The following is a 144,179-nucleotide window of genomic DNA, read 5'->3' as shown; positions in this document are numbered from 1 at the left end:
GCAAATGCACTGGCTTGCATATGCCTAAGATGCACCCAATAGCTCATTCACGTTGAACAAACCCCATCCCTCTTCTTTCAGAAACACACTTTGGCAGAAGCATCAGGAACACATTAAGTTACAGAATAACTGAGATCTTTAAAGCGGTGTCTCGAAGCCCCTGGAAACCCAGTTGATATAAACACACTGAAGCCTGTCATGGTTGTGATGTCGTTTGTCTGATAAACATCTTCTAGTCTCTAGAGAAATCATAGCAGACATAGCAGTAGAACTGATAAACAAGTCCCTGGAAAATACACAGAGAGCAAGACTTGTAATTTGAGTAATTTGTGTTGAAAAGTCACCGGCATTCGCAATGGTTTTATAAACAACACGGATTAGCAGCACTTAGGGGTTTTGCTTTCAAAGCTGTATTTTCAGGGTATTAGGTTTGTGGATGTGTGTGTGTGTGTGTGTGTGTGTGTGTGTGTGTGTGTGCACATTCGAGTATAGAGGTCAGGGGTAACTATCAGGTGACAGTAGCTTCCTTACTTTTTGGAACAGGGTGTCCCACAGAACCTGGAGCTCACTGCTTGGCTCGGTTGGCCCATCGATGAGCTGCAGAGATCCACCTTTCTGTAACTAGAATCTCTAAGTTTACAGATAATGCTCCAGGCTGTGCGCTCTGTTACCTGAGTGCTGGGAACTGGAATTCTGTCTGCAAGTTTGTGCCTCAGGCTTTACCGAGAGAACCCTTTTCCAGGCTCCTGCGCATCTACTTTTTAAAGGAGAGTCACATGAATTCATCTAGATTGGAGACGTTCTCTTGTTAAATATGTTATGTGGGTTTTTTTTTTTAAACTTACTTTATCTGTATTTTAAATAGTACGAAGTAAAACTTTTAAAAGAGAATAAATCTGATCGTGTTTCTAGTTTCAATTATTCATGAGGAAACTTAAATTAAGATTCTACTTAAATCTGACATCTTGCTTTTAAATGCAGAGTATGATGCTTTTCAGATATATTTGGTGATAGGTAAATCATAGAAGGCTCCTTTTATACTCCAGGAAGCAGCAGTATATGATTTAAAGTAAGCCCTGCCTTCGTGAGTAAAGTGCATGAGTTCCTTGATGATGCAGGGTGGGCGGGGGAAGCCGGGCCTGCTCAGCTGTCTGAAGCCCACATCTGATTTATTTGCATTATCAAGGTGGCATAGAGGACTTCTCCTTAGACCACTGAGGCTGGGCAGCCCAGACTTTCCTTCAAAGTGCATTTAAGTGAAGTATCTTCAATGGAAGTGTTTCTAACTGCCTGGCACCTTTCACCCAAATGGTCACCTCAGACTTTTAAAGCCCTTTAAAAAAAGGCAGAACTGGACCTGTTGCCGACTTTTTCTTTTCTTTTCCTTTCTTTTAAGCCTGATCACCAGAGAGGATGAGGCAGGAGGATTGCAAGTTCAAGGCTGGTCTGGGTTATGGAGTAAATTCTAAGCTAGTCTGGGCAACTTAGTGAGGTCATGTCTATGATTAAAAAAAGAGAGAGAGAGAGAGAGAGAGAGAGAGAGAGAGAGAGAGAGAGAGAGAGAGAGAGAGAGAGAAACAAGGGCCAAGGATGTGCGTCAGTGGCAGAGGGCTGGCTTGGCCTGACAAGCCCTGAGTTTAACCCCCAGTACCTGGCACCACACATACACACAGATAAATAAAGGCTGGGCACATATGCCACAGAGCTTGTGCACTCTGCAGGGCGATTTGAAGAACGTATCCTCTCTCCTCACCTCAGTCTCTGTGTTTCCTCCCAGCCCTTCCACAGCCACCAGAATGCACCAGGTACAGTGGAAGGAGATGGCTCTCTCTGTGGGGCCCAGAATCCACACGCAGTCCTGGTGGGCTCTGCTGCTGCGCTGAGGAGACCAGCCAGCCTTCTCTCAGTATACCTCAGGCATCTTCTTAAACCATGGCAACGTATGTCCCCACTGTCCCCGTCATGTCTCTTCCTTAGAACATGGAGCTTCTGCCAGTTAAACACTTTCCAAAGGACAGTGAAAGTATTGACAGCCCCTAATAGAGACTGATTCCCAGGAAGGATTAGCAGGAGATGACGAAGGACAGAGAAAGCTCTAGATGCAGGGCTGCATTGTGTCATCCTGAAGAGTAGAGATGGATGCAGAGGTTCTGACCCTTGTCTCCTCCTGACTCCCATGAGGGGCATCAGGTCGGAACTTTGAGAGTGATTACTTAGTTTTCTCATGGTGTGTGTGTGTGTGTGTGTGTGCGCGCGCGCGCGCGCGCACGCGCGTGCGTGTGCGTGTTTTGTTAATTGTTTTTACTCTGTCAGGTTGGGCCAGTTGTACAACCCAGAGAAAAATCATAGAGAAGACAGAGATGAGCCTGTGGCATAAATGCAGGTTTCCTTTGCGGGTGATGGAAATGTTTGAAACCAGGTTGGGTGGTGGCTGCACCATGCTGCAAATAGATGAGATGACACTAAGCTGTCATCTTGAAGATGGGTAGTTTCACAAAGCGAACTTCTCACAAATGCCAACATCAGTCATGTGCAGCCATTTGCAGAGAGCAGAGGACCTTGGGATGCTGTGAAAGGGGACGATTCTGGCTGTGGAAGTTGACAGACTGGTCACTGCCTCGGTCACATAGCCTGGGACAAACCCCACCAAGACTCATCCCCAGAAACCTGCAGCTGTGAGCAGCCAGTGCCAGGTGACCGGCGCATGCTCACTTCTAACTAAGCCACGTGGAGGAAGGGGATCACAGGCCCATCTGAGGAAGTGATTCATTGACCTTTCCCCCTCATACACTCAGTCTTGATATCTTTCTCCACTAGACCAAGTGGAGTTCTATTAATCCTGCCCCCCTTTTTCCTGCTCTATTTGGCGTCGTGAGACAATTCATAGTCTGAGGGTTAAGCAACGTCATTGTGAGCAAAGTTCACTTTAGTTCATGTTGTATTCAGTCACAAGGGCAAGATCACATCAGTTCAAGCCAGATAAGTCATGAAGACAACCGGTGCTTTGAAATGTCGTCTGAATAATCATGTTAGGTTATCTGGAGTTAACTCACTTCTGTTTACCATTGAGAGGGGCGCACAAGAGAAAGAGGTGCATTCCAAGAACAAACCCTCATTATGGAGGAGCAGGGGTTACTCTTCTTGTCTTGTTTGTTTGGAGTTTTCTCACAAGCTCTCAGAAATCTCCTCATACAGGAGACCGTATGTTCCATTCATGAACTGTGTTCCCACAAGACCAGCCCTGTTACTGGTCTGGTTAAGGAAGGATAACTTGAAGAAAGAAAACCCAGGGTCAAAATAATCCCAGAAGATTTAGTTGGTGCTTAGAGCCCAAACCGATCACCTGGACAGTTCTCATCCATGCTTCGAGGGCTGGACCCGAAAGGCCACTCTTCCTTTGCAGATGCATTCCTGTCTCCAGCACCTTGAAATATCAAGTGCCAGGCCCTGTCTTACACTTTAGACTGTGGGAGCATTGTCTCCGGTGTCCCTGTGTGATGGTGGGCATGGCAGTAGTATACATGTTCTCTAAGAGAGGGTGGACACTTGCTAGAGGACCCTGAGCACTCAGTACATTGGATGGAGCTTGAGGACTCTTATGGAAGAGTTGGGGGAGGGACTTAAGGCCCCAGAGGGAATAGGAACTCTACAGGAAGACAATAAGAGTCAACTAACCTGGACCCTTGGGTCTCTTAGAGTCTGAACCACCAACATACCAAGAACATACGTGGGCTGTTAGGCTTCTCTGTTCATATGTAGCAGATGTACAGCTTGGTCTTCATGTGGGTTCCCAGTTGGAGTTGGGGTATTTCTAAATCTGTTGCCTATCTGTGGGATATATTCCCCTAACTGGGCTGCCTTGTCTGACCTCAGTGAGAGAGGATCTGGTCTAACCTTGCAGAGACTTGATGTGGCAGGGTGGGGATACCCAGGGTGGGCTTCCATCCTCTCAGAGGAGATTGGGAGGGAAATGGAGGAAGGGACTGGGTGAGGAGTGGACTGGGAAGGGAGCATCCATTGGGATGTAAAGTGAATACATTTTAAAAAAAAGAAATAGTAATTTTTAATTGATTGAAGACAGATCTAATAGGACATACCATTTCCAGGTGAAGTTTTGTAGTGTTTTATTTGTGCCTCTCTTAGAAAAAGGATAGCTGTAAATACAGCTAACACAGGAGATAAGAAATTCAAATGAGTTTGGGGCCAATATAACACAGTACTTAAAATTGCAATTGAATTGAAAAGCTAAGAAATACCACTAGGTTTCTCTTAGTGAACACATTCTTGCTGGTACTAATATCCTTGCAGGATTGGGGAGTGTGGGGTCCACCTCTGATTCATCTTCTTCTTCCCTAGACTGATCAACACATATCCTGAGGTATGCACGGTAATCAAAACCTGCCACATGAATGAGTAATTATGCTTTGAAGCCCACAGAGTATACACAATAGGCTATAAGGTTTCAGTTCTGGGTGTGATAGACACGGCAGTCCTTTCAATAAAGCATTTATAAAAGCGAGACTCTTCCCTCTGTAACTGTGTACTCTGCCAATCCTCAGTCCCTGGTCTGGCCATCTTAATGTCTCCATGAATTTGACTTTTCTTGGGACTCTGTAGAAGTGACATTCTACTGTCTGTCATGTAGTGCCTGCTTATTTTGCTCATCAGAATGGCTTCAAGATTCAGCCTTGAGATGACATGTGCCAGACCCTTTATGTTTGTAAAGACAGAAGGGCATTCTGTTGTGTATCACATTTGCCCAGTCATTCATAATTTGGTAGATATTGGCCATTGGGATTAACAGTGCTGTGAATGCAGTTGTACAAGTGTCCCTTTGACATCGTGGGCCACCCGGTATGAGAGCCAAGGACTAAGCTCCAGTCCTCCCCAAGAGCTGAGCCATTTCTCCAGTCTCAAGTTTTTGAGGTGCCAACATACTGATTACCATAGAGGCCGCTCCCCCATTTTACATTGCCAACAACTATATACAAAAACTTCATTTCCTCCTAACCCCCTGCCAGGGTCTTTATTTTCTGTTTTTTTTGAAAAATAGTGTCCATCCTCATGGAGACGAGGGTAAAATACTCTCCTGTGGGATGATTTCCCTACTTGTCTTCATCCTTCAACCCAGACAACATCTTCAGGCCTGAGGCTTCCTAGTGTGAATTCAGGAGGAGTCTGCTCTGAGCCAGGTGTTTTAGCAATATAAACTTGGGTGAACCATCCTTAACAACTTCTTGCAAACTCTTTGAAAGGAAAACTATAGAACTTAAAGACTAGAAATGGTTTTTTTCCTTGGTGACAACATTCACTAACCCACCAGGAGACTAGTCAGGGCAGATCCCTCAAAGGAAAGGCTGTGGGAAGGAGCTGTCCAGCAAGAGAGAGGCAGGCAGGCTGGAAGGGCTGTGTTTGCTAGTGGATTGCAAGAAGTCCTTGCTGTGGTATAAGTGTAAGTGGAATATTTACTCTGTTTGTGTGTCTGTGTGTGTCTGTGTGCGTATGTGAAGTCCTTGCTGTGGTACAAGTGTAAATGGAGCATTTACTCTGTATGTCTGTATGTATCTGTATGTGTATGTGTGTGTATGTCTTTGTGTGTGCTTGCATGTTTGTGTGTTTGTGCATGTATATGTATGTGTATGTATGTATATGTGTGCCTGTGTGTCTGTGTATGTGCTTGCATGTGTGTGTGTTTGTGCATGTATATGTGTGTGTATGTATGTATATGTGTGCCTGTGTGTCTGTGTATGTACTTGCATGTGTGTGTTTGTGCATGTATATGTATGTATGTGTATATATGTATATGATGTATATGTATATATGCCTGTGTGTCTGTATATGTGTGCATATGTCCGTGTTTACATGTGTGTGTCTCTGTGTATGTGTGTCGGGGTGAGGACTGTTTACTCTGTAGGAGAAATGGCCCTATTTACACAGTAACTGCTTTATTGCTTGAGCACACATAAAGACTTTCCAAAGGCTGGCTGCTTTAAGAGTGTGGGTACTGTGACATCACCCCGCAGAGCTGACTATCAGTAGAGCAGCTGGTACAAGGGCGCGCTTTGCAGTAAGTTATGAGGCCCTGGAACGTTCTGAGTTCGTTTACGCCCTTTGTGGCACAGTATGAAGACTTTCGTTTAGTCGAGTGTTTGCTTTAATGAGGTATTGCAGTAACCCACTCAAATGAAAAACACATGATGGTCCCCAGGCAAGAGAGAAGCAATAACTGCACAGATTTTTTGAAGAAGACTAGTCATACCACAGGCTACCATTATAAGAGAAAAAATAACAAGAATTTTAATACAGTTGTCTGGCCAAATATATTAATTTAAACTGAATGCCTTTTAAAACTATTATAGCTGTGAGGCACAGCGTTCCGTTGCCAGACGTCCTCAGAACTCTCATTTTCAGAGGATTCACGGAAAGGCATTGAAGCGCCATCGCTGGGATGTAGGTTTGGAAGAACCATGAAAACATCTTTGATCATTTTATGTGAGGCTTCTTTAGGTCTGACAGAAAGAAGCTCAAATGAAAAGAGATGTGTTCCTAAATGGGCTGGCATCTTCGGCTACACATGTGGGAGCAGTGTGCTTTGCAGAGTCCTGGGAGGGGTCCAGCTTGTGAATCAAGGTCCGATGCTCCTCTACCCTGGCTGGAGACGGGCTGTGTGTATCTTCCTTAGAGATGCCTTCAGAAATATGGGTAACAGGATCACTTCAGGTTAGCCTTGGACTCTAATATGTCCACCTGAAGTGAGTCCCTTACGTTGTATATCCTGTAACTTAGAAATCTGAGTTCTCAGTGTGGTGAATTGTTTTAATGAGCCCATGTTGATGTGTGTGTCCGTGTGTGGATGCACATGTGCATGGAGGCCAGAGGTTGATGTCAGGTGTCTACCTTACTCATTCTCCACCTCAGATTTTGTGATAGAGTCTCACCAAGCCTGGAGCTTGCCCACTGAGTAAGGCTACCTGGCCAGCAATCTTGTAAGATGCTCTCCTGGGCATCCCCAGGTCTTGAATGACAGGTGCATACTGCTGTGCCTGCCTGTTTTATGTAGGTGCTAGAGTTGGGACACAGGTCCTCTTGCCTGTGCAAGGAGCAGTTTAGTGTTGGCCATCTTCCTAGCCCCAGGTGGCTCCCTTTGAATTCATTATCTCTAAGTCCTGTTAACATCTAGCAGAGCATTGGGAGTTTATTGGGTCAGAGGGCACAGTCTTCTTTTATGATCTGGCTTTCATTATCTTCCCTTGAATCTAGTCCACAAGTGATTCATTGTGAGGACACCATGTGCTTTTTCTGGCATCCCTATAATCTCTTGAGTTGATGGCATTGGGACGTACCGGAAGCTGGGCCTCGGTGCTGAAGGACAAGGCTATCAAAGAACTCCATTTCAAGTTGGAACCTTTGCTTTCTCTCTACCTAGGTTTCCCCGATGTCCCCCCCAGAACCTAATTGTCATCTATGGTGTGAACGACTTCTTTTGTTTTGTTTTGTTGTTTTTTGATTTTACAAAGTGATTTGGTTCTCAACCTCCGAGGTTACTTTTCAAAGGTGGAGAGAGAAGCACCCAGATCCATTTCTCCCCTGACTGAGCTCAGCACCTTTGATTGTTAATGTTCTTACATGCAGACAGGCCTGGGGTGTGTGTGTGCGTGTGTGTAGAAGCCAGAAATCAGCACCACCAAATCTCAACGCCATTTATCATGTCAAACACTCCCTGTGCCCGATTATCACGGCTTGTCCGTCTGAGCCTGTGAATAATGGGAAGCTGGCATATTGTAGATCTCCTGGTCAACTTCTGACCTCCCGGAGAGCTACGAGGAAAATGCTGAGTGTGAGCACTTACACACCAGCACAACCAGCTAAGTGTGAACACTTACACCAGCACAGTGAGGCTTTGTGTGAAGAGCAAGACTGAGGTCACCTGATAATAACAATTCTTATCTAGGTTCCTTTTTTTTTTTTTTTTTTTTTTTTTTTTTGAGGTGAACTGAATTATCAGATAGTTGTTTTTGTGGAAAGACAGGCTTTGTACTGCTCTCTCCCCAGGCTCTGGTTAGCATGCTGGGTGCTGTCTGTGTGTCTCTCGAGGAGCACAGAGTCTCAGTGGGTAATTGGAAACATGGGCTGTCCCGAGGTCTCTCAGCTGTAGAGCTGCACAAACATTTCCGCATCTCTGTTCATTCCTGCTATGTCCCTGTGCCCTGTTTTTTTTTTTCTTTAAATTGAATTCAAATAAGATTTATAAACAAGACCACAAGAACACGACTTTTAATCTCTTGAGATTTGCTTGTCCCTGTTCTGCATAGAAAAGAGCCATTTCCTCAATGGATCCAATTCAGATTTATTACACAATTAACACTTACATTTCCAAAGTGAGTTAGTATTAAATGAGACTTTCTGGAGCTGTGGATGTGGCTCAGTTGCTTGAGAGCTTGCAGAGCACATAGAAATTCCTAGGTTCGATTCCTAGCACTGCCTCAACCACACATGGTGGCATGTGCCTGTAATCCCAGAACCTGGGAGGTGGATGTAGAAGAATTAGGGATTCAAGGCCATCCTTGTCTACTTGTGAGTCCAGGGCCAGCCTCTACTATAGGCAACCCTGTCTCAAGTAAAACACATAAAAAGTTTTCCTGCCACTGAGGATTTGTGTGTTCCAGTAGAGTCATTTGAACAAACCTGGAAGCTGGAGTCCTTTTATACATAGAACCTTCTCCCAAATATCAGAGAGCAATCAAACTTTGCTTTAAGCAATGATTTTGGTCTTCCTCACGATCCCACTGGGGAAGTGTGGGGGTTATCCTGGGAAGATATGTGGCCACATGTAAGCTAATGTCATGTGTGTATCTTACCTAGCAAAGGCATCATGTTGCCCCTTGTATTAGAGCTGTTTCTGATTATCTCCACTGGGGGAGGGGCACCGAGAATGATGGCGTCTTACTCCTCTTCTGGTATGGAATCGGCACCACTGGTCACCAGATGTGTGAGGACCAGCGCTTCCTTTCCTGATGGCCCTAGCTGTGAGCGACCTGTGTTCAGAAACTCTGTCTCTGCTTGTCTTTGTTGGAGAGAGACAAAAGGTAAGCCCATCTTCTGCTTCCACTACAGTTATAGAAAGTCTTGGCCAGGCAGGGCTGTAATCCCAGCACTTGGGGGATGAGGCAAGAGGACCACAAGCTCAAAGCCAGCCTAGACTGCAGAGCAGGACTGTCTTAAAAGACTGCATTCTGGCCATTCTTTCATAGGCTTGTTCCCACAGCCAGTCACTTTTTTTTAAAAACTAAAGATGTTTTTTGAGAATTTCAACATCAGTGCAGTGTTTACATCATTTCAACTCCGTTTTGTTTCCTCTAACTCCTCCCATGTCCTCCTACTCTGTCTCAAATTCATAACCTCTTCTTCTTTAATTATTGTTATGCACACATTGAGAGGGAGGGAGAGAAGAGAGAGACATGCAGAGAGAGAAAGACAGAGACAGAGACGGAAACAGAGAGACAGAGACAGACAGACATACACACACAGAGACAGAGATAGACGGAGACAGAGCCACACATACACAGAGAGAGACAGAGCTACACACAGAGAGACAGAGAGAGACAGAGCCACAGAGAGAGAGAGAGAGAGAGAGAGAGAGAGAGAGAGAGACAGAGAACCACAGAGCCACAGAAAGAGACAGGCAGACAGATAGACACATAATCAGACAGACAGACAGACAGACAGACAGTGCCTACTGACTCCATTAGTATATTGCTCATGTGTTTAGGGACTGGAAAAGCTGTCTGGAGGCTTCTCCCTGGAGATTGCTGAGTCTCCCTGTCATCATCAAGTATCACCTAACACAATGTTATCATTTCCACCAAGAAGGACAAGAAGACGACGACTGAACCCAAACAGCAAGCAGTGTGTTTAAGCACAATGGCGGAGGTGTATGGAGTTTCTGAAGCTGTGTTCCCCACTGGGGCTCAGGCGTCCATGGCTGCCCTCTCTAGTCTGTTTTCCTGAGTGAGAGAGGCTTTCCTGAAAACATCACTGGATTTGTGTACGTGTTACGATATGAATGCTTGTCCAGGACACCAGGGTAATGGCTCAGTCAGTACAGCGGCTGCTCTGCTGGCACAGTGTCCTGATTTCACCCCAGGATCTACATGAAAGAGCAGAGCGTCACTGTGCACACCTGCAACCCTAGAATGGGGAGGTGGAGACAGGCAGATTACTGGGGCTTGCTTGCTAACCAGCCTCGCTTACTGGGCAAGTTCTAAAGCTGAGAGGGAACCTGCCTTAAGGAAATCAGGTCGGTCGACAGCTTCTGAGGAATGGTAGCCGAGGTTGGCCTGCAGCTCAGACACAGGTACACACAAACACACACAAACAGAAAGTACACACAGTTCACAGACATTTAAAGAAAAGCTTTTAATGATAACCTTCTTACTCAGTTTAACTCGCTACTTAAAATGAAAGTGTCTTGCTTAGTACAGCATCCTGTGGAGGTAAAAGTGAGCCTTTGTTTAGAGAGAGTTACAGAAGGGCACACGCCAAAATGCTCTTCCTGATCAGACAAGGAAACGTTGGTAAGTCTGGCCACCCTCCGAGTGGTGTTCTGAGGCCCCGTGCGTGCGAGGGAGGCTATGATCTGATATCAACTCTACAGCCAGCATCTTAGTCAGTTAAGGTTCTGTGTCTGGTGCTGCCAGAGGCCCTCATGCTCCCAGATGGCAATCTCTGCCACCCTGTGACATCATGTGACTCTGTCCCATCAGCACTGGGCTTCCAGAACATTTCCCATGAGAAGTATTTGCAGGTTGATCACTGTCCTGTAGGTACCTGGAAGTCCATAGGTCAGGAGCCAGAACACACATGGTCTTGTGTAAGTGTAGGAACAAGAAATACTCCAGTACACCAGGAACTATGAACAAATTTCTATCCATGCATGTGTACGTACATGCAACAAATAGTAAGACAAGATTACTGAATAGTTTCACTAAGACTTTTAGTCACAAATGTTTCTTACTCATTGTCCACAAGTAACCCGTTTCTTAACCCTAAGGTAGAGATATGCATGTGGGCTGAACGGAAATCTGGATCTTGGCTGAAGACACTGGATTCTCTACCTAGGAGATAAGCAAAGGCCCTTTGACTCCTTGGAAGTCATCCTGGAGGGTGACTTGAACATAAGCTAGTGGGCAAAAAATTGCTTCAAGGATGGGAAGCAGATTCTATGGCCATGCTCGTTGGTTGGGTCAGAAGTCAGTGCCACATTTCGGAATGGTTGGCGCCAGGTGACTGATAAGACACAGAAGGCTTTAGGGTGCATTTTGGTACTGTTATCAAACCATTAGCTTATTGTGGTCTGGACACAGTTATCTGATAGCAACTTAGGCTCCATATCTCAGTGTCTCAGGTCTGGTGACACAAATTCTATATGCCTTGTGTCCTATGACTTAGCATTCTTTTTACGATCAATTTTATAAGTAGTTAGAGATATCTAAAAAGCTCTGTTCTGCATCTTCGGATACCCAGTGTGAGGCAATTTTCTGCTATGAAGGAGGTGGTATAAGCTGTGTTCTTGACTATGGTGCAGGCTATGAATAAAGTAAATAAGTAAATGCCTGTTGCTGAGAGTCTGTATTTTAGCTGAGGAAACTGTCGCCGGAGTAACTAAGATGGACCTGCGTGCATGGTGTGAGATAAAGAATAAATGAGAGCATGGAGAAGTGCATTCTGGGAAGGGGTGAGGTTTTACATCAGAGGAGCGTTCTAGATTTCATCAGTAAGCTGACCTTGAGTTAGCAGTTGAAGGAAATGAGGGTAAAAGTCCTGTGTCTGATCGTGTGTGCATGTGAGCATGTATGTAAACACATTCTAGGTAGAGCACACTAGAAAAAAGGGGCAGAGGTCAGAGTGCAAGTCTTTGAAGGAAGAATCCTTGGCCTGGCTGAAAAAGAGATCCCCAAGCATCCACTAAAATAATAAAGAAAGCTGTCTCAGTTGCAGGGAAATACAGCCAGAGGGTGAGTAATGGTGATAAGTTTCAAAACGCAAAGAAGAGACCACTGTTAGGGTGTGCGATCCCACAGTGGACGACACTGTGAGGGTGTGTGATCTCACAGTAAATGTCACTGTTAGCGTGTATGATTAATTCCACAGTGGACGTCACTGTTAGGGTGTGTGATCCCACAGTGGATATGACTGTGAGGGTGTGTGATCTCACAGTGAATGTCACTGTTAGGGTGTGTGGTCCCACAGTGGACGTCACTGTGAGGGTGTGTGATCTCACAGTGTATGTCACTGTTAGGGTGTGTGGTCCCACAGTGGACGTCACTGTGAGGGTGTGTGATCCCACAGTGGACGTCACTGTGAGGGTGTGTGATCTCACAGTGAATGTCACTTTTAGGGTGTGTGATTGATCCCACAGTGGATGTGACTGTGAGGGTATATGGTCCCACAGTGGATGTGACTGTTAGGATTCCTCAGGTGGCTGTTTGCAATCAAACTGAGCAGCAAGTCTGGGAGGATGTGACTTGGAAGGTCTACAGTGACTTTCTCTTATTTTTTTATCTGAACATTTCTAGACACACACACACACACACACACACACACATATATAGCAGCAGTATGTAAAGTTAGAGTACATTGTCTAGTAATAGTGTCATGATGCTCTAAGCCAAAGTTTGCTAAATATTTTGTGGATAATATTTATATCCTAATTATACCAAATCCCAATAGTCATTTTTTACAAAGACCTTTTATAGCACCCTGTATAATAATATATGCATTTCTGGGTTCAGTGTGTTCCCATAAAATTCTTACTGTGATGTTCTAATCTCTATGTACCTCAGATTATGACATCCTTTGGAACTGGGTTTATTGCGGATGTAGCATGGTGGGCCCTGATCCAGGATGGCTGAGGTCTTTATAAAGGAGATATTTAGAGACAGACGCTCACAGTAAGAAGGTGAGAGGGCAGACACTGTGCTATGCTTCTGTAAGGCAGGGAAGGCCCAGGATGGGAAGAAACCCGCAGATTCTCCCTCACAGCCCTGGAAGGAATAGAGCAGAGAGAGCAGTTTTCTTCAGTGGTGTAACTACTGATGAGCAGAACACATTCCTATAAACAAATGTTCCATTAAACAACTCTAGTGAATCTCAGTCACACATACTCACACACACACCACAGACACATACACTCACACATACACACGCATACACAAACACACACATACACACTCATACTCATGCACACAGACACATACAAACACATACACAGACCACACTCACTTACACACAAACATACCCACTCATACCCACTCACACATATAAACACACGTAACACACACTCACACATACACACACACCACACTTACATACACTAACACACTCACACATAAACACACACCTATACACACAAACATAACCTACACACTCACACCCAAACATACATACTTATACAAACTCACACACACGCACACTTACACATTAAAAAATACACATAACATATACACACACATGATGTGAACATAAAAGTGGGGGACTGGCTGGGAAGAGGAAAGGGTTAAGGGTGTGGAAGGGAACAAGGGTGGGGTGAATCTGATCGACATGTGTGTATGCATGTGAAGAGTCATGATGATATGCACCCATTATAATGCATAGTTAGTATATGTAAATAAGAACCTTAGGAGGGAGGGCCATGCTGTGTAACTCCCAGTGTGGTTCAGGACAGCACCACATATTCACACTTATCTCTGTCTCATTATAGAGTCTCTAGGGTGGTTCTTTAGTTACCACCAACCTGTTCTTTAGTTACCACCAAGCTTTTGGGGGTGAGGACACTCAGGCTTCTTAGCCTTTTTAGCCACTCTTCTATCCCTGATAGATCTTATCCTCTCTACCCAGCTTTCTCTCCCTCTGGGAGGAGGAAGGGAGGAGGTCTAATTAGTGAGAAAGTTCAGTGGGTCCCTTTTCAGCTACCACGGCACTCAGAGGTGGCCCATCATGTCATCTCTGCTGCCAGTGACCAGACCCGGAAACTGCTGTTTTCAGAAGTCATTTAGGAGTTGCTGAAGGCATTTCTCAGTGTGTACCGGGCATGTTCCATGCCTCACACCTGCAGGAGTTACACTGCCAAGAGGGTTGTCACCCTGGAGATCGTGTTAAAGATCCCAGTCCTCAGACATTCTGACTGGCCAGAGACATCCATGTGCCTCAGTTCTCCACAGATACCCCAAGCCTCTGCTGCTGGAAGAGGCCATGTTTGAGCAGCAGTGCCTTCCAAGGATTGTGTTACTTCTGTAGGCCATTCTGGAATGTTCTCCTGACAAAGTCACCCTAGTATTGAGATGTAGCATTTCACCATGGGCCACTGTTGGGCAGGCCATGTTTGTGACTCCTGTGGGTATTACATGGGGGCTTCTCAGATATTCCTCATCATGGACTCTGCTGTCAAGGAAGTCACGCTCTGGTTAGCTCATCATTTCCTTTTGGAAGGGTGGATTCCTAGCAGATGGTGACAGTTTTCTGTGACCATTTTTCCTTATTCTTTCTAAAGCTGAGATCCTCTTAATTTCTTACTCAAAACTCTTAAGAATTGTTGATTCTTAGCATGATTTTCCCCTTTTGCTACTTGATTTTATACATATACATATACATATATACATATACATATACATATATGTGTGTATACATACACACATACATATACATACATACATACATACATACATACATATTTAAACTGGGATCCTGGGGACGTATCACAATTGGTAGTGTTTGCCTAGCATGCCTGAGGTCTTGGATTTGAGCCCCAGCAGGCTTGGTGGAGCCCCGGTATAATCTTAGTACAAGGAGGTGGAGGCAGGAAGATTAGGAGTTCAATGGCTACATGGCGAGTTTCAGGCAAGTCTAGGCTATATGAGACCCTGTCTCAAAAGGAAAAATAACAAACCAACAACGACAAAAAATAATATTTAGCACTGGGGAGCAACCTGAAGCCTCTCGCATGGGAACATTGATCACCGAGTCTGACACTTTTCACTGTGGTGTGCAGGACTGAGCTAACATTCTCCCTAGGTGCTCTGGTTTCTGTTCCTCAGGATTTAGGTTCACCCACAGTTTATTTGCCCCAGCTGCGCTTGAGAATGAGAAAGAGATCCTCTGTGAGCTCCGCCACCAAGCTGTAACCTCCCCCCATCCTTAATCCTATTTGCATACCAAGTCTTATCTTTCTTATTTTAAAGATGAACATTTTTGTAGCAAAGTGAATGTGCCGTTGATATTTTAGTCATTATATTTAATTAAATTATTCACAGTCATATATAAATGTATAAAATCTTTTTGAGTTAAGATTTTTACATCACCAAGATTAAAGTAAATGGTCTCTTTGGTCTTTGTCCTGTCTCTGGTTGTAGAGTCACTAGGACCTCTTCCCTTTGTGGTGCAGTGTGGACTCTAACACATGCTCACAGTCTTGATTTTCCTCAGGTAGTGTCTAGAAATACCTATTTATATAGATCCATTCTAGATATAGACTTACAAGCATTAGTGAAGATGGGAAAGGGGCATTGTTAGTGGAGGTAGAGAGGGGAGAAGGGTAGGAGGAGGAGGAGGGGGAGGGGGGAGGGGGAAGGGGGGAGGGGAGAGACTGACAATTTTTCCTAAGCAGTCTGGCCCTGGGTTTCTGTTTCCAAGGAATTTGGAATATGCTTGGGCTGTTTACTCTTTGCCTATCTCCTAGTCCTCTATCTCAAGGCACCACCCCAGAAAGGGAGAAGAGTTCCTTTCTAGGGACACCCCCCCCAATAGCCTCTATGCCTACAATGGACTACACTAGAACACTGCCTACGATTCTTCTCCAAGAGTCTCTGCATTCTGTATCCCAGAATCCACACCCTACCCCACAGTTACTGTTCTCCAGGCAGTCAAGAACTGTGATACAATGTATCATGACCTCCTTGTCCTGGAGTAAGTGAACTTGTTGTGGCTTTGCTCATTTGTCTTATGGGCAATTCCCGGAGTTGCATTCCAGTCTAAGATAGTGTCTTATTTACGGTTTCTATTGCTGTGATGAAACACTATAGAGATTGACAGGTTTATCTGGCTTTCACATCGTAGTCCTTCATTGTAGGAAGTCAGGACAGGAACTCAAGCAGGGCAGGAACCTGGAGGCAGGAGCTGATGCAAAGGCCACGGAGGGGTGCTGCTTACTGTCTTGCTCCTCATGGCTTTCTCAGCCTGCTTTCTTATAGACTCCAGGACTAGCAGCCTAGGAATGATACCACCCCCAGTGGGCTGAGCTTTCCCCGTCAATTACTAATTAAGAAAATTCCTTGTAGTCCTTCCTACAACCCAACAAAGGAAGACATTTTCTTTCTTAATTGAGGTTTACTCCTCTTAGAAAACTTGAGCTCATGTCACGTTGACATAAAACTACCCGGTGCAGGTAGGATCTGTAAGAGGACTGACAGAGAGACTCTCTGGGACCTTAGCTTGCTTTCCTCCCCCATTACCAATCAATGGCATGCATTGGGATGGAGTTACCTGTGCTCCTCTTAGAGGCTAAAGCTACATGGCTGAGGTCAAGTGATGCTTTTAGGAGGTAAGGCCAGAGGGTAGTGGGTATATGTGGATAGCGGTGAGTCGGGGTGAGTGGTGGATGAGACCCGTGTCTGTGCTTAGCTTTCCTTTCCAAGAGGGAAGAAAAAACATTGGGGGAGGGGAGCTGCAGGCAGGGGGAGCTTTGCGTGGAATCTGTTCTTGTTTCAGTGAGAAGCACTGGACATCTAGAGATGTCAGCCAGGCTGCTGGACTAGAGATAGGAGTGCTGCTGAAGGAATCAATCTGTAAGGGTAAAGGAAGCTTGTACAGTGAACATGGCTCTACATACGGCAGAGGTGTGGACCATGAGATCCAATTCAGAGAGGTGGTGGAGGGGCCCCAGGAGGACATGGGGTGTGACCTTCGTATAACAGGAAAGAGCCTCGGAAACAACTGGGGCATCTCTACTCACCCCTTGGTTTTCCCGTCTTGTTTCTACAGTTAATACTCTGTCTTCTGTGATGACAGCTGCTGTCTGTTCTGTGTGAAGCCTCCTCCTTTCAAGAGCCACATACTGCAGTGTTGCTGTCAATAGCGGGTGCTTTTTGTCCCTCTAAAAGCATTAATTATATTAAGTCATAGGTTGTATTGTGATGTTTTCATATACATGTATAATATACAAATGCATTCTTTTTTTGTTTGGTGTGTGTGTGTGTGTGTGTGTGTGTGCATGCAGGTTAAAGACCAGTCTGAATGAATGTCATTCCTTGCCCACCTTGTTCTTTAAGACGGGGTCTTTCACTGGCCTGAAAATATATTGATTTGACCAAGCTAGCTGGCCTGACAACAGAGCTCAGAGGGCCTGCTGGTATCTACTAGTGTTAGAGTTTTAATTGTATGACACTAGCCTTAAAAAAACAAAACCAAACCAAACCAAGGTTTTGAGAATTGAAGCCAGGGCTTCCTGCTTGCAGGGTTAGTAGGTCACGGACGGAGCTATCTCCTTTGTCCAGTGGAATGTATTCTTAATTTGTGACCAGTGGTCTCCCGGTGCACTGCCTGATTCTGCATTTTCCTTAGGAAGCATTGCCCACAGAGGCTGGAGGGCTTGCTCTCTTCCACAGGCTTTCGAACATTTCCAAAATAAAAGACACCCTTTCTGCCTCTAGACATCCTCACTTTTCGATCTTTAAATAGTGACGCAGTTTCAACGAAGGAAAAACCTGACTTCCCAGTTTTTCCACCATGGAGGATTTCATATAAGCTTTCGCTTTTTGGGTTTTTTGTTTTGTTTTGGTTTTGTTTTTTGAACTTTCAGTGATGCTTCCCACTCTGCTGTGGGTCGGAGCAGACATCGGTGGTGCCACTGCTGAGATCCACGTGAGGCCCAGTGAATCACAAGAGTCTGGCTCCTGGGTGGCTCTCATCTGGGACATACGCTGACTGTCTTCTGAGCAAGCCGCATACTGTCACTTCCCCAGTCTAGTGGTCGGCTCACTTCTGCCTCTTCGTGTCACATTTAAATTTATGCTGTTTATAGAAATCCAAGCCGAAAAGACTCATAGTATTGGCAGTTGATGAAGGCAGTCGAAGCTTGATTTTTGACACCAAGCTTCGATGTGAGTTCAAGTCAAACAGTGCATTCCGTCTCCTTTCCCAGTGGGCAGGGCTTTGTGGCTGGCGAAGTCGTGGTCTAGTTTGGGTCAGGTCTCAAGGCTTCCAAAGAGAGCTTTGATTGGGAAATGAGGGGGGTTTGAAAGGCGCCATCCAAAATACAACTTTCGGAGGTATGGACTAAAAAGAAAAATAAATGAAAGAAAATTGGATTAATTTGTATGATTCTACCACTTCGATTCCAAGTTTACAAAACAAAATGCCCCTTAAAGAAAGCCCAGCCTTGACTCCAGACATGAAGATTCTGTACCGAAAAGAGAAGGGGCGGGTGAGGGGGTTGAGGAGAGAAGACGGACGTGTCTGGAGACCTTCAGAGCCTGATGGTGACTGCTGGGCTCTGCAGACCTTTCCCTGTGAATTCCTTTGGAATTAAGTTTTTGAAACCAGATCCCAGCCCCTTCTGCTGTTGACCGTTTTCATGTGAAGTAACGGGAACCCAGAGGCGAGTCTGAAAGTTGAAGAAGTGCTTTCCCCATGGGTGGTGAATGTCTTCCTGAGAAATCACACTGGCTCGTGGGGTGAGAACCAGAGGAATAATCCTGGATGTGCAGCTCAGGGAAGCAGATCAAGCTAGCAGGGCATGCATACGGTGTCCTGGTTCCCACTCCAGCTCTGCCTTTGTCACTCTCTGACTTTGAGCGAAGGGCTTGGGCTGTGGAAGCCTCAGTTTCTTCATCCTTGCATTGGGAAGACAGGCGCCTGTCACAGTTAGTATCACTTGTCACCTGGACACGACCAAGAGTCACCTGGGTAGGAGGAATTTCCACTGAGAGATTGGCTTGTGGCCATGTCTGTGGGGAATTGTCTTGACTGTTGATTGCCCACTGTGGGCGGTGTTACCATGGCACATAGCCCTACATTGCATAGGAATGGTGGATAGTGAAGCAGTGAGCTGTCTTTCCCCATGGTTTTGTTCCTGCTTTGACTTCTCTCACGGAGGGACTGTAGCCTAGAAGTGGAGGAGGAAATAGCCCTTTGCTCTGAGGATGGCATTTGACCAGAATGTTTTATCACAGTGACAGAAAACAAATTATGGTACCATCTTGTAATGGGAAGTGTGTCCAACTTTAGCATTGTTATAGGACACTGCCATCTACAAAACCATGCCAGAGAGCCAGGCGGTTAAATTATAAGGACAGCAAAAATATCCCAAGCACATGCAAGAGCACAAACTATCACAATGTTTTATGTAAGGGTACAGTTCCGTGTTGTGGCACATCCATAGCTGTGCTGGGCCTCCTGTGGTTGACAGTGTCTCAGTGTTCACTGGGCTTCCACTGTTACTTCTGTCCCATGAAAAACAGGAGCAGCAAACATCACAGTCACAGCCGGCAACCTTCCCTGGGCAGTGTCACCATGGCACATAGCCCTACATTGCATAGGAATGGTGGATAGTGAAGCAGTGAGCTGTCTTTCCCCATGGTTTTGTTCCTGCTTTGACTTCCCTCATTGAGGGACTGTAGCCTAGAAATGGAGGAGGAAATAGCCCTTTGCTCTGGGCTATTTACCCAGCCGGCAACCTTCCCTGGGTGTTTTTTTTTTTTTTTTTGGGTGGGGGTGCTTATGATGGATAGACCTCAGGATGTTTCACGGTTTACAGACCTGTTATCCTCCAGCCTTCACGATGCCAGACATTCTTACTGGCTGTGGATTACCATCTGTCTGATAGCTCATTTCATGTCAGTGAGCACAAAGGAGCCATACATGCAAAAACAGTAGGGATATAGGTGTGAACCCACATTGGTTTCCAGAGGGTTTTCCCACACCCCAACTCTGGAATTTTAAGGAATCTTGTTTGTAAGGCATAGGGTGTGATTCAGGGAGGGAACCAGGATGTGTGTGATTCAGTGGCATTTATAAAAATGATGCTGGGTAGAAGACTGGTCCCTTCTAGACACACTCTTTCTTTTAAAATTTTTGACTATGTGTCTGTGGGTGCACATGTGCACATGAGCTTGGGGCTTACTGGGACCAGAGGCGTGGATCCCACAGAAGACATAGAGACAACTGTGATCAATTTGACATGGGTGCTGGGGACTGAACACAGGTCCTCTGTGGGAGCAGTAATCCTCTCAGTTGAGTTGTCCCTCAGCCACCATGCTTCCTTTTATAAACATTAACTTTTCAGAGCCACATGAAAAATGACTGTCCTGGTCTACAAGGAGTGGCAGTTTCATGGACCACAGAAACTGGCTAATGGGACTCGGGTCTGGTTGTGTTTCTGTCCTCCAGTGTGTGCGTAGACTGACAGAGAAGGATTGCTCAGCTTTCACGGCACGGGAAACTTAACAGCCAGGCGTCAGGACTGGTGTGAAGAATAATGAAATCAACAAGAATGTATTTTTGTCTTTGTCTAGTGTGAAGTTGATTTATAAGACAGGTCCTGCATTGAACTTTGATAAATAACCAGGAATTATTTTGAGTCCAACCTTCGTACTGTATCATGTGTAGATAATTGCTTGCCCAAAAGGAGATATTTTCACACCCCGGTCATGCTGTGAACTGTTAATTAAAGATAGAGTGTTTTAAACCTGGCCAGTAGAGCAATTATGGCAGAACCAGTCTATAACTTAAACCCATTAACTGCTTGTGGTTTTGCACAGCCATTTGTCATATTGTAGATAGGAGAGTAGGGTGGTGCATAGGTTTGAATTTATGACATATCTTCTTGTAGAACTGATGGATTCTGTCTTTCCCGGTGTTAGTAAATCAAGACAAAAACCTTTTATTTGTAAATTTATAGATATGATAGGAAAAAGGGAAATGGATATTTTGTAAAAAAAGACTTTTTTTTACATTGCTTCAGACTTAAATCTTTCCTGGAATTTGAATAAATGTACAAAACTTATTTTGTATCTTTTAATTTTATTAGATACTTTTTGCTAAAATTTATATTAGAATCAGCTCATAGTTACAGTGTCGTCAAAGCAGTTTTTTTTTTTTTCCCTAGCAGCACAGTCATTTGCTGGGAACATACAGAGAAAAATTACTGATGCTATCTTAGGTTAAAATTCAGATAATTTTCCTGTAATAGAAAATTCTGTTTTTATCTGTAGATGTTGCCAGTTAATACCAATTATGACCCTGCACAAAGAGAATTTCAGCTGATCTAAGGGTAATTGTAAAAAAACAGATACCAGAATTTTTAAAATGCAGATTTCAATTCATTTATTGTTATTATTTGATTATTATTAATGTTTGTGTGTGAATGTAGATACATGTATGTTATCACATGTGTGTGGAGATCAGAGGAAAAGTCGTAGGGGTCTGTCTTCTCCTTCTATCAGATGAGTCCCAGGTATTGAACTCAGGTTGTCAGGTTTGTACTCAGTGAGAAGAACCTTTGCAGCCTGAGGTGTCTGACTTTTACGGACTTCCTTATTTTATGCTCCAAAGGAATGGCAAAATGCATTAGTGGCATCAGCCTGATGACTCTGTTTAAATCAGCAGGAGTCCATGTAAAGATTTAAAGAGCCAGGTAGAGCAGTACACACCTGTAATATTAGACCCTTCCAGCAGTGAGGGAGGGCAGACGCAGACAAGAGAACCATCTGGACGTGCCCAGGTCAGCTAGCCTGCGGTAGGAACACTGAGAAAGGCCTTCCTTCAGAAGAATGGAGAAGAGAGTCAACCTCAGAAAGCCTTCCTCTGACCTCTATGCATGGGCGCTCGTGTGCTCCCACACGTGTGTACACACACACACACACAAACATATATGCTCACACCCTTACACAATACATACTCACATACAGACACATACTATATACAGTCATACTCAGTAACACACATGTTCATACACACTCACAGCCTTACACACACACACACACACTCATATACACTCACATACATATACATACACATATATACTCACATACACACACTTACACTCTTACACACACTCATTCACATAAATATACTCATATACACACATACACTCATATACACTCACACATTCACACATATACACATATATACTCATATACATTCTTACATATATACACTCATGCTCTTATAGATAAATACATTTACACACATATATATATATACACTCATAAACTCACACACTCATACCCTTATATACATATGCATGCATATACACTCACACACACAGTCACACACTCACACATTCTCACACCATTACACACATATATACACCATACATTCACACAATTACACACTCACACATAAACACACATTTTTTTTTAATCCAAAGTTTTTTAAAGATTTATTTTTATTCTTCATTTTTGTGTATGTATGTATTTAAGTGGTGGTATGTGTATATGAGTGCAGTTGCTCTAAGAGGACAGAACAGGCCATTAAATGTCCTGGAACTGGAGTTAACAGATGGTTGTGAGCTGCCTATGTTGGGTGCTGGGAACTGAACCTGGTCCTTTGTGGGAGGGGTACAGGCTCTTGGTCTCTAAGCCATTTCTCTAGCCCCCAACAAGTTTCATGTGATCACAGATGATTGAATTTTATAACGTCTACTTCTTTTGTTTCAAACTATTTATTTCTTTTTGATGTCTATTTGCCAATTTATTATACACCAATTCAAACAACTTTCATTCTTTGATAAGCCCAGCTTGGTCACAGAACAGAGTTCTCTGCTGTCCATAGTGTTGGATTTGGTTTTCTGTGTCTGGATTTTTGTGCCCCATGCACCTGTGAGGGTTAGCCTGTGATTTCTTTCTAACCAAATAGTAACAGTATCGTGGCTCCATCTCTATATCAAACTTACTCCGTTTTCAGATATTTGGAAAAGTTGGATAAGCCTGGTATCAATTATTCTTCAGTTGGATTTTAGGATCTGCTGATAAATAAATTAATGTCTTTTTTTTCTTTTTCTTTTTGTTGGCTTATTCCTTTAAGAGAGCTTAAAATCATTTAGTGTGGTTAGTAGTTACAGGAGCTCGGGTTTTATAGACTGTTTACTGGCTGTCAAAAGGAAGAATGATAATTGAATTGCATTAAAAATTTGATACTTTAAAAAGTGTGTGTGTGTGTGTGTGTGTGTGTGTGTGTGAGACAGTCTGTGTGTGGGTCAGTATCATTAATAGTTACAGGAAGTCAGTCTTACTTTCCAAGCGTGGTGGTGAACGCCTGTAATTCTACCTCTTGGGAGGCTAAAGCAGGATTTTGAGTTCCAGGCCAGGCTGAGTTAACAAGAGAGAAAAATATAGCTCTTAGAAAATGAAAATGTGATTTGATGTAGACTTTTTGCATTAGTTGGTACAAAGTTGAGTGAAACATGCTGTCAATTGTGTGATAGTCACATAATCATAGTCATAACCCCTTTTAATCGTCAACTTTGGTTATTTTAATCCTCACTCGTTAATTTCACTCTACAGTGGTTTATAATCATTTAAAACAACCACATTTCATGTGTGTATGTGTGCACACATGTGTTTGTGAATGAGTGTGTGAATGTGTACATGTGTGTGTGCACGTGTGTGTATGTATGAGTGTGTGAGTATGTTTGTGTGTGAGTGAGTGTGTTCTTATGTGTTTGTATGTGAATATGTATGTGGTGTGAGCACATATGTTATGCATGTGTGCACTTTTGTAGGTGGGAATGCCCATTTGGCTCACTCTCAGCCTCATTCCTTTGAGATACAGTCTCATTTAATTTAGAGCTTCGCTGGTGACCAGTTATCCCCAGCAGTCCTGCTGTCTCTGTCTCTCATAGCTGTGGTGTTACAGCTTGGTACAGTCACACCTGAGTGTTTATATAGGTGCTGGAGATTTAAACTCATATTCATAGGCTTGCACAGCAAGGGCTGTGTGGTGATCTGAATAAGCATGGCTTTCATAGATTCCTGTGTGTGAATGCTTGGCCCATAGGGAGTGCTACTACTAGGAGGTGGCAGTGGGGCCTCCTTGGAGGAAGTGTGTCCCTGTGGGAGCAGACTTTGGAGTCTCCTATGCTTAAGTTATGCACTCAGTCCCTGTCTGATGCCTGTGGATCAAGACATGTTAGAACTCTCAGCCCTTCCAGCACCATGTCTGCCCGCACGCTGCCATGCTTCCTGCCACAATGATAATGGACTGAACCTCTGAACTGTAACTGTAAGCCAGCCTTTAATTAAATGTCCTTTATAAGAGTTGCCTTGGCCATGGTGTCTCTTCACAGTAATAGAAACCCCAAGACAGATCCAGACCCCTGAATTTGACTTTGTTAACCTTCTCTACTGTAGACAGAGTTTTTAAAATAGAGCTGTTATTTTAATTTCTTGTTTCTTTTTTGTGTTTCTCTAACTTTTTGAGTTTGAGGCTGGGGGACAAGGGGCTCGGCCACATCATGTTCTCCGAACACACCACTTTGAAGATCTTAGCCCTTATGTATGTATGTATGTATGTATTTATTTATTATGTTTGCAGTGTTCTGCCTACATATATGACTGTACACAAGAAGAGGACATGAGATCCCATTACAGATGGTTTCGAGCCACCGTGTGGGTGCTGGGAGTTGAGTTTAGGACCTCTGGAAGAGCAGCCAATACTCTTAACCACTGAGCCATCTCTCCAGCCTCTTACCCCTCTTTTGTATTTCATGAAGCAAGCTTGTTTGAGTTAAGCACACACAATGGGCACGGCCATAGAACATTCTCCAGACACTGTGTGTCTTTTCCTTTGCAAACATCTGTCTGTAGACATCAGCACTTCCTCATTTTGATGTGTCTCTGGGCACCTTCACTTTGGGGTTCAAAGCTCCTTTCAGGTTGAACTGAATCCTTTACCCAGGGATTGTTTCTGAGTTCATATCGCTGACAGATTTTCATACTTCCCCTACAGTCTGAGGATCCTGTTTGTTTGATACCAAGCTCAAGTTTCACTTTCCTCATGAGTCCACTGGCTATTTTATAATAGTATATATTTTATAAGGTAGAGCTCAATAAACACCAGTCTCCAGATCTACTAATGTATATTTAGCATTTCATAAAGTCTAAATGTTAGCTGATTATGTTTAATAACTATGTTAATAGACAAAATATAGCACAAGAATATACACTGCCACACTGATTGGTAATAATTTGTGTGTTTCATTCAGGTTCCTTAGCACTTTAATATATTTTCTTAAAATATGAATTATCGCCAATTTTCCCAATCATATTTACAAACATTTGTCAGCTGTATCCCCAATTTTCCCCAGACTTGACTTAAAAGACGACATTCATCTCATGAGCCCAATCTCCAACGTGTAGTAGGAGTTTCCAGATATTTCTTAGATATGCTAATGTAGACACGATAAACTTTAAAACTTAGAGAAACTTTAAAACTTTAAAAGTTAGCTTGTAATGTTTTCTAGGAAGCTCATTTAGCTCTGCCTCAGCACACCCCCCCCACTCCACCCCCTACCCCCCACTTCACACACTGTGGACTGAGTTCAGCCATAAGCAACATTCCCAACTTTGTTTTTGCTTTTAACTTCCAGACGGTCTCACTAAGTTGCCCTGGCTGGCCTAGAACTTGCTAGTCTCCTGGGGAAAGAGCTGATAGCCCCTTCACTTTCTGTTCCTGTGACATTGCAACATTGTGACAAAAGCAACTTAAGGGGTGGCAAGTTTATTCAGGCTATTTTCAAGTTCATGGTTGGTGAATTAGCTGCTTTCCTATTTTGATAAAATCATGGCCAAAGCAATTTACAGTAGGCAATGTTTAGTTGGGCTTATGGTTCAGAGAGAGTTGGAGTCCATCACTATCATGGCAGGGAAGTGTGGCAGCAGGCAGGGTTTGTGTATGTGTGTGTGTCTATGTGTATCTCTATGTATCTATGTGTCTGTCTGTGTCTTTGTATGTGTGTGTGTGTGTCTATGTGTGTCTCTGTGTATGTTTCTGGGTGGGTCTGTATATGTATAAAGAGAATATTTGCACATTTCATACTCCTTCACCTCTCCACACCTATACCCACCCATATCTCTACACCCACAACCCCTCTCACATCCCTCCCTCCACCCACACATCCCACACTCACTTCCCCCACCTTTATTTATACACACGTGGCAATGTCCATAACCCCACATCCTCATGTCTCCCCATCCTCCATGCCTCCTCACCCCCTCATCCCCATACCCCTTGCATCCACCTCCCCCAAACCCCCCATCTGTCCCCTTTGCAGCCCCCACCAACTTCTCACCTCCCGACATACGCTGATCGTATTATGAAACTAAATTCGGACGACTCAGTGCCTGTGGATAGCTCCCAGAACAGTCTGGCCTTCACGGGCAGAGACATTCGGCAGTGTCTAAAGACAGTTTTGGTTGTTGTAATCGAATACAGGAGGTTTGACTGCTGTCCTGAAAGTAGAAACCGAGAAGCGGCAGCATTGGCAGCACTGCAGAGTCCCCACAACATGATCCTGGGGCGTGAGTGTGGGAGGTTGAGATCCTGCGGTGGTTCTGAGGGACAGGCATGGTATTTATTCCTTCCCGATTTTACAACCCTGTGTCAACTTGAGATTGCAGAACCTCTCACAACAGACTGGAAAGAATCTTATCCAGTTCTGAGAAGTAGAATTAGTTGTTCTGAGAGACACAGTAAACCATGTCAGGCTTTTACCTCATTACCCACGCTTGATTTGATGAACCAGGAAAACACACATGCATGCGTGCGCGCACACACACACACACACACACACACATCCCTACATCGGATAACATGGCTGTCTCTTAACCATCACACACATACACATACACAAATATGCACACATCTACATAGGATAGCATGGCTGTGTCTTACCGATCTCTCTCTCTCTCTCTCTCTCTCTCTCTCTCTCTCTCTCTCACACACACACACACACACACGCACATATCTACATAGGATAACATGGCTGTGTCTTACCCATCACATACACACACACACATACACACACACACACACAAACACACACACACACACACACGGGCACACATACACAGGGGCACACATACATGCACAGGACCAGGCACATATCTACGTTGGATAACATGGTTTTCTCTTAACCATCACACACACACACACACACACAAACACACACATACACACACACACACATGCACACATCTACATAGGATATCATGGCTGTCTTTTAACCATTACACAGAAATGCACATATCTATATAGGATAACATGCCTGTCTCTTAACCATCACACACACACACACACACACACACACACACACACACACACACACCTAGTTTCCATGTAGGAATAGGAAGGCCCATACGTAGGTTGTCTGTGTAATTGCTGTATTTTTTAATAGCCAAAATGTACCTCTTACATTGGGATATGCACATCTTTTTTTCATTTTTTTTATTGGATATTTTGTTCATGTACATTTCAAATGCTATCCCAAAAGTCCCCTATACCCTCCCCCTGCCCTGCTCCTCTACCCACCCACTCCCACTTCTTGGCCCTGGCGTTCCCCTGTACTGGGGCATATAAAGTTTGCAAGATCCAGGGGTCTCTCTTCCCAATGATGGCCGGCTGGGCCATCTTCTGCTACATATGCAGCTAGAGACACGAGCTCTGGGGGTACTGGTTAGTTCATATTGTTGTTCCACCTATAGGGTTGCAGACCCCTTCAGCTCCTTGGGTACTTTCTCTAGCTCCTCCATTGGGGGCCCTGTGTTCCATCCAATAAATGACTGTGAGCATCCATTTCTGTATATACCAGGCACTGGTATAGCCTCACAAGAGACAGCTATATCAGGGTCCTTTCAGCAAAATCTTGCTGGCGTATGCAGTAGTGTTTGTGTTTGGTGGGATGGGCCCCTGGGTGGGGCAGTCTCTCATCTTAGCTCCAAACTTTGTCTCTGCAACTCCTTCCATGGGTAATTTGTTTCCTATTCTAAGAAGGAATGAAGTATCCATTCATTGGTCTTCCTTGTTCTTGATTTTCTTGTGTTTTGCAAATTGTATCTTGGGTATTCTAGGTTTCTGGGCTAATATCCACTTATCAGTGAGTGCATATCATGTGAGTTCTTTTGTGATTGGGTTACCTCACTCAGGATGATATCCTCTAGATATATCCATTTGCCTAAGAATTTCATAAATTCATTGTTTTTAATAGCTGAGTAGTACTCCATTGTATAAACATACCACATTTTCTGTATCCATCCCTCTGCTGCATTTTTGGGCATTAAAACCCAATCAGGGTCTTAACAAGATAAATTAACTTAAGGGTGTTTGCTGTGCTACCTGGTAACCCAGGTTCATCTTCTAGACTCATGTGAAGCTAGGAGACAACCAAGTTTGCAGAGCTGTCTTCCGGCCCCCATACACATGTGTACAGTAACAATAAATTTTTAGAAGGGAAAACAGCGTGTAACTGTGTATTTGTCTGTATTTTACATGTGTCTAAGGCAAAATATAATATCCGGTATATAAAGTAATTTTCTACTTGATTTTATTTTTGTAAATAGATGTGATATTAACAGAATGTTAAAAATTGATCCTATTTGATTTCATCATTTGAGAAGTCTTGAGCCATTTCTAAATTTGTTGGCTCTTCTCTTTCGCTTATGTTTATTCTACTGAAATTGAAGAAAATGATTGCAAATTAAGTAGTTTCATTGCCAGAGAAATGTCCCTAGACTCATTAGAGCCTTAGGGGAGACCTCCAGTGTTTTCTCACATTCACACACTTCCAAGGAACACTGTCTGGGAGGAGGTCAGGACAAGGGCGTCTGATTTTCAGTATAACTTCTTCCAAATCTTGGTTCATTAAAGGTGATAATTACCGGTACCCCCCTCGTCATCAGATGGTGGTGACACAGCTTCCTGGAAAGGGCCTTTATTCTGCTCTTATCAGACAGAATCTATCTGTATGTGGCCAGAGGGAAACGGATTCCAATGCAGGCTGTCGATTCTTGTTTGCATCTGTAAGCGCAAGAAAAAATTAGATGGTTTAAGGCTGGCAGTTTTGAGTTATTAAGAACGGCTGGATTAGCCTGAGCCTCCCTGGGTCACTCCAAGGTAGCGGCTGGGGCTCCACATCTGGTTTTGGTTTGCACTCACCAACAAAGGAGTGTTGTGCATGCAGGGCCTTATTGTTAATAGTCTCTCCGTTCTTATGGGGACAAAGGGCTCCCTACTCCAAAGGTATAGAAATACTTTTAACTTCAATTTACAGATTAGGCAAAAATCTCCTAGGTTAAGGGTCATGTAAAGAGAGGCAGTTGAAAAATTTCTTTGTGGACTTCCCCATTTTCTGGCTATTAGAGGAATGAATATATATATATATATATATATATATATATATATATATTGTGTGAGCATTCCATACCAGAGTGTCACATGGGAGAGAAGGAGTGTTTTCCAGTCCCTGTGAAAGCAGCTTTGAGTTCCATGGAACCAAGTATTTCAAACCCTGGCTGAGCCTGGGAGCTGAGGTTCAGGTGTCCTACCCAGCTGTCTGGAACCAGAGCCTTACTGCTTCCCAAACTTGTTAGTGTAGCCTTGAGCTTGGCCCTGAGGTGGCAGACATCCACAGTAAGGGCTGCTTGGAAGCCAGATGGTCAGTTGAGTTCAAGAGTTCTAGGCCAGCTGGACAGACTTGCTCAAGAAAAACAAAAGACTGTTTATCTTTCAGGAAACCTCCAGTTTGGTTAGACTCTTTCTTACAATTGCTAGGTTTTGTGAAATGGGGACCGGCTGTGTGTAGCTGAACACACTGCCTTTGCTCACAGTGAAGCCAGACTAGTCATTAGATTCCTCCAGAAGCCTCTAAGTGTAGTCCGTTTTTTTTTTTTTTTTTTTTTTTGGTGGAGCCCCCACAATACCATGGAAACCCTAGAGGCCATGAGGAAAAGAGTCCCCAGTGTTTCAGAGAATAAAATGGCAGTCCTTTCTCCACATTGGAGTTCTTCTGTATACTAACACACAGGGTAATGGATCTCAGGCATCATTGCCTCTGTGAAAGGGGCATGAGAGTTTCCCACCTCTCTTTGGGGAGGTAACTTGGTATACATAGGAAGGATGTTTCCTGAGGATGAGCAACCAGCAACCCAGGCCCACGAGAGCTGCTGGCACTGGGTGAGGACTGAGGACATGAGGGTGTAGCCCTGGGGTACCTGCACCATTGATGGATAGCTGTGGAATGAGAAGAATTAATGACTGTCACTTCTCTCTCCTTCCCCTTGAGTTAAAAATGCCTCTATGACTTTGACATATTTTTCTCTCCAACTGATAGGTGAAGTTTCACTCTGTTTGTACAAGAACATTTCCCTTGCTTTCAGTACCTTCAGAACCTTCAGAACAGCCTGGCCCAATGCTTAACATGTAGCTAATGCCAATAAAGATTGATAGACCTCTCATAGGAAGGCTCCTTCTGCTGCAACAATCTTGTTACAAACGTCTTGTTGGAGCCAGACTTTGTCTCATAGTGTTCTAGGCATTTAAGGCTTCAATAAATCATCCAAGACTACAACTATCACTTCATAGTTTATCTTCTTCAAGGACTGATGCTAGAGAGGAAGTCTTCAACCCATTGTCTTGCAGAGGGTTGTAGTCAACTGGCATTTGGGGCTGGAGTCCTCTGGAAGCCTTCTTCACTTAGCTCTGGGGTCTGGTGTAAGCTGTCATGCAGGGATAATGATAAGAACACCCACCCCATCTTTCCATAGATGGCCTTTTTGCTTCAATGGAGGCTGAAGTTTATGAATGCTTGTTGCCAAGGAAACAGGCAGAGGTAGCTTTGGAAGTCTGATAATTGAACCTCTGTCAGAGACCTGAGGGGATGGGAGGGAGGCAGGTACCACTATTTAATGGAGCAAAATTGATGCCAGCTTTCAGAAGGGTTTAAGATGGACCATTTTAGGAAATGCAGTTGCCATGGTGATATGGTCAGTGCCTAGAAATGCAATGACTGTTTCCTGTTCCTGGTCTGTAAGGACATGTGAAACCATCCCTGATACCAAATAGTGTAGCTGAGCATGCTTTTGAAAGTAGGGTACCGTGCACATACGTGTGCCATGCATGTTACATGTCCACTTGCCACTGGGTATGGTTTGGACACTGAGAAGGGAACCTCATGTGATAGAGAGTTGGAAGTTCTCAGAGTACATTAGAAAAAAAAATCTTACTTCCAAATGCCTTCCTCTAGAGTGACCCAACATCTGGAGGGAGGTCTGCAACTGAACACTCTAGATGAAGACGGTTGGGGGATGATGGGGCAGGGGGCCTTTCCATGTTTCTGGTGTGTGTGTGTGTGTGTGTGTGTGTGTGTGTGTGTTTTGACTGTGTGCCTTGGTGGTCATATTTCTTCAGGCTGCTATGACACTCGGCTGTGGTGTCCAGGTCTTTTCCATCATGTGATGCTGTTCACACTCAGGAGCCCTGTGTGTTTCCCTGTCACAGTGACAGCAGCGAGAATGAAGCCCTGCCTTGGCTGCCCCGCTCTAAGCAGAGAAAGCACCCCTGGGCTCTGCTGGCAGCTGGAGTCGGAAACATGCGGTAAGGATCACACCTGGGCCTCTTCGAAGCAGCTGGTCAGAGCCTGTCCACACTCACTCCACCCACAGCCTAGACCCAGGCAAACAACCCTCACCCGTTGACCTCACCAGCTCATGATATATAAGCTCATGTAGAAGCAGAAACAAAAATGCTCTGCTTATTTTAGGTACAAATGAAGACAGGGTAAGTCGCAGAGGTCCCCTCGTGTTTAAAGGACGCTGCTGAGAACCTCATGTCAGTGAGATTGTACATTAAAATTATTCTCAGGAAGACTAACACACATTTATAAAATTCTGTTTTGTTTTATGATTTGAAACAGGGTCTTGTAGAACTTAGGTTGACCCCAGAATTACTGTATAGCTGAGGCTGACTTTAAATCTTTGCTTTTCTTGTCTCTGTCCCCTGAATTCTGGGGTTATAGTGTGACCCACAATGTCTGGATTATGCTTAGTTTTAAGATTTAAAATCTGTAGATAATATGCTGATTCAAAGTTTTTCTTTCTTATAGGTGATGAATATTGGGTTTTCTTGTTGGTGAATAAAACCAAGACAGCTTTGTGGGATAATAACAATTATTTCAGGAATTTCATGGCAAGCCCTAGGCAGACATAGTTTTTGCTCTTTTTGGGCATTTTAGAGGGTCACGTAGTGCCCTCTAGTGTCCAAGATCCCAGCAGTTTAAAGGGAAGCCCCTTCCCAAGACTCCAGCTTCTGAGGAGCTGATAGGAGGGCCCTCCTGAGACAGTAGGTGACTACTTCTTGCAACTCTCCACATAGAAAAGTTCTTATAACTATAAATGAAGGCTAGAATATTATCTACTAGGGACACACAATGTGTTTTTTAAATCCTGGATTTTACTTGCCGGTCTATCAGAAAGGGGCTGGGAAGATGGCTCCGTTGATAAAGTGGATAAAAATGGCTTACAGCACATGATTTCCAGTCCCCAGCATTTAAATTAGAAGCCATCCATGGTAGTGTCTACTATGATGGGTGGTGGGCAGAATGGAGGATCCCTGGGGCTCAGCCTGAAAACCCAGGCTAATCTCTGGGGCCCAGGTTCACTGTGAGACCCTGTCACAGAAGCAGATCAACACATGGGTCAGCTGGAAGAGAAACAGCCTACCTGGATTCTGGCTGCACACTGGGGCTTCGCCTCTGCAGTGGGAAGTGATAGGGCACATGCAGAGAGGTAGTGTGCAGCCTGGGAGTGATGGGGCAGCTGCTACGGTGACTCCAAACCTGGCCTCTGATTCCCTTAAGTTTATGGGTTGCTTGGTGAGGTGTGAGAAAAGGGGAATGAATTCATGGCAAATGTTAGCTTCATTTCTGGTTCCATTTGTGATAGACATGTATTAGCAAATGATGAACCAAATTAACTTGACTGAGGTCAAGACAAAGCAAGGCCACCTCGGCTGTTTAAAGAAGGAAAGAGGAGGAGCTACCCTTGCACATGGGTGCCTCCAAATCTCCGTGGAGTGAGTGACATCATTGCACACCATTAACATATTATCTTTATTTTTGTTATACAAATAATTTGGGTCTAAAAGTTTTGTTCATTTGTGTGTGTGGGTGGAGGTAGGAGAGCGTTTGGAGGCACGTGTGTGTACTTGTGGAAGTCGGAGGACAACTTTATGGATTGGATTCTCTTCTTCCAACCTTTACTTGGGTTTCTGAGGTGGGTACTCAGGCTGCCAGGGCAGCTCAGCAGGTGCTATTACTATCAGAGCCATTTCCTTGGCTCTAAAGAAACAGTTTGCAGACCAGTTTATTACAGTTCAATAAATGATATCTAGTATCATAGAAGGGAGACAAATACACTTTTGAAAGTCGTTTAAGGTTCTGAAAGTGATAAAAACCCAAGTTAATCTCAACAGCCTAAGATGATGTCGTGGAATGGTGCTGACAAGCACGGTACTGTGATGGGAGTCTGAGGCCGAGGAAGGGGGAACTGTGTGCCACAGTCCCCACAAGTGTGGCCAAGGGCCTCTGCACATCTTCAGTGGTGTGTCCTTTGCAGAACAAGCCCCAAGGTGGCTAGCAGCAAAACAGGGTTTCTTTTTTTTTTTTTTTTTTTTTTCACTGTTTTTTTTTTATTACATATTTTCCTCAATTACATTTCCAATGCTATCCCAAAAGTCCCCCATACCGCCCCCCACTTCCCTACCCTCCCATTCCCATTCTTTTGGCCCTGGCATTCCCCTATATTGGGGCATATAAAGTTTGCAAGTCCAATGGGCCTCTCTTTCCAGTGATGGCTGACTAGGCCATCTTTCGATACATATGCAGCTAGAGACAAGAGCTCCGGAGTACTGGTTAGTTCATCATGTTAAAACAGGGTTTCTAAATAACACTTGTGCTTACACACACCTAGTCCTATGTCCAAGATCCTTTGGTATAGAGGCAAAGTCACCCAAGTGGTGGCGCACGCCTTTAATCCCAGCACTTGGGAGGCAGAGGCAGGCAGATTTCTGAGTTCGAGGCCAGCCTGGTCTACAAAGTGAGCTCCAGGACAGCCAGGGCTACACAGAGAAACCCTGTCTCGAAAAAAAAACAAAAAACAAAAACAAAAACAAAAAAAACCCCCAAACAACAACAACAAAAGTTGCTTCTAGCTAAACTATTGTGTCAGAATAAGTATATCTCTCTTAGTCTTTTTTTTTTTTTTAAATCACGAGTGGTTCTTTAATAGACTTAAGGTCTGTGACAATTGCATTACTATCCCGGGCACTGGGGGATGAGAATGGGCTGGGTTAGCACAACCGGAGAGCGCTCTGGATACTGAGGAAGTCATGCATGTTGGAATTGTTGCTTCATTGGAACCCACAGAGCTGAGCTGATGCCTGCCTCACAGTGAAGGAAATTGCAGCATGGGTGTTGAAAGTTGAGGATTGAGTATGTGATAACAATTTCCTTGCTTTATACTAGTTCAGATCAACCAAGAGGCTGAAGGCTGTATTAACCACTCCAAGAACGTGTTAAGCAATAGTTCCTTACATGGTAATTTGATTGTTTCTTAAGGATCTGCTGGAAGACATGGCAAACACAAGACACATTCAGAGACACGTGCACACACATGCACACGCTCATGCACACACATACACACAGACATATATAACGTATATACATATACATAGATACATTCATAGGCACACACTTATATACATACACATACACACAGATATCTGGACATTCACACACATACACACACTCATGCACACAAAGACATATAGATACACATATACACACAACAGACATGTATACACAAAGACATATACATACACACAAATACATACACACACTCTTGCATACACACACACACAGATATACAGATACACACAGACATATACACATAAAGACATACAATACACACATACAGGTACACACACTATACACACGCACACACACATTCAAATATACTCACACAGAGTTTTGCCCAGCAGGATAAAACCTAAGTATGGTGCACACTATAAATAGAAAGAGTCTTTAGCCAGTGATGAATGGGAGACGGGGAAGCTGACAGCTTCTTAACACCCTGCTTGCCCTGATCTCAAGCGAATCCTCTCTGTGATGTAGATGGGAAAGTTCCACAGCGTCGTGGAGTTTTCCATTGTGGGGACAGGTCCAGATGGCTGATTCTTATCTCCAGTCTCAGGCACGTCCCTGGCAAACATCCTTGGGACATCCTTCTTACAGGGTTCTTGTGAATAATCCAAACAGTATGCGTTTAAGATTCACATGTCATCCAGGGAACAATGTACAACATTTCTTTTGGCCTTAAAAAGCCTGTATTTCTTTCATGGATGAGTTCCAGGTCTTGCAGGTGTGTGTGTGTGTGTGTGTGTGTGTGTGTGTGTGTGTGATTTGACTAGCGTGACATGGGCTTCCTGAAAGCCGAGTGGTGGGTCAGAGCCCAGTCATCCTGACTTTGTCAGTACCTAATGAAATTTCTGGTGTGAGAAATTTGTGTTATTAATACCAGCAGGATGAACTGTCAGGCCCATGGACACCACAACACAGAGGAGTGTCTTCTTTTTTTTTTAAACTAAAATTAGATTTCTATAAAAGAGTGATTTTGTGTTTGTGTAGAAATTTAAAAATACATACTTGTGTGTGTGTGTGTGTGTGTGAGAGAGAGAGAGAGAGAGAGAGAGCGCACGTGTAAGGTGGACAGGTGCCCCAGGAGGCCAGAAGATGTCAAATCCCTTGAACTAGACCTTGAACTGGAGTTAGATGCAGTTGTGAGCCACCTGACATGGGTGCTTGAAACCAAATTCAATCTTCTGCGAGAGCAGCAATACTCTCAACCACTGAGCCATCTCCCCAGCCCTGGTGGGACTAGGTTATAAGTGCACAGAGTCTGGCAGCCAGAAGCATGTGTTGCATGTCTACCTGCGTTTCTAGGTATTTGCAAAACAGTATTTGCATATTACTTACCCATGTTAATAGAAACATGTAACATGCATAGCATTGCAAGTGTCTTGAAAATATAAACGAAACGATAATTCTCTGTGTTGGCATTGTGAGGCGGCAGAGCTTGTTGCTGTATCTGGTTTCATTCTTTGCCTTTAAAACAAAAGGCATCTGCGAACATTTTACATGGTGGTTTTTAGCTTACCAGGCAGCAGTCTTCCGTATCAGTAGGTATTCCTACCCTACCCAGTTTCCCTACAGTGTTGGTGTGTGCATGTGAGCGTACACACACACACACACACACACACACACACACACACGGGTGGCAGTGCCCTTCTCTGTTGCTCTGTTTATTATTCCCTTGAGACAGAGTTTCTCAGTGACCCGGGGCGCGCTGTTTTTCTGTGAGCTATAGGAAATCCTCAGTTTAGATTTGTAGGTGGGCAAGGCCATCCCTGGTTCCTTCTGTGGATCAGAACTCGGGTCCTCATGCTGGAACAGAGGGTGCTGTACCATCTCCCCTATCCCATTTCTCCTCCTCCTCCTCCTCCTTCTTTTTTTTTGGTCACAGATATTCCATTTTATTGATGCTTGGTGCAGGGAAAGTTAATACGGAAGCCATGACTGTGCTGTTGCGCCGTTACTGGGCGCTCCACTATTCTTTCCACTATGGTCCTGTTTCATTTGCAGAGTTCTGCTGCCCTTGGCCCCAGTGTGCCCAACTACATAATGTACATAGTTAATGAGAAAATGAGGGTGCTACATCAGAAAATCAGACATGACTTGGGGGCACGTGAATGGTGGTGTGTTTTTGTTATTTATGATACATTTGTGCAGTTTTGTATTTTACACAATTTCCTGTTTGCTTTGGAGGGAGCTATACACAGGCTCATCAAAGGGAGCGGGCTTTGTGAGTGATGAACTCGGGGTGGAGAACTGGACAACGGGATATGTGTTCCTCCAGCATTATTGCTCTGTGTGGCCACTGTGGATAAGAAAGGACCTAGTCCTGCCAGACATACTGGGCAACCCCCAGTAGCTGCCAGATTGCTCCCTAACTAGATCTGTCCAGTGAGAGTCTCTCTTAAAGTAACATTTGAGGGGAAGCTAGTTCTCAGGTGCTGTGTGACTGGATGCCAAAACCACTTGGGAGCACAGACTTGGGGCCAGGGAAAGATAAAGTGAGCTCCCCCATCTTTACTCCCCAGGGTAACGTAAGGTTTGGGAAGTGGCATGGGGTGTTGTAATTCATAGGAGTGCTATGCTACCAATAGTCAGTTGACATTTATGGGAAGAGCCCTTGCATTCAGTCATCTGGGGAAGCCCAGCCTGAGTGCTTGTTCTAATGGCATCAGAAATTACTCTGTTTAAAGGTAAAAAATTGGCTAAACATTTTAAACCAGGGATTTTTTTTTAAAATAGGGGAGTTGCCATTTTAGAATCCCGTGGCAAGTTTTATAACTCTGATCCCCAAATTATTATGCTAGCTGATCATGGTTCAGACTTTTGTTTAAGATCGAAATTAGGCACCATGAGAGGTATGGCTAGAGTCTTTAGAAAATAGAGCAAATAATTATAGCGTCTGGTTTCTTTTTATAATTACTCAAGCAAATAATCTAGTCTGTAATAAGAGAGTATTTTATCCAATCATAAATGAATGTGTATAAATATTGGAGGGCTGGGCACATGGTGGAGAAGCCAGAAATCTGAAGTGTGTGGAGTGTCTCTCTGTCTTGTAACTGTCCTGACAGTTTGACTTGGCCTAGACAGGCACGATGGAATTCTGGGCAGATCACAGCCGGTTTTAAACTTCCATAAAGAGGGAGTTACCACCTCCACAGGACACAGTCAGAATCCTGGTGGGTTCGTGGCTATTTTTTTGCAAAGAAGCCAGCCTTTTAAAATCCCACACCTGGTAAATCTACACAGTGGATCCTGTTACATTTCAGGATCAGCAGTTAACATTTCAGATGGATCTACTCTTAGGAGAGAAGAAAACAAAACCAAGAACACAGTGTGGTGCTCTGCTTGGGACTTTGGTTACTTTGTTTTATTTCTCAGGGCTTGTAGGAAGCTGCTGGGATAAACAACTCAGAACTTTGAAAATTTTAGGGGAAACAGTTTTAATCAGCCTGACATCTTGTTCATTGTTCAGAGATAAAAAGGAGCCTGGAATCAACATGCTCTCAAAGGTGCAGAGAACCAACCCATCAGCCTCCCATCAGAACTGGGAATTAGAGTTCTTATGTATTTTTCTTTCTTGCCTTTTAACATCCCTCTCCTGGTCCCCACCCCCTCCTCCTCACCCTGATCCTTTCCTCCCCATCCCCTCTCCCCGCTTCCACCCCCCCCCCATTTTTTGAACTGCTGGGGTTTGAACCCACAGCCCCTGACTATGCAAGGCAGGTGGCAGGAGGGGGTCGCCAGGACCCACCCCAGCACCTCCATCTGCTTTTCCTTTCTTTCTCCTCTTTTGTGTACTGTAACTTAAGGGGTGGAGGTGGACCAGGGGCAAATAAGAGAAAGGAGCTGGTGTGTGGCAGAGCTGGCCCAAAGTCTGAATGAGTTTAGTTCACTGCCTGTCTACCCAGTAACCAAGAATTGTCCATGACTCAGGCTCTGGTCCATTGTGCTGCTTGGGTCCCCATGAGACCAAGTGACGGGTCCAACTTTCATGTAGTTCAATTCAAAGCAAACTGTTGTTTCTTCCACAGACCAAGTAATTTCCTGAAAATGAGTAATTAAAGGCCTGAAACCCTGTAAAGGAATGTTCAGGCCTGTGTCAGTTCAGCGTCCTTCAGGGGAAAGCTGAGCTACAGCTCTGAACCTGAGGCTTGGCTTCTATGCATTTATGAGAACTTCTCCTGGCCTCTTCTCTTAGCTCAGAGTTCTGTTGGAATCCATGGTCCACAACAGGGGTGTCAGAGAGATGTATGTTCTAGAATGTAGAATCTAGTTATTTGGTGTGTGTGTGTGCACTCATGAACACATATACCCATATGTAGTATGTATATAGGCATATATGTTGGTTCAGGTGAACGTGCATGTGAAGGCCCCCAGTCAACCCTGGATGTTATTCCTCAGATGTTGATCTGGGACCAGCTGATTGGCATATGCTGACCAGCTAATGAGCTCCAGCTATCTGCTTTGTCTCTGACTCCCCAGGGTTAGAGTTGAAGGTATGTGCACGACTCCCAGCTTTTGTCTGTGGGCTCTGGGGATGGTACTCAAGGAGCCCTGCTTGCATAGTTGACACTTTAGGGATTGAGCCATCTCCCCAGCCCCTTTAATGAGTATTTGAAAACAAGATCTTGATCTGATTTTTCTTTTTCTTTAGTTTTCTTTGGTTACCTCAATTCCAGCGTCTGTATTTTTGACCAGATTCCTGGGGAGCAAATAATGATTTTACATGTTTGGAAAGAGAATTCCTGAAGTAGTTCTCGAACATTCTATGGAGACTTTGAATAAATGGAGGCTTGTTGGTAGCTGTCCATTAAATTGGCCATGCAGCCATAGGTACTAGGTCCTAGTTAGCTTCAGCCCTCTGTGCTGGCTGGTGGCGTTCCTGGGGAGGGGGCGCTGTAAAGACAGGCACCCAGGCACCCTCCCATGTGCAGCCATGCAGAGCCCCGTCACATCTGTATCCTGCTTTGCTCTGGTACAGCCTGTCACCCAGAGTCACGCAGGTCACACCTGCTGTGACAGCCCTGGCTTCAGCCAATTGATGCCTTTTTTTTTTTTTTAATTAAAAAACTTCTCCTGGCTGCATATCATCAAGAAAAACAACATTGTTTTCAGGGTCTCTTATCTCTCCACTCCCAAATATCCTGTTTCTTCGGGCTGGGCAGCCAGGACCAATAGAAACCTCTTCCTGCCATTGGCTGACTTCATTTCCCAGACTTAGCACAATCTCATCCGCTCTAAACAACCTCATCAAAACTACTTTCTGGTCAGAGAGAAGCAATAATTATTATTAACATTTATTAACGATCAATAAACTTGATTGCGTTATGGCCAGCACTATTAAGGTAAGGAGAGGGTTCCTCTACATTTGACAAAACCTTGTTTTTCTTGCGCTGGGCTTCCTTTATCAAGGTAGATAAGTTAGGGTTGGGCAACACCCCCCCCCACCACAATAGAGGACAACAAGATTTCCTTTGCGCTGCCTAGTAAATTTCCTTTTTCCTACTCAGACCATCCGCAAGGCTTAAAAACTTCAAACTCAGAAAAAAATTGGGGTTTCTAAATTCACTGTTGAGCACCGTGGATTTACTTCTGTGAAGGCTTTTTGGAGCACTTCTGAATTTTCAGCTTCTTTACCTGTTCCTAACGGTGTCTGGATGTGGGTTTGATACGAGGCATTAACCACAGAGATTGGAGGGCAGGGTCAGAGAGATGGTCTTGTCAATGGTGAACATTTGGATACGCATTGGGGACTCCGCACCACCAGGCGTGCCAGCATGTCTCCGTGGAAGTGAGGAGACACTCGGTGGCTGTTGGTAACAGGATGGACGAATGTTGGCTTGAATTGTGGGGACCTCCATGCCGAGAGGAATCGGGCGCCTCAAAACTCAAATGGTGGTAATTGGGTGTGTTGGTTTATGTGTCTATCACAAATAAAACACCTGTCTTTTTGTGTACTGCAAGCTTTCTTCCCAGTGTTGTGTGGTTCGTGGGGACTGTAAAGCAGTGGTCTGTTGGTCTCTTCTCTGCTGCAGGTGGGTCTATGTGTTTTCTTGTACATGTTTCTAGAAGAAAGCTTACCGGTAAAGTTTAGTTTAGAGACAAAGCGGCACGGGCCACCGGTTGAAAACTAAATGCAGCCTGGTCGCTACAAACAGCTGATACCAATACAGAAACCTGTGGAATTAGTTGTACAGGGAGATGGCGGGTCTGTTAAACTACATTCCAGGCCACCGGGCTTTGGTGACATTCGTAGGAATGAGGGAAGCCAGCAATCTATATAGACAAAGGAAGCCAAAGGGTGTGTTTATTCGTTGTGTATTTAGTTTTGTGGCACAGAGATGGCAAGTGGCCTATTTGTCCAGTAAGGGTTCTGCTTAGCTTGAAAACTCATGAGTATTGGGGTTTGCCCATAACAAAGACGAGGCGTTAGAAACCTTCACCGGCTGATTATATGTACCGTGGAAACTGTGTTTCAGAGTTCCATTTCTCAGGCTGTATCCTATAATCCAGTAAGGCTCACACCAAAAGCTGCCGTCTGAGACTTTTCTTTCCCTGGCTCCAAGGAATAGGACCAGCTGCAATATGGTGACCTAGAGGGGAATTTTAGCATTGTGTCTGATAGACTCTAATTTCGGATAAATGAGTAGAAACGACTTATTTTTACAACACCAAATGCTGCTTTTGGAGTTCTGCTCTAGACTCCTAATATTCTGTGTAAATCTTAGATAGCTTGAGTAGAAGCTTATGTGGGTTCATCAAACTCCACAAATCAATGCTTTAAAGGGCATGGAAAGAAGAGACTGCCCTGCAGAAGGTGGGATGTGTTTGGACAACTCTCCAACGCGTTACACTGTTTCGTTTAAGACCCATGTGTGTGAAGAAGTCACCTTTGAAGTCAGATGGAATTTTTATCTTTTGAATATATTTGGGGACAATTACTTGCTCTTTTTAGGACTCTGTTAATGTGTGAATTCTGTGTCACATGTGTGTAGTGTGTCTCTCCCTACAATAGAAATGACTTCCAGTGAATTCTTTAATGTCCCTTGTTAAAGCTGTCTCTCTCGAGTGGTGACTTACTTGAAGATCAGCTTTCTGTGAGCTTTCCTGGATCAAGTAGTAAGATGATTTTATGGCTTTGTTTGTGACACGGGAAAAGAAGTCTTGAGTCTGTTGGCTACAATTTTAATTACTCTGGGACAAGCCTCAAATTAGCACAGGGCAGTGTCCTCTGAAGTTATGAGACAGTCCCCATAGGGGGATTTTTGGATTGGAAATAAGCTTGGAGTTTTGGGTGTTTCAGTAAATTAAATCAATGAGTTCTTTGACTTGCAGATGCTCTGGGCTGGTGAAGCTGGCACATCATCACCTCTGTGTGGGATGCTTTTCCTTTAGCCACTCTGCCGAAAGCCCTGTGGGGCATTTTTCTGGTAGTCTTGTCTTGCTTTGGCAATTTGAGGTAGAGAGAACATGGCGTTTCATTCGGGAGAGGTAAAGGCATTTTTAGGAAATAGTATTTCTCTCTGCGAAGTTGTGGGTTTCAGGATGAGACTGAGGGTTCTAATAAACCAGGACAGCAGCCGAGCCAACATCTGTCTGAGAGCATCTGGAAGGTGGCCTGAGGGCTTCATTGTACAGTGCGGAGAGATGCGTAACCCTGGAGCCTTTTGCTCCCCACATAACCTTATATACTTGAGTTAGGTGTTTGATTCAGCCTTCCAAAGATTTTTCTGAACTTGTTTGTGGTGACATTTGCCTTTTGGGCAGCTCAAGGAATTCTAGGTCTGTACATAGCATTCTGCTTTTAAAAACATTGGTGGAGGGGAATGGAATAGAGTTATGGTAGAAGCCGTCTTCTCCTGAACAGTTTAGGAGGCCGTGAAGCCTAGGTTGTAAGCCTTAACGGCCATCATTGGGAAGAGAGGCCCCTTGGTCTTGCAAACTTTATATGCCCCAGTACAGGGGAACGCCAGGGCCAAGAAGTGGGAGTGGGTGGGTAGGGGAGCAGGACGGGGGAAGAGTATAGGGAACTTTCGGGATAGTATTTGAAATATAAATAAAGAAAATATCTAATAAAAAATAAAGTTGAATCTTGTATGCATGCATGTGTATGTGTGTATCTGTAGATTTGTGTGTTTGTACATGTGTGTATGGATTGGTGTGCATATGTGTCTGTAGGTTTGTGATGTGTGTGTGTGTGTGTGTGTGTGTGTGGAAGGACATGGAGGGAATGTGTTTAAACAGCAGCTTGGGTGGAAGCAGTTCAGGAATCAGACAGGATGTAGAAATTTCCTAAGGTGGCCCCTAGGCGAGCAGGCTCTGGACAGTTGGAAAGTTCCTAAGGAGGCCCACAGCCCTCTGAGCTGAGGATGGTGAGGGACAGGTCATCTCTGCATGGGCTTTTTACGGATGTGGTTACAGAACTTAGCTATAGCTGTGCTTGCTGCAGCCGTTTTCCTCATCTACCTTCTGGCATCAGGGGAATAGACATGGCCTCCCTCGTTCTGCTTTGTGGGGGATTCTGTGACACTGGAAGAAACTCCAGGTGCTGAATGTTGTTGTTCTTGGTAACTGCCACATCCCAGAGCACAGAGCAGCCCTCCCCCTTCTGTTCTAGCCCAAGTTCATTGAAAAGACAGCTTCTCACTATAACTTTCTGTGTGCATTTAGGGTATTTAGGGTCACTCTGGGATCCAAGCTGTCCTCTATGATATAGCAGTTATATCTGCACATGGATGAATCTCTCTCTCTCTCTCTCTCTCTCTCTCTCTCTCTCTCTCTCTGTGTGTGTGTGTGTGTGTGTGTGTGTGTGCATGTGTGAACGCACAAGCACCTATGCCCACCAGCATCCTGACTTGTGGCCCCAGCAAGCAGAATCGAAAGTGGATGACTCTCTGGGTGTCATTTAACCCACAGGAGGACTCCCACACTCTGAGAAATGTTCTAGAACAAAATGATTTTTTCATTATCTGTATCTCCTTTATTTCATTATTATTTTTCCTTCTGAAAAACAGACCTTGATATTTAAAAACATATTCCCAAGCACACACACACACACACACACATACTCACCAGTGTTTCTTAGAAAAGGATACATAGAAAATACAATAAAACCAGAAAAGCCAACTATTCCTAATGCCTTAAGGACAATGTTACTTATGTGAGTTTCCTGGAGCTAAGAGGCATTGATTTAGCCACTAGTGTTCATAAGACTCTGTGGAGAGCCACGGGAGTCTCTGAAATGTGTAGTCTCAGCAACAGTAATTTGCAAATGGTCTTGACAGTGTGTGGTGTCACACCACTGTGGCCAGTCTGGTCTAGTTGCTACAGAAACGTCAGCTATGGTAAGATGAAGGGCATTGCTTCCTGCCCTGTCTGGGAACACCATCAGATCACTCCAGAGGCCATATCTTATGTTATATGGACACATACACCTTGCATTTAAGTGCTCAGCTGTTTGGTGCCTCTGTGTGACCCCATCTTTCTCACCATCAGTGTGGCAACCCAGCCTCGTGCTGGCGTGAGTTATCTGTAGAGCCTATAGCAGACAAGCAGTAAGTGACAGATGCTGTGCTTGGGACTCATGTCTTTGTCATCCTTTGTGATGAACTGCCGTGCTTTCTGATGCCACTCTTTGTCCTCTACATATTTCTTCAGGAGGAAAGCCCCCAGCCACAGACTCTGCCTGGATGTTTTCACAGACAGAGTGAACAGTGGAGTCACTTCCAGAAGTCATAACACAGCCTCCAAGCCTGTGGCAGAATATCCTGGGCTAGGGGGAAGGTGGGAGCTGGTGATTAGTGTCCTGTTGCAGTAGGTGAAGGTAGAGTGCTTTGGCTGCTCAGGTGACATGGTTAGCCTGTCGCTTCCTCCATTCAGAGACCCCTGGGATCCTTCACTGTTTAGAGTTCTCCATGAACATTTGTGTGTGTCTGTGTGTGTCGGGGGGTGGAATGGGACATAATTTTGCTTTATACAATTTACAGATGTAGAATGAAAGGCATTTTCATTCTAAGGAGAACACAGAGATGTTATAATCTAGATTCTCCACATCCCAGCAGGCCACCGAGGCTGCTGACCTGTGGTGTGATCTTTCTGATTATATGTGCCTCCTTGTTCTTCTATACAGCTAACTGTTCTGTTTGTTGTTGTTGTTGTTGTTGATACTAATTCATACACATTTCACCACCACATCACTTTAAGTTTTTAATAAGCATGATTTTGTGAATTTTGTATTCTATATAAGATAGATATTATCATTTACAGCTGATGTTGTGTCATGGGAAGTTCCCTCCCTTCATACTCTCATAGCGGCACTGCTATGCACCCTCTACCTGTTTTTTTGTTTTTTAAAGAGTGTATTTTTGCTTAAAACAGAAACTCTGGGGCCGCCTGTAATTAATGTGTACCTTTAAAATCTTTGTCAAATTTAGAGATTTGGCCCATTTCACAGACTTTCGCTAGAGGCCCTGACTTGCCCACAGCTTCTCGGATATTTGATGTCACCGTTGTCACGGTTGGGGAAGCATGGAAGGTCCTTCTCTTCATTTGATCTGAATTTGTTTCAGCATCTTGTTCCCTTTTGTATGACCCTGTCTCTGCTTGCAGGGTGATCTGTACTTTCCCCTTTTATGCTTACCCACTGTTTGACCCAGTATGTTTCCCTGTGTGTGTCTCCATGGACCCTGACTGGAGCTGGAGGTGAGCTGTGTCTCCCTTTGTCGCTCACACTTCCTTCTGTTTCAGTTCCCCTCTCTCCTGCTTGCCCTGGTTTGTTTGTGTCTATATTCTTAGGAAGCCACAGGGCTTTGTTCTTAGTAATAACATACACACTTTAGCTTTGTTAGTAGGGGCTGGCAAACTGCAGGGGCTGACAAGTACCAAAACAATGTATATCAACTAAAATTCCTTATAGAAGGGAGGTAAGAGGTCAAAACAATGTAGTCATCGTAAAGTCCCATTTCTTTCCTGACCCTACTGAAATAAGATGAATTAAATAGACTTCGTGCTTAAGGGCACACAAGATGGTTTAAAACATGTAGCTATAAGGATGTTGACTTTGGGATCCTGTTTGACACCATGACACCCTGAGCTGCCTGGCAGGCCTTGTGCTAAATAAACAGGCACAACATCTCAGGTGCTCAGAGCAACCGGGCTCTGGAAGCATGGAGAAAAAGCAGGTTAATCAGTCTCCTTTCTCCCTGTCCTTGGGGGCTTCTGTCTCCCTGTCCTCGGAGGTCTCCTTATGCGGGTTGTGTCCTGTATCTGCAGTGCTGTTTCTCTGCAGAGGAGAATGGTGTACTGAATGGTCTGGAACACATTAAGGCTCTGGGTAGTGAGAGTTCTTGTAATCATCTACTCTGTCATCTGTTCTTATGTGGAAAAAAAATCCAGCAAACAGCCATCCTGTCCCAAGAAGTAGCTAGACAGTAAACTGCTGGAAATCTTGACGGTGGCATCTTGCCTCCTCTGTGTTTGCTTGGCGACAGGGATTGCTTTTGGTGGTTGTTTTAACTTTTTTGAGTTTTAGACATGGTCTTACTCTGTACCTCAGGATGGCCTAGAACTCAAGGCAATCCTCCTGCCTCAGCCTCCCCATGGTCACAATTATAGGTGTGAACCACATTGCTGGCTTAAGAATATCTACATAATATGATTATTTCCTGAGGTACTGGGTATGGAGCCCAGAGTTTCATGCACGCTAGGCAAGCGCTCTACTACTCGGCTCCACGCTGTCCTAAGAATTCTTTCCTTATTTGGCTGTGTCCGAGGGGTAGAGGTTCCTGATTCCAGTCTGTTGGTGACTGGCTTACATGTCTTCAGCTCAAGTATGAACTTCCTTGATCTGCCTCAGGCGTCAGTAGTGAAAACTCAGGTCAGGGGTTTCCGCCTGGCCCCGTGTCGTCTTTCGGCAGGGTGTTGTGGAACTCAGCCCCGGGAGGAACAGGTGCCGTGCTGGTGTGTGCAGATAAGTGCTGAGAGTTTCAGAAAAGAAATGCCAAAGCCAAGTAAAATTATTTATGTTTTAAAGTGCCACATCAGAATCCAACTATAACATCAACATCAGCACTATTACTTCAAACACTTAGTAGAAACAATGCGTGCTTAGTTCTGGAAAATGTGATAGGGGACATCAAGCAGAGATGCTACGGGCTTGGCTGGCTGGCACACACTCAAGTGTGCATGTGTGCGTGTGTGTATGTGTTTATGTGTGAGTATGTGTGTATGTGTACAGATGTATACATATGTATATGTATGTGTGCCTATGTCCACATGTGTGCATGTATGTGTGCATGTGTGGGGCGTATGCATATGTGTGTGCATGCCTGTGTGAGTCTATATATACCTGTGTGCACATATATGTTCTGACCAGAGGTCCAGTGCTGTCTATCTCCTCATTTATACTAATTCAGCTAAACTGACTGGCCAGTGAAGCCCCCCAGTCCTTCTGTCTTCTGCACTCCACTGCTGGGTTCACAGAAGTACCTCCCAAAGGAGTCTAGATCTACACTGGTGCTGGGAAATCTAAGGTCTGGTCTGCGTGCTGGAATAACAGGAACTTCATGCACTAAACCCTCTGTCACCTCAGCCCTGAACAATCTTACTTTTAAAGCACCCCTGTTTATGACTTGCCACTTCTTTGGCTGTCTTTAATTGAAGTGTTGCAAATACCACACCGGGCCTTTTCCTTTTCTTTCTACTGTTTAATAAGCACTATCATGGATTCAACTCTGAAGAGAGCCCCTCACACCTCCACAAAAATATCCAAGTCAATTAACTCAAATAATCTCTGTTCATTTTGTATCCTACTGGGCTTTATTTTTAAATGATATATTTAGTCTTGGACAGCTTTGTATATTTATACAATGTATATTATGCATAGTCATATACCATTTCCTCCCTATACCAGTACCCTCATCCCATCTCTCTCCCAACTTTATGTTTTTGTTGTTGTAAGTATCCACACGTCCAGTTAATACAGGCCATGCGCAAGAAATTCTTGAAACAGTGTTTCAGAATTTGTCAACATGGCGAGTTCATGTCTCAATTTGAGGCATGTTTCTTAAGACATTGCTTTAAGAACATGTGGTTTCACATTGCGTGGCTCTCTTGGGAGGTCCTGTGTGTTTGAATAGCAGCCATCAATAACACGGAGGCTGCACAGGACACCACAGCCCACAATTATCTGTAGCAGCGAGGCACTTGATACTTTATTTCCTTTCTCCATCATTGTGCTATACTCTGTGAGAAAGGATTGATTTTATCATTCCTACAAGGCAGGCACAGATGCAGTCACAGAAGGGTGATGGGAGAGGCAGCTCCTTGGGAGGGGGTGACCAGATCCTCAGCCTGTCACAGTGGGACCTCAGTAGGAAATTGGCCTCTCTTGGACTTTGTTCTGGTAGGAGTGGAGCTGGAATCAGAGCTCTGGTCCTCTTTGGGTTTTGGTAGATGATCTCGGGACTCACAAAAGGGATCATGGCAGTGCTTCAGCCAGTGGAGACTGTCTGTGTGCCTAGCCAGAGAGCTCTCAGCAGGGATTCAAACTGTGGACCTGGACAAGTCAGAGCCTTTCTCACCTGGAAAAACCCTCACTCCCACATGTGTTACTGTAGAGTGGAAGGGCACAGGAGCTCAGAACTCCCGGAGACATACAAACTCAGTGAATGGAAGCCATTTATACCCATGTCCAGGTCAGCTTCCTGTCCTATCATATTTTTTCATTGTCAGCACCAGTTTGAGAGTTCAGCTTTTCAATATCCAAGGAGCTCCTTTGACCCTTTTCTCTGAGGCACTCTCCTCTCTCTGTTAAGAGATAAAAGCTCTGACAGAAACAGTTGTTCCCAGTACTGGGTGCTAGAGGTGACCTGCCCCACTCCTGGGGAAATGCCCGATGCTGCCTTTGCCTGATCTGAGCCTGTTCAGGGCAGGCCTGCTTTCCTTCCTCCCTCTCCTTCTCCCTCTCCCCCATTCACCTTTCCATCCCTCTCCCTCTTCCCTCTCCCTTCTCCTCTTCTCCCCTCCCTTTCCTATCCCCTCTTCTTCCCTCCCCTTCCCTTTCACTCTTTGTGCTCTCTCCCCCTCCCCTTCCTTGCCCTCCCCTCCCCCTCTCTCTCCCCTCCCCTCCCCCCTCCCCACCCTTTGCTCTTTCTCTTTCTCATTGGCATCACTGTGAACCCTATAGGGGCTTTTATAAAAGACAGAAAAATGGACATCAGAGTAGAAGAGGACCCTGAGTGTTCACTAGTGGAGGGTCCTTGTTGGGTCTGGTCCTCCGTATCACCCTCATCCAGGGAACTCAGATGGAACAGGTTTTCAAATTCGCAGTGTTAAAAGGCAGAGAGATGATGTCTCAGGAGAGTTGGCCTGGGCCTCATGCAGAAGTCATCAGCACCCGGCATGGCTTCTCTTCATCTTGTGTGGATGCTTAGAACTAAAAACATATTTACAGTCATCAAAAATTAAAAAAGAAACAATGCCTGAGGTCAAATACAAAGGACTCTCAGAGTCATGTGACTCTAAGGAGTTATTCTCACCACCTTGAATTAGCACAGATAGTTGTGTAGGCTTGACTCTATTTAGGGCAAAGGGGATGAACTGTGAAGGTTCTAAAAAAAGGAATAAAGTCCACGTTCCTAGCGCCACCTTCCAGCTGTAGAAGCCCTGACTTGTCTTCTTCAGGTCCCTCAGAGGAATCAACCAGTCCAACACCAGTCCTGCATCTGCCTCTCTGGACTGGCTTGCTTTTGAAGCAGAAGCCCATGGCTACTGGTTCTTACAGTCAGTGGTTATGAGAGAGAGAGCCACATAGATTTTTTAAAGCCCTGTTCTTTGGCAAGGGAAAACATCTTTTTTTAGACCCTGTGTTTACTGCTTTGGTAAACAGCAGAACGCTGCTCCAGCAGTTACCTTGAGGATAAACGGTTTGTAGACAGACACTTCCTATACTTGCTTCCTGTCCTGATAGCCAGGCCAACCAGAGGCAAGGGTGGCAGGAAGCACTCCTTGTGGAAGCTTCCTGCCAGTGCAAGCTCTTCTTTATTCCTTGTGTCTCTTCCAGTGAGATCAAGACCAGCTCCGGATTTTCACGGGGTGTGGGGTGGGGGTGTGGGGTGGGGGTGTGGGCTGTGTGGGGTAGATTCTGTGTTTTGTAACAGGTGAAGAGATGAGGCTTTAAAGTGATGACTTTATTGTCTGTTACTCAATCTTGGTGTTATCTCATACACAGACAGGCCAGTGCTGTGTCCTGGGGGGTGGGGTAAGTCTCTCCAACCTTTTTGAGTCACAGAAAGAGATTTATGGCCCTAAGTTCTCCCCAAGGTTAGATGAATATGGCATCTAGTGTTGTTTCGTTTAAAGCAACTATAGAGCTAGCTCTCTTTAGTGGGGGCCTAAATCACCAGATCTGGATACAAAGCCTGTTAGCTCACGGGTTGTTCTCCGTGCCCAGGGAGTAAATTGTTTAGGCCCCTTGAAGCAAAACAAATAAGACCAAGAAGCACAAACACTGAACAATAGGGAGTCATCCATTACTATCTACAGGATATGTCCTCAGCAGCTGGCCCTTTGTAGGGGGGAAAATGTTTCAAGTCAACAAACAGTAACACTGGACAATAAACTAAACACAATAAATAGCACCCAGGAGCCCCTGACTCTAGTCCTGGCAAAGCCCCAGAGAATTGTGTTCACAGGCCCAAAACAGCCTGCTGCTCCTGAAGCCTCCTGCAGAAGTCAGGACTTACTATCCTCTAAGTAGCCCCACCCCCTGCTGGCCCTCGCTGCTGGCCCTCACTGCTGGCCCCCATCACTGCTGACCCCCTCACACAAAGCAAGGGACTCCTGTGAGGTTTGTAACACAGTGACAGACACCAGTGGATAGGGAAGTCTACTGGTCCTGTAGACACAGGGTCCATAAGAGATGGTGACTGCCCCTGGGAGCAGAGACTAGCAGAGACTAGCAGAGACTAGCAGAGACTAGCAGCAGAGACTAGCAGCAGAGACTAGCAGCAGAGACTAGCGTTCACTCTGGAACTGTTAGATACAGATAAATGAAGGAAACAGTGTTGCATGTGGGTGCTTACTGACATGATTGTATCCCACAATAATTTCTATCTACACAGCCCCTCGCTATACTGGTGTTTGGGTCTTTCCTGATGCTTCTTTCATTTTCCACATTTGCAGATATAACATTTGAGAAACGACATGATTTACTGCTCACTTCCTGTTCCTTTAGAAATGCAGGCCCTATGTTGCCTTTTTTCTTTCTTCCTTTCTTTTTGTCCTTTCAGGACTGGGAATTGAACCCAGGACATATAGTGCATGGGAGACAAACTCTCTAATGACTTATATCCACTCTCGGAAGCTTGTTTCTCTGTCTTACCGTCCTGTGACTGTTTGAAAAGTGTGAAGCATACATGAGCTCTGAGCAGCAGGGAACATAGATGGGCAAGGGTGAGCTCTCTAGGTATTAAGTTCAGTCTCTGTGTTTTGAAACTAATTATTTTAAAATAAAAATAATTTTAAAATAAATAAAATATTTTTATTATCTTTTTTCAAAAAGATACACACACACACACACACACACACACACACACACGCATACAGGTGCCTGCAGAGGCCAGAGCTGTCAGATCACTTAAAGCTGGAGTTACAGACTGTTGTAAACCATGTAATATCACAGTTAGAACTGGGCATGGATCCTCTGCAGGAGCAGGGTTCGCACTGTCAGGCACAAGCCATCTTTTCAACCCAGTCTCTTTAATTTTGAGACAGGGTCTCGGTGTGTAGCTCAGGTTAGCCTTGAATTAGTGACCTTCTGCCATTCCCAAACTGTTTGGATCATGTCCCATCATAGTCAGCTGTATGTTTATTTTAAAAACTTACATGATATCTACTTTTCTGAGGTAAATCGATTGTCTTTCCCAGTTGTAACTGATTCTTGTGTTTTTCCTTGAACAACGGTGCATTTTGGCCCTTTAGAGTTTTGTATAAAATGGGCAGGCTGTGAGACATGAGAGATACAGCCATGGGACCATCTGGTAGCTCAAAGAAAGACCCAGCCTTGAGTAGTTGAACTCGGCTCCCTTTTTACAAGCCCAGGAAAACAAGAAGGAAAATCAAGATGGGGACAAAAAAGGCACTGGCTCTCTGTCAGTCCTAGACCCTGTGTGTGTTCTGGGCAGGGGAGGCATTGCAGTTCTCCAAGGAGGAGAGGTAGCCAGTGTCTGGAGCAGCCCTAGAGGTTAACAGAACATGAAGTGTTTACCAGTTCCCAGCCTTGGAGGCTTACTGAGAGGAAGTAACAGCTCCTCAGGAGGCTGAGTCAAGAGGATTGAATGCTCAAAGACCTTCCTGGGCTGCAGTGTGGTCCAGAACAGCCTGGGCAACTTTGACCCTGGCTCAAAATAATTAAAAGTAGAAAGAGGGCCTAGGGTTGTTGCTTAATGGTAGGACACTTGTCCCACAAGTACCCTGAGTTCAGGCCTTCAGTCAGCAGTCTCTGTCTCTCTGTCTGTCACTGCTTCTCTGTCTCTCTGTCATTGTCTATCTGTCACTGTCTCCTTCTGTCTGTCTCTGACTCTGTCTCTGTCTGTCTCTGCCTCTGACTCTCTATGTCTGTCTCTGACTTTCTCTCTCTCTCTCTCTCTCTCTCTCTCTCTCTCTCTCACACACACACACACACACACACACAGACATATCTATGTCACACTAGTCATGGTCAGAAAGCCTCCAGTAAGGGCTGTGAAGACTCACTGCTCTGAGCCCCAGGTATTACATTACTCCATCGTGGTGCTGATTCCTGGTGAGACATGCATCTCCAGTAAATGTCAGTCTAATGAATGAGTAACTGGCCCCATGGTGGGGTCTGAGTGATCGTGTGGATAAAAATGAGGTGGTACCGGCGGATGAGGAAATAATCTTGAACACTCTGTTCTATTTTCACATCGTGGGAAATCGAGGTCGTTTTATTTTAGGTCCTTTTCGAGGTGGATGCACAATTTCAGCATGTATTTTTCTTCGATAAACCTACACGTTTCTCCGTAGGTGGCTTAAATGATGACTTTAATATCTGACTGTACGTGTTTAAGAGAAGTGACACGAGCCTTTGTACACATATAAGTAACGGTAAAGCTGGTGTACTACTCAAGAAGTTAGAAAGTTCATGTATTTGTTCTCTCCTCTCACGTTACACTTTTCCTAGGGGTCAAGACTGCTCCAGATTTACTGTGAGCAAAGTTCCGAGGTACAGCACCACATAAGCGCAGGTCTTCATTTCCGATATGATTTCTGTGTATTTAACAGGTTTAGATTCTACCTATAACCAACATCATCCACTGGCTTTCCACCTGTAACTGACGGGCTTTGCTTTGCTTAGCATATTGTTTTCAAGATTCTTCCACCTGGGGGCAAGTGACAGAAAAATCACCTCCCCTCCTTTTGATAAGAGTTTCATGTAGCCCAGGCTAGCCTGGAATTCTCTTTGTACCTAATGTTGACCTTGAACTTCTGACCCTCCTCCCTTCATCTTCAAGACCTGAGATGATAGTTTTGTGACTCCGTGTCTGGTTTACACAGCCCTGAACATTAAAACCAGGGCTTCATGAATGCTGGGCAGATGTTCTGGGAATGGCATCCCCTGTCTGGTGTCTCATTTCTTCAGAGATTAATAGTTCTGTCCGCATCACAGGTTCTTCATTTCTTTCACACACTGAGGTTGTTTGCCTATCCTGTTTAAGGTGAACAGCGACTGGAGGCTTGTGGTGAGCTCAAGGGACTGAATTTCCCTTGAACATATATGCAAGGACTGCCGGAACATATGGTAGCCATATTTAGTGTCCTCGAGAACCCGACAACCAGAATTCTCTTGCCTTTTCCGTAGGAGGCATCGGAACAGGTATGAAGTGCCATCTCACCATCCTAGCTGTGGTCTTTATTTCCACAAATGTTGAGTACACTGAGATCTTCTGACTACCTGTTGGGCCATTTTTAGGTCTCCTCTGGGGGAAGAAAATACCTGTTCGGGGTTCCTTGTGCATGCTTGTGCTGGCAAAACCGTGCAAAGCCTAGCAGGGTTTTTCAGGGAGCTTCTCTGGTAAGTGTATGTGTCTCCTCTGGGCTGTGAGTGGAGATGCTCCTGCTAGAAAATTAGAAGCAGAAAGGCATCTTGCTTGACACTTGGCATGATGCAGCAGCCACGACTTTCACTGAGGGACAGCACCTTCCTCCCACTGTGTGGTCACCTGGGGTCTGCCCTGAGTCCTTTAGATGTGGTTTGCTATATAGTCCATTAAAGAAATCCTTTTAGACATGAATTAATGAGAAACTGTAGTGCGTGTGCTGTGACAGAGACTGTTCATTTTTCTTCTGTTACTGTAGTGACATGCTTAAAGTGTCGGTGGCTCTAATTTAACCTCTTAATCATTTGTGGTGCTCTCCAAATACTGGCTCACCCCAAAAGTTTCCAAAGCAATTGGAATTTGGCAGCTTATATTACTGGATTTTTTATACTATATCTACAACAATTATGAAGTAAAGTTTATTAGTAGTTAAGTTTATATATTCAACTACAAAATAATCTTTATAATAGAGATGAATTTCAATAACAGAGAATAAATAACATGTTTATTAAATCTTAAAAATAAAACTGGATAACTTACTGAAGTGTCAAAATGTACACATATATTATTTAATTTGGCAAGTCGTATGGATTAAATGTTACATAGAAAATGATGGAAACGGGGCTAGGGGGATGGTTTAGTGGCTAAGCGTGATTGCTGCTCTTCCAGAGGACCTGAGTTCAGGTCCCAACACTGACCTCAGGTAGCTTATGGCCCAGACACCTGCAACCCGAGATCCAGGGGGTGCAACACTTCCTTGCAGTTTCCACTGTCACATGGGACATACATTCATACACATGTGCATAAAACTAAATGTAATAAAAATGAATAGAGGAAATGGTAAACTTGTAATCTTCGGAGAAACTTGGAGTATTCTGTGATGGTGGTGGTTAAAGATGTTTGCTTGGGTAACGATGTATCTACACGTAGTTTTCAGAACAACAACAGCAACAAAAATACAGAGAGAGTCCACTTACTCTTTACCTAGTTTCCCTGAAAGGTCACACACATCCTTTTAAAACATTACTTATTCATTTGTAATTCCTTACATGTATAATGGGCTTGGACCATAGCCTCCCGTTTTCTTTTCTATGTCCTTTCTGTCTCCCACTGAACCATTTCTTTTTAACAAGTCTCCCCTGCCCACTCTCATGTCTTTTTCCTCTTAGAACTGCTGTGTTCGGTGTTGCCCATAGGAGCAAGATGGGGCCTTATTTACTCGAGTCAAGCAGGACAGCTGCCCAGCGGTGACAGCACTGCAGCAGGGGGCCCGTTTACTTTTTACTTTTTCAATGAACATTCTTCAGTTGCCATTTCGGACTTCATCTCTTCCTTGTCTCCCCAGCTCATGTAAACCTCCAGGGATGTTACCAAAGGAATGAATATATGAGGAGACCCAATGTGTGTGCAATCTTTCCCCACCCCACCTAGCTAAAACAAGTTCTAGTTCGCAAGGAATCAAAGTAAAGGAAATGACTTTTATTTGGGAATCAAAATATTGGAAGCAACTTGCCTGGTCACTGAGAGTCCATTGTGTCCTGGCCTGATTGCATTTTGGATCTGTAGCTTAATTGTTCTTGGATAATTACAAGCAAAGCAGGATTTTTTTTTTTTTTATTGCCAGAGGAACAGGAATGCGTGGAATTAATTGTGGAGTAATTTGCTTGCAATTATTTGTTGGAAAATATTAGGGAATTACATTCTAACTTTTAACACTGTTTTAAAACAACAGTGTTGGCATTTCCTCTAGGCTCTGCCCCACGGTTACCTAGCAACAGCCAGGTGTGCCTGGCTCACTATAAAAGGGACTGCTTGCCCCCTTCTCACTGTCTTGCTCTCTTGGTCTTGCTCCTCCCCCTCTCTCCCCCCACTCCCCTCTCCCACCCCTCCACGTGCTCATGGCTGACCTCTACTCCTCTTTCCCACCTACTTCAGGGAGAAGGGATGCCTCAACATGGGCCCACAGAGGTGCCCTCTTCCATGACACCATACGGCACCTCCACCAAACACATCTCTCTCTTCTCTTAAAAAAAAAAACAAAAACAAAAACATAGAGTTTTCAGAAATCTAAATAATGCTTGTACTGTTTGCCCCCTCCCCCTCCCCCCTCCCCACAGTGGCACTACCCTCTAGGATGTGAAGGGGCACATCTCCCACCGGTACAGGGCGGGATTCTCCCAAGCAGAGAAATCAAGGCATGAACTCTTAAGCACAAGGGTTCACATGAAAAGGTTTATGAAGAAAAATACATAGTCCAAGATCTCACTGCTCTCTGGTGGCTATGTCCAGGGAGGAACTCAGTTCTTGGCATAAACCCAACACTTAGGGACGTTTCACTAAGATGGTAAGGCAGATGTCAGGTCGTGTGATGCCCTAAACTGGGAAAGTGTTTGTTACCAATAGCAGCCACATTGGGATATCGGTTTAACATGGAAACTCTGACAAAGTACCACCCTCCACCCCAGACTGAGTTCCAATCACCACACCTCCATTCGCTCCCAATTAGGGAAGACAGATGTCCCAGCTGCTGTCAGGGCAGGCTTCTCACAGACGTTCTGAGGAACAGACCCCATGCCTCTTCTCTGACCTTGACTGCCTGCCCAGGATACTTGTGTTCCCCTTCAATCTACCCTTGGCCTCCAGTCTGTGCACTCTTCTCTCTCTAATAAGGATGCTCTCACCGACTCTGGGACCAACTTTAAATCAGTGTGGCCTTCTTGTAGCTGTTCATTACGTTGGTAAGACCCAGCCTCTAAACAGGCTGTGCTCTGAGATCACAGGTGGGTGGATATGTAGGCACGCTGTTCACACCTCAGGCAAGGAGGAGTCGCAGGTCACATCATGGAGGTCCAATTCTGCCCTGCACATAGTCTCCTCTTGGGAAGAGAGGGGCTCAGGTCCCCGCCTTTTCCTATCAGGTAGAGCACGGATGCCAGTGGCCTGACTTTCATGGCTGCATACTAATGACTCCGTATTAACAGTGTTCTAGAAGGTAGGACTGCGATCCATTTTATTAGTGGGGAATAAAGAAACTCGATAGCGTGGCAGCCTCCACCAGGCACCCGGTAGCTCCCATGTGATAATCAAAACGAAATCACTGTAGGGTGAAGCATTCACGCTGCAGCTGGTTCAGTGTCACAGGATACTCAGCGTGATGCTGTGGTTTCTCTTATCACTTGACTTAGTGATGGCAGGAGAGGTGTGATGCAGACTCACAGTGCTGCTGAGCACTCCAGAGTTGCTGCTCTAGCAGCCCGTCATCCTTCGTCTTTTTGCCCTACCTACCTGGGCAGATGAGCATGCTAGTCACTCTTAGGAAAGTGGATGTGTGGCTTTCTTCTCAGAAAGACTTCATAATGTCCTAGATCCAAAGACTGAACTCCTGAAAACAGACCCACACTCTGACCTAATCGGGCATCATCTCTTCCTTCTTGCTTCTGTTGTCTCTGGCATCTGCTGAGGAGACACACACTGAAGACTTGAGTCTAGAGGTGTGGCGTGCCCTTCCAGGTGCTGTGTTTTCTGAAGCGGCTCCATTTCTGAGTTCAGAACTTCATCTTGCCGCTAACGCTGAGGGCTCTGTAAGATTAGGAAGCAGGCTGTGGACTGTGTCACGTGCATAAGTTACGTTGTCTGCACGCTCTCGAGTTCCTTTGCCCGAGGGGGTTGATCAGGGATGGAAGCTTATCCAGCCCACATGGAGCTGCCTGTCTAGCCAAAGAACTAAGTGATGGGTAGAGATGGGATGGCGCAATTAAATCTTTTTTACATATAAATCGGTGGCAAATACAGGGGCGAGGCCCCTTGGGTGTGGGATTTAGACTTTCAAAGCTTGTGCATGGATGCTCAGGGCTTGTTCTCCTCAAAAGGCAAATAGGCACCATTAAGCATATGATGGCAGGTTTGCCGAGCACGCCCTTGTTTCCGGGGAAATTTTTCCCAATCTACAGTAATTCTTCTCTATGTGACTCACACCTGTGCCATGCCATGCTCAGAGCCTATTTTTGGGCTGGCCTATACCCAACCGTGTGGGTGAGGTAACCATAGAAACATGTTTGGCTGAGCACAAACATGTCCATGTCCACCAGGCCTCAAGCGCCAGGGCTTTATCCACTGGGTTCAAAGTGGAGATAAGAACACACAGGCTGTGTAAGAGCTACATTAGGGCAGTGTGAAAACTGTGTTAAAATCCCCAAGGTAGATACATTTACTTAGGGCATGCTAAATAAATGCTTTCAGATTTCCTTTATTTTAAAATGAAGGTATAAGTTGTGATCCTACTCACAGGCAAGTTGGTCAATGGATCATTGGTCCCTCTATGGTTTTACCTATGTACTTTGTTATGTCCTGTCTTTTTTCTTGTCTAAATACTGGTTATGGTAGGTACCCCGTATCCATTTGTAGCCAGTCATGAACATGATCTGATTACCTGCTTCCCTAAGCATCAGATGCATGGGCTCAGCATAAGCTAGTCCTAAAGAAAGCTACCGCCTGGATGATAAGATAAAGGGCTGCAGATCCTGCTCGGGGTTCTCAGAGCTATTTTTAACTGGAGCTTTCCCACTAGATGCCCTAACCTTTTGGTGCTTCATGGGGCCCTCTTTGGTTAGCTCCGTCCTTACAGTGTGTACTGATAAAGATGAGATCACAGGCTTGCTGTTTGTGAAGCCGGTAACTTCTCAGAGATTAAAGGGGACAGCAACTCTGTCTTCTGGGTCATGCAAATGATTCTGTGGTCCACAGGCAGGGAATGTAGAGGGAGACCACTTGATATATTTCTACTAATGCACGGAGGGAAGAGAAAGCCCCAGGTTGTCTTCCAGGGGCAGACAGCCCTAGAGCAGCGGTGCCTTCTTCTCCTAAAGCTGGATATTTCATTCAAAACTTCTCAGTGGAGCTTTCTGAACCTGAGGGCCGAGGTTACCAGGGTGGTCATCAGGACGCTGCTGTGGTCCGCTCTTTCCCCGAACTTGGTCATCTGTGCACATCTGTGAAGGGGCCGTTTACGTGGAATTCAAATCTGGTTGTTTAGTCTACATGGAGCAGGGGAGGATTCTGTCTCTTTAATATTTATAACGGTTGGACAGAACTTGCCGGGTGAAGGTTAATTGCTCCTCAGTTTAAGCAGCTCCCTGCCCAGATGGGTTATCAGGGCTGAACACTCGTTACAAGATTAATCTCATTTCCGACAAGACTTCCCTTTCCTTCAACTGATTTCTGCCCAGCCATTGGGGCTGTCATCGGCCGTTAAAAGGAGGGTGGGTCACTCTGGGACAGAAGCACTGGTATGCACAGAAACAATGCAGAGCAATGTCCTATCTTGGGGACATCTTTAGGAGAACACATTTCAGCCCTGTTGCGAAGGCCGCGGCTCATAAACAGCAAGGACAATTGGAGCACTCGAACCAACGTGCTCGGTGACAAATTTCCAAGGTGGTTTCATAGTCCCTCCCTCGCTGCAGGATCCTGCCCTGGACACAGATCCACACGTTGGGCGTTGTTGGTTTGAAGGTCTTCAAACAGTCATATTGTGATCAGTTTCATTTCTGAGGACCCCACCTAGGCAGGGAGCAGCTCACACGTCATACTCTGAGCCATTGTTGGGAATGAGAGGCATAGCTCAGAGGAAGCTGCCTTCAGGGACCTTAGTTGACGGCGACCCAGGCAGCAAGGAGTCTGTGTGCCTCCTCCCACTGTGCACTGGGCACCCATTAGGTGGCTCCTTCAGTGAATTCCCGTGAACACTCAGGTTTGTGATGAATCTCAAGAGACTTCAGTACAGCTAATACTAACGTGGTGGTCGTTTCTGTGTGATGCGTGGGAGGCAACTCATTGACCTGGTCAGCAGTGGTATTCCACACATCCACTAGCTGAGGCTATACAGGTGGATAACCTGGACACCAGTCCAGTAAAAATGGAGAAGGCTGCAGCAGGGCAGGGATGTTGCACATAGAACCTGGAACAGAGCTGTACTGAGATGCCATGAGGCCAGGAGGCCAGAGGATGGAGCTTAGGGCTCTAAGCAATCAAGGTGACCAGGGTAGGTTAGCAGGCAGACATGCAAAGGAAACATGAGAGCAAGGCTTATTGATGGAATACTGAGTGCCAAGGCCTTGGGGCAGGGACAGCCTTGGGGGTCTGAGGACAGTGTTCCACTGATCACCTGGCTCACAGAGGAAGCAGAGGAACAGAGGGGCTGAGAACCCCAATAAAGGATCCCCTGATCTGGTTCTGTCACACAATGTTAGACACCGGGACCTCTCCATATTGAGGAACACACCCTAGGTGTGGGGAACCAGTTAAACAGAGGTGCCTTTGGCGGGGGGGGGGGGAGGCTAAACTCAAGGATGTAGAGGAAGTTTAAATCACTCAGGTTACACTCTTGTGTCCTGGTCCTGGTTGACTCTGGGCCAGCCTGGCTTTCGAAGTCTCAGGTTTCCTGAATTGTGACATGGCTCTGAGACCTGTCAGTGGTGGCTCTCTCAGGGACCTGTCTTCAGGTTGCATTCAATCGCATTCAAACCAGGCGGCTGCACATGCTAGAATCCTGATGCTTGCTGACAGGAAGCTCCAGGCATCTCACCTAAGTTGCTGAGCCTCCATTTCTTGGTCTTTAAAATGGGCTTTGATGTGGTGCCTATTTAAAAGGTTGGCATGTGGATATACATTCATGCCCACGGGCCCTTCTGATGGAGCCCAACACACAGTACTTGCGTTATTGCAGTGAGCTGTTAACAATTACAAAGGTCCCATGCTGTCTGTGTGTTTTCTTGAGCTAGATCCATCCATTTTTCTGAGCAGAATGTGGTAGCTTCCTACTCAGCCAAGAGACGTTTCCAGGGACATTTTCATGGAAGTACTCTATGTGTCTCACAAGTCAGTTATGTGATTTGAAGAGATTGTGTGTGTGTGTGTACATGTGTGTACGTGTGCGTGTGTATGTATGTACATGCATGCGCATATATGTGTATTGATGTGTATATGTAGCATGCATGCATACTTGTATGTATGTACATGTGTGTGCATATATATGTGCATGTGTGTGTGTATGCATGCATACGTGTATGTATGTGTCCTTGTGTATGTATTCGTGCATGTATATGTATATATGTTTTTATGTGAATGTGCCTGTGTGTATGCATGCATACATGTATGTATATATGCATGTGTATATATATGCATATATGTGTGTAGGTGGTAAGCCCCACTGTGTGATAGCCATGCCCAGCTTTTTACATGGGTGCTAGAAACTGAACTCAGATCCTTGTGTTTGGCAAGCAAGTGCTCTTTCCCATGGAGCCATGTCCCCAGCCTTGCTGGAGGAGACCTTTAATCCCTGCAAAAGCATGTGGTATTCAGAGAGAGTAGCCAGAAAAAAGTGGGACTGAGGCTTTTGGGTGACATCTCATCTTACCTCTGAGGCATTGTGTCACCCAGTGCTATGATCACAGGTCCCTCTCAGGACAAACAGATATGCAACTGCCCTCCAATCACCAGGAAGGCGGTGTCTGAGGACTTGGGTCTCTTCACCCTCCCTTCCTTCTTGGCTTCTCTGCTGAGAAATTCCCCATTTCCCTTCTTCTGAGAGTTCTAGGGAACCAACAAACCGGAAGTGTTCTGAAGAGGGTGAGAGGAATGGGCCCACAGGAAGCTCTCAGACGAGCTCACTTTTGTTGGTGGAGTCAAGTCCACCATGCGTCTCACCCTTACAGTTACTCTGCGGGTGACTCATGAGTCAGCCAGAATTGCCACTCCCGGCTTGCACTGCGATTTCTGGGAAACAAATTTTTCTTACATGATATATTTCCTTGTGAGTAAACTTTGAGCTAGGCTCTTCATCATTGCTCATACTGGCTGAGGAAAATATCAGTTGGCACATTCATTCCAACTTCCTCTCTCCATCCCTCCCCCTCTCTCTTTCTCTCACTCACTCATACAAATTGGTGTGTGAACATGCATGAATATATATGTATATGTATATATGTATACACACACACACATATATACTCTAACTATATGGATATATAGATGATATCTTACATATTATTCATAGATACAGCATATATACATATCCTATTTATAGATCCACTATATATAGACATGTGTAATATATTCATGTTTAAGTTCCAAATCCTCTAATTTGATAGAAGAGAACATAACTAAAATTTAAAATGATATAGCTTTATTTCACAAATTTATACCTCCCCTAAAGCTGTGTCCTTGAGAAACACCCTTTCTCCTTCTGCCTGTTCCTCCCCACGTGCAGTGCAGAGGAGTCCAGATTTGAGTCAGTTTCTCACATGTCAGTCTAGGGTTAGGCTGGAATCAGTGCTGCCTCATCACTGGCTGGTGTTAAGTAATGATGGTCTCCTCAAAACTGAGAACAGCTGTCGAGGAGAATCCCATAGGGGATATCAGTAATAGAGAGAACAGGAGCAGAGGCAAGCCAGAGAAGACAAAGGCTGTCCAGCTAAGAGCATCCCACCAGGGGGCTGGACACCATTGCAAGCCACCTAGAAGACTCCCCTGGCCTGACTCAGCTCAGCACAGTGACCTTAATGTGGCCGTTCTGTTCTGCTCTGGGGACTTTGAAAATCTGAGGTAGCCGCCCTCTTCTTACTTAGTTCAGCAAGCTGAGGTCAACCTGCAGCTTCTTGGAGTTAATAGGAGGGTTCAAGGTGACCCAGACAAGCACCATCTGTGCCCTCCCAGCTCTGCAGGGCACAGAGGCTCCTTTTAATCTACTCCCCTTTATAAGGTGACAGAGGCCATCCACAGATATGGCTTACATCCTAAAAAAGGATGGCTGAACTGGGCCTGGGAGCCAAGTCGTCTAAGTCCTCATTAACAATTCTGAATCACTGTAATTATCTGGTCTTGTTCGTGGGATCCTGGTTTTGTTAAGATTCCAACACAGGTAGAGCTAGGTAAGCCAGGTATATGGAAACTCTCTGTGAAAACTATGCAGCACTTTTTACAAGTTTGATTTTTTTTCCCCCAAATGGTTTAGAAAATGGAGAAACTGCACTTCTGTGGTGATGTGCCATCTTTGGATGGCCGCTGTGTCCTGCCCCTGTGTCCCCTCTTGCCCATCGTGCCGAGATGAAGTCAAGATGTGGCCATGCATTCAACCACCTCCCCTCTCCTCTCCTCTCCTCTCCTCTCCTCTCCTCTCCTCTCCTCTCCTCTCCTCTCCTCTCCTCTCCTCTCCTCTCCTCTCCTCTCCTCTCCTCTCCTCCCCTCCCCTCCCCTCCCCTCCCCTCCCCTCCCCTCCCCTCCCCTCCCCTCCCCTCCCCTCCCCTCCCCTCCCCTCCCCTCCCCTCCCCTCCCCTCCTCCCTTTATTTCCATATCTCTTTGTCTCTCCACTGTCCAAGAAAAGAAAAAAAGAATATATTCATTGGCTTCCACTCTAAAGCTCTCCTCCAGAAATGAAGAATGTCTATCTACTCATGCTAAAGCAGCAGTTATCAACCGATGTGAGTTAGAATGATCTCTCTGGGGGTTGCATATCAGATATCCAGCATATCGTGTATTTACATTATGATCTGTAGCAATAGCAAGATTACAGTTATGAAGTAGCAAGGTAATAATAGTTTTATGGTTGGGGTGTCACCACCACATGAGGAACTGCATTAAAGGGTCTCAGCATTGGATGAGGAAGGCGGTGAGAGTCATCTCTCTGGGAACCCATCCTTCAGAAGCACAGGTCTGAGATAGTTCTGAGTCATGGAAACAAAGTACACTTATGGTCATGCAATATACAAAGCAAGCATCCTGAGAGCAGGGAAGAACCTCAGAGGGTAAACCTGGAAGATACAGGTTAAAAAAGCCTCAGCATGGCCAAACATTCGGGGATGGGAGGGGGCGGGCAGGCGGGCAGCTGCAGAAGGCCCATCGGCCGACACACAAACACTGCCTGCTATAGTTTGACTTCACAGAGGCCGCACAACGGGAAGCTCAAAACTCTTTCTTCAGGTCTGTGGCAAACCCAAATTTGTGTTATCAGATGAAGGCACCACAAGTGGGGTTGAGTTCACTGAATGGAAGCTAACAGTTCCCTTCAGAAGAGTGGGCGTGGTCCAGTCCTGTGTCTCCCAGGGCCTGAGGCAACTTACACATTCTCGTAGACCTAGAGAAGTCTTGGTCGCATGGCCAGGATCCTGACCATTGAGCTGTGGCCATGGCCACTTTCTAAGATGACAGGCTTGGTCCAGTTTTCTACCGCACATTCTGATCCCATTCTATTTTTTCTGTCATGTCTCCCTGGTCTCTCTGATTGTCTCATCCCTTCCTTCTCTCTAGGACTTTGGTGTCACAGACTTCTGTGCAGATGTGCTGCACAGTGTCCCTCCTTTGGCCCTGACAACTCTGGACAGAAGTTACACGTTCTTAGGAAGAGTGTCTCTGAGGTGGTGGGTGTGTTGATCCTGGTGGTGCCATGTGCCAGGTTCTTCCATAACTTAAGTCTCTCTCTTGCTCTCTCTTGCTCTCTCGCTCTCTCACTCTCTCTTGCTCGCTGTCCTATCTCTCTTGCTCTCTCCTCTCTCTGTCTCTCTCTCCTCTCGCCCCCTCACTCTCTCTGCATTTTCTCCCGTGGAAGTGAGTGATGAGCTGTACCCACACATCAGGGGCGGGGGTTACATGCTATCTCTGGCAAGGAAGTTATCAAAGAACCTGTGGACCGACTAGTGGTTTTTCTCCTTAGCCGCTCCACTGATTCCAGAACCACTCAGCAGGTCTTGCCTAGGGCAGACAGGACTGGAGAGTTTCCCTCTTTCTTTTGCACTTATTATTTTGAATTATTTTCTAAAGAGGAACTCTCTCCAGGGCTGAGGAGATGGCTTGTTTGGTAAAGTGTTTGACACACAAGTGTGAGGACTTGAGCCTAGGATTCCTAAGAGCGAGAGCTGGATGTGGTGGTACAAACATATATTCCCAACACTAGGGAGATGGATACAGGCTTCCTGGGCTGGGTAGATGACTAGTCTATCTAGTCAGTGGGTTCTAGGTCGAAGGAGAACCTGTTCAAAAAACTAAAACAGAGAAATGATTGAGGAAGACACACAAAATGAACTTCTGACTTGCGCGCGTGCACACACACACACACACACACACACACCTGAACAGTCTCCTATATACACACACAATCACCACCCACCCCACCCCTGCGCATACACACATGTGCACACACAGTTCTCTCTTCCCTGCTTTTTTTTTTTTAAGTTCTGTTGTGAATTTATCAGTGTAGAAGATTTGGATATGCTTATTTTAATCTTTGTGTCATAAACCAGAGCTATCTTCATTTATGTATTGCTCTGCATTAACCTTCAAGAACACTTATATCCTTTTGACATGTCCCTAAGCTTTGGATTTACTTGACTTGAGCATATCTTTTGTTATGTTTTGAATAACAATGGTCCTCTACTGAATTATGACATAAATTGCAAATGCAGGCTGAAATGTGGTACCTACGCCAGATCTACCCCACAGTATGGCTTAGCAGCACCCTGCCACCCTGCAGAGAGCCTGCTATTTGTCTTGCTGGGCTGGTGTCTATATTGTTCTTGTCTTGGTCACTGCTGCTGCCCAGCTTCTTGAGAGAGGTTGTCACTGTGTGCTAGTTGGCTGAAAGAAGTTAAAATGTCACAGTTCCAAGTACGGTTTCTACTGACTCCATGGCACTTCCATACTGTAAAATGATCGTGGTGTTAATGGCAGCTGGAACTCCTCCAGTATTGTACTGTAGACTGCTTCTTACATCATGGGAAGGTGCTATTCTTGTTCAGAAGGCAGCAGGAGGATGTGGTGTGCAGTCTCTGGCATGTACTAGCTCTAGCGAGGAGTTGAGGTCAGCCAAAGATCTGAGGACAGGTGCAGAGATAATGTGCAAAACAAGACCCATAGGCAAGTAGGGACATGACTACCAGACTCAGGCAAGTGTGGACACAACTGCCACACTCAGGCAAGTGTGGACACAGGCTGCCAGGAGTCAGGCAGGTGTGGACACAGGCTGTCACACTGAGGCGGGTGTAGACACAACTGCCAGACTCAGGCATGTGTGGAGACAGACTACCACACTCAGGCAAGTGTGGACACGACTGCCACACTCAGGCAAGTGTGGACACAGGCTGCCATACTCAGGCAGGTTTAGACATGAGCTGCCACACTCAGGCAGGTGTAGACACAGGCTGCTAGATGTACTTCTGTCAGGTCCTTCAGGGGCTCCTTGAAGTAGAAAACCAAGACAGTTGGAGAAGATGTCCCCCTAATGCACAGTAGATGAACTGGTCATGTGCAGGCCAGAGGGGAAAGTGTGTGGATGGTCTATGTGCAGCCATTTCCTCCTGAGGTCATGGACAAGAGGAACTAGCCTTGTAACCATGGCAACTCTGCTTTTTCCCTCCTCAGATTGCGGTTTGGGATTGTTTTATGCAAGCTGCTCCTTTTTCTTTCCTTTTTCCTCTTCACTCGCAGGACTTCCACATCCTAGAATTTGGGTCACTCTGTGCAGCGATGATCCCAGCCAGTGTGCTGAGGGACATCCTCCCTGAGAGCACAACCTGCTTTGCTGCTGTGGGAGACGTAAGGCACTAGGTATTTCAGACACAAGACTCCAGCAGGCACATTCTGTAGGCCGTGTACAATGGATTAGGGACCCAATTCTGATTTATTACATTATATAAATTAGAGTGTTTACCAATAGTCTAAGCTATGAGTTTGCACAATAGCTAGTGGGGCATGCATTTTGTCGACTTCTGGGAGGTAATATTTCTTATGTTAAGGCTACATATGAAATGTATCATATATATGAAAAATATATATGAAAATGTATCATCTACCCATCCTTCCGTCCATTCATCTGATCATCCATCCTACAGATACGTTATGCTTTGTGGATTCTAAGACTGACTTTATGTTCTGGTGACAGCTTATATCTGAATGTGTATATTATTCTGGTTTAATAGCTTGAAAGCTAAAACACTTTTCAATTTCTAAAATTATTTTTTATTTTTAATTAAAATTTAAAATATAGATTAATTTTAATTAATTTTTAATTAATTAATTTTAATTATATTACTTACGTATGTTGGTATTTTGCCTGCACGTGTGTGTGAGGGTGTTGGTTTCCCTGAAATTGGAGTTGCAGACACTTGTGAGTTGCCATGTAGGTTTTGCGAATTGAACCTGGGGCCTCTGGAAGAACAGCCAGTGCTCTAAACCTCTGAGTGGAGTCCCCCAGCCCCTGAAAACTAAAACATTATTATTTCAATTAGTATTCAACTAAATGAATGAGTGTATGTATTCACTCAAGGTCATTGTGCCTTGTATATACAATGTATATATATATCACACATACATTGTATATAGATCACACATATGTGCTGTGTAATCAAATGAAGCTGGATAAAGGAGCTGGGGTGGGGGCTAGAGGGACAGATTTTGGAGGGAGATTTCCAGTGGCCTCATCAGTGAGTCTGTGAGGTCTGAAGTGTATCACACCTTGAAAATCTGAAGGCAGATCACCTTTCTAGCCAAACCCCATCATTACAGCGAGATGCAGACTATTCATGGTTCTGTGTGCAATTAGGAAAGGAATTGGTTTCCATTGCTAAGGAATGGTGAGGGCTTTGAATCATGTTCACACTTTCCCTTTAAACATTCTCAGACTTTTGATCTTAATGGTCAAATCAGATAGGAGGAAATTAAGCTCGTAAAATTAAGCATTGAGAGAAAGCTTGTTTTCTTACTTGGAGCAAGCCACTGAGAGTGTGACCACCGAGTTATTCTATCATCTGTTTGTGGTTAGGTTTGGTGCCAGTGCGCATGTATGTGGGGCAGGTTTTCATGGGAAGGTAGAACAGCAAGCTTACATGCTTAAATGCTGGTGGACTTTGGGTACATCTCAGAAACAATGGAGACTTTGGCTTTCACAACTAATTTAGCACCTAGTCGTTTTCTGATGATTGCAGTAGGTAGGTGCTGATCAGCGCTTCTCAACAGAAAGGATGGATACCGTCCTGTGGACAGAGAGCAACCTCAGTGGGTGTCTCATCTGTGCCTCTCACTGGTAGAATGCGCTAGTCACTGGCAGAGTTCCCTAGTCGCCATCCGTCAGTGTGACAGCGTGCCTCTCACCCCGCAAGACAGTTACTCTTCAGCTGCTGACCTAGAGCTTGGCAAGTAGACTAGGCTGGTGGGCAGGTGAGCCTGGGATCCTGATTGTCCAACCTAGCCTTGAGATCCCAAGTGAAGTCCAAGTGAGTCTGGGTACCCCAACCTTGTGCAGATCTCACGCTTGTGCAGCAATCAGCTTTGTACCTGAGCATCTCCCCAGCCTAGAGGTCCTTATCGTAAAGAGCTTCTTTGGATTTCCTCATTTTTAACATCGGAATCGGTCCATCACTGACCTCCGTGGCCTCACTTGGTCTGCTTATGAGTGAATGTGCTTGGACACTGTCTTCGATGTGTGGGTGTCATTCACCACAGCCTCCCTGACAGACTAAGCAACAGGGCATAGGTAGACCAGGAAGCCAGTGTCATGGTGCTGACCCAGGGGAGAAATGCGCAGAGGCACATAGTTTCAAACTCCACAGGAAGCCAGACCTCAGTCCCTGGGGACCTCCCCACCCACTTCTCCCTGGTGATCAGTCTTGTAAAAAAAAAAAAAAGTGCACAAGACATCTTCCATTGATCGCTTTTTGAGTTTCTTATTTAGAGTCAAAACGTAAATTATTTTGTTCTGTTCCTCTGTGGCAATTTTCATAAACTCTTACAAAAGTTAATAAAATAGAATTTGAGGAGCTGTGGAAAGTGTCCCAGGACAGGACCACGATGTGTAATATCCTGCACACACTAAAGTTATGCCTATGCAATGCAAATCACACATTAAAGAGACAAATTCCTCAGGAGAGCATTGTAGAAAATCAGCAAGTGTGAATACTCGTAACTCAGGAAGATGACACTGGAACCAAATGGGGCTGCGCTTATCAGTGCACTGCGCGTGGGCTATGCACAGGAGGAATAGGGGTACCTTAGGGTTTTGCTGCTATGAACGGACACCGTGAACAAGGCAGCTCTTATAAGGACAGCATTTAATTGGGGCTGGCTTACAGGTTCAGAGGTTCAGTTCACTACCAGGAGCATGGTACAGAAGGAGCTGAGAGTTCTATGTGTTGTTCTGAAGGCAAACAGGAGAAGTCTGGCTTCCAGGAAGCTAGGGTGAGGGTCTTAAAGCCCATGTCCACAGTGCCACACCTACTCCAACAAGGTCACACCTACTCCAGCAGGGCTATACTTCTTGATAGTACCACTCCTGGGCTAAGCATACACAAACCATCACAAGGGGTGTTAGCATTTGTGATCTGTACACAGAGGAAACAGGGCTGTTTTCATTCATTCATTCATTCATTCACCACCATTATTTCATTATCATCTACCACTCAGACACTTATGAATTTATGACTAGAGAGATGGTAGATCTTGCTTAAGGGCTGCATAATCGATTACATAACACTGAAAATAAAAATAATACGATATCATAAAATATGTTATGAATTAGTATCCTTAGGAGAGAGAAAGAGAATAGAATAAAATAACACATTTTATGGGAAAGGGAAACCCAGTTAAGAATGCCTAGTTATACATGATCATTTCCTAAGAAATCAGGCTCTTCCCCAGCCTTGATATGAGCATTCATCACTGCTTGTCTATCAAAGTCCCGTCTGGATGGAAGAGACTTGTTAAGGTGTCTTACAAATGGCAGGTGACCATTGAGTTTTGTTTACTTGTCTGCCTCCCCACCATGAGTCACCACACTCGATGTTATTACAAGGGTTCTGGGTATTGAACGAGGTTCCTCATGCTTGCCCAGCAAAGCACTTCACCAACTAGGCTTTGTGGAATCTGGTGTTGTATTCCCGCCTCACTAAACCACCAGTGTCAAAAAGTTAACCGTAGAGCAAGATGTGAGACCTTGACATAGCCCTTGAGTGTGTCTGTTGTACATGTAACTGCATTAATAGCTTTGCTGTGTCAGTTAGGAGAGGTTAGTCTTTGCTGCAGAAATGAGCATCTCTAAGATAGCAATGGGTTGCAAGAAAAAAAGGTAATGTTTCTCCCACAGCTCAGATCAGCATCAGTAAGACACCGAAGTTGTCCTCTGATCCTTACCAACTGTTGCCCACATTCTGGTAACTAGATTACCTCCTGTAGCTGGCAAACCGCAGGAGTTCTCTCCAGTCACTGCCGCAGTGGGCGTGATGGTTGATTTTGATTGTTTCAGAAATGCCTAGGGCATCAGTGAGACCCACTGCTGGACATGTCTCTAACTCACTGAGTTGAATGCCAGCCTTGCTCACGAGTCTCCACGCCTCACACAGTTCTCGAGTATATAGCCTAGGAAGGTAGGACAGTAGATCAAAAGATGCAGGGCTTCCGTTTCCAACCTAGCCTTCCTCCTGCAGTAGGAAGTTATCTTTATTACCCCAATTGATGCTCTCAGTAAGCATCAGAGCAACAATCACACATTGGGCCACCCAGGCCAGATTCAGAAAACTGGATTTTATTTTGAGAGAGGGTGATACTATAGGGTGATACTATAGACTACTAAAGAGGGGCTCATAAGACATTGCACTGGTTTTGACCTTGGCTTACTTAAGCAGTATAGAGTGTATCCCAGCCATAATTTATCCTCTAAATTATGGGTCTCAAAACTTTTGGTCTCAGAATCTTTTTATGTAGGTTGTGTCTATTGACACTTAGGGAAATTAGGGAGCCAGAAAATTTGAAACATCCACTTTTAAATTCTCTCACACGTGATGGTGATACATGTTAACGCAGAGACTATGCTTTTAAGAAAAAAATAGCTGTATTTAATTTGGGTTTAGAGAGAAAGTATATTCATTACTGGCTTGATAAACCACAATGCTCAGCCTACCATGTCAGTGGGTTCCCGTGTGTTTTCGGGGGATTACCTGTTTTGCTCTGAGTTAAAGTGTAGCCTCTGGCAAACATCTTGAACAGCTGTGGGAAGATGGCAGCAGGAAAAGGGAAACTGTGTTTCATGTTTCAGAAAACAGTGTTGAGCTGCACAGTCCCCGAAGGGCCCTGGAAACCCCAGGGTGTTCCTGGACCACCCTTGGACAGCTGCAACATGGTATCAAGTGTTTTGCTGAGCAGAGGCCCAGGGGTCCATTCTCTGTCCTCCTTTAGCGATCACTGTCACAGTTGAATTGTCTTTCAGTGATCACTGTCACGATTGAATTGTCGCTGTGGTCATGTGTGTCCTGACCCCCAAAACCTCAGAATGTGACATTTTTGGTAAAATCCTTATAGAGGTCATCCAGTTCAGATGAGCTCGTTAGGGTAGGCTCTGTTCCACTGTGAGTGGGGTCCTAATGTAAAGGCCATTTAGACCCAGAGACAAGCATGTGCAGAGGGGAGAAATGTGAAGAACAGGAAGATGGTTCTTGGACCAGAGTGGTCCATTTCCAAACCAAGGAGAGGAGTATCAGGAGCCAATATGGCTGACATTGGCCTTAAACGTCAACTTCCAGAGATTTGTCTCTTCAGCCACCCAGCCAGTGACAATGTTTGTCTGCTCCACAGATGAACGTGTCCTCACTGCCCAACATTGAAACTGGGTTCAAAGGAGGCCGAGAGACCCAAGAGAAGGAAAAGAGCTACCCTTCCATAACGGAGAGCAATCAGACCCTTTGGGGTGCTCTGAGAATGGAGTTCTCCACAGGCCGGCACAGCATCCAACAGTTATAAAAGCCCTTTCCTCAAACATCTTGATTCCTTAGTTTAAACAGGAAACAGCTGGTAGTTTGCATGGTTGCTCAAGCCTAGAACCCTGCGTCTGTGTGTGGGCACGTGAGGACAGAGGGGGACTCCACGTTTGACTTTCATCTTCCCAGACCCGTTCTCTGTGCCACATCACAGGTGGCACTGATGTGAGACGGGGATTCACTGGTGTGGTGACTTCTTTCTATTGTTGCCGCTCATGTAGTCCCCTGACTGCTTTCCTTAAGAGAGAAGTGAGGATGTCTCCATGAAGAACTGGTTTCCTTGTGTGCCTTGTCTTTGAAAAGTAGCCACAGGCTCTCTGAATGAAAGTTCACAAAGGTCCTGTGTGCCAGAACTGATGGAGGTTCCTGAGACACGTGGAGCAGGAATGGCAGTAACATTTTATTAGGCATGGCTTCTGGCTTGCACATGGCAGACACAGCACACAGGTTTTGATCGTATTTCGTTTGCGAATAATAAAACTTAAAAAATATCAATCCATCTCACGGAGATAGCGTCTGGCTTTTGGCCAAGGCAGCTAGAGGGGCTTATGCTCTGCTGCCCCCTCCCTGGCACCAGGTCTTATCCTTGGCCTGGAAGATACCACATCTGCTCCTTCTCTGGCTTCTGCTCTTTACGCACACATTCTGATCTTCTGCGGTTCCTCTCTTGATCTTCCTACCCAATTTCCTCACCCCACTCTGGGTGCCTGCCTCTGGCTTGCTTAGCTGTTGCCAGGGCTGCAGCCCTACTCACTCCCAGACTCAGGCCTTACCTGAGCATTCTGACATCTCTATAGGAGAGATTCCACCCACTCCTCCCCACCTGAGCTGCCTCCTTCCTTTCCTCTTACGCACGCTCTTCCTGCCCGATTTTCACCCATAGAGACGTGGGTTTGAGCTGCCGGATTCAGGAGCTCTAGGCTGGGGTGGGATTCTGAACACCCCCTGAGGTCCTAGGTGCTGCTTCTTGCCCAAGAACAAAACAAGGTTTTAATGTTCTCCATCAATCATTTGCTGATTGAGTAAAGGTGGGGAGGGGTGAGTGTTTACCTGGAAGGCAGTTGACATCACTGAGGAGCATCAAGGAGCCTCTAGAGTAGAAAGTTCAGTTCACACTTGTCAAACATACAAGTAAATGTTCTTTGGAGCACAATGTGTAACCAGAGATGACCATCCTATGAGGCAGAATTCTAACTTTTCTGAATGAAGTTATTTTGACCCTGACCCCATCCATTGTGTGCCGAGTGATACAAAGGCTGTGTTGGTATAGAAGTCCTGATGGCAGGTTATCAGGGCAGCAAAAGCAAGCTCGCCTTTCTGTTACATGAGAAGATGTGCCTCCAGTTGATCGTCAGAGGACACCCTGGTGTTTGTCCACCCCTCTCATGTTGTTCTGATGAGCACAGTCTAGGAACCATGCCACCATCTGACAAATAATGACATGAAGAAAGCGTGCCCCTGAAGACCACACCCTGAGAGCTCGCTCCCTCTCATGCCTCTCCAGCAGTTACATCTACAGGGACTTGGGTCACCCAGAGAAAGGAACTGGATAAAACACAGCAAGTTAGGAGAATCCCATCATGCAAGGGCAGTCTTTCCTGGACAGCTTCATCTTTGAAATTAGACTGGCTGTGGAGAGGAGAGGGAAAGGAGGGGAAGCTGAGGCCACAGGATGGGTGGCTTGAGGAAGCAGTTCCCATGGAGGGACATGGCCTAGGAGAATGCCGAAGGAAAGATGAAGTGTGGAGAAGCAGAGCGTCCCTAAAGTAGGGAGTTTCCAGACCAGCTCACTGCTACTAGGTGGTTAATGAAGGACTCTCAGGGGCTGCAAACATAAAGTTGCTGTCCACAGTTCTGCTGCTTGTCTTGATGGGATAGTGCCAGCCCAGACTGCTAGATTCGGGGCGAGAGTAGGAGCTGAAGATTCATTAAAGAATAAATTATAAGCTATTTAAGTATAGTCATCCCTGGTTGTCTGAGGGTGGTGGTGGTTTGAGAACGTTCTTGGGTACCAAAGCTCAGATGCAAAAGCCCCGTAAGGTGAAGAGGCTCATTGTGTGCACAGAAACCCTGCACAGCGTCCTGTAGTCAGCGCTTTGATATTTGCAGGCTCCAGCACAGCGCTAATGTTGAATGAATCCTTACACTCTATTATTTAGGGGATAAAAATAAAGTTAGTGAAGAAGACTATATTTTCAATAAAGAAAACAGGAGTGTACATCTTGGTACAGATTTAGGGTTCTGTCTTACATGTTATTAGCTTGCTGTTTATGGACCTGGAGACCTTCTTGGCAGAAGGCTTGTCCCTGTAAGGCCAGCTGCTGTCCACCCCCTGACACTCATACCCACAAACTTACAGTGTTTGCCTTGAGAACAAACTAGGAACATTGGAGACACTGGCTCTTGTGGAGACTCAGTGGACATTAGGTCTTACAGATATTGCATATGTATCAGTAAATCCTATGACAAGCAGTGTGACTGGAGGGACACTGGTACAATGTCACATTTGTTAATTGGACACCAGCCTTTGATGTCAGGGTCTATGGCAGCTTGCCTGTGCAGGTACCGCACGGCGGGACCTTGTGAGGGGTCAGTGTGGACATTGGTGCAATCTCCTTGTTTTCTTCAGCTCAGAAGCTCAGTTGTTAAGACCTAACAGTGGCCTGAATGGCTTCCTGGCTTCCAGGGGTGCATTCTTTATACCTTAAATTTTTTCCCAATCATTTTATAGTATGTTGGTATCCACAAATAAGTTGAGATGGGTCAAGTTGGCTATGTTGAGAGAAGGGAAATGTGACTTATCTTCCCTTCGAGGGAAGCTGCTCTTTGATGCCATCATCTGCCCATGCACAGGTTGGTTGTACATCCTGGATGAATGGGCGACTTTGAAAGCCCTCCTCCCTCAGAAGAGAAGTAGCCACCCCTCTCCTCATCCACCCTCATTCTCGTCAGCAGCCACACCGAGAGGCTCAGGATCTGTGTGGGGCCCCCAACAGCTGTGTACTGCAAGACTTCCCGTTCCTCCACAGAAAAAGGTGGATAGGTAGGGATATCTGTGACATCCTCCTGCAGGAAGGGAAGAGGCGCCTGGTCACAGTGTAATCCTGAGACTCTGTGGAGGCCGCACTTGAGAAGTTGAGCCAGCTAGCTGGTGTGGAGGTCAGCACGGTTTGAATCTCCAGACTTTTAAAGAGCAGTCTCGACTTCCAAAGGAAATATATTTATGGAGGGGCTGAAGCCAGACGCCAGGAGAACCCCTGTTGAGTGTGATTGATGTGTGAGTGGTTAGGATTTATAATTCGACTGTATGGGGGACTGATGTCAGAGCTCCCAGAGTTATAAAAGCCCAGTCTCGCTGGCAATCTCTTTTGGGGGGGAACCTTAAAAGTATAACATCCGTGAGGTGTGCCCTGTCCCTCAGGCTACATCACGGGGAAAGAATGAGACCAACCTGGAGTCTGTGTGCATGCACAAAACGTTTGACACACAGGATGCCAGGTCCCCTTCCTGCGCCACAACCAGGGGGAGATTTACATACTGGAAAATCTTCTGTATCGTTCAGGCTTAGCCCGCTGGCCCCAGGCAAGGAGGTGACCCTGTGCTCCCAGAGGAAACTCCAGGTTGGCAGGGGATAGACCCTCACAGTGGGAATCAATGCTGGTTCCATGGTGGGTGTGAGTCTAAGGAAAGGTTCACATCTCTGTCTGTCTTATACTGTGTGTGGCCTGTGCCTGTAGTTATCAGAGGAAAGAGATAAAAAAGAGAGGGGTGTTTAGAACCCCATGAAAATAGCAGCAACTAAACCTGTAAGGCTGTTCTCCTAGGACCCCAGTTTCGGAATGGCTTTTTATTAGAAACATGCTCCTTATGAATGGTGAAATCTGCGTATAGAACAGCTAGAATTTGCACATAGGCAATAGGGTCACAGCCACACTGGAAGACATGGAGTTAGCTCTAGGGCACAAGCTAGCTTATTTCTGCAGTTAAAAACAACTGTGTGTGCGATGTAGTGTATGTGCACATATGCATTGGTGTGTGTGCACATGCCTGTTTGTGGAATGCCTCCCTGTGCATGTGTGTGTGATGTCCACAGATCAGCAACTCTTCCACTTCAACTCTTTTCCACAGCTTTTGAGACAGCGCACTCCAGTAAACCAAAGGCATTGTTTCAGCCAGGCCGGCTGGCTGGTGAGTCCCTGGCATGTCTTGTCTTCATACCCTGAGGGCTGGGAGTTTTAAGTACACATCACCATGCTCAGCTTTTGCTGAGTTTGAATTCAGGTCCTCCACCTAGCTATCACCACAGTCCACACACTAGCTTCTTACTATTAACACCAAGATGTCTATAAAGACATAGGGAATTAAAACCTTGAGCTAACACAGAGGGGGACTTACAGTTATCTTCTAACTGAAGTTTGCCTACAATAAATGTTAATCTTAACCCTGTAGCTGCACAGATAGAGGAGTATGTGTGTGGCGGGGAGAGAATGCTGCCGGTTAAATAAATCAGGTTTTACTTGGGCGTGAGACAGGGCCCTAGCCAACATTAGGGGACCAGGCCCTTATTGAGAAGGCCAGAAGGTTGAAGCCCAGGGCACGAGGAACACCAAGTCTCTGCCTAGAACCCTGTGCTTATGGCTGTTCCTGATGCATCCCTCCCGACACCTGCATATCAAATCCACCGTGACCTCCATTTCAGGAAACTATGTCCATTCTTTAAAACCTCAAGGCTGCTATAAAGCCTGCCTCTTATGGAAAATTTCAGATTGCCTGTTTTGAAGGCATGAGATAGATGTGCCATGGACACTAGCTGAGCTGGAGACAGAGCTGTGGGAGGAGGCCAGGACATCTGCTGCTTCCTTCTGCCTCTTGCCAAGGTTCTCCATTGTGCCAGAGTTTCCTCATGAATAAAATTCTTGAAATTCTGTGGAAAACACTGAATCCATGTGTCGGAGGTTCATGGAGGAGACCCGTTCCAGATGTGTAATGTATTCTATTTTTAGCATAGATGGTTTCTGTGGAGGCCAACCACACAGGGCTGCCTGGTTTTTATGGTCTCCCTCTGATGGACCAGAGGAATGCGGGCCCGTTCCTCCCCTCAGAGAAGGACGGCCACAGCAGAAGAGAGGTCCAGAAGACTCAGCCTGTGGCTTGCAGGTAGTCTCATACTCTTGTGACTTCAGTCATCTGAATCTGCAAGCCTCAAAGATCAGAAGGGCGAGGTGTGGTCATGGAGTTGTTCACCGACCACCATAGAATCACAGCTGTACCACCCACCATTGAAAACCTCAATACATTTTAGGGAATTATAAAGGGCATTGTGTAGGGGGGTGGGGGGCTGGGAAGATGGCTCAGTGGGTAAGAGTGCTTGCTGTGTGAGCAGGAGAATGGAATCTGAATCCCCAGTGCCCATAGAAAAAGTGGGACATGGCTGTGGTGTCTTCAGCCTTGAGGGGCAGAGTTAAGTAGTTCCTAAGAGCTCTCTAGCCAGGACAGTGAGCTTCCAGGTCAGTCATCTCAAGGCAGTAAGACACCAGATGCTCTGCTCTGGCATCCTGTACACAGGGACATGCACTCACATGCTCATGTGTATGGCAGACACACACTAAACCACACACATGTACTAGCATGTGTGAGCGTCACATGTGCGCTACCATACACAAGGCACCTCGAATAGTGAATCGCACATCTGAGGAGTTTGAGGACAGTCAACTGCATGCCATGTGCTAATCTAGACACTCTGGTTCTCTTTCCTTTTCCTGGTGTTGTGGATGGAATCCTCAGTGCTGTACCACTGAGCCACACCCAGTGGCCATTAGCTTGTTCTAGAGAAGACCGTGACATGCCAGGAGCATACCTTGTGTGCAAAGCTTCTACTGAATCCATATCAGTATGGAATTATAACTGAAAACCCACAAGAGAAGGAGACTAGGGACTAAGAAAGCTAAACCCCACAGGGCCCAGGTGACCAGCGTGCTCATAGAGAATAAAGGTCCTGTATTCCTTGGTTCTTTCATTAGACAGACGGGTGATTTAAATTCAGTACGTCCTAAGAAGTGACTGATCACAGCAGGAGGTTGTGTAATCCTCTCTCTACCCAGCTTATTAGAATAATATGTCTGAAGATGGATAGCTCTGCTTCCAACTGTGTGAGGCCACTAGTCAGTAACATCAGCATTCTCAGATGTGACAATAATTTGCATATTTTCAGGCTTATAACGCAGTAACTCACTCGACCCACAGAGAACTGGGTAGCTGTGATCCGCACTACCTCGATAGTGGAAGAACCGAGACAGAAGAGACAGAGCTGAGCTTGGTGAATTTGAGTGTACTCCTGGTAACTTCCTGGAGGAGGACATGCTTATCACAGGGCTCTGACTCAGATTTTCCCAGACTGTGTTTCCAACCAATTCCCAGCAAGCTCAGACATGGAAGAGGAAGAAGGATTTGAGACTTCACAGGAGTGGCAGACCTACCTGCAAATTGGGGTGTTCCTCGCCCACCTTAGGACCAGGACTTCTCAGTTCTATAAAGCCACCTCCTGTTTTCTGGTACTTCTACACATCTGTGTTTAGGTGTTAATAACTAGAAACAAAAGAAAAAAGCAATGGGGCTGGGGAAGTAGCCCCAAGGGGAGAGGGCTTGCCTAGAACACAGGAAGCAATGGGGAGCCCAGAAAAGCCAACCCATGCTCCAGCAGATGGTCCTATGTACCCCTAACACAGAAACAGCAGTACGAGCACTCAGAGGGTTTAAAAACAGAGCACATGGCGTTGGGAAGGAAACTTAAGAGGGTCTATGAAGGGCAGGCTTTGAGTAGTTAATCAGAAAATGGTTGTCGTAACACATGACTGTAATCCTAACACATGAGGGTTGGAGGCAGAAGGATCAGGAAGAGAAGGCCACCCTCTCGCTGCTATGTAGTGAATCTGTCAAGAACTTCACGAGATCTTGTTTCTGAACAAGATAAAAACTCAAATACCATCTTTTCACATAAAGGGAATTGCTAGAAACCAGAGCAAAGTGAAGGCTTTGGATGACCTGCCGCAGTGTTCAGTAAACAAAGACAGAAACAAACATTGGGTAGGAAGGGTCCAGACAGCCCTGCATGCAGACAGAGCTGGAGGGACAAGATCCAGTTTTTCACGCTCATTCTGACTCCTGTTCCTACACAGGGGTGTGCTTTGTAGGAAAAAAGGAAAGAACTCATTATTAGCAGATATTTTAGTTTGTTTTTTTTTAATAGAGGGTGGTTTATTTTTGTTTTGTTTGGCTTTTGAAGTTTTGCATATCCTTGTGTATTGTATGTTTAGGGTGTTGCCCAGTGCACCCCCAGAGTCTTTCTTTACTCATCCCTCCCACTGCACCCCTTTGTACCCTGTATACCTCTGCTTTTATGTTATATCTACATGTGGTTTTTATCTATGTCTGTATAATCGAGGACCACAAGTGAGAATAAGCATTAGACAGCCGTCTTTCTTACACTGGCTTCATTCACTTAATAGGATCTTCATTGCTTGTATCTATTTCCCCACAGATAACATTATTCTCCCTTCTTCTAGAACTATTTTTCTTCCTTTAAAAAAAGATTTATTCATTTATTTTATATATGTGAGTACACTGTAGTTGTCTTCAGACACACCAGAAGAGGGCATTGGATCCTATTACAGATGGTTATGAACCACCATGTGATTGCTGGGAATTGAACTCAGGACCTCTGGAAGAGCAGTCAGTGCTCTTAACCACTGAGCCATCTTTCCAGCCCCATTATTCTTCCTTCTTTATGGAAATTTATTTGTATACTTTTTTTTTTTTTGGAAGCAGCCTTATTTTTAACTGGTCTGTAAGACATAGAAATTGGGCATGATAATTGAGCACCATGTGGCATTTTCAGACATTGGATAATCAGGCTACATGGGTGTGGGCTCTCCAACCTTACCCTTCAAGGGACTCACTGACTTTTGCCAAGCTGCTGTCCCTGGGTCCTTCTATTCCTCATTAAGGGCAGCCTGCACACCGCTAAGCAAACACAGGAAAAACGACTTTAACATTGTGTTGATTGGATTTCTTTAATTCTTCGATCATGTGGAACATTCTCTGCGGGTTTTCCACAAAGTTCCAATGTCTCAAGATTTTAGGCTTTCTGCTTCCTGATGGATGCCTCCTCTCCTTGCTCTGTAAAGTTCGTTTTCTCCGAAGCCTTGTTTTCTCTGCAGGCTTCTGCAATTCAGATTTCTTAGCCTCTGAGAGGTTAGACCAGCTTTGCCCATTTGTGTCCCTCATGATAATATGAGAAGGAAAATGCCAGTTTCCTCTGCACACATTCAGTCCCTCATCCACATTGGCCATGACACATGTGTGCACCCCACTGGTACCACGGTGAAGGAGCCTTAATACCATGCCCTGACTTTGTCCTATGGTTAGTATGGGCAGCAGCTAGTGGTCATGTCAGGAAGCTGCTTTGATGCTAGAAGCACAAGGGGTGGGGGTGGGGCTGTGTGTGCGCTTATGTTTTATTTATTAAGTTATGCTAGTTTGCTTATTTGTTGATTAAAAGTTTCTCTACGTCACTTTGTTTGCTTATTTATTTCTTATTTATTTAAAGTCTGTGAAGCTCTATCTATCTATCTATCTATCTATCTATCTATCTATCTATCTGTCTGTCTGTCTATCGTCTGTCTATGTAGCTCAGGATAGAGACTCATACTCACTATCCTCCTGCCTCAGTGTCCCCAGTGCTGGGACTGCAGGCATATGGCATAAACACCCTAGATCATTGTGAGTTGAAACCCAGTGAATTCAAAACTCAAAACAAGATGGAACTCGGTGTGGGTGTCCACAGGAAGGATCTGCTCCAGGCCTGCTCTGAAGATACGGAGAGAAGTCAAGGGTAACATCTAGAGAGAGGAAGCAGTAAGTGGGAAGGGAAGTCTTCAGGCTCTGTGTTACTGAGGTGGCGTCTCAATGGCCGTCTTAAGGAATGCTCGATCTGTTAATGAAGGTAAACAGCTGTATGTGCCCTTGTATTTGTTAATTCATGTACTTGCATATGTGTATTTCGCTGTGTAAGCCCTCACGTGTGTGTCTGTATATGTATGTGTGTCTTTGTATAGCTCTGTCTCTCTGTCTCTGTGTGTGTGTGTGTGTGTCTGTGTATGTCTGTGTGTCTCTGTGTATCTCTCTGTGTGTCTGTGCGTGTGTGTGTGTGTGTGTATGAATGTGTGTGAGTCTGTCTCTGTGGGTGGGTGGGTGGGTGGTGTGTGTCTGTGTACATACGTGTCTCTGTGTGTGTGTCTTTGTATATCTCTGTGTGTGTTTGTGTGTGTCTGTGTCTCTGTTTCTATGGCAGTTCTGGGTCTCATTCCATTAGCGCTGGGCCAGTATTACAAGTTGTAAAAAGCTGGATAGTGAAGCAGTGCTATACTGGAGGAAAACATTGTTAGATGGAATTAGTTTTGCCTACATACATTTTCCCTTTGAGGTTAATCCAAGTCTTATAATATATACTATACACACACACACACACACACACACACACACACATATATCTAAAATAGCAATGTGTTAAATTAGAAGGGCATGAGCAGAATGCAGGATGCTACGTTCATCATGTGATGCTCCAGCTTCTTTCCTGAAGGACTGAAGAGGGAAGAAACGACATCAGGGCAATGGGGGACCAGGCCCTGTCACAGGCATCTCCCATCTTACCGAGCTTGGCTCTCGTTGTGTGTTTATGATTACACGATTCACTGGAAGGCAAAGGTTCACAGTGTCTGAACTGTAAGGATGCATGGGGGCTGCAGGGTGGGAAACAGCCCTGCCCACAAGGTGATTACTTCTTTCATGGGGAGAGTTCACTCAGCTCAGTTCTCAGATTCTGTGTTTTTCAAAAAAAAAAAAAAAAGCCAGGCATAGTGACAAGAAGAGCTTTCACTCCAGTGCTGGAGAGGCAGAGTCTGGCGATCCCTGGCGTCAGCTTAGCTGATCTGGCCAGTTCTAGGCAGTGAGAGAACCTAGCTCGAAGGAAAAGAAACTAAACAAGGATGGTAACTGGAGAATGTCAGCTCAGGTAAACTCTGGGCTCCATGTGCATCATGAACATGTGCATGCATACACATATGCACACAGGGACACACACACACACACACACTGAAAATGACCTTCTCTAGGGGCTTAGAGTCATGATGCTGTTGGCCATGGTGGGGCTGTCCTCAAGTGTGTTGTCTGTTTTGTTTACATTGCTTCCCCTGTAGATATAAAGGGTTAAATTTTCCAGAAGTATCTACTGTAGGTGCCTTGTCTTGGGAAGAGAAAAGACATAAATAATAGGGCCATAGATAGCCTAATATAGGTGTCTGTGGTATCGTTAGATTCATTAACACCTATTAAAGCACTCCCATGGGCACTGGCTCTGACATACTTATAACTGTGACCCCTATGTGCTAAGATACAGTTGGTATCCAGAGCTGAGAAACCATGGTAATGATGTAACTTAATCAAGAGTCTGTTGCATGCATGCTATGTTCTGTTTTATTCCTTGGTGGGTCAGGTGTTTGTGAACATGGTCAAATGATAATATTTCACCAATGGTGGTAGGAGGAGGCTACATAGTTCATGTGAGGGGATGTCAGGAACAGTTCTGTACTGGGATATTATGGGATGGGAGCTCAGACAGGCAGGCTGTGAGGGTGAGACTGGATTTCAGGGTGCATGGCCCCCCAGGCTAGAAGGGCTTAATTATCAAATCATGATTTCCCTTAAATCTCGAGGACCCCGGATATGGTTTTGGAATCTGCTTTCCCAGAGGTTGATGCTTGATGTCTTCCGAGCTCTCTGAGCTTTCAGAAAGCATGGATGGTCGTTTCTCCTCACCGATCCTTGTGTAACACAGCTGGTCATTCTGTGAGATTTTCTGCCTGTCAACACTTCACCATTCCCGGGTCTTTAAGCAAACTTAAGTGTGGTGGATTCTCTGTATGAATAATGGAGGATTTTCATGGACCTTGGCAATCACAAATTGGAAACAAACTTGGGCCAAGACCCGGATTGTTCAGCATTCAGTGAAATGTGCCTAACAAAGCAGTCATCTATTACAGAAAAACATCGGATTCATGAAAGGTGTGCGAGTGTGTGTGTGTGTGTCTGTCTGTCTGTGTGTCTGTGTGTTTAGGTCTCTGTGTATATCTCTGTGTGTCTGTCTGTTTCTGTCTCTCTGTCTCTGCCTCTGCCTCTGTGTATCTCTGTATGTGTATATGTGCTTTATGTGTGTCTGTCTGTCTGTCTATCCATCTCTGTCTCTGTGTGTGTGTATCTGTCTACCCATCTCTATGTCTCTCTGTGTTTCTTCTCCCTCTCTCTCTCTCATTGTCTCTTATTCTGTGTGTGTGTGTGTCTGTCTGTCTGTCCATCTCTCTGTGGGTGTGTATGTGTGTCTGTGTGAATCAATCTCTCTCTCTCTCTCTCTCTCTCTCTCTCTCTCTCTCTCTCTCTCTCTCTCTCTCTCAGGTGGAGGCCAGCAGAAGTCAGTGCCAGTTCTTCTTTAATTGTGTCACTGGTCAGGAAGCCCCACGGTGACTCACATCTCCACAAGCTCAGGGGTGGGTTTGGGGACATGTACCACCACACCTGGCTTTTTATGCAAGTACTGAGAGCATCCAAATGCAGTCTTTATGCCTGCATGGCAAGCACTCTCCCCTCCCCCACACTTCTCTCATGTCACCCTGAAGTCTTTTAAGCATCTGAAGTGTGAAGGGTTTTCCTTTTTGTTTCTTGAAACTATTTTGGATGATTTTTAGTATCCAAATTCAATTTCTTTTTAAATTTTTTATTAGATATTTTCTTTATTGACATTTCAAATGTTATCCCCTTTCCTGGTTTCCCTCCAAAACCCCTATCCCTTCCCTGCTCCCTCAGCTCACCAACCTACCCACTCCTGCTTCCTGGCCCTGGCATTCCCCTACACTGGGGCATAGAACCTTTACAGGACCAAGGGCCTCTCCTCCCATTGATGACTGACTAGGCCATTCTCTGCTACATATGCAGCTAGAGACATGAGTACCTCCATGTGTACTCCTTGGTTGGTGGTTTAGTCCCTGGGAGCTCTGGGGGTACAGGTTGATTCATATTGTTCCTCCTATGGGGCTGCAAACCCCTTCAACTCCTTGGATCCTTTCTCTAGTTCCTACACTGGGGACCCTGTGCTCAGTTCAGTGGTTGGCTGAGATCATCCACCTCTATATTTGTCAGACAGTGGTAGAACCTCTCAGGAGACAGCTAGATCAGGCTCCTGTCAGCAAGCACTTGTTGGTATCCACAGTAGTATCTGGGTTTGGTGACTGTATATGGGGTGGATCCCCAGGAGGGGCAGCCAAATTCAATTTTTTGAACATATATATTCATTTCAATATTGTAGTATACAATATAATCTAGTGAATCCTTTCCCATTTCTGAACTGTTCTTTCCTTGACTGTTATCCCAGGAACAGGACCAAAATGAAGATGTTCCTGTTGCTGATATTGTTAGTACTCAAGTAAGATTAAACACCTGGGTGTCAACACAGCAGAATCTTTGTTTTCTGGGGACAGTTTGGTTAGAATTTATAGGCAGTTTTTAAGATCATAAAATGGCCTTGGGAGGCAGCCAGTAGCCACATCAAACTACCCCAACTTTCCTGGAGCAACAGAGCAAACACCCCCACACACTGGCACACATTGATTTAAAGTACAGGCCTTTTTATAGCAATGCAGAGGCGTGAATATTAAATTATTGGGACGTATTTTTGCCAGATTTTGACTGCTGTTGAATTTTGGGTTCAGAGGAAACCCCCATCCCTGCCAAGCCCTGGGACTGAAGGGTGCAAAGAAATAGCTCTATCCATATCTAAGGCTCTGCAGACAGATAGACGTCTGGGCAGGCAGGCAGGCAGCATAGTGGGCAGGCAAGATGGCCAGGTAACAGGACAGCAGCCAGGAAGCAGGGACATCAAAAGCCAAGGTCAGTAAATCTCCCCAGGGCTGGAGGACCCCTGTGCTCCTGGGCTCCACTCAGTTCTCATGTTGCCCAACCTTCAGGCTCAGTTCTCACCTCCCTTTGAAGTGCCAAGACTGGCCAGCAGGGAGAGGCTGACGGATGTACAGGGCTGTGTCTTAGGGTTCTGACTTGCAAAGCAAATAGTGAAGCTGGTGTATGTAGTTGAACTGGGAATAAAGTTGTTTGGGTCTGTGGCTGGCTTGTCTTCTAGAAGCCAAGTTCAGTGACACAGGGCTCAGAATCTACTCAGCTGTTTTTTGTTTTTTTTTTTTTAAATCTCCCTGAGGCATGTGTGTATGTGTGTGTTCGTGTGTGTGTGTGTGTGAGTGTTTATATGTGTATGAGTGTATGTATGCAGTGTGTATCTCTGTGTATCGTGTGTGTCATGCATGTTGTAGAGTGTAAGTGTGTGTGTACGAGTGTGTTTATGCGTGTATGTATGCAGTGTGTATCTTTGTGTGTCATGTATGTGTCATGAATGTTGTAGAGTGTGTGTGCTGTAGAGAGTGTGTGTGCGTGTGAGTGTTTATGTGTGTATGAGTGTATGTATGCAATGTGTATCTCTGTGTGTTGTGTGTGTCATGTGTGCTGTAGAGTGTGTGTGCACATTATTTGAGGGGCACTTTTGGACTTCTATTTAGAATGAAGTCCATATTTTACCCCCTTTGAAGCATTCATCTGAAAGCTTCAATCTTTTTAGAACCCTTCCTCTCATAAAACGAAGCAGCAGAGTGGTTGGCTTATACTGTTCTCCTCATTTTTATGCAGCGCTGACCTGGAGAAGAATGTTCTGAGAGAAGAAAGGGCGTACACCCTTCTTATCGCTAGCATTTAAAGGCTTTCCCCACTTAAATCGATCTCAATTAACTTTGATTTCTTTCTTTAGAAAACCATGTGTTGAAATTCTACTTTGCCAGATGTGAGAGGCTTCCTTTCCGATCACATACACTTAGCTCTCATTTCAGCTGGGCTATTCAGTTCTCCCCCACCAATCCTGTACCTCATTTATTTCCCCAATGGCCTTGTTTACAAGAATATCTTACTTTATCTTGAGAATAAAGAAATTTTAGTTCTTTCGCTTTTGTTGCTTTTCAAGACCTCTATTTTTTTTTTAAATATGCAGCCTCCCATCTTGCTAGTCCCTTCTGCGTAACCTGTTTTTGCCAATTTCTGATATAAATCACTATTTATTCATGAGTCTTCTCATCAAAGAGCCAAAGGTAACATTACACAGTATGTTATTCTCCACAAGCCTTGCATGAGTTCTTGTACCCAGCAAGGATTGGGGGCAGCTGCCAGCCTTGCTGTCTGTTTTGAGTATGCAAACCATCTACATGACCATAGTGGGGAGATGGGAGACCTGCCCATAAAAAAACATTCAATGTGTATTAGCTCAGCTTCAGTAGTTTATTGGGCTTTAGGGGACCTCTTAGATCCATAGCTCTGAGATTAGAGTCCTTAACTCATGCATCCAGTGGAACAGGAAAGACTGGTTTATAATTCATACTCCCTTACATTAAGGATGCCCCTGAAACCCCATCTTCCTGGCTTGCACCTTCACAAGCTGTATGTGGGTATGGGTGTGTAGCATAGGTAGGAAGCCCACAACGCTGTGTGCTTACTTACCTCTGGCTTTCTGGTTGTCACAGCACACCATTCGGTTTCTGTTTAAACTCCAGCCATGGTGTTTTCCAAAGTGGCGCAGAGCTGTCGTAGACTGAAGCCAAGGGTGAGCTTTATCTGTGTGCAGCATACTTGCTACTGGATTAAGAGGCAGGCAGCGAGAACCTTCACCTGTGTCTTAGGCAGTGACTCAGCACAGTCAGCCAAGGAAGCCAGTGTATTCAGGAAACAGAAATTCTTGGTCCTCAGGGATGAGGTGGAGCAGTGACATACACATGGAACGAGCCAGGGTGGAGGGGAGGTACTCGTGAGAAGTTGTGGTTTTGATATGATTGGCGGGACTTCACCTTCCATAGGGAGCTGTGTAAAACTCCCCGGTTGATGGTGAGCAGATCTACTCACTTCAGGTCCACCTGAACAATGAGAACACAGTGCCAGTGTGGACACATTTCCCAGTGAGACCAAGAGTTGGCAAACAGGTGTGACAACGCACCAGTGCGCACCTTCACAAAGTCCCTAGCTTGTCCTGACCAGCTTTCCCACAGTTAGCTCAGCTCCACTAGTCCTGGATCATGATAAGAAATGTTTCTGTGGCCTTCCCGCCCCCCTCCATTAAAAAATAAATACCTGGGGCTGAGGAGATAGCTAAGTGGCCAAAGTGCTATTCATAGAAACATACAGACCTGACTTCATATTTCTAGCACCCATGTAAAATCCAGGCACCTGTAATCCCTGCACTGTGAGGCAGAGGCAGGCAGATTTCTGAGTTCAAGGCCAGCCTGGTCTACAGCGTGAGTTCCAGGACAGCCAGGGCTATACGGAGAAACCCTGTCTCGAAAAAACTAAAAAAAAAAAAAAAAAAAAATAGAAAGATACCTTCCATCAACCTCTGGCAAGTGTGTGCGCACACGCACACTCACATACACACACACACACACACACACACACACACACACACGGGAACTTGTGTCCTTCTCATTAGTTGATAACCATGCTGAGCAGACCTAAGTATGGAAACAGACACAGTCTTGAGTTGTCTCATGGAGGGACTTTTTTCTTGTTCTGGAAACTAAAATCAGATTGTTTCATAATTACATGTGGTAGTTATACAATGTGTCAACCAAGCAGTTGAGATCTCTAAGCCAAGTCTGCCTTTGCTGATCTACGCATAGTCTCTAAGCAGAATGTGGGCTCACTACCTGCTTAGGCAGAGAATAATGTCCCCATTGGGACAATTTTCTGTTTTCTTCTCACAAAATAATAAAAATATTATCGGGTGGGGGGTGGGTTGTGGAAAGCGCACAAGCTAACTCTTTACGGATCTAGATCTTTTAACCATCCCAGTATTTGGAGGCATCTGGGTAATTCACAGCTTTTTTTTTTTTTTGCTTCATTTACCATCCAGATGTTCACCATCATGGAAGCGTTGTTTGAAACCCTATTCGGCTAATAACGTAGAGTGGAAAAAAGCCTCCTTTGGTGTCGCGGCTCCCTTCACTCTTCCGAGGACCTCTACCTCAGAGGCTCCTGGAGCACGGGGGGTCCCACCAGATGCCTAGGTGTCAGCCTTCACAGTTCTTTTTCTAATCCCGTGATTGTTCTGCGCTCTTGTCTGCTTGAATTATAGATTGCATTTGTCAAAAAATGACACATGCAATTGGATGTCTTCTAAGACCTTTGAAATTCAACTTCCTTGTGTTGAGATTAAAGTGGGTACTGTCTGCCCCAGCACAGTCCGGGCTAGGGTGCTGGAAACCTGCAGCTAAATAGTTCTAGGCTGGGCCACTCCAACTTCTGCCGTGTGCAAGGCGGAAACAAAGAAACTTTGTTTTCTGCTTTCTGTTGGGAAGTGGGAAGGCGGGCCTTTGCAGCTATGTAAAGTGTGGCTCCCTAGATGTAGGAAATGACCCTCAGCACCACGTCGCTGTCCTCTGGGATGTCCTGAGTCTGCGTTTCTGTTTCTTCGTCCAGGAGGCCTTGTCAGTTGTGAGCGAGGACCAGTCACTATTTGAGTGTGCCTACGGAACGCCACACCTGGCTAAGACAGAGATGACCGCATCCTCTTCCAGTGACTATGGCCAGACATCCAAGATGAGTCCCAGAGTCCCTCAGCAGGACTGGCTGTCTCAAACCCCAGCCAGGGTCACCATCAAGATGGAGTGCAACCCTAGTCAGGTGAACGGTTCCAGGTAAGCAATGCTGACCCTGCCTGTCCCGGACCTCTATTCTTCTCGTCGGTAGCTTCTTTGCTCAGCTTCAAGGACTCTCAGAGAGCAAGGCCAGTAACTGCTAAAGGGGGGCACTTCTAGGAAAACTTACACTCCAGTGGTTTGGGTTGAAGACAGGCTGCAAAACCAGTAGAGTATTTACCAAGAACTGTCTTTGAAGAGCCCACTGCTCAATTCTGTTTCCCAGGTGTAGGGGCTGGGTGGGAGGGGGGGCTTGCTCACATATGGCAGAGCTCATTTCTGGGGCTTTATTGCCTTCTATGGAGACACAGTATCAGCAAGTGGCCAGGCAGTGTAGCATCTGACCAAGCCACTTGATTTTGCTGATGGGTCCCTCTTGTATGTAACCACAGCCTCAGCCTGCTGTCCCTGCTGTTGCTGTCCCCTCTTAATGCACAGCACTCTGGTCTCCATTTAAGCATCTCAAAACTCCCATAGCTGCTGCTGCTGCTGCTTGAGTTTGCCGTGGGTGTGTGGCTGGCACATGGGATACTTACCACAGCATCCTTCTCAATTCAAAGCCTTTCATTACATAGAAGTTTGAAAGATGTGCAAGGGCTAGGGAGAGTGCTCAGTGGGTGAAGCACTGGTCACTTGAGCACGAGGACTTAAGTTCTAATCCTATGAACCCACATAACGCTAGGAATAGTAGCATATGCCTGCAGTAGAAGTTCTCCTGCAGTGAGAGGGGATGCAGGCACCCTGGAAGCCTGTGGTCCAGCTTATTTGAGATAAACACTGTCAAACTACAAAAAAGACCCTGTCTCAAATAAGCTGCAAGGTAAAGGTGGACCCTTAAGGTTGTCCTCAGGCTTCCTTTATATATACTGAGGTGTAACATCCTGAGAGGAGGGGAAGGAGGAAGGGGAGGAGAGGGAGAGAGAGGGAGGGAGAGAGGGAGGAGAAGGAGAGGAAGAGGTGGGTAGTAGCATTCATTTCTATACTATTCTGTATATACCCAGGGGAATGAATGTAAATCTCAGAGACAAAGACAGGATGATTTATTTTAACCTACAATCTCCATTTATACACAAGATCCTAAGAATATTTTCCACTTTCTTGTGCTTCATGAATACAAAGCCCCTTTATACCCGGTAGATCACTGATCCCCGGATCACCGCTAAGGGGAATGCCTGTTCCCATTTGATGGACGAGGAAACCGCTGAGCAGACACGATTGGCTGGCTAGCCCAGAAGCCATTTACAAGGACTGGGAGTTTGGATGGAAACCAAGAGTACTGGGCTCGACATCCCGCATGCTTTTCACCCTGCAGCTATGAGAGGGCCTCTTTGTTACACGTGTGTCTCAGCGCTAAATATGTTTAAAGCCTCGTGTTTCGTAAGTGCTGGAAATCATTGTGTCAGCTGCTAGTGCCGTGTTAACACAGGTGTCAATCACAGCACTTCCAAGGAACTGTTTAGCGGCATGGTTTCTGGGCTTTGTGGGGAAGTGGACAGTGCTCTACTGGCCCGCACCTTGAGAAGGTGGTCGTCTCTGTGTGTCTGGCTTTCATCCAACGCTGCTTCATGTTTTGTTTGTTTGCTTGCTTGGTTGCTTTTTGTTTGCAGTTTTTTTTTTTTTTTTTTTTTTTTTTTTTTGAGATCCAGGCTGGCCTTGGACGCAGGATCTTCCTGCTTCTGGCTCCTTAAGGCACTGCAAATGTGGGTTATACCACCACACTAGGAATTGCTGGAGAGGATGCAGGGGTTAGGAATGCCCATCATCCACTGAGGGCCTCCACATTTAGAAGCTGAGGACTGGGCATGGCTCACCTGCAGATGAGCAGCAAGAGGAGAGCTTAGTGATTGGCTGTGCTGACTCCCTGCATCCTTCAGGTCTGCCAAGGACTTGGCCCATCGCCGGGTCCCCAGCTCAGTGGCTTCTCCTAACTGCCTCTAACCTGGGCTTACATGGAGTAGTCTCCCTATAGTCTCTCTTTTCCTCTCTCCTTCCTCTTCCTCTCCCGCCCCTCACACACACACACACACACACAAACACACTGTCTCTGTCTGTCTGTCTGTCTGTCTGTATACACACACACACACACATACCTTCTGAAGCCAAGTTCAAAAGCTATTGTAAATGACCTGCTGTTGAAGTTGCTTCATGAGAGATTTGCATTTTATAGCCTTGTTCTTTCCAGAGCAAGGCAAACCTCTATCCTTGTGGGGCAGAGCTTTCTTGGTCCGTCTCTATCCATCCATTAGTCACTGCATAGGAACCAGCAGAGGCTGGGCAGTGGTGGCCCAAGCCTTTAATCCCAGCACTTGAGAGGCAGGGGGAGGTGAATTTCTGAGTTTGAGGCCAGCCTGGTCTACAGAATGAGTTCAAGGACAGACAAGGCTATATAGAAAAACTCTGTCTTGAAGAAAAAAAAGGAACCAGCAGAAGAAGAAGGAAGAGGAGGGGAGGCAGGAGAGAGGGGTTCTGCTGGACCTCAGGCCCTCCATGCTAACAAGCTTCTGAAATAAGACTCAAGTGTCAGGGTGAGCAGAGTAACCATTCACATTTTTCCTATAAAACACAAAAAATGGACGCCAGAGAGAAAGGAGCTGTTGGTGTGGAAGCCAGTGGGGAAGTCCCTGTGGGCTTGGCTTGTCCATCAGGATGCTCACAGACAGAAGCTAATTTTTTTTGAGAGGGATAATATGTCATTTATTCAGTATAGAAGGGTAACTATGCTTATAATGTTACAATAATATACAACAATATTATTATTATGTTTAATAAAGAATGAGTAGAGACCAAAGATTTCTAAAGCAATAAGTTGGAAAATATTTAAGAAATGAAATATTTAAGAAAATGGAAATACTAATTACCCTGGTACGATTATTGCCCTTTATATACATGTCACAAGTTATCATACTGTACCCTATACATGTGAATAATTATTATGCATCAATTAAAAATAAGAGATGTCTGGTAGTTGTACAAATATCAACCACCATGATCCACATATGGCTGTATAAATCTACAGCTGTAGATGTTAAGGATGGAAGGTGGGCCATCAGGTGAGAAAATACTCTATGTTGACGTCATACATAATAAATCTAGAGTGATATTTCATTTTTATTAGATATTTTCTTCATATACATTTCAAATGCTATCCCAAAATCTCCACTACCCACCCACTCCCGCTTCTTTTTCCTGGCATTCCCCTGTACTGGGGCATATAAAGTTTGCAATACCAAGGGGCCTCTCTTCCCAATGATGGCCGACTAGGCCATCTTCTGCTACATATGCAGCTAGGGAACAAAATACCCATGAAAGGAGTTACAGAGACAAAGTTTGGAGCTAAGACGAAAGGATGGACTATCCAGAGACTACCCCACCCGGGGATCCATCCCATAATCAGCCACCAAACTCAGACACTATTGCATATGCCAGCAAGATTTTGCTGAAGTGACCCTGTTATAGCTGTCTCGTATGAGGCTATGCCAGTGCCTGGCAAACACAGAAGTGGATGCTCACAGTCATCTATTGGATGGAACACGGGGCCCCCAATAGAGGAGCTAGAGAAAGCACCCAAGGAGCTGAAGGAGTCTGCAACCCTGTAGGTGGAACAACATCAGAAGCTAATTTTAAGTTATCCTGTAGACAGTGGCCATCATGACTCAGCCTCAGGGTTTAGTGGTAACCCTGTCTCTCCCCCTTCTTCACTCAGACCTCTCTCTGAGGAACACCCCTGGGGTTTGCACGACGGGAGTCTGGTGGTGTACAAAACTGAAACCGGCTGCTAGCACTGTACACAAGGGTCCCCTGGTGCACCAGGCTCTCCTGGCTGCCAGCCTCCCACAACTCCAATGGCAGTGAGGTAGCCATGGTTCCCTCTAGGCTGGCCATGGAGGCCAGAGATAGTCTACCCTAAGGCGTGGCCACACCAACTGCCTGCCATTGCCAGGTGCTGGGGCTCTGTGCACCCCCGGTCCAGGCAGCCAGATCCAACAGCTGCTGTGGGCAGTGCCTTTCCTGCCACCTGGGATGGGATTTCTTCTGCTTTTCTGCTTTAATTTTAAAATTCATAGAAATGTGTATTACATAGTGAGCACAAACCCCCAGACACCCCTCATCCCTTTTCTTGGCCCTCCACACTCTTTTGCCAATCTGGACAGTTATATGTCACGTGTGCATGTGTGGTTTTATGTGTCCGTACAAAATCTGTAAGAACCACAAATGAGAGAGAACGTGAAAACTGGCTTTCTGAGAAAGACTTGTTCACTTACTATGATTATTTCCAATTATCTTATTTTCCTGCAAACTACATAATTTTGCTCTTTTTATGGATTGAAAAATAGCCTGTGTGTTTATGTACCATATTTCCTTGATGACGATCCTTCGTGTCTTGCCTAAGGATCCACAGCTGCTGGTATTTAATGAGCTGGGGTCCCAAGTTGGTTGCTTTACTCCCAGGTTTGCCCTCCAACCTCTTGGAGCCATGAACTCATTAATTCTGTCAGATGAGTGTCTCCTCCTTGAGGTGGTGCTCTCAAAGCGAGGTCCTGAAGCAGGACCTGGGGGTCAGGAGCTCAGCCTATGGAGATCCCCAGGTTCTGGTCTAAGTCTTTACAGCAGTTGAAGGAACACCGCAGGGCACTCTGGTGTTCTGGTGGCCGAGAGGTAGCACTGGGCATTGTTGAGGGAGGGGAGAAACAAAAACCCAGTATCTAGGTACAGGCCCAGTGAGCCGGGTCAGCTCAGCAAGTAGAGGGGGGCTGCACTGGAGGTCTGTCTGTCCGTCTGCATGGGGCGGCATCTCCTGTAATTCACCCCAAGGACCCTGTGCTTGGCGGAGTCAAAAAGGTGAAATATGATGTTCCCTGGGCCTTGCCTCTCAGTGCAGCCTGGGAAGAGGAGTCAGGTGGGACCCGCCTTCCTCCAGCCTGTGGTTGGATAGTGACATGCTTTGGGTGCAATACTTTAAAATACTTGTTTATTTAACTTGATAAAGAGTTCCATGTGTCCAAAGGTGAGACTGTGTGGTGTCACTGAGGATGGACTTGAACTCCTGCTCTTCCTGCTTCTGCCTTTGAAGAGGCTGGGATTACAGGAAGGGCCACCACACCCGATTTATGAACTACTGGGAACTGAATCTAGCATCTCAGGCATGTTAGGCAACTAAGCTACCAACTGAGCTACACCCCCTACCCCACGATATGATACATTAACAGTGTGCTCCATGAAGTGTGGTGAAGGTCATCGAATGAGGAGTTGGTCACTTGGTTGGTTAGCCCTTTGACGTCAGACATGATGGTGGCATACAGCCACTCATTCAGCTGAGTTTGTTAAGCACCTACTATATGCACAGTCACTGTTCTAAAAATGTAGCAATCAAGATTCTTTGCTGCTGGCTTTCTAAAGGAAGAAGGCCACCATTTGATCAGCTGACTTGTCAAAATACACAGCAAGCGCAGATCAGAGCAAACACTAAGGTGAAAAGTAAGGCAGTTCCAGGCAAGATGGTCCAAAAGGTTACCTCTTAGAAAGTGGAATTTGGTTAAAGACCCAATGACAAAGAACTCTCTCGATTACACAGTGGAGAATATCCCAGGTTAAAGGAATGCTCTGTGCAAAGGCCCTGTGGTCAGCCAGAGATACTCTCTAGGGTCACAAGAGGGCTGCCTACACGTAGTGACCAGGAGGAAGGTGAGTTTGCAGAACATGACTGTGAAGACCAGCAGCTTCGCTGCAGAGCCAGTCTGGACGCTTGCAGGTGAAGGCGAGCTCTGAGTTACTCAGAGTCCACAGGTCTTCCTGGTGCCTGTGTTGAGGCTGAGAACCTGATGCACATACAGGGCTCTGGGGTGTGCGGTCCTGGGGCTCTGCAGAGGAGTAGAGTGGTGGAGGTCAGGGAGAGACATTGCGGGCTGTAAAGGGTGGTGGCGTGCTCTGCAACCGGGATAAGCTGTGTGAAGCAGGAAGGAAGCCAGGACAGGATATAGACTACAAACCAAGCACACTGTGGACAGACCAGAGCTTGGAAGCACCCTGGGCTCACAGCCCAGGTTCCTCTTGGGTGACAGCCTTCACACTGTGACTTGGCTCTGACCAATACCAGGGAAAATGTCAGGCTCTCTGCCTCCATTGGTGGAGCAGAGCTTTACCCATTCCACTAGTGGGTTATAGCACAGAGGATTTTTGCAATTGGGAGTTTCCTAGGTATCTGGGAATGGAGGCCAAAGGATGCTGGTGTCATCAAGTACTGAGCAAGATGGCACTGCCCCCTTCAAAAATGATCTGACTCCACATGCTCATGGTGTATAAGTGGGACCCTGACTCTCTAGCAGCCTGCTGTGAGTTTTGTCAACATTACTGTTCCTACTGACTGGCATGAAGACAGAGCTATGGGAGCATACAGTCTGTGAAGGAGAATGCAGCTCAGGTGGTCTAGATGGTTGTAGAGTGTGGGGGTAAATTCCCTGTTACTTCTGTCTGTCTGTCTGTCTATATCTCTGTCTCCCTGTCTGTCTCTGTCTCTGTTTCTCTCTGCCTTTCTCTGTCTCTCCCATGCACACAGCCCTAAGTGTCAGCCCTACAACTGCCTAAGAACATCAAGGTGGCTATAATCCCAGCACTCAGGAGGCAGAGGCAGTTGGATCAGGAGTTCAAGACCAGCCTAAGCTACATGGTAGATCTGAGAACCACCTGGGCTACACGAGACCCTGCCTAAAACATGCAGTTAACAATGACAAAAAAATATCTCCAAAGATTGGCAACAGGTGTTCTAAACCCAGAGAATGCCTAGGACCCATGATGACAAAGCTTAAATGTGAGATCTGCTGCATGGCATTGGGAGAGCTTGCTGGCAGAAGCCACCACTGGTTAACATTTCTGTAACGCACTGTGAGAGCTTAGAAGTTATTTTAGGATAGAGGATGTCCAGTTTCCTCAGTAAGACTACAAGAGGGCGTGATTACAACTAGACTCATGCTTTTCTGATGAAGTTCTTTGACTTTCTGAAGGTTGTCTAGCCAGCTCAAGCTCGCCTACCATAGGCAGCTTTTCCCCAGCCTCACATCTCCCTTCATTCTCTCTGGGCCTCCCCATATAGGGGGACATTTTCTTTGCTGCCAGAGACATCGGGGTCCCCGGAGAGTGTTGTATGCCTCTCCTCTCCCTGATCTCATGTCTTCTTGTGTTGGAGGCTTTAAAATCATTTACTTTTGACCTAATCTGGTCAGAGCCATTGTTTTATCAGTGTTCATCTTTGACCCCACTGTGTCTTCCATGGGCACCGGTGTGTTTATAAAAAGATAAAGAGAGAAGGGATATGTTCTATGGGGGTTGTGGTGAGGTGTGGGGAAAGGGCATGCCTTGCTTCGGTGGGCCCATGCTGAGGCATCCCTTCCCCTGAGGGACCAGCCACAAGACAATATAGGGTAGAACAGAGTTTATTCAGGGCATGGGGAGGGGAGTAAAGAGGGTAATAGAGACAGAGAAAGGCAGAAAGAGAGAGAGGGAGAAGGAGAGGGAAAGGAGAGAATTAGAGGCTGGCCATGGCCACATGGAGAGAGGGGGAGCAAGAGAGAACAAGAGGCAAGAAGCAAGAGAGAGAGAGGAGGGGGCAACAGCCCCTTTTATAGTGGTCCAGTCCTACCGGGCTGTTGCCAGGTAACTGTGGAGTGGAGCTTAGACAGATGCTAACAGGCACTGCACCTAAAAGTCTTAAATGTGACAAGGAGCCCCCAGGTGGGCCCTTTACAGTGGCCTTCAGTGGATACTCACTGAACTTGAAATCAAGCTTTAAAGTCCTGTGTCAGGTGCACACCCTTGACAGTTTCTGTGTGTCACTGTGTTAGAATCAGTGCTTTGTGTACCTATGTGCAACCACCTCTTGTTGAACACTTGAAGCTATCCGCAGGCCTGGCTACTCTTTCAGCTTGGGTTTGCTATTCATATGCTTCTTGTACTTGGGGAGCGTTGGACATGATTTGGGGGCAGTGATATTCCTGGGCTAAGGGCACTTGCTCCCTTATGCCTCAGGGCTCCGACTTGAATTGGCAAGCAAGTTGCCTCCTAATTGAGCTCAGCTGCCCTCCAGGCTGTGGCTGGCACAGTGCTGGGAGACTTTCCAATGAGTCCACTTGGGTGTCTATGACAGAAATACCCAAGATTGGTTGGCTTTATAAGCAGCAGAGGTGTCTTCCTCTTATTCCCAGAGGTTGAGAAACCCAGCACCAGGTCACCGGCCGATTTGGTGTCTGGTGAGCACCTGCTTCCTGCTCACTGAGGGTAGCTTCCTGCTGCAAGCAGGCATGACTGAGGAGCAAATTCTATCTGTCTCTTCTGTCTGTCTGTCTCTGTCTCTATCCCTGGCTCTTTATCTCTGTGTATCTCTGTGTCTCTGTCTGTCTGCCTCTCCTTGTCTCTGTCTCTTTGTTTCTTTCTGTCTCTTGTCTGTCTGCCTCTCTCTGTCTGCCTTTCTCTGTCTGTCTGCCTCTCTCTGTGTCTCTGTCTCTCTGTCTGCCTCTGTCTTTCTCTGTGTGCCTTTCTCTGTGTCTCTGTAGCTCTCTCTCTCTCTGTGTGTCTCTGTCTCTCTGTCTGCCTCTGTCTCTGTCTGCCTCTGTCTCTCTGCCTCTGTCTCTGTCTGCCTCTCTCTCTCTCTCTCTCTCTCTCTCTCTCTCTCTCTCTCGCTCTGCTGTTTGTTAGGAATGCCAGTGTGCAGTGTGTAAGCACCAGAAGTTGGTATCAGATGTCTTCCTCAGTTGTTTTCTTCTTTACGTACTAAGGCTGAGTCTCTCATTGAACCCAGAACTTGCCAGCTAACTTACCCAGCTACCTAGTCTACCCTGGCAGATCCCCTGTCTCTGCCACAGAAGCTCTGGGATTTTATGTAGGTGGCCACACCTACCTGTCTTTTATGTGTGTGCTGGGGATCTGAACCTTTGCATAACAAGCATTTTATCCACTGAGCCGGCCCTGAATTTTCTTAAAGACCCATCCTGAGATGAAGGCTCTACTCTTGTATCCTAGCATTCTCCCAATGTCTATCTAATTTCATCATATTGGGTTTCTACATGTTGGCTCAGTGAGGAGCTGCCCCGTGCTGGCCATGGCAGGGCCTGATAATCTGGCTCCTTTTACTTTCATGGACCCTATGGCTTGGTGAAGGTGAACTCACTGCTGCAAAGGCGATATATGTAGACTTGATGAACAAAGCACTGGGTTTGGCAGGACACGGAGGCTCTGCTGTTTCTTTCTCACCTGCCTTCCTCCATTCTCCTCAGCTTCCTGCCATCTTTGTTCCTATGGGCAGGGCTGTGACCTCGCTAGGGCTGCTGAAAGGCTGCTGCTAGGGGGAATGCCTAGCTTTGGCATTTTCTGTCTTGAAAGTGAAGTCCTTTCAGTTGATCAGAATTTACATATTTTAAGATATAAAAAATCCAAAGTTTGGGGTGAGAGACAGTTCAGCAAAGTGCTTTTGGTGCAGTCTCCAGGGCCTGAGGTTGGATCCCCAGAATCTCTGTAAAAGCCGAGTACACAGCATGGCAGACGCCTCTAATCTCATCCCTGGGTCGGGCAGAGACAGGTAGGACTTGCCTTGGTCTCCTTAGCAAGATAGCATTGCCTAAGCAGTGAGCTGTCCATCCTAGTGAGAGACCCTGCCTCAAAATACAAGAGGGAAGTAGACTGAGGAATGACGCCCAGTATCAACCTCTGGCTTCCACATGTATGCACACACATGTACATAACATCACACAAATATAAATACAGAAACACAACACATAAACCACACACACTGCATATACATACACAGAAATACCACATACACACACACAGAGGAATACACACAGACATTCATACTACATACACAGGGAGACACAGGAAGACACACAAACATACATACAACATACATAAACACATAGAGACACATGTACAATATACATAACACACAGAGACATACACACATACTCAAGGAATACATACACACACATACATACCATACATAACACACACAGAGACATACACATATACACAAGGAATACACACATACACACAGACACATGCACACTATAAATAACACATATACATACACAAGAATAAACACAGACATACTCATGCACAGACACACTCACACAGACACAAACATTCACATGCACAGACATACACAGACATATACATACATACATACATACACACAGACACACAATACAGACATACACACAGACACACACAGAGATACACACAGATACACACAGAGAGATACACACATAGATGCACACATAGATGCATGCACATATGCAGACACATGCAAACACGCAGACATACACACACACACACACACACAAATACACACAGACACACAGAGATACACACAAATGTACACAGTCATGTGTACACACACAAAGACATATACACATACAGACACACACAAACACACACATGTGTACACACACAAAGACATATACACATACAGACACACACAAACACGCACATGTGTACACACATACATACATACACACATATGTACATACACATAAATGTACATACACATATGTGTACGCATGCACGTGCTCTCTCTTTCTCTCTCTCTCTCTCACACACACACCTTAGAGCCCCAGAATGATTTCAGTGATTACTTTCTTTCTGAAAAATGTATTTCAAACAAAGCTAAAGAAAGTCACAATGGGGATGCTGTGTGTGAACTTCATTGTGGAACTTTAGAAGTAGCATTCTGTGGAATATTCTAGTCCCCAGTGATAATCCCTCCACAGAGTTTGAATTTCCCTCTAGTTTTCAAGACCCAAATGGGCACTGTCTTGCTGATAACCATTTTCAGCTATAAATAGAGTCATGTATTTAAATAATTAAACTGGTCGGGAAATGTCAAGTCCCTTTTGGAAGACAAAGAATGAACTGTTGTTGAGTTAGCAATTAATTAATTTTGCCTTCAGCTGCTTGAGAAAGGGGTAGGAATGGGGTTGTTCAGAAGAGGCAGAGATCCCAGGTGTAAGAGAATATTTAGCCAGAGTAAAAATAACACGCAGCTGAGAAGACAGACATGTATAGTTCAGGCTGAGCCCGGAGTCGCACATGAATCACGCTGAGCCCCACCCGCTGCTCTGCCGTGGGCTCTGAAGCAGCTTTTCCACTGCATCTGATTCAGAAATAAAACAGGCCTACAAATTACACCAGAGCTGGCCAGACAATCCACTCCTTGTCTGAAGCCCTAAAAATACCTTTTGTGGGGACTTGCTTTCATTCACACTGTGAAACCTGGGTAGGGTGGTTTGGTTGATTAACAACACTAGGCAGGGGCTTTGGGGAGGTTAGACTGCATTACACTACAGTGGGATCGGACCTGAGACTCATCCCAGTTACACTCCACTGGGACCCAGGCCTGAGACTCATCCCAGTTACACTCCACTGGGACCCAGGCCTGAGATGCATCCTCAGCTTGCCCTGTTTGGAGTAGGGGTGAGAGTGGTGATCCAGTCATGACAGTGGCCCTTGTTGCCTCTTAGGAAAAATCTGAAAATTGAGCTTTTCTGTACCTCCATGAATCTTTATTGAAGTGTGTGGGTTCTGAAGATTGAACCTGGGTCCTTGCAAGCACTTTACCAACTGAACCATCTCCTCAGCCCATCAGCCCCATGTTCTTCCTGTGGTATTGTAACCTAACAGTTGCAGATGGCGTTTAGAGACTGTGACATCTAATAACCAGTTATAAGCAGGAAGTTGTGTGATGGAAAACAGAGGAGCTACTGAGGTGCAGTGAAGAACCAGGTGCCAGCAACACAAGCATATATATGTACACACACATGAATACACATGTGCACACATGTATATATGCATACACACACATACGTGTGCACACATGCATATATACATGTGTACACATACATATGCACACATACACACATGTACACGTGTACATATATGCTATACATGTACACACATACTCATGTACATACATGTACAGATGTATAAACATGTACACACATACATATATATATATATATACATGTGTACACATATACATGTGCACACATAACAATACACATGTACATATATACACCTATATACATACATACATGCACATGTACTCATATACACATATACACACACATGCATGCATATACACGTATATACCTGTTCATGCTGCTGTGTTAATTTTTTACAGTGTTTGGCAGTTTTTACATTTACTTTATATGTTTCATCTAAGGGAATCATCACCAAAGCATCAAGGTGATATTCAGTCCTTTTTAGAAATGGTGACTCAGTCAAAGTCAACCACAGATGGTCACCACCAGTTTTCTAGTTCTCAGACGAGGGCCTCCTAAACTTTCCACAGTTGTAAGGGAAGCATCCTGGGGTTCACCTGGAGAGATTTATCAGAAATTGATCCAGTCAGTCATTCACCAGTTTCAAAGACACTGAGAAAATACAATTCTAGAGACGGAGAACTGGAAGTGAGTTTGGCAGGTTACAGCAGATGCTAGGTGGATTGGAGCAGAGACTTCAGCACTGAAGGCAGAGGAAGGAGAGAGAGAGCACAAGAAGAGAAGTTGTAAGGATGTAGAATGTACGCGAACATGTGTGCGCACACATGTGTGCCTGTGTACATGCGTGTGTGCATGCATGTATTTGCATGCACATATGCATGCATGTACATCTGTGTTTGTGTGTGTGTGCACGTGCACATATGTGTAGGACCCCTGCATGTAAATGCATGTCGAAACCAGACATGCTTTCTCATGCTTGGACATCATTCTACAAGCACCATTCACCAGATTCATTATTTGTTGGTCTCACTGACCTGGGGCTCACCCACTAGCCTAGGCTGGCTGAGCAGTAACCCAGGGATCTCTCCATCTCTACCTCTCCTATGTTGGTTTTCCACTTGGGTTCTGAGGATCAAGATCCAATTCTTCATCCTTGTAAGGCAAGCCCTTTACAGACTGAACTATCTCCTCAGCTCTTAGCATGTGGGTCATTCTGGCATGTAAACTAAAGGGGCTTCTCCAGTCCAGTCTGGCCCACTGAGGACAGGGACACTGGTGTCCCCTTGCCCCTGAGGTGGTGCCTGGTCTGGAAGGCTGCATGCACACTTGTGGGTGAAGGAAAGAGAGCAGTTACCCAGCCCCTGCTTGCTGGGACAGCTGTGGAGGATACTTATCCCTGTGGCTCAGGGACCAGGGAAGGATGGACCTGGTCCACTTGCCTTTGTCTTTGGGAAGGAGAACCCTGATGTAGCAGCAGCAAGGACATTTCGAAAGCACAGCTGTGGGACAAAGAACAAAGCAATGGAGAGTCTCCTCGCTGTACAGATTTGGTGAGTTGCCTCCACCCACAAAAAACAAAGATGCCTCAGGTTCCTGGGTTCTACCTTGGCTGATGCCAGACTGCGTGTAGGGCCCAGTGTCTCCCCTAGCTGTCCCAAAGGTAGGGTGAACCACAGGTTGAAGGTGGCTAGAGAACTCAGGTTTGAAGACAGTGACATTCTTGTATGAACGAGGGCCATTAACACCCATAGGGTGGTGGCAGGTGACACAGAATGGATGATGGCTGTGCTTGGTCTGGCTCATGGTCCTGGTTCTGCCATTTTACTGTGAGAGTGTCCCATGATGGAATCTGCCCTTCTTTAAGCAGATACCACGTGAGGAAATAGATTGCAGATGCCAAATTTACTTTGTTTTTCAAACACCAAAAGACCTTATTTTATATATCACAGTGTGATTTTCTGGGCTTATTACCTCTTCTTAAAAACAAACACAAACAAAAAACAAACAAACAGGTGTGTATGGAAACATCTGAAAGGAGCTTTCTTCTTGGGCTATACGCCACCCAGTCATAAATGTCTGTTCAGCAGCTTTCCCAACAGCCTGCTGTCTGTCCTGGGCTTCGACCATCTCTTCACAGGCTGATGATCTCACTCAGCGCTCTCGGCCTGAAGCTCTTTGCTCTGATTTTCTCCATGCTCACATATGTCAGCCCATCATCCATGTGGAGCAGGCACCCTGCAGAGCAGGGACAACATGTGACATCCAGCTGCAGAGTCAAGAGACTCTTTCAACCAAACGTCAAGATCATACAAAGGTGGGGCCTTCTTAGAGCCTTCTCGGGAACTCTGCCTCACTTCCACACAGGTGCCCCCAACCCAGTCAACAAAATAAAACGTCCTGACCATCCTGCTCCTCTCCAAAGGGGAGAGGTTTTGGAAAATATTCAATACTGGGGAAAGAGAGTCTCCGGAGAGTCCGCCCAACAGCGTCTCGTTTGTGTGGATTCACCAGTGGCGTTGCGGCATGTGCTGGTGGAGATCTTTTTTTTTTAATTTTTAATATTTTTATTACATATTTTCCTCCTCACACCAGTCAGAATGGCTAAGATCAAAAATTCAGGTGACAGCAGATGCTGGCGAGGATGTGGAGAAAGAGGAACACTCCTCCATTGTTGGTGGGATTGCAAGCTTGTACAACCACTCTGGAAATCAGTCTGGCGGTTCCTCAGAAAATTGGACATAGTACTACCGGAGGATCCAGCAATACCTCTCCTGGGCATATATCCAGAAGATGTCCCAACCGGTAAAAAGGACACATGCTCCACTATGTTCATAGCAGCCCTATTTATAATAGCTGGTGGAGATCTTAGTTTAGGACCTCAAATAGGAGTTTAAATAACACTTCTAGGATGGGCCTTAAAGCTTTGGGCAGGTCATCCAGTCTGTCCCTGCTTTATCTGTGACTCTGCTGTTTACTAGGTAGGTTCCTCAGCACTTGGGGACAGTATACACTCACTTGGAGAACTGTGAGACTTTGCTTTTTTGTCTTAGTCAGGGTTTCTATTCCTGCACAAACATCATGACCCAGAAGTAGGTTGGGGAGGAAAGGGTTTATTCAGCTTACACTTCCACATTGCTGTTCATCACCAAAGGAAGTCAGGACTGGAACTCAAGCAGGTCAGGAAGCCAGGAGCTGATGCAGAGGCCATGGAGGGATGTTCTTTACTGGCTTGCTTCCCTGGCTTGCTCAGCCTACTCTCTTATAGAACCCAAGACTACCAGCCCAGAAATGGAACCACCCACAAGAGGACCTACCCCCTTGATCACTAATTGAGAAAATGCCTTACAGTTGTATCTCATGGGGCATTTCCCCAACTGAAGCTCCTTTCTCTGTGATAACTCCAGCTGTGTCAAGTTGATACACAAAACCAGCCAGTACACTTTTCAAATTTTATTTTTAAATTTATGTATATGTGTGTCTTTATGAGTATGTGCTGTGTGTGTGTGTGTGTGTGTGTGTATGTGTGTGTGTGTGTGTGTTCGCGCCCATGGAGGCCAGAAGAGGCTGTCAGGCCTCCAGGAACTGGAGTAACATATGACTATGATCTGCCTGATGCATGCTACAAATGAGCTGGGGTCCTCTGGAAGAACAGCCAGGGTTCTTAACCTCTAAGCCATCTCTCCCAGCCTCTGTGAGGTGTTGAAAGTAATACTTACTTTCTTGTTTTGGTCCTGGTAAGATTACTTTTTCCTCAATAAATATAAATATCTGAATAGATGACTTTGAAAAAGGCTTCCTTTCTTCTGGCCCTGGTTTGCATGTGTGTCCCTGTTACACACAGGGTGTACCAGGGAGTGATTAGATCCCTAGGCCAGGACAGCATTTCAGGCTACAGTGCAGACTTTAAGCTACAATAACCTGTGGCCCAGGGAGTTCTTGTCTACCTCATATTAAGACGTTTGTCTTTCAAAGGAGTGTATCTTCCCTTCTCCCTGTGCAGGTGTTCCCTGCAGGAAAAGCATATCTGTGAGTTCTGGCCACTCAGCTTACATTGTAACTTCTCCTTTAGGGCACCTTCACCTCTCCCCCATCTTATTTTATGGGTATAGTTATTTTGTACTGTGTATATGCCTGTCCATTGCTTGTGTGCCCAGCACCGAAGGAAGCTAGTGGACACCAGATCTCCCAGGACTGAACTTACAGTTAGCAGTGAGAAGCCATGTGTATGGGGGTTGAACCCGGATCCTATGGAAAAGCAGCCAGTGTTTTTAACCTCTCCAGCCTGTATTCTCTTCAGTGTAATCTCCTCCTCTGTAAGACGTCGATGATGTGTGATCCACTGTAGTGAGGACTTTCCCATGGGTCAGTGCCAGGTCTTCCTATGACATGCTATCACAGACAAGATGATAATGAGAGCAGACATCTCCACCCAGTCAGTGTTTGTTGAGAAGCCACTTCAGGGGACCACTCGAGACCTTTTCTGTCAGACTTAAGAGTTCCATTAATGAGAAACTTATAATAGTCAAAATCACTGCTTCATCCTGACTTCCTTTGTTAATAACTAAGTGTAATAGCATAAAACATATATTTTATGCATATCTATTTATATATTTTAATTTATATTTATTTATAAGATAAGTTTGAAAATAGAGTCTAATGGCTTCATTTTGCTGTTTTTTTTTTTTTTTATGATGGAGGATGGGATTTGAAACCCATGAACATGAATTATGCCTGCAGGTTATAACATGAAAATCAAAGCAACTTAGCTAAAGGCTGCCCATTGCTGCTTGATTGCTTGTTTAGAGACACAGTCTCACTATATAGCCCAGGCTGTCCTCAAACTCACTATGTAGCTAAGGCTGGCCCTCAAACTTGTAATCTTCCTATTTCAACATCTACCAGACTTGGCTTTGACTCTGTTTTAGTTATATATAGTTTGGGTGCTGTCTTAGTTTCTATTCCTGGACAAAACATCATGACCAAGAAGCAAGTTGGGGAGGAAAGGGTTTATTCAGCTTACACTTCCACACTGCTGCTGATCACCAAAGGAAGTCGGGACTGAAACTCAAGCAGGTCAGGAAGCAGGAGCTGATGCAGAAGCCATGGAGGGATGTTCTTTACTGGTTTGCTTCCCCTGGCTTGCTCAGCCTGCTCTTTTATAGAACCCAAGACCTCCAGCCCAGAGATGGCACCACCCACAAGGGGACCTCCCCCCTTGATCACTAATTGAGAAAATGCCTTACAGCTGGATCTCATGGAGGCATTTCCTCAACTGAAGCTCCTTTCTCTGTGATAACTCCAGCCTGTGTCAAGTTGACACAAAACCAGCCAGTACAGGCGCACATCAGCAAATGCAACACGAGGATCCATCTCATCCAGATTTGGTAAGGGGGTCTACTTCACTTCATAGAAAAACTCCCAGCCGGGAGTGGTGGCTCACGCCTTTAATCCCAGCACTTAGGAGGCAGAGGCAGGCAGATTTCTGAGTTCAAGGCCAGCCTGGTGTACAAAGTGAGTTCCAGGACAGCCAGGGTTATACAGAGAAACCCTGTCTAAAAAAAAAAAAGAAAAGAAAAGAAAAGAAAAAAAAGAAAAGAAAAATTCCCATAATCCATGGATTATGCACTCACACAACACATAGACACAGATACACACAGACAGACACACACACACACATATATATATATATATATATATGCAGAGACATGCAGACACACAGATATACATATATACACTCACAGACACAGATACACACAGATCATTAACACAGACACAGACACAGACACTCACACACACAAAGTCTCTCTCTCACACACACACACTTAGGTGATAATGAGAAAAGAAGTAGTTAAACCCCAAAGCCTTATCTCTCTGACCTTCAACTTTCAACTGATTAATTCCTTTGCTAGATAGGAAAAAAACTGTTAGTGCCTGGTATGTAGTAGGCACTCAGTAAGTTTCCTATGTGAATGAGCAAGTAATTAAACTTAGACCTCACAGTCAATCCCGATGCTGCTCTCACGCCCTGGGCACCACCTACTGTTAAAAAAGTTTCCTCCCAAAGAACCAAGTCCTTTACTTCTCTCCCCCAAGAATCTTCTCTCTTTGAGACACACAACCCCAAAGCCTTCACACTGCACTCAGCTGACAGATTTTTCCAAAGGATCAGGAAACCCTGTCTCAAGTAAAGATAGTCTGTGGTTTGATAGTAGGGTGAGTCTCGTAGAGATAAACATTTGAAGCCAGGAAAATATTATAGCATCGAGCAGAAATCCTGCATGTGTAGACAGCTCTGGAAAGACACAGGCCCTGCTCCATGGGAACACAGACAGTGACTATTTTTACATCGTCTCTGTGTTAGTACAGCAGTGAGCCTTCTACATGTAGGGCTATATGTTCCCAGGTAGTGGTAGGACCTCAGCCCTGTGTAACCCTAGCCATTACGTGCTCAGTAGCTCTTGCTGTCACTTGGCGCCAGCACTGAGCTACTCTGTGGTCCTGGAAGCATTAGCAAGTGATGCTGGAAAGAAGTCTGTGTTTCAAAGCACCTGTGCCGTAAAACTCTTCCAGGGCACTGTGCCCTCAGCCAGCCCTTCCTGTCCACAGTCCTGTCAAAACCTATGGTTGAGAAGTGAATTTCACTATGCCATTTCAGCTCCATCTTGCTCGGAGGATAGCCCTGTCTACCTGCCTTATGTGGTTTTGCTCTTCTCAAACTCAAAGGTCAAGTCCATAGCAAGCCCGAAGTCCTGTGACTCTACAAGTTACCTGCCAAGCTGCACCTAACAATGCTTTGAGGGAAACAAACAAGGGCCCTAGGGAGGTGGAAGCAAAGTTTTCAACACTGGCGTGAAAACCTAAAGAGTCCATGGATGTCTAACGTTTCCAAGAGTGTGGAGACACGTGTGTAAGGTAGAACTTGAAAAGTTTTTCCAAAATTCTACTACAGATAATGTAACCAGCACACAGAGGTACTGCTGCCATGGCGATCCAGGGTTAGCCGTCTGTGTGGGCTAGCCACCATCTTTCCTGTGTAGGGTACCCATTGTCTATCATCCAGAGTCTAGCCATCATCTGTGGGCTAGCCACCAACTGAGAAGACGGCGACATATTTCTTTGTTCTCTGATGAAGCTGGATTCCTTCGTCTTTGCTAAAAAATATTTATCGTATATGTATGTGTGTTATGCATGCATGTATATATGTGAATGCCTGGTCTAGCTTTTAGTAGTCAGAAAAGTGTATAGGATCCGCTGAAACTGGAGTTACAGATGGTTGTGAGCCACCATGTGGGTGGTGGGAACTGAACCTGGGTTCTCTGCAGGAGCAATAAGGGCTGCTAACTGCTGAGCTCTATCTGCATTCACCTAAACTGTTTTCTTTACTTGGTGTTAAACTATGAGACTTGTATCTCTCAAATATCACTTTCATGTACACACACACACACACATACACACACACTCACACACTTTTTCATAGAACGATATCTTTGTCTTATTGCACATACAGTGGCTGCCTTACTAAAGATTCCTGTGGCCTGTTCTCAGGTCCAGTGATAGCAACTCATCCCATACACACCGCCATTTTCAGGTCCCTGTCTTGTTTCACTCAGGTCGCTGGTCTACACTCTTTATCTGCCTCTGTTGCCTCAGCCCCACCCCCACCTTCTCTGCCTTCCTGACTGTGCCCCCATCACCAGGAGTCCACAGCTCTAGATCCTGTGTTTGGCACAAGAATAAGAATCCAAGGGGGGGACTTTGCTGGGGTCTCCAACTCAGCATCCCTCCCTGAAAGCATTGCTTGAACTGCATGAGTCCTAGTGTCTGCTGCTAGCTCTGTTTACTGTCACCCAGCAAGAATGAACACCAGCTCTCTGTTCCCTGTGAGTGTTCACAGACATCTGTCACAGGAGTCTGGACATGACAGTTTCAGAAGGAATTGGCGAGTGAAATAGAAGCCAGACAGCAGCTTGGCTTCCCACTTAGTGCGTCTCCTAAGCTTGGTCTCAGCTGCAGTGCAGGCTGTTGAGCTGAGCCTGGGCACAGCATGGTCTCAGATGTAGTGCAGGCTGCTGGTCTGGGTATGGGAACAGCGTGGTCTTACACTGTAGTGCAGGCTGCTGAGCTGAAACACCAGGCCCATGTTACTCATGGTTCTGCAGTTGGGACATCCAGGGACAAGATGCTAGACAGCTCCATGTCGGCTAATCTGCTAGGGGCTTTCTCTTTGGGTTGTAGGTGGCTACATGCTCACATGGAGGGAGTGAAGCAAGGGGAGGAGCTCTCTTCCTCTTCCTCTTCCTCTTTGTGTGTCTCATCCGTGTGTGTGTGTGTGTGTGTGTGTTGTACACATTCATGCATGTGTCTGTGGATGCCAGAGGTCAGTGTCTGCTGCATTTCTCAATCACTTTCCACCTTATTTTTTAAGGTGAGGTCTCTTCCTGAACCACAGAGCTAACTGATGGGCTAAAGTTTCTTGGAAGCTTTAGAAGGATGGGTGCACATGCTATCATGCTGGTCTGTTCATGTGCACACACCATCATGATGGTCTTTCCAGGTGCACATGCCATCAGGCTGGTCTTTCTTGGTGCACACACCATCAGGCTGGTCTTTCTTGGTGCACACACTATCAGGCTGGTCTTACGGTAGATTTTGAGGATCAAACTCAAGTCTTTGTGTTTGTTTACATAAACGATTTACTCACTGAGCCAACTCCCCAGTTCTCCATCTTCTGCCATTACTATCTCTACCCTCGTGGCCTGAGCTAAACCTGATTATCCCTCTATACCATTATGTGGGGCTTACTGCTTCAACGTGAATTTGGGGGACCACAGCATTCTGACTTTTGTCCTGCTTCCTGACTTTCCCCATGCTGCCTGTCATTGGACCTCTATATCACAAGACCACTGGGCCCTGCTCTTTGGGCACCGTTCTAACAGAAGAAATTGTCTTTTTCTCCTGCAGGAACTCACCTGATGAGTGCAGTGTGAACAAAGGTGGGAAGATGGTGGGCAGCCCGGATACTGTGGGGATGAGCTACGGCAGCTACATGGAGGAGAAGCATGTGCCGCCCCCCAATATGACCACAAATGAGCGCAGAGTGATCGTCCCTGCAGGTCAGAGGTCTTGAGATTTTGTTCTGGTTAACAAGCCGTGCTTCCCAGGAAAGACAGACAGACCACTTCTGTCCTTTATAAGTCTCTGTCAGGGACAATATACCCAGCCTTCCTGTTGGAATTGCTCTCTGTTCCACCCACATCACTCAGCCCCCATCTACTTCATGGCTCTGTCTCATTGCTTTTTTTCTTCCACTCTGTCTTCCTCTCACCGGAACACAGGTACCAAATGCTCTTGTAAGGCACACAAGGGCCAAATGCCCTGACCGGCCCACATCAGCACTCTCTGGGCGTGAACTAGGGGCAGGTAGGATAAAGGATGTCCAGCTACTAGGCACACTTTCTGTCAGAGTGGTCCAAGTTATGCATAGCAAAGCTTTCGTAAGCTACGCTGTTCCCTGCTCTAGATAAACGCATCTTTGTAAGGAGCAATAATGAACGGGATCAAGCCCCTTCACACACACCCCCCACCCAATAGTATGATATTTTCTCGGGCTGTGTCAGCTTCTAAACAGGAAGTTCTGTGTGCAGAGACTCTGCAAAATATGGATCTATCAGATGTGTCGGCCAGATGGGGTCCCTTCAGGGATGTCACTACAAGACTTGATAGACCTCAAAGATGGCTCGATGACATCAGGGCACCAGGGTCCTCTTTTACAGATGTGCCTTGTTTTGCCACACATAGCAAAACTTCAGAGGACACAATGATGACAGTCCCATGTACCAACAGGCTCAAACTGCTCTAGATATTGAATGGAAGGCATATAGCATGTACTCACACCACACATTTGGTTTTACTCACAGCTGCTGCGCTGTACACTCTGAGGCCACCTTGCTTGCCACTGTGCCTCAGCAAGGGGGAAGTTCCCACTGGGTGGAAGCTGACCCCAGCCCACCTGTGCCATTGCTGGCTGGACATGAACTGGAGGACATGGAAGCCTAAGGGACGCTGACCCCAGCCCACCTGTCGGCCTTCCTCCAGAAAAACTTCATTTCTTCACCTGAGGCAAAGAAAGTCTTAGACATGTATGGTAGAGGAGCAAGCTGAACAGAGCCCACTTGACAAACCCATCTTCTCCTTGTAGAATCAAGATGGCTATCGCTGCTTTGTAGAACCGTGCTGCTTTGGGCCATCTTGTATTTCTGAAATATCATTAGGATGCTTTAATATCATCAAAGTCTTCTTAAGAGAGGTCAGACTTGAGTCTTTTCTCAGAGAAAAATGAGGCAGAGAATCCATCTAGTCCAATCGGGATATCAGCAGGTCTTATGCACAGGCACCCATCCAGTGCACCCATCCAGTGCTGCCTGGACAGGGCGAAAGATGCATCTGCAGATGGACTCCAGCTGGCATGAGGTAGAGGGATGTTTCTTCATTCTAAAGGAAGCTTTCTTTCAGCTGTACCCTCTTGGGCTGGTTGCTTCATGCCAGAGTAGGCAGTTATTCAGTTAATGGTATTGGTAAAAGAGAGAGAGGTGGATGATTTTGCAAGTTGTGAGTTTTTCAGTTACTGGTCAAGGTCTATGTATGTGTGTTCACACTGATGAACACACTCATGTGCATGTACGCGCACACACACATGCACACATGCTCACACATATTTGAATGGTCATCTGGCACAGCCATGGGATGGCAGGACTCTAGGTGGTCAGCAGCTGCTGTATCCATCCCTTCAGCAGCAGCAGCACAGGTTATAACCCACACTCCTTACCCAGACTCCTTTGCAGTGTAGAGTATTCTACTCACATTGAAACCCTCAGAACTGAGTCCAGCTGGTTCCTGGAACTCGGTGGTGGTTAGATGTAGTGCCTGCCTGGTACCAACAGTGTGGAGCAGAAGCTTTAGTTGCTCTCAAGGATTTGCTCTTTCTGTCACTACATACTGATCTTCATATCTGAGAGACACACACACACACACACACACACACACACAGAGAGAGAGAGAGAGAGAGAGAGAGAGAAAGACAGAGAGACAGAGAGAGAGAGTCAAAATGGAGGACCTGGTAACTCTATGCCTAGGTAGAACCTTTGGACTTAGAGTTCATTTTGAAAAATTACTCCATTAACTTTGACTTTGAGACCCACCATCTTCAGTTCACTCAGTAGCTAAGAAGCCCAGAAAATACTTATAAGGCATAGTCATAGGCATGCTCTTGTGGGTGCAAATGCCATGTTATATGGATATATTTACACTTCTTCCTGTGGCAACATGAATTTAAGAAACATTGTATGTATAAGACATACACAAAAATGGGACAGCCTCAACCTTAGAGTAGAGGAATAGGTGTGTGATCCAAAGGAAGTGTTTAACAGAGAGGAAGCCCAGTGAGTGGTATGCATCATAAGTATGTAAACATGAAGGGAGCCCAGCATGTGGTATACATCATACATGTGTAAACATGAAGGGACCCCAGAGTGTCATACGTGTGTAAGCATGAAGGGGGACCAGCATGTGGTATGCATCATATGTGTGTAAACATGAAGGGAGCCCAGAGTGTGGTATGTGTCATACGTGTGTAAGCATGAAGGGAACCCAGAGTGTCATACGTGTGTAAGCATGAAGGGGGACCAGCATGTGGTATGTGTGATTGTATACCAGTCAGTTCAACATAAATAGAGATACTGTTAGTAACAAGCTCTCCTCTTGTAAGGATCCTAGTTTAGCCTCACCAATTTTAAGCCATTTTGGAAAACCTGCAATATCAAAATCATCAAAACAAAGCCCTCTTTACAATAAAGTGCTGAATAGCTCAGATGATGTGTTGTCCAAATCCCAGAATGATCATATGTGCACTGTGGAGAAGGACCATTCCTCAGCCTCATTGGTGTCAGCTCGGATTTCCATGGTGACAGATGGCACTGAACCCAAAACTAGCTGTGTCTTCAAATCTGGGCCCCTAACAGCAGCCCAAACCTAGTAGGTTTGACTCAGATGTCTGATCTGCAAGGTGCTGCCGAGGCCTTGCCGCAGATCCAGGGGTAGAAACGTTGGATTCCCAGTACACATGAAGCCAATGTTCTAACCAATATCAGCATCGTGTGTCTCACGAGTGTCTGCCATCAAGGACAGTGTCCTCTGTGTGCTGGCTGTGCCTCTCTGAGTCTAAGGCTACTATTTAGCTTTTGGTGGCATACACTAAGATGTGTAATGGGCTGCTACCAAGGAAGGCACACACATTCTCCATCATTTTGAAAACTTACAAACTGATGACCAAATACAACAGGACCTCTGGTTTTAGCAGTTGATATTATTTTTGAAAGATTTTTCTTTTTATTTCCTAAAAATAGGTGCAAAAATGTTAAACTTAAAAAACTATTTCTTCCACATATTAGTTTTTGGTTTTTTGTTTTTGTTTTTTGTTTTTTTTAATTTAACAATCATCTCAAACCCTTTGATATCAGCATCTCAGCGACTGAGTGGCCACACCCGTGACCTCCCCTTGCTCTGCGCATTTTAAACATTTCCCAAGTTCCATCCTAATGGACAAAGGCTCCCGAGAGACTGAATTCTTTCTTCTTTGCCTTCGATTTTCCATGGAGGACATGGAAAACCTTTGAGTTGTATCTCAGCCAGTCCTTCATGCTGGATTACCCAGGAAGTATTCACTGAGCAGTCATTGCTCATAGGTCACTCTCTTAGGAGATGGCCAAAGAACGCTGAGGTCGGGAAGACCCACCCCTGTGCTATAGATGTGTGTCAGGAAGACAGACAATATCTTGAACTTAGGACTGATGGACGTTTTGGGATTCCTGAGCAAAGGGGGTCAAAATAGGTCATGAAAGCTTCATTCATAGCTGTGGCGATGCCTTTCCAGCTTCTTCCATCTCCCTTGGCCTCCTCTGTCTTCCTCAGCCATCCCCTGGCCTCTGGCATGCTGCTGTGTATGCCCTGCCTGTGCTGTTTGGGCAGCTGTGTACCCTTCTTCCTTTCTTTGCCAACAAACTCTGCTCTCCCTTCAAGACCTCTTTACACTGTTCCCATCTGCATGCCGAATTCGGTAGCAAATTAATCCCTTTTCTTATGACGCCTGACCACCTGTCTCTTACCCCACACTTATGTTTTACTCTGTACTCCCTAAGGCATGCATATGTTTATTTAAATAGAGACAACAGCATTTGATTCTAAAGCAGAAATGAGATGCAGCGGGCTTGTGACCCAGACTCCTGGCCAATCAAAACTCAGATTGAGTGAAGTTAAAAATACACAGAGAAGACTAAACATATATGAGGAAAGAGTGAAGAAGTTCTGATGGCAGGCTTGGCCACAACGCTGTAGTCAAGCCTCTACTGTGGCTTTGAGCTTCCTGGTAGTCAAGATAAAAAGTGTAATTGGGAGGAAACGATTAAAGTTGTTTTATAGGAGAGGTAAGCTTATCTCAGCACAGAATCCTAGAAGCAGTATTCTTGGAGACTGTAGACCCGGCTGCCTCCCTGCAGCCATTGTGGCTGAGCATTGCAACAGCCCAAGTCTTCTGACACATTGTGAAAAGGCTGAGTGAGTTACACTAGAGTCAGCCCAGGGAAGTCACCAACAGACACTGGGGACTCTGGTGGCTACACCAGGCAGGGCTTGTAGTTCTCAGAGCAGCAGAGTGCTGGCTGATAGGCACCTCCCCAAATATGGCATTGCTGAGCTGGCTAGGGAAATGGGCAGAGGACCAGGAGTAGAGTTCCCTCTTCCGGGCTCTGTTAGCTGGACAGCGCGTTGTTATCACACCAGCATTTGTTATTGATGAGACTGTGTATGTGTAGATTACAAATTGTGTGAAGAGCACATGATGCCAATGATAATTGCCACTTAGTGGCAGGAATCAGAGGATCATGGGAGTTGCAGGAAATCTCAGTTCAATAGCTCCCTTTAAACCCAAGAAAAAAATATTCAGAAAGATAAAGACACTGTCCCAGAGTCAGCTGCACAGCTGAGAGGGGCCAGAGCCAGTGTCCAGAACTGCAAAGACCCCACAGTTAAGAAGCTATAACCAGTCCTCCACACAGCACTGCGTTAGAATTCTGGCTTTCCACAACACTTTGTGGAGCATCTTGGGCAACTCTTGGCATCAGGAGTCTTCTCGGTAGAATGAGAACAGTCAGTGTTTCCTGCAGTGTATCTTGGCAGGGACACATTTCCCCGAACGCTGTGTTCTAGTGCCCGATCTCGAGTAAGCAGCAGATGTTAGCTGCCATCATTTGATTTTGTAAAACTTCAGTCTTACATACAACCCCACGTGGTTTCCTCAACCACCATCCAGCCATAGGTTCACAGATAAGATGAACCCCAACTTCAGGGTTTCAGTTCTCTTGTTTGGTGGTTGGCACAGCAGGAGTCCAACATAAGCATACAGAAACATGATGTAATGGGCGAGGTCACCAGGAGTGCTTGGTAGGGTGACAAAGCAAGATGAAGATTGTGTCAGCAGCCATTGTAGCCTCCTAGGTAGGGAGAAGGGGCAAGGTGAGAGGGCAGTGTTACCCTGTAAGGGACCACGTTAGAAAGGAAGCCTTCTACATACCTTCTGTTACTTGAGAAAAACAGAACTCTGATGGTAAAACCTCAAATTTATTTTGAACAATAACAAGAAATAAAGAGAAATAACATTCAGATGGCCAACGCAGGAGGAGGGGATGAAAGTAAAATGAAACAGACCAATCTTGGGGTGGAACAATGGCTCACAGCAGTCGAGCGCATTGGTTGCTTTTGGAGAAGACCTAACCTCCATTCCCAGCACCTCATGGCAGCTCACAACTGCATATGGCTCTAATTCCAGGGCAGCTCATGCCCTCTTCTGGTCTCTGCTAGCACTGCACACACCCGGTGATGACATATGGAGGGGATACCTGTACACATAAAATAATTATGAGAAAAATGAATTAAATTAGATCCAGGAAAATATGTGGAAAAAAAGCAGGCAAATCAGGGACAACAAAGTCTGAAAATTAGAGGGAACGATAAAATAACTTTCCCAAAGCAGTTATGTGGTGTTTATAAAAGCATTTTACACACACACATACACACACTAAAATAATTAATAGTAAACAGCTAGAATGACACATATTAATCAAAAACTAATAAAAATCTGGGAAAAAAGTAAAAATAAAATATTGACAAGATTTCAGATAGAAACCCATTAGGGGATGGCATAGGTTTGTCATTTAATACTAAATTCATATAAAAGGCATTAGGATGATAAATTTATATTAACCTAGTAACATAGCCTCAAAATAATAAATAACAATGACGTAAATGGTCAAATTCATTTCAGTGAGTGAGTTTGATTTTCTCTCTCTCTCTCTCTCTCTCTCTCTCTCTCTCTCTGTGTGTGTGTGTGTGTGTGTGTGTGTGTGTGTGTGTGTAACAGGTAATATATACTTTTAAGCACCCAGAGTCACATTTACAAATATTGCCATGGTCTCAAAGGCCATCCCAAAGGTGAGCCAACCAGAGTGTTAAAAATCAATGTTATAATCGATTGCTCTCTAGTCCCAAGAGGACAGATTAAAGTAAACCACAAACCATCAATTAAAAATTTGAAAGTTTCAGAAACATCTTCCAGGAAGTCCTTCTCTTGGAGTCAGAATTCAGTGTGTGGCATTGAGCAGTTCTGCAGTTCCCGCCATCTCCTGTGCCTGCTTTGTAAGTGGGATCTACCCATATCAGGAGGCCAGATGTTCAGTCCTGTTTTCTTAGGGTAGTCTTAGATACACATTGGCTGACTTGCCCCAGGCCTGGCTTTGTGAACAAAACTCTTACACTAGTCCTTAGATATGGCCTAGGGGTGACATTTTATTTTATTGTATATTCCACATTTTTCATAGTCAAGAGTGCCTTTTCTATTGGGAAGGGACAATCATTGATAATTTCTCATCTATTCAAATCAGGTTAATCTTATTCAATTGGAAGTGTATGCCCGTTGAAGGAGCTGTTTCATGATAGTGTATAGTCTGCTATTGACAACACAGTTCCCTTTTCCCTAATTCCAGACACTTATCTGTTAATACTCAATGAATCAGAATCTTGTTTCAGGGAACTAGAAGGGTCTCCCTTTTATATATTAATTAATGTATTGCTTAGCAGATGGGGGGCTCTCAACAGCTAGTGCCTGAAGGCCAGAGGGTGACTTGAAGGAGTCATTTCTCTGCCAGAACTGTGTGGGTCCTGGGGATCAAACTCGGATTGTCAGTCTTGGCTGCCGATGTTTTTACCCACTGAGTCATCTAACCAGATACAGCAGAGTGTTTTTATGACTCTCTCCTGCCTTTCTCACACACATTTCTCCCACACATCGACATTAAGAATAACATAACCCAGGAACTCTATATGATGGTGTGCTTAGATGTTTTAATATCCAGTTGGCTAAAGTTGAGGTCATAAACATTTGGACTACAAGATACAGAAAAGAGTGGAGAGTCTCGGCTCCCTCTCCTGGTGCAGCTCCTTGCTCTTTTGCTGTCCTTGGAACCATAATGTCATGGCTATTTCCAAAACAGTTCTCCTTTCCAGGAGGAGGCTGAGCACATAGCATCTTATCTTATCACCATTGGCTCATGTTTTGTTGAACAGAAGCACCTCCGAAAAGCTCTTAAAATAAGAGATAAATCAGGCTTTTGTGTACAAAGGAAGAGGCAGCCCTGGAAACTAAATAGATTATTCATCTTAGCAGAGTTGACTGTGCAAACCTCTTGTGCGAGTGATTTCTTCTCTCCGGTTGTTACTGTTGGCCAAGTGCTTTCACATACTTTATCTCACTAACTTTTCAACCCCTCCCCCCCACCGCCACCGCAGCCGTTCATTAATTAGCCAAAGGAAAATAAGGTTAATTCCAGAGAAGGTAACATTTACACCCAGTCAGAGGGGGTAGTTGGAGTCCAAACACGCATTGCTCCAACTCCCGAGAGAGCCTTACCCTTTCATCAGTGAGCTCTCTGTGCTTGGTGTAATTAAAGACACCGCTCAATGCCTCAGAAATTCCTAATGACTCTGATATTCCACATTGTAAAGTCTGACCTCCTTACTAAGGTGCTGTGATGGTTTGTATATCCTTGGACCAGGGAGTGGCACCATCTGAAGGTGTGGCCTTGTTGGAATAGGTGTGACCTGGTTGGAATGGGTGTGTCACTGTGGGTGTGGGTATAAGATCCTCACCCTAGTTGTCTGGAAGTCAGTCTTCCACTAGCAGCCTTTGGATGAAGACAGAACTCTCAGCTCCTCCTGTGCCATGCCTGCCTGGATACTGCCATGCTCCCACCTTGATGCCTTGATGATAATGGACTGAACCTCTGAACCTGTAAGCCAGCCCCAATTAAATGTTGTTTTTATAAGACTTGCCTTGGTCATGGTGTCTGTTCACAGCAGTAAAACCCTAACTAGGACAAGTTGGTACCAGGAGTGGGGTTTTGCTGTGATAGGCCTGACCATGCTTTTATTTGAAAGAATGTGGATTTTGGGACTTTGGATTTGGAAAGCAGTGGAATGCTTTAAATGGGGCTTAATGGGTCATCCTAGTAGGAATATGGAAGACTTTGTTGCTGGGATTGATTTGAACTGTGTTGACCTGGCCCAAGAGATTTCAAAGGAGAAGAATTTCAGAATGTGGCATAAAGACTGGTTTTGTGGTATTTTGGTGAAGAATGTGGCTACTTTTTACCCTTGTCTGAAAAGTTTGCCTGAGGCTAAGGTAAAGAGACTTGGATTAATTGCATTGACAAAAGAAGTTTCAAAAAAGCCGGGCAGAGACTTTGTTCTCTGGTTAAGTCTTATGAAGAAAAGTTTGAACAAGCATAGCAAGCTTAGAAAGGAAAAATATAAAATATACGGTTTGAGTATTAAAGGAGTACCAGGAAGTGAAATGGAGCAAAATCTTGTGTTCTAAGAGATAAAGATTAAGGGAGTGGGACCTTGGGGCAAGATCCTACCCAGCTAAATTAGATCCAGGCATGGTGGTACACACCTTTAATCCCATGAGACAAGCATGCTGATCTCTACATTCAAGGTCAATCTACAGAGCAAGAACCAGGATAGCCAAGCTTAGGTAGTAAAGGATTTAGAAAACATAAAGCTAGTGATAATGTAATAATACAAGGGGATCATGTTCTAGTTCCTGTAAGCAGCAGAACTCGGGCAGCTTCAGCCATGTGCCTCTGGCTCTAGAGTTAAGAATGGAAGGAACTACTGGGAAAATTGATGCTGGTTAGCTGGAGCTAAGGAATTAGCAGTGATTAAGAAGAGACCAGCATCGTTGAGATGAAATCTTCTGGAAATTGTTTTCTGGGATCACAAAGAAGCTGTGTTCCAGAGATACCCAAGGTTGTACCTCATGCTGCGGCTGGACTTGGTAATGTGTAAGAGTCACTCAGGTGGTACTGCTTGTGAAGGAATGCAGGGATCATGGAGAGAAGCTGAGGCTTAGCACTGTGAGAGGCCAGGGAAGCCCATTGGAGAAGGTGAAGCCTCAGCTGTAGTTGATGGCTCAGGATTGAAGGGGTCATGCAAAGGATTTGAGGCTTGTCACCCTGAAGAGAGCCTATGAGAGGCTATTGGTGAAGCCTAGTTGGAGTGGAACACCCCAGTGTATTGAAGATGTCAGTACCATGGGATGATTACCAAGAACAGCAGCCGTAATAGAGTGGATCAACCTGAGCATAGAGTGCTACAGAGGACAGAGATGGAGAAGTGATGCCAGCCCTTAGGCATCAAGTGGAATCCCCGACACTGAAAGAAGAAGATGTAACATTGAAATTGCCTTGGAGACTCAAAGATGTTAAAAATGCCAGAGCCATGGGATACATGCTGAGGAAAGCTGCTAACAGGGAGTGGAACCAGCCCAGGAGGAAGCAGTTTGTTGCAGTCAAAAAAGATGAAAAAGGAGTGGAGATCTGAAGACCACTTTGACATCAGCCATGGAGATGCAGAGTTTGGAGTTTGCCCAGCTGGTTTCCTGCCTTGCTTTGGGGATTACAGTTAATTAAGTTGAATGAATCCCAGAAGAGACCTTGAACTTTGGACTTTTAACATTGTTGCAACTGCTATAGACTATGAGGACTTTGAAAGTTGCACTAAATGCATTTTGCATTATGCTATGTTTAAGTATGGCCCCCATAGACTCATGTTTTTGAACAAGTCTATGGGGACCAGGGAGTGGAATGTGATGGTTTGTATATCCTTGGACCAGGGAGTGGCACCATCTGAAGGTGTGGCCTTGTTGGAATAGGTGTGACCTGGTTGGAATGGGTGTGTCACTGTGGGTGTGGGTATAAGATCCTCACCCTAGTTGTCTGGAAGTCAGTCTTCCACTAGCAGCCTTTGGATGAAGACAGAACTCTCAGCTCCTCCTGTGCCATGCCTGCCTGGATACTGCCATGCTCCCACCTTGATGCCTTGATGATAATGGACTGAACCTCTGAACCTGTAAGCCAGCCCCAATTAAATGTTGTTTTTATAAGACTTGCCTTGGTCATGGTGTCTGTTCACAGCAGTAAAACCCTAACTAGGACAGGTGCTTACTGTTCCCTTCCATGTGACTCCATCTGCCATCTCCATCTGCCATTGCCGTCCCTCATCTCCATTCTCCATCTACCATCTCCATACGCCATCTATCTCCACCATCTCCATCCCTCGCCTCCATCCCTCGCCTCCATCCCTCACCTCCATTATCTGCCATGTTCCTCTGCCTCCTCCATCTCTATCCCTCATCTTTGTGGCCCATCTGCATGCCCCTTCTTCATCTCCAGCCTCCATTTCCATCCCCTCTTTCTTTGGGAAAACCCACTGATGCTTCCCTTTGAGCCGAATTAGCTATAAGCAGTAAGTCCAAGTCAGCTATGCTTTATTTCAAATGCCCTGGTTAGTTGTTTGTGCAAATACGGTTACTATTTTGTTCTTGAGTGTCTATGTACATATGTAGGTATGTACTTGGAGGCCAGAGGACTTCTAGAACTCATCAAATAGGTCAGGCCAACTTACCAGTGAGCCCCAGGGCTCTATCTTCCTCTGCTTCTGCAACTCTGGGTGTTCACATGTTCCCTACTAGGACTTGATGAACTCAGGTCTTCATGCAAAGCAGACACTTTACAGACTGAGCCATCGCCTCAGCCCTATTTGTATTCTTTTCGTAATCTATAATGAACACTCTCTCCTTTTTTTAGTCTTTGTATTTATTATTTAATTTTATTTTTACTTACTCACTTTACATCCTGCTCACTGCCCCCCTCCTGATGTCCCCTCCCACAACCCCTCCCCCTCCCCCTTTCCTCTGAGCAGGCGGTATTCCCCCACCCTGGCACTTCAAGTCTCTGCAAGGCTAGGCACTTCCTCTCTCACTGAGGTCAGACAAGGCAGCCTGACTAGAAGAACATATCCCACGTACAGGAAATAGCTTTTGGAGTAATCTTCACTCTAGTCATTCAGGGCCCATACAGAGACAAAGCTGCGTATCAGCTACATATGTGTGGGGAGGCTTAGGTCCAACCCTGTATATTCTTAGGTTGGTGGATCAGACTCTGAGAGCCCCAAGGATCCAGGTTAGTTGACTCTGTTGTTCTTCCTGTGGAGTTCCTACTCCCTTCAGGCCTGCAGTCCTTCCTCCTGTTCATCCATAAGAGTCCCGAAGCTCCATCCACTGTTTGGCTGTGGGTGTCTGTATCTGTCTGAGTCAGCTGCTGTGTGGAATCTCTCAGACAACTTGCTTCTGACTTCAAGAATAACAGAATATCATTATCAGCGTTAGGGGTTGGTGCTTGCCCATGGGATGGGTTGATGAGCAGCCTCTTAAATGTTTTATAACTTTCCTTTATATACATGGACCAGTAAGTTTTCAAGGGGTGACTTTTAATCTTATACATTTTTTTAAATGAATGAATAAAAATGGACAAAATAAAGATGGGAGGAGAAAAAAACAACCAAACAACCAAACAACAACAACAAAACAAACAAACAACAAAAAACCCAGGTCTCTACTGGAAACTGAGCCACAGTGGAAGCAGACCAGATTGTCTTCAACCTGGATGATGGAGATCTGTGGGCCTGGCTCTTTTAGGTCACTCCCCAGGATACTGTTTTCCTTGCTGTGACTCGCTGAGCTTGGCCTCAGGCTTTTGCAGTCTGGAGAGGGTGGACATGGGGGACTGGGGAGGTCCTGCGCTGGGGCTGACTGGGCTGCCATCAGATTTGCCTTTAGGAGTTGATGGAGTCTGCCTTCCTCCCCTTTTAGATCCTACTCTGTGGAGCACAGACCATGTCCGACAGTGGCTGGAGTGGGCAGTGAAAGAATACGGCCTCCTGGATGTGGACGTCTTACTATTTCAGAATATCGACGGGAAGGAGCTGTGCAAGATGACAAAGGATGACTTCCAGCGGCTCACGCCGAGCTACAACGCCGATATTCTTCTCTCACATCTCCACTACCTCAGAGAGAGTAAGTATAGCTGTCGCCATGGCTGCAGACCCAACCTCAGTGGGTTCAGACAGGGTGGTCCCGGGATCCTCTTGTCTGACCTGAGAGGACCACACAGCGGAACTTCATGAGGTAGATCAACAACGCAGTCTCTCCTGGGTTCCTAAGACCAGGGCGATGGAATGTGGCCACCTTCACTACTTTCCATGGTGCTCCAAACTGGAAGGCAGAAAGGGCTCCTTCTTGCTGGGGACGTGCTTAGTTAATTCCGCTGAGCGGCACGAAGCCCCTCCGCCCATCCAACCTGACCACAGAAGGCGAGTTTTTTTTCATTTTCTATGGAGAGAATGGGTGGTGCGTTAGTCAGCAGTGGCGTGAGCCTGAAGGACTGCTGCGTGATCTAAACTCTGACAACTCTAAGCATGGTCTGAAAGGATCCCAACTGTAACAGGGTGGAGCATCTCCCTTGCTGTTGTTGCCTGGCACCCATACACTTCTCTCCTGTGTGGGGTCATCCCATTTAGTGTTTAAGGTATTTCCCGTACCACAGGGTTTAGATGGTTCTAGCAGCCACCCCCACCCCCACCCCCGCCGTGCTATTGGCAGGAGGTGTATATATTTTCCTCTTTTTTCCTTTTAATTCCATTTTTTTTTTCAAGACAGGGTTTCTCTGTGTAGCCCTGGCTGTCCTGGACCTCACTCAGTAGACCAGGCTGGCCTCGAACTCAGAAATCCGCCTGCCTCTGCTTCCCAAGATTAAAGGCATGCGCGCCTGTGCGCCACCACTGCTCGGCCCATTTCTCTTTTTAGGAAGCTTGTTCTCCATCTCTTTATGCTCAGTGCTGCTCTGTGTCTTGTTTTGCAGCTCCCCTTCCACATCTGACTTCCGACGACGTTGATAAGGCTTTACAAAACTCTCCACGGTTAATGCATGCCAGAAACACAGGTAATGCCAGCCCCTCTGACCCCAGGGCACGTTTAGGTTCCTACCTACAGGTGCATGCTTTAAAGTGAAACTCACAGGTTAGGGGTTAGAACACAGATGTGGGAGTGAAGCCATTGGGTACCTGAGCAGTTCCCGTTATTTCCACTGTAACCCCGTAGGCCATAAAAGGATTTTTTTTAACTATCATTCTGATCCCCCAGCATGCCCCAGTGCACCAGTATCATTGCCTATGGAGACCAAAAGCTCTCTAGTATAAATGGCCTCCAGACCTGTTGCTCTCCATTTTCCTTCCTAAAGCAATGTTTTCTGGGACTCCTTGGTATTTCACAGACAGCTCTGGGTGTTGGACTTGCCTTGGTTTTATATTCGGCACAGATTTGTATGTTTGCAAAGGGCAGTGGGAGGAATATATCACACTTTATATAAACCTGAGGGAAACTCTTTTGCCATTTCGGAGAATACACAGCTGGCCCCGGTCCAGCACCTGCCTTCCTATCTCTAACTACAGGTTCTATCTACACTTGTGTCTATCGCATGCCCGAGCCTTGCAGGGCTGGACAAGGCACTTGGTCCTGATTAGCCTTCCCTCCATCTCTCAGTGTATTTGGGGTTCTCTTTGTATAAACGTGTTACCTATGTTCCAAGTACACATCTACCTCCCGTCCTGATGGCATCACTGGTGGATGCAAGGCCATTTTCTGATCACCCTCTGGATTAGCCAAGGACCACTTCCTGCCACACGCTACCAGCCCCCAGCTAGGGATGAAAGCATCAGGAGCGGGGAAACCTCTTGTCCCTTGCAAGCAAGTGAGCCCAACCACTGCTCCTCGTCCTGACTGAGTAAGATAGCAGCTTACCAGTCATTCTCCTTTTACTTTTAAATGTCCAGCATCTTATGAATTGAGCCTCAGTTGGCTCACTTGTAATAAGTAGCTGGTTTACCTTGGTCTTCAGTATTCAAAACCAGTGTGCTTTTCTTAAACGTGACGTGAGGTGTTCTGAGCTCCCCCTTCTCTATCTGTATCACACATATGAATATGCTAATGGTCTTGTGGCCAAAATTAGCAAAGAACTTGGTAGAATCAGCCCGTCTCAAGAAACACCCTAGAGCCTCACAGACTCTTAACATTGCACGCATTTAGAAATTCTTTAACAGTGACTAAAAATTCCACAAAAGTTCAGAATTCATTGATTTTTTTAAAAATTATAGCCAGATATAGAGACAGTCAAAGGACAAGGATGATAAATTTCTAAAGGACTGAATGTCAAAGCGAAAACCTCCTCATTTGGGGAGATGACCATTGATTGAGGAAAATGTGGAGAATCGTGTATTTGAGTGGAGAGGTGGATTGATTTTTTAATACATTCCATGTAGTCTTAGGGAACGTGTGTACACTTCTTTCCAAAATCTGTTAAAATATTTTGTGAATCATATACGATTGTCAATAAATTTAATAATATCTGTGCCACAGATAATTTTAAATAAACTTAAGATTGCCAGTGGGACACGGGTGGGGCTCTGTCAAGAAGCCCACAAAGAAATAATAAATAAACGCAGCATAATATTTCATGCATGAGGGAGATGCACTCGTGTCTGAGCAGAGCTCCTGTTTGCCCTGAGCTCCACTGAAGTTTCAAGGCCCCCCCACCCCCTGACATCACAGGGCGAGGTGCTGTTGCTCAAGCTGAAAGTCACCACAAAGGACCTTCACACTTTGTCTTTCCTTTTGTCTGCAGGGGGTGCAGCTTTTATTTTCCCAAATACTTCCGTATATCCCGAAGCTACGCAAAGAATTACAACTAGGCCAGGTATGCTAACACCCCATGTGATTGCTTCATTGAGAGACTCCCAGATGCCCTGCTTAGGCCCAGGACCCCAGCCTGTAACCCCAGGAGCATGCTCTGGACCTGACAGGCAGTGCATATAGCCAGTCTTTTCCCTGGCCCTGTCGAAGGGCAGCTGAGATTCAGAGATGCTGTATTCAGAGTCCACAGCTTGGCTCCTCTACTGTGGACTCTGAATACAGCAGAAATCAGAAACAGATCAGGGCCTTAAGTAGTAGTGTCAAGTATTTGAGCCAATGCCTAGGATAGGAACCCCTTGCACTCTCAGTTAAGGGGAGGATTAATGAGCAGTCTGTCCTTTTGGGTGAGAAAGCAATTCCCAAATCGCTGATGACTGATTCTCATCACTACGCGAGAAGCCATTTTTCAGAGGAGAAGCATCTGGCATATAATATTTACATCGGCATCATACTTTATGTCTTTTCCGATGATTGAATTAGGTAATTAATCTACATATCATTCATGCAAAAGTAAACATTTACCTAATGCCAAGCACAGAATTGGCCTCTGGGAGTGGAAAGCTGAAAGCTGAACCAGACTCCAGGCGGTGTCTGTCTGCAGAAAGCTCGCTTGCACATTCCGCTAGGCTTATGGGTTGGTTGAGTGCCTCGTCTGGGTCTGACATGGGGGAGCCGCAGAGAGCCGCAGTGGTAGGAAGGCTTATCACGACATTCTAGGAGATAATTCAGTAGTGTTAACTTGGCGCCAGAGACAGCCAAGGACTTGTCAGTGTTTCATATGAAGCAGTAGGAGCTGGCAGCTGAGGTCCAGAGGCCTGGGTGTGGACGGAGTCAGGCTCATATGAACACAGTCAGGAAGCCTCCTGGGGACTGGCAAGATCCCAGAGGAGAAATCAATGTTTTCCAGGGAGAGGACACTGAACAGGGTATATATCACCGTGACACACCATCCCCTCATGGGGACCATGACTGCCCTGTAGGTCAGAACTCCTCATACCAGCCTGAACACTGGGGAATCACAGTTCCAGGAAGTGCACTGCATTTCCCAGACTCCTACCTTGGTCCAGCATGCATGCATGTCTTCCCCAGCCGATGCCACCCCTCCTTGGCTCTTTGCATGGCCAGCTTGCATGAGTCTAGCTGATCTGATCCCAGGCTTGGGAGCTCTTTCTTTCAAGGGAGGAAGACACAGTAGGGCTAGGAGCTGGCTGAGGGGTGGCCACAGGGTCACTTCCTGGGGCTCTTCATACCTCACCCCTGCTCCAAAGCCACCACAGTGATGTCAGGCTAGTGATCTCTTCTCTGATCTGAGAAAGCTTTGTTCCCAGAAACCATGAGAAATGGCCCAAAGTCCTCTAAGGCTCCTGTCATGTTAGAGCTCAATAAAGTAATGGACCAGACACAGTCTGTGTCCTAAATTCTTATCAGCCCCCAAAACACCACCAGGAGCTTTAAGGATGAGAAGCAGGGGCATCCTCCTGTCCCTGACTCCAGGGCTTTCTGAACATGACACCTACGTGTGTGTCTTGTGCCACATGGGGAGCCTCTGAATGGTGGGGCATGAATGATGTAGGAGTATTTTTTAAAAAGGCTTCTACCCAGAGCTAAAAATAAGTAAATAAAATCTCCCTGTGGAACATTTGGCCTTTAAGATTAATTAGTCAATTTGTAAATTACGTTTGTTTAAAGCCACCTCGGGAATGCTGTTGGCTGAGTTTCAAGGCCAGGGTGCGCGAGCCACTGCGGTAAACAGGTTGGCGAGACAGGACAAGGGACCCTGTCTGTAGGGCTCACAGGGTGGTGCTGTTACTGTCTTGGTTCGTTTTCTTCACCAATTAAGAAATCAAAAGGCAGGGAGCACGACAGACAGCAGCAGTGGGGGAAGTCTCCCAGCAGACAAGAATCAGCCCACAGAGAATGACTTTTGTCAGAGGTGAGGAAAACCTCAGCAAGGCACAGAGAGACAGACAGACCTGCTGCAGAGCAAGCAAGGAGGCTTCCTCGTCTAGCGACAGAGACTGGTGCTCCTGTTCCTTGTGTGTCATTTTCTGCTCCATCTCTCTAGCTTAGCACTGTGCACAGAGGCCAGGAAGCACCCAGAGCTGACCCTGGAGCAAGCCAGGCTCCTACGTAATTAGTCCTCGTAGGCTCCCTTCCAGTCTCACCACAGACTCCCTGCAAGAAGAACCCACAAGACTTCCTTTCTTCCTGAGATTCAAGATGGCCTTCTCATCCTTACTGTGGGTTACCTCTGTCCACACTTGCCACCCTTGGAATCTTGCTGCCAGATGCTTCCTCCCCCAGTCTCCTGTCCTTCTGCCTCCTGTCACCTATTTCTGAGATACACCCCAATCTTTCCCTTTTGAGTGACCGACATCTGCAAGGAATTATTTATCCTCTAAGGGCTGTGTGGCTGTCCTTTTGGCATCAGCTCAGGGTTAGGCAAGGCTGTCCAGCCCCGTGACCATGAACTCCCCCCTCCTGCCTTCCCATCTCATCCATCCCTTCCCACACCTGGTACTTTGCTTCCCATGGTTCTAGAGTGAGGCCGTAGCTGCTGCTTCTTCTCACCTTTGTTGAGTATCACATCCTTGTGTTCTGTGGCTTGGTTGTCATTCTTTTAGGATGTTGTCTGTGTTTCTCAGGCTCTGTAGTTATCACCCCCAAACCCTTCTCCCCAGCTCCTCTGTACAAACTATTCTCTCCTCCCAAGTCTTCTTTTGAAGTCACCAACCCTTGAAGTCTCAGGTTAAAGTGTCAAGATCAGAGACAGGCGCTAACCACATTACCTTATAAGGCAGCCTATGACCTTAGGATATGCTACCCAGACTGTCTGTCCTCTTATGAGGTGGTCACAGGAAATCTAGTCTAGTACCTGGGAGACATTATGCAGGCCATTCTGTCCCTCCTCCACGATAGCCATATAGATCAATAGAGCCTATAGATCAATACACACCAAGCATGTTACCAGAATTTGGAGCGTGTACCTCTACACACAGAATGTGGATGAAGCTAGTGCCTTTTGGGGGATTCTTCCGAGGAACCCCGAAAGGTGGTGCTACTGAGCATGACTGAGCCATGTGAGCCCACAGCTCCTGCACACCTCAGTCAGGTACTATGTAAACCGCCACAGATCTTAGCAGTTGGCTTGTCCCAAGTTTGAGATTTGTAAGCATAGTTGAAATCCCCAAACCATCATTGATCTACTAACACACTCTCCATGTGTTTGATATAAAGTTAAAGAAACATTTTGAATGATCTGGATGAAGAAGAGAATGCAGTTTAGTTACTCTAAAATTTCCTTTGTTTCCCAGAGCTTTACGGGTTGGCTCTGCACTGTGACTGCCTTCCTACTTTGTCTCTTTCATTAGCTTCAAGTGCATGAGAGGATGCCCGTCCATTCTTTCCCGTTCCCTCCCTTCCCCAAGGGATCACCAGGACCAGGTCCTGGTCCTTTAAAATGCAAATGACTCTGTGGTGGCCACTGGAGCTGGAAAGACCTGCCAGTGACCTGAACCAAGGGAGAAAGGGATTTAGTGGAACCTATCCCTCACCAGGGAGGGAGGCCAGGACTGGACGATTCTCTGGTGTCTTAGGAAGAGTGTGTAGAAAGATCTCATACAGAATCAGAAACTGGTCCTAGCTCCCAGAAAGCTCACGAAGCTGTTATGTGTGGTTGTCTACACCAGACAAGCTCTGCCTTTGTACCTCCATGTTGTTTCTATTCGGATCATGGCATATACCATACTCCTATAGCCACCCCAAACTGCCTGTGAGGTTGCTTTCACAAGGTTCATGTTTTTGTAGTCATTTTCAACAGCTACAATAGCAGGGTGAATGCCAGAAAGTGGCCTTCCTGTGCAGGAACTTGTGACAAAGATAGCTCAAAAGGAATGAAGTGGGCATTGAATTGCTCGCCAAAATTAAATGTAAAATATGTAATTTATTAAAAACCCTGTGCCCTTCTATCAGGATGAGTAGCAAAGATTCATGGCTAGTGATCGTCTAAGCATCCAGGGATTGACATACGTATGCAGCGCTGGCTCCGCCACCACCCCATTGTCCCTCATCCACAGAAATGTCCAAGGTCAGCATTTCCCAAGGTCACCTCCCACAGGAGGGGGCTTTAGTATCACAGCGTGTGACCGGTAGCTGATAAGGAAATGCTGGCATAGACTCTCATGAAAGCAAACAAGACCGGCGTATCTACCGAGGCAGTGTGTTTGTGAACACACTAATCATTGTCCAGGCAAACATCCCAAACACTTGGCTGAGGATGAGGCTCAGTGTGGTGGATGTGATTTCCAAGGGAGGGCGGAACATGATTATTCATCTTTCCAAGGATTTTATGAATAAAGAGCTTCCAAACATTAGTTCTAGTGCGCTGTTTAGTGTTTTCCCCGGTCACGCTTTATGACCCATGCATTTCTGGGTGGCAGTCGACAAACTCGTAGCTCTCTGGTCCTTCTGCCTACGTTCTTCCACCTCAGGCCCAGCAGGTCCCTCTAGAACCTTCCATACCAGACAGTTACAAATTTATAGGTATGTCTACCTAGTCTGGCTAGCGTTCCTGAAGTCATTACCTTGTAGAATTCTTATCAGAGTAGTGGAAATCTTTCTGAGATGGCCTTTTCTGATGCTAGCATGTTTGTGAGTGGCCTGGGACCCTGTCAAAACTCAGGCTTTAGTCTTTAAATCCAGGCTAAAAGCCTGCATTCCCAGCCCTCAAGCGTGTCTTTAGTTGATGATCCACAGAGCACACTTTGAGAAGCAGGGATACAGGACACATTCCTGTGATACCCCCACTTTCATTTGGTAATTGGGCTTTTGCTGGTGTGTCTATCTACCCCCGAACCAGGTAGGAAACCTCACCTGCTGACTTTTCCTCCTAAAGTGATTTCTGTGATGAAGCTCTGGCTAACCACTTTTTGAAAAATAGATATTATTACACTTTATGTATTTGGGAGGTGGATGTGTTAGACGTGTGTATGCACATGGCACACAAGTGCAGGTCAGGGGACAGCTTAGCAGTGTTGACCCTCTCCTTCTACCATTCAGGTCCCAGGAATCAAACTCAGGTCATAAGTCTTGGAAGCAACCCCTTTGCCCACTGAGCCATCTCACTGAGTTCTCCCCAACCCCCAGTTTTAGAAAGAAAACTGCAGCAGGTTGACGATCTGTTTTCAAAAATGTTCCCAGAGATGTAAGACAGAATTTAGTTGTAAGTTGATCACAGTTACAGATTTCATTCCCACATGCCATCCCAACTCTATAAAAGCTGAAGGCCCCAGAATGCAAACATGCCCCCGAGAGGAGTTTTAAAAAGGAAAACTGCCTAACTCTCCGAAGCCCAGGAGGGTAGGATTTCACAGACCACACGAGTTGTGATGCTTTCAGCCAAACAGACTGATTGAATTAAGCCATTCTGTGTTGGATTTCGTGCTGTCCTCTTTGGGATGGGAACATTGGAAGGGGGTGCACACTATGCAACAACATAGTGGGGTCCTGTGAAAGCTGATTCATCAGATTGGCTGTTTAAAATAAGGTTAAATGATTTGCTTAAAGAGAGGCCCAAAATAATTGTCCAGCTCTGTCCTCCGAGTGAGAGGTCCACGGCCATCTCCCGGTGTCTGCCATCCCCCGGTGTTGGCAGAAGCAAGCGTCCTTGGAGTGCTGGGCTGCATTGGAGACACTGAACTAAGCCCATCAACCAAGGAAGTCTTGTTTTTAAACTCATTTAACATTTTGCTTTTGTTCTGAAAAAGGGTCTCACCCTGCAGCCCAGACTGATCTTGAACATAGGGCAATCCTCCTGCCTCAGCCTCCCAAATGCCAGTATGCCCAGGTCTTCTAGAGACAGCATCTCATGTAATCCAGAATAGCCTCAAATATTCTATGTAACCGAGGAAGACTCTGAGCTGATTCTCCTGCCTCTACTTCCCAAGTGTTGGCATCACAGGTGTGAGCCACCACGCCTGGATCCCAGTTTTGAAATGGCCCTGTTATAGAGTTAGATGTAGTAAGAGCGCTCATATCTTCATGGTTAATAAGATCGAGAAAGCAATGCTTCAGGGATATATTTACGAAAGAAGTTGAAGTGGCATAAATGCTTAGTTAGTTATTGGTGACAGAACCTACATGGAGCACAGAGCTGCAGTCACTAAGTTTGCAAATGTGGTGAGAGTCCATAGCACAAGTGACGTGGTGCATAAATACTTAGAAATAATTCATGCACTTGCACTCAGGGTTGCCGCTAATGTGTTATAGGACGATCATTTCAGAAAGTCTTGGATTTTTTTTTTATGCGATTCATTTTAGAGAGATACTAAATCTTCTTAGAAAATGAGAAAGAGGGGCCTTTTGCCTAGAAAAACAACTCGGCCAACTAAGACTGACAATATAAATGGATATGATTATCAAGGGGAAATGAAGAGAAGTCCAGGGAAGCAGCTCACTGAAGGATAAGAAAGCAGTTCTCATCTCTAAGAGGAGTGCAGAAAACAGGAGCATGATTGTCACCACCCGGTTGGGTTGGTGTGACCCCAGACAAGAAGACATGCCTTCACGCCCGTCATGGGTTCTGGCGTGGACGAGTTCTGAAGATGCTGAAAGTGGAGACTCCAGTAGTGAGTCAGGGTGTGAAAGAGAAGCTGTCCTGTGATCTTGATTTCTCGTCGTCGCAGGAAAAGGCTTTAGGAGAGTCAGCAGGAAGAGCTGGCTCGGTTGGTGAAGTGCTTGCCATACAAGCATGGAGACCTGAATGATCCCAAGTTTCCATGTCTGTACTTGGTGACATGTGCCTCGTCAGCTGAGCTAAATCAGCGAGCTCCAGATGAGCCCCAAATGACCCAGTGACAAAAGCAGTTTCATACAGCAAGGTGAATGGATGACAGTTGAGGTCAATATCCAACAGTGGCCTCTCTAGCCTCTACATGCGTGCATAGCTACATATCTGTAATATATGTGTAACACATGCACACACATACACACACACACACCACAGAATCAGCAAGCAAGGTCTAGAAGAATCTACCAATGAGAGTCTTCAGCTAAATGGAGGAGAGGATTTTAGAAAAATAAAATATACAAATACATGAAATACGCAAATTGCAATGTATAGGTTAAAAACCCAAGTTGATTTTTTTATTGCTTTTTGAATTTTTATTCAGTATTTATTCTGAGAAACAAATCTGTCATAGAAAGTAATTGGTTTTTAGTCCATGTATCTGTTTTTTACAGATTTACCTTATGAGCCTCCCAGGAGATCAGCCTGGACCGGCCACAGCCACCTCACCCCTCAGTCCAAAGGTACAGGCTCAGTCCAGCCTTGATCTGCATGTCCCAAGGCAGGGGTCACTACAGCCAGGATAAAATATAATCTCAGTGGTTGATCTGTGGTCTTCCCAGCACATAGAGGCTCCTTCCATTCATGATGAAACACATGCAATCTTTAAGCATGGCAAGTCTTTTTGTTTGAGATGCAACCTACTTTTATAAGGAAAAGAAATGAACGTAACGGTAATTCTCATTGTGGACAAAGGCGGTTCCAGGAGATGTTTACATACTGATGAGCTAATTGCTGATTTCCTTTGCTGTGGCTCTGCTTGGCTTTACATCTTCCCTGGCACTTCCCTGTACACCCATAGCCCATTTCATTCTCCTTTGTAAGCTAGCTCAAGTTTCTTTTTATTATGTTTAGAAGCAATGGCTACATTAGATTGTTTAAATCATTGGAAACATTTTAGGATGTTTATATTTGATTTCATTGGAGGGGGCAGTTTCTTCTTACCACAAATGCTTCTTGTTGTAGAATAAGATTGCTGTCTTGACAATTGATTATAAAGTGAATGACATCGAAGATTTGTGGCTCGATCTGAATTGCTAATTGTCTTTTTTTTTTTTTTTTTTTTTAATTCTTGGGTTTTTCAGCTGCTCAGCCGTCTCCCTCTGCAGTGCCCAAAACTGAAGACCAGCGTCCTCAGTTAGGTGTGTTTCAGAAACTGTCTTGTGACACCTCCCCCCCGACCCCCAACCCCCGCCCTCCCCCCCCCAAAAAAGGCTACAGGCTCAGACAAGAGTTTCTAAAGTGTGTCCCCCTTAAAATAAACTTCATATCTGTCATGTATGTAAAATGAGGTCTAGACTAGTAGCTGCTTAGTTGGAAGGATTTTTACCAAAACCCTGAGATTTTACTAAAACTTCTCTAAAGCCTTTAAGTTGAACGTGGGCTAACCACTCTTTGCATGAAGGCTGCGCCCTGGGGAGCTGTAAATTCTGTTACTTTGACTATCCACGGTATGCATCCTAATGCCTGTCAAGTCTGTCAAGTCTAAGGTGGAAAGACAGTGGGATGCTGACCTTGAGCACCCTGGCTCTTATGGCCCCAGGTCCAACTTTGCCCCAGTTAGATCCTGGGTTATAGGGACTGTGGTTGGTGGTGGGGATATCAGACCTCATATTTTTCTACCAACTGTGGCTTCCAGCAAGAAACTCTCCTGAGGTCCTGTGTGATATCTTACCTCATGTGAGAGGTAAAGGCAGGAATTTGGGGGTTAAGAGCATTTTTTACCTCTGTGCACATAGTTCTGTCTGGCAACCTGACTAATCTTTTTCTACCCTAGATCCTTACCAGATCCTGGGACCCACCAGTAGCCGCCTTGCTAATCCAGGTGAGTTTTCCCTTGTGGTCTGCTGCTCAACAGTTACTTTTGAATCTGGGACAGTTTCAGAAACTTGTACTGGTGAGAAACCTCTCCAACTGAGAAACTTGGCTTTCAGCTCTCATCTCACCAGGCTGTTTTATTTGCCTTCATAGAAAGAATGGATCAGGTTATAGGTTAAGATTTGAGTTTAACCTAATTGAATTTATAGGGTTTCTCTAGGGTCGGTGCAACAAAGTAACAGCCTGCGCTTGGCTTAGTAACTTAGTAACTCTGTGTATTGGCTAGCTCTGGAGGCTGGAAATCTGAGGCCAGCAGGAGGAGGCTTCTGAGTTGTGGGAAAGGATCTGCTCACGGCCTTTCTCCCTGGCTTCTGGATGGGCAAAAGCCTGTGCTTCCTTAATTGTCTTTACTCTCTGTGCTGCTATGTCCAGACGTGTGTGTGTCTCTGTGTGTCTGTGTGTGTTTGTTCATGTATGTGGAACTAAAGGATAACCTTTGGTTTTAGGGTATCAGTCCACCCACAGTCCATCTACAATACCACACTATGTATCCCCTTTGTTTTTAAAGACAGGCTCTCCAGTGCCTGGAATTCTGCAGTCTAAGCCACCTGTCCAGTGAGCCCAAGGGACCCACCTGTCTCTGCCTCATGACATGCTGGTGCTTGGCTTTTTAAAATCTAGGTTTTGAAGATCAAATTCAGACATCTCAGACTTTTCCAGTCACACTGGAATATGGGCCTCTTTGATGGGCCTAGTCTGTTTTGATCACCTCTGAAATACTTGTCTCTAAAACAAGGATTCCTAGGAGCTACTGGAGATTCAGCTTTCAATGTATGAATTTTAGGGGACAGGACCCAACCTATTACCAAGGAGATTCAATAACTGGTGTTTTAAAGAGATAATCTAACGACCATCAGAGTCCAGTTGTGGTCGCCAGGAGGATGTCTCTGAGTCAGATGGAGGGAGAAAACAGGCTTTCGTACCTGACCGAGACTCTGTTTCACCTGTCCTCACAAGCCGGTGGGTGCCAGCTAGCTTACTCTGTGTATTAGTTTCCAGATCAGAACCAGCTGTGCTACACTGGCAGGAATCCCAGGGTGCCGTGGCATCTGCTTCATATTCTCAGCTGTAAATTTGATGCCAAGATGTCACGGCCACGCCGTAAGAACAGGCTGGAATTTCTGTCTCACAAACCCCAAGCCAAACAGGACTTGGAAGACAGAAAAATTCAGATGCTCTCATCGTGTGCGTCCCCACGAGAGAATCCACACTCTGAGAATGTGAAATACCATCATTGTTGAGCAACCGAGCCTTCCATGAAATTGTGATTATTGCTGATTAATTCAGTAAACATGTTCTAGGCAGCCTGGTAAATGAGGAGGCTGTTTTCCTACATTGCTTTAGCCCAGTGCACACACTGGGTACCAGTACCTTGTTGGGTTGTCAGTTCATCCCTGGGGTGATATGATACAGTTCACCCAGGCACTGTCACCTAGTGGAGAGAAGGGCACAGCACACACAATACTCCACAGACCGTGGAATCACTCAGTGGCCAGGACTTCCAAGCAGCCCCCGCTGGTGCTTCTCTCAGTCACCCATTGGTAACTACGAGGTTGCTGTTCTGATGCCCATTGCGGCTATGAGGCTCTGGAGACAGTCCCATGCACAGAGTGCTCACTGTGTGCTCTCAAGGACCAAGTTTGAATCCCCAACACCTCATCAAAGTCAAATAAGTAGAATGAATGTGTGCAGGAAGGGATGCAGAGGTGGGAGAATCCCCAGGAGTTCACTGGGACAGTTTGGCATAAGTAGCTGGGAAGAACAGATGCCTCAGACAAAGTGCAAGGCAAGATGGACACCCAATGTCATTTCTCTCATTTCCACAGGTGTGTCTGCACATGTGCACACATGAGTGCACACACATGCAAACACATGAAGATTTTGTATGGCTGCTTTTGCGTGGTGACAACTAGGCTTTGGAAAAGCTGCTCTGGCAGCAACATTCAGGTTCGATTATAAAGACTTAAAGGCTCCAGGCTCTGGGAACACCAGCCTAGGCTGTGAAATAGCAAGCCGGAAGCCTCCACTCCATGCAGCACCACTCATAGGGTGTGATTATGCCTGAGGTTCCCGCCAGGTTTTGTATGGCCCAGAACATTGTTATTTCTGTCCTCTAGAAGAGGAGTCAGGGGCCCTGAGGGTTCAAGGAGCTTTCCCTGGGTCACACTCCAACAGAAAGGAGCCGCAGTCTGGGACCTGTGTTCTCAGAAGTCTGATTTTGTTTTCTTTTTTTCTACACTTCTTGAAGATGAGTTTGACCGGGAGGAGGGAAGCTTTGAGAAACATGAGCCATGGGTACTTTTACTTAGTTGTACAGCTGTTGAGGCTGGAGGGATGAGCCTGAGGAAGAGGAGGGGGGAAAAGAGGACAAGGCTTAAGAGCAAGAAGAGGTAGAGAAAGAAGGAAGAAAATCAGCAAGCTGCTTTAGGCAAACTAGAACTCACTGAGAGCGAATGAAAGGGGCTGGCTCTGCATTTCATGGATCGATGAACAATTCATTAATTGTAGGCTTTTTGTTCACTGGAGCTTCTCATTTCACAAAACAAGCACTCAAAACCATAAATGGCCACATAGATCCTAACACAGTAACTGTGTAGGACTTCCATACTCTGCTCTCGTGTTTAGATATTTCTCCCAAACTAAAACCAAGTAAAGACACTGCAGGATTGAAATATACTAAGGATGAACTGGAATACGTGTGTGTGTGTGTGTGTGTGTGTGTGTGTGTGTGTGTGTAAAATAGTGGAAAGGGAACATGCATTTGGGTTTTTTTTTCTGAGAATCATATAGAAACTTCTTCAAAATCTTTTTGTCCATTTTTAATGAAAAGACTTTTATTATACAATATTATTTTTTAAAAAAAAAACCTGTAAGCAGTTGTACCATGTGAGGTAATGTGCACCATGTTTATGTAGGCACCCATAAAAGCCAGAAGAAGGTGCCCAGTCTCCTTGAACTGAAGTTTTAGGTGGCTGTGAGCCGTCTCAGCATGGCTGAGGGTGAACCTGCCAATTCCTTTAACTACTGAGTCACTTACCAACACCTGTCCTGCATATGCATGCACAAGCTGATGTCAGTATGTGGGCATCCCAACATCTCCACTCCAAGTATGCATCTGATGTGTGCTTTGAACACTTATCTCTCCTGCTGAGAAAGGTGTGTCCTGGCATCCCTACCTCATGAATCAGTGAGGAGCCACTAGGTCCTCTACATTCCATCAGAATCGCTGAGCTCCTGGGATGGACTCCAAATTCCTTCCTGTGGAACAGCCTTCCTTGAGTTCTGTCCAGTGGCCAGGCATTCTGTAAGATGCATCCAGCTCCTTGCAAAGGGACAGAGAGCCATTTCAGAGAAGATTTGCCAGTTGTTAGGACATGACATCTTGTTACATTTAGGGGAGTGCCCAGCAGTTTGTAAGCCCAAGAGAGGACAGCCTAGGAAGAACCAGCAGGCTGTGGAGGTGTGTGTAGACACCTGGCCAGAGGACTAGTCCATGTCAGACAAAGAGTACCAGCCTGAAGTTTGATCTTTGTTGACCTTGGCATAAAGGTCCATCCGATCCCACGCCCCTGTTTTCTAAGCACTCCAGTGAGTTAAACATGATTTTGCAGGGATTCACCACACTGTCACATGTGAGCATTCACAGTCGTGCCTAGCCCCAGTGAGCTTCAGAATGAATGTCCAGCCCTGAGGACAAGCCCGGTCCAAGCTTCTCCCTGGCCAGTGTGGTGGTCCTGGATAGTCAACTGCTTCAGGCTACTTCCTGCCTGTCAGTGAGAAAGACTGACTCTGCCATCACAGACAGGCCACTGTGCTTCCTGGTATCTACATGGCCTCTTCAAATCCGAACTCCAGTCCTTACATTTGCATGACAAGAGGTTAAAGCCCTGAGCTCATCTGTCCTCCAAGCTTTGAGCTCCCTGCCAGGAGTGTAGGGATTGCATGTTTTCTGGCTCTTCAGAAGCAAGGGTAACAGAACTCCAGTCTGTACATTTGCATGACAAGAGGTTAAAGCCCGGAGCTGTCTCCCAGCCACAATACTGTCTATTTTTACTGGTTTGGCTGACGGGCGACCCCCCCCCCTGAACCCTTAGTATACTTTGTGTCAGGGTTCTTACTCTGTATTCCCAGTGTGCCCCACCACAGTATGAACGTTACAGTCCAGGCGGCTGTGACAATTTTATAAATGGCCTTTGAACTGTTGGCAAACAGTAGCTCATTTATCTTACCTAGTGATGATTCCCCAGTCCCCCTACCCTCAGAATCCTTGAGAACTCTTGGCTCAGTGAGGACATGTGTGGCCTCAATGACTTAGAGATTGACCAACTGCTGCTGTTTATATAGTGTTTTACCTAAGCATTTTTTGGTTTTTACAGCGACTTTCATTTTCACATTTGGGGGCCAGTGGATTTTGCTTTTAGAGCTCTTCTGGGGAGGCTTTGCAGGCTTGCCCTGAGCCCTGAGCCCTGTGTTTTCCTAGCTAATAAGTAAAGTAAAATAGCCCAGGGCAGCGTGAGCTCATCTGTCCTCCAAGCTTTGAGCTCCCTGCCATGAGTGTAGGGATTGCATGTTTTCTGGCTCTTCAGAAGCAAGGGAAGACGGGAGACTCTCCCCCCTCCTGCCCCCCCCCCCCGCCTCCCTCCTACACATGCTCATAAGGGAAGTGGCTGAGGGACAGACTCCCAAAGATGATGCCAATGTTTGAACAGATACCAAGTGTTATTTGTTCTGTGTATTTGTACAAAATCTGTAGGGTGGCTCGTTCGCCATGGGAGGAAGCTGACACTAAATATTTATTTTCTAGCAACTGTCCATGTTTGGAGTGAGGCATATGTTAGACTGTTAAAGCCAAAACCCACAGCTTCTCCTATTCCCAGGTCATCTGTGGAATCCTTTTCTCAAGTTTTAATCCTCTGGTTACAATATATATACCAAAACCATATGGTTCTCTTGTTCCATCCTTTATATTTTCCAATGCATATTAATGAGATGTTGGCGGCAACAGCCCTTGATTGAGAACGGTTTGTATGCGCAGCTCTGCAACAGCATGGGCCGCCATTCCGACAAGCTACAAGCTGTTAATACATCACAAATGTGTCGTTTGACTGAAAACAACCCTTTTCGTAATATCATCAAAAGAGGCTAACCTTTCTCACGGCGCTGTTAGATGGGCGGATCCACAGACACAACATGTCCATGTAGCCCACATAGAAACAAGGACTGGGCAGTATACAGAGTGGGGCCTGGTGGGAAGGGTTCAGAGAAAGTGAAGTCATAACTGAGTTTTACATTCCATCAATTCCCTGAATAAGTGACAGTCAAAGTTAATGTGATCATTGATCATATCTATCATATTACTTATCATAACATAAAAGATTATCATCTTTCTGGTGATGAGCCCAAGGCAGTGTGCTTCCATGGAGTCTTGGAAGAGATCTGCCTCCCACTCTCTTTAAAACTAAAATGCATGCCACATAATGCATTTCTCCTAGTACCCAACATGACTGTCACTCATGGCACAAACAGTAGACAGAACTGAAGTGTCCCTCTGTCCATCTGGCCTTTAGTATCTGGATATGGAGATGTGCTTGTTCAGCCAAGGGTTGCTCTCTGGAGAAGTGGGAAGCCTGGGGCAAAGCAAAGCAGCACAAGAGAAGCCTGGTGCAGAGCCTGCCTATTCCCTGTACAAACCCAAGATCCCTTGTAGCATGGCGGCTAGAATGATAGGCTTAGACTTTTCTCTGAGAAGACCTGAGAGTCAGAGACAGGGTTCAGTCAGTCAGGTGCTTGTGTTGCAAACACTAGGAGCTGAGTTTGAGCTCCAGAGCCTGGGTCAAAGAGAAGAAAACAAACAAAAGAACAAATACAAAGATGTCAGTGTGGTTGTGACCAGTGATAACCCTAGTGGTATGTGCAGGCAGGCAGGTGGATCTCTGCACTCAAGGGCCAGGCAGCCTAGGCTAATGGTAAACCCCAGGCCATCGAGAGAGCCTGTCTTAAAAAACAAAATAGGGCAACATAACCAAATTTCTTTCTTACCTTTACACGCATATGTGTGTGTGCATGTACACACAGACAAACAAATATACACATGTGTACACAGATACACAAGCACAGATATCTACACCCACACATCAACGTACATGAACTAGCACACATGCACACACACACACACTCGAACAAGTATACATGTGTACACAGACATACACACACACATGAACAAGTATACACATGTATACACACACAAGCACATATATCCACACCCACAGACATCTATGCACATAAACACACACACATATACTGCTCATTCTGACTGAGCCAGGGTCTCTTGGATTCCAAAGAGTTCCACCCGTAGCCTGTTGTCTTTTAGAAGCACTGTGGCACATGGGTTTCTGTCATGTAGCATTTGGCCCAGGATTGGGAATGGGTGATCTTAGTTTGAAACAGAGCCAGTTCTTTTTCCAAACTTCCTCATTTGGAGCAGGTTAATTCTGTCCTAGGAAAAGTCCTGACGGAGCTGCCATCTGAGCACCCGCCAGGTCTTATGTTAGAAACAACAGTGTTTACTTCCACTCTCTATTTGCTTTTCCATAGACTCGTAGGTGTTCGTTTCCTAAATCTGACTTCTGTTATTTCACTTTACCCAGCCAATATAAATGGCGGCAGGCCATTATTGCCATCCACAGAATGGCCTTTTCCACCTCACAAAATGGGGAAAAAGTAGCTCTTTCATTCCCCTGAAAACAGGGTGACCTAGGCGCTCTTTGAAGGATTCCAAAGTAGAAGGAAACATGCTGAACTTTGTCCTGTGTGTGTTCTCCCTCTGTGTGTGTGTGTGTGTATGCACGCGCGCACACGCGCGCACTTGGAGAAGTTGATTCTATGAGGCTAGTGTGTGAGTGATCAGGGACTGCCATACAAGGTCAAGTGTCCTAGAAGTGGAGGCAGAGATAAGGATCCCCAAGTGGTGGCTCCTTAAGGGTCCATTCTCAGGAGGAAGCAGCACTGGGCAGGAGGAACGCTGAGGAGCCTCCCAGCCTTCTTGAAGCTGAGCCATCGTGTGCCAGCCTGGTTCCTAAGCATCTATGGGGCACAGGCAGCATTCAGAATCAGCGTGTCCTGTAGTCCCCTTTCATCAGTGTGGCCTGGAATATCTGGGGGTGGAGCTCTTCCTGTTCAGCCAAGGATTGCTCTCTAGATAAACGAGGAGCCAAGAGTCAAAAGTCACAACAGCCCAGGTGCAGAGAGATGGGGCTGGAGTTGGAGACCAGACCTGGTCAGGAGGTCTATCATTGAGGACTGAACCTCCTGTCCTTGGTTCTGATTGGCTTTGTGTCCCTCCTGATCATTAGGTAGTGGCCAGATCCAGCTGTGGCAGTTCCTGCTCGAACTCCTGTCAGACAGCTCCAACTCCAACTGCATCACCTGGGAAGGCACCAACGGGGAGTTCAAGATGACAGACCCGGACGAGGTGGCTCGACGCTGGGGGGAGAGGAAGAGCAAGCCCAACATGAACTATGACAAGCTCAGCCGTGCCCTCCGCTACTACTACGACAAAAACATCATGACCAAGGTGCACGGGAAGCGCTATGCCTACAAGTTTGACTTCCACGGGATTGCCCAGGCCCTGCAGCCCCACCCTCCTGAGTCGTCCCTGTACAAGTATCCCTCCGACCTGCCATACATGGGCTCCTATCACGCCCACCCCCAGAAGATGAACTTTGTGTCTCCCCACCCTCCAGCCCTCCCAGTCACATCTTCCAGTTTCTTTGCTTCCCCGAACCCATACTGGAATTCACCAACTGGGGGCATCTACCCGAACACTAGGCTCCCAGCCAGCCATATGCCCTCTCACCTGGGCACCTACTACTAGAGACCAGATGGAGGCCTTTCCCAACAGTGTACAATCGCCTAGCAGTCGCCACAAACTCAGAGAACACAAATCAAAAGTGCCTCGTGAGGAATGGAAACGGTTGGCCAGAGCTGGGGAAGGAAGCCGGGGGGAAAAAAAACCAAAGACTCGCAGGGGAGGGTGGGTGCCACCCAAGTATTACTACAGAAATAGAAGAAGCTCAAAATATACTGTACATGGACATATAACCTGTGGTCCACCCTTGTCAAAGACATTGTATGTAGAAAAGCTTGACCAATAAGAACAACTGCCCAAGGAAGTGGCCTTAAGTAGTGTACAAACTGTAGAGTGTGGGACCTTGCTTGACCTACCAGGATTGAGTGAAAGCAATAGAACAGGAACAGACTTGGCCTAACACACCATGTATGATGTCATTTGAAGGGAAACTACCTGTGTTTAAAAATAGAAACCATGTCAAAACCAAAGAAGAAGCAGACAAAAAAAGATGGCGGGCCCCTCCACAGACCACAATGGCTGTGGACTTTCTTGGCTGGTATTTGCTTGTTTTCTTTGAAATCAGATTTGTTCCATTTGATAGAGAGCTGCCAGCTCTGTCAAACTGTGAAGATGACCCAGGGTCTCATCTCCTTTTCAGTATTATGGGAAATGTGAGCCACATGGTGGGTGGGAGCTGTGCATGTTGTTGTGAGTATGAGATTGTAGGAGAGAAGCTGAAATGGAGGAAGAAGTAGAGGAGGGGTTGGGGGAGGGAGTGAAGGAGGAGGGAGAGGAGAAGGGGGAGAGGTGGGGGGGGAGAGAAGGAGGAGGGAGAGGAGGAGGAAAAAGAGGAGGGAGAGGAAGGGGAGAGGTGGAGGGGGAGAGAAAGAGGAGGGAGAGGAGGAGGAAAAAGGAGGGAGAGGAAGGGGAGAGGTGGAGGGGGAGAGAAAGAGGAGGGAGAGGAAGGGGAGAGGAAGAGGAGTGGGAGAAGAGGAGGAGGGAGAGGAGGAGGAAGAGGGAGTAGAGGAGGAAAGGAAAGGAATAGAAGGCAGCTGCTCAAGCCACCACAGCTGAATTTAGGGCATCTTGGGACCAAAGAGCAGGAGTCGAGAGATGTTTGATGCTGTCAGTGTTGTAAGGACACAGTTTTGTGGAGGACTGGGTGCAGTAGTATTCAGAACCAAAAATATGTCTCTGTGAAAAGGAAATCATAACTGGAATTGTCTGATATTTTTTAACAAAAATTCAGAACCTCAGCATTCGGTGGAGGCTTTTGTCCTTCACGGGAGCAGTTGAGAGGTGACCTTGGTAGCCACCATGGTCAGAGACCACACAGGCATTGTGGGTAGGTGGGCTCCAGTTTTCCTTAATGAGTCGCGAACGCTGTGCGTTCGTCAGAACGAAGTCTACAAGTCAATGGGTTTTTTTCTTTTTATATAATAATTATATAACTTATGCATTTATACACTACGAGTTGACCTCGGCCAGCCAAAGACACACCACACACACACACACACACACACACACACATACACACACACAAGAGACAATCAAAACATATGATGTGGCCTTGAATTTTAACTCTGTAATGCTTAATGTTTACAATATGAAGTTAACTAGTTCTTAGAATGCAGAATGTATGTTAATAAAATGAGCTTGGCCTCTCACGGCGAACCAGAACGGCGGTAGTCTCCGTTTGTGCTTCTTTGCTGATGAACAGTTGCCTAGCAGAAACTTTGCCGACTCTTAGGGGTTTGTGTTACAGTCTTAGTTTGTCCAAGAATGTGAACAGATGGCCGTCATACAGATGTGCTGCTACCCCAGCACACAAGCAGCATGGGCCTCCTGACTACCACGAGCTCTCTCATTTTCACCCAATATGGAAAGAACACGGGTTTCACCTAAGGGCCTCCATGATTGCTCTGAGCAGGTAAAGAGACCTCCACAGCTGAGGTTGTCACTAAGGAGTTCTATTCTGCACTGGTCACCCGGCTTATTGTCATGATCATGCGATTCTCGATGAGTGATAAACAAGCCATTGTTAAGCCAAATTTTGTCATCATTATCGGTACATCAGTCGCAGAGAACTGCAGTTTCTTGTTAAAAAGCATCAGGGGAGAGCCCAGGAGATGTCTCAGTGATTGCAGCTCTTGCTTGCAAGCATGAGGACCTGAGACTGATCTCTAGAAGCTTTGTAAAAGTCAGGTACAGTGGCCCACCCTTGTAATCCCATCTCAAGCCAGATGGCAGATTCATGGATCCCTGGAACTCACTGGCCAGTTAGCCTAGCGTGCTTTGTGAGGTTCCAGGACAACAGGAAACCTTGTCTCAAAAAAGTTTATTCTCTGACCCCTTTGTGCACACATACATAGGCATGTGTGCACTCACATACAGAAATATATATACACGTGCATACACACGTGTGCACAAGTGTGCATCCACTACATATGCACGCACTCACACACACACATGCACACACGTGCACACACACACGCAAACACACGCATGCACAGTAAAGCCCTGAGGTTCAGCTTCTGAGCTTACCACTCCTCATTCTGAGGACTCCCCCAGCGGATGCTCTGGTCTTATACCCTGGAGTCCTCAGTCCTGGGGTGGCCTTCCCAGCTCTCCTTCACACACACTTTATTGTCTATGATCTCACATCAATTTTTCTAGACATCTCTTGTCTTCATGTCACAAAGGCCACCCACCTGGACCTAGGTGCTATGGCGGTCCACCTTCAGAGAGCAACAAGCCAAGGCCTGACTCAAGCCTAAGCCAGAGTCAGATTTTTAAATGGGCTGTTTCATGTCATAGCAATTTCAGAACTCAGTTTGCACTTTGTAATCCCTTCGCTATGATTCAGTGCACTTGCCAGTCCCCTGCGCTGTGCATTTTGGCAACAGTCTATGAACTCCGTAGGGTGTGATTACCAAAGCTTCAGGTGCCCTCATTGCAGGATGGAGAGGAGTCCAGATGTCAGTCATTCTGCAGCAGCTGGGGGAAGGCCCGTTGATGGCCTGCATCTCCTTAGGAGAAAAGAGAGCAGAGCACCAGTGTTGGCTGCTAGGGTAGGGATAGGGCAGCCACGTGGTCCTGGGGGAGAAGCCATGTG

The 144,179-nt window shown here is 45.7% G+C and overlaps 1 protein-coding gene across 5 annotated transcripts; it reads left to right on the top strand.

The window, feature by feature from the left end:
- Positions 1-39,954: 39,954 nt before the first annotated feature.
- Erg (ETS transcription factor ERG) lies at positions 39,955-141,820 on the top strand. Of its 5 annotated transcripts, none has more exons than XM_021184500.2 (10): positions 39,955-40,077; positions 88,264-88,481; positions 109,205-109,356; positions 121,560-121,763; positions 122,608-122,688; positions 124,426-124,497; positions 131,733-131,801; positions 132,423-132,479; positions 133,115-133,162; positions 140,568-141,820. In XM_021184500.2, the coding sequence occupies exons 1-10, from the start codon at positions 40,060-40,062 to the stop codon at positions 141,086-141,088; spliced, it is 1,440 nt and encodes a 479-aa protein (XP_021040159.1). In that variant the 5' UTR covers positions 39,955-40,059; the 3' UTR covers positions 141,089-141,820. The 5 variants fall into 5 exon arrangements, with proteins under 5 accessions (XP_021040159.1, XP_021040162.1, XP_021040160.1 ...); XM_085832071.1 differs by lacking the exon at positions 39,955-40,077 and adding an exon at positions 53,177-53,627; XM_021184503.3 differs by lacking the exon at positions 124,426-124,497.
- Positions 141,821-144,179: the final 2,359 nt, after the last annotated feature.

This window comes from Mus caroli, unplaced genomic scaffold (assembly GCF_978045245.1).
Source record: "Mus caroli unplaced genomic scaffold, Mus_caroli_1 scaffold_17, whole genome shotgun sequence".
Classification (NCBI taxonomy): domain Eukaryota; kingdom Metazoa; phylum Chordata; class Mammalia; order Rodentia; family Muridae; genus Mus; species Mus caroli.
The sequence above is the reverse complement of the archived record's forward strand: the minus strand, read 5'-3'. Positions and strand labels throughout refer to the sequence as shown.

Coding starts and splice junctions, on each gene's coding strand:
- Erg (XM_021184500.2), top strand. Junction 88,482..109,204: donor AGTCAGGTGAACGGTTCCAG/GTAAGCAATGCT, acceptor TTTCTCCTGCAG/GAACTCACCTGATGAGTGCA. Junction 132,480..133,114: donor AGACCAGCGTCCTCAGTTAG/GTGTGTTTCAGA, acceptor TTTCTACCCTAG/ATCCTTACCAGATCCTGGGA.